This window comes from Pinus tabuliformis, chromosome 6, assembly GCF_031772625.1.
Source record: "Pinus tabuliformis cultivar Carrire ecotype Pingquan chromosome 6, CPIR1, whole genome shotgun sequence".
Lineage (NCBI taxonomy): Eukaryota > Viridiplantae > Streptophyta > Pinopsida > Pinales > Pinaceae > Pinus > Pinus tabuliformis.
Window position 1 is genome coordinate 54,010,066 of NC_142292.1, and position 144,179 is coordinate 54,154,244.

Below are 144,179 nucleotides of genomic sequence, written 5' to 3' on the forward strand. Positions count from 1 at the left end.
CACCTATCTCCAAAGGAACTCACACCAAATGATGAGGATCCCAAAATAACACCACTTCACATGTCCCCAATGATCAAAATACAAGGTGATGGGACCGGCAACCCGTGATGAACTGGTGAAAGTTGATGGAGACAGGAAGAGATTTCCTAAATCCTAAAGGGATAAAAGTACGCCTCAAGTCCATGGAATGCTCAGAGTTGCGACTCGCGAGAGAGGGAGGAACTTTAGATTGCCCCGAGACTTGAGACATAACACAAGCAAAATTATTTGAATGAACTGTGGCTGTCATTTTCCAGTGTAAATGTGGGAATTCACCAAACCAAATAAACAAATCACATTGTACCAAGTTGCGCTGGATTCCCTGTGGACTGATGTCATTCTCTCTCTCTAGATTCTATTCGTGGAAAAAGTCATCCTCCTCTCAGACAAAAACATTGAATTGAACAATGAATGTAGTCCGAGCGCCAGACGAGGGTCATGAAAAATGTTCAACCGTACCCCCATTGCCGTTACACGGCTCTTGTTCAAACACTACCGGGCTCATTATAAGGCCATTCTAGAGCTGGAATTTTTTTCTTCCTCGCAAATTAGTAAGGAGGAATGGTGATCTGAGCTTTCGTTTGGAATTGCCAGGGCCAAGAGAGGGCCAAGAGAGAAAAACAGGTGGAATAGGAATTGAATGAGCATTCAGCAACATCATGACTCCCGGGTTGATCAACGCGAATCCTGTTGTGCATGCAAAGAAGGAACGAGAGCGACTCGTTCGGCCTGAGGATACGACCTCCAATGATTTCGATGCCCTTGATATATATGATATCCTGGTTTTGCAGTTCTTAATCTTACTTGATGTTTAGGACCGATTAATCCACGGTTTTGCTCAGTGCTTCTACTGTTTTTAAATATGATGTTTTGTTATGCAATTCTGGGTAGAACCCCTTTTTTTTTAGTTTTTTGTTGGTAAATAAACAAGCATTCCATTAGTATATAGTCGGATTCTTAATCTGGTCCTAGGGTTCCATCTTATATTAAAAAAAAAAATCAGAGTTTTTGCCAGGATCAGCTATTTGCCGGACAAAATCTATAGCAAAGAGAACATAATAAACGAGTCCATGACCATAGCGCACGTTGTACGTATGATACGTATTGAAGATACTAACATTGTCATCATAGCCACATGATACATATGTGAGATACTCACTTTGAACACAGCATTTGGTAGCTTGTGGTGAGTTTTGATATCTTTTAGTTGAACACCAATGAACATGGCATTGATCACCGCTTGTGGTTGTTCATTATCCCCAAAACTATGTGTAAATATCTCAAGGCTAGGTTGTTCAAACTAATACAAAATAAAAGAAAGTTTATCTTCAGATGGAAATCAATTAAAGTTGCAGCTCATCAGTTCCAGTTCCAATGGCTTCTGTCCACATGCCAATATTGCTCTGGGTTGTAGGGGTTTTTCCGGAACCGATTCCTGTGTCTGATCGGCGTTATTCTGATCTATCTTTGCTTTCAGCTCTTGATAGTGACTGGCCTTTACCATGCTCACCCATAGAGGGTGTGCAGGGGTTTGACTCCTCAATTTGCCTCCATGCCAAAAGGCAGTAGCCGGATAACAGTTGAAGATTGAGGTTTTTATGTCCCGCCAGTATTCAGTTATCTGTTTTGCATAGTATATTATGATTGTTGAATAACCTGTCTCGGCTAGTGTCAATCTTCAAATGATTTTCAAGAGATGAAAGATATATTTCCTTTTTATTGCTGCGTAAATTTTCCATCAGATTATTTCTTGACTTGGACCGCACATTCCGTGAGAGACATCAGAGATCCTGAGCACCCATACTCGCTGGAACAACTTAGCGTTCTGTCTGAGGAATCCGTTACAGTAGATGAAAAACTTGGCCGCATATTGTAAGTAATGTTTTTTTGTCTGAATTTCCCTCTCATGCGCTGGTGAAATTTATTTTGTTCAAATCCTCACATACCCACTGGTGGATTCTAGTAATACGCTTTTTTGTTTGAATTGCTTTCTCCTGCTCCGGTGAAATTTATTTTGTTCAAATCTTCACATACTTACTGGTGGATTCTAGTTTCATTTTACTAGACACGTTTTCCATAATCTCATCAACGGGAGAACTTAAGACTCTTTGACAATATATTTTTTGGGTATGTCATAGTTATGGATCCTTTGCCAACTAGGCTATGAGCCTTGGCAATATCAATAAACTGAAACCAACAATTATTGTTGAAGTTTGAACAACTCCCTTGATTACTCCTTCCTCACATAAGAGTGGATACAGATCAACCACCGGTCAAACCCAGAACAAATAAGACTTCCTCTCAAGCCCACTTCTTGAAGTATTGATCTTAAAACAAACCTTCTGCCTCAGATAAGATTTAATCGGGATGACTCTTTCAAAGGTTTACTCTTAAACGATTACTTTCTATTCTGAAAACTATAGTCAACATCTATATGTTCAATTTATATGGTGAAATTGCCATTGCTTTTGTGCCCAAAGGAAACTGTAATACATGAACTTGATAATACTCTAGAACTACAGCAGTTGGTCCACAAAGCCGAAAAGATAATTTGGAATAATTGTTACATCATGTTCAAGAAACTGGAATTGAAAAGAGAAGGAGAGGAGATACTGAAGTAGGCTTCTAATTCAGCATCTCCTTTAACATTTGAAATATGAGAAATTGAGAGACAAATTTTGGGTGGGAAGCAACTCAGGTATAAGCAAAAGGTAGTTTTTATAAATCCTGCATATCAAGTTGTTATAACCTCCCAATATGTGAGCTGTTATGAGCAGGTAGTGGGTGACATTCTTTCCAATTATCAGTGTTGAAGGGGGAAGGCCTATTATGGTTAACTGTTAACATCCTCATCGTATAGATTTAACCTGTCATTCCAAAGGTAGTTATCCAATCCTTTGGATGGGATCTCTTGGATTTCAAATATTTGGAACATTCTCCACTGAAGATTAGAAGTGGGATTAGACACTTGATATTATGATAATAGCTAGTCAACAAGAAGAATCTACTTCTAGCTCAAAATAGGGATGGGCAGTAGCAACATAGAATGCAGGGAGGTGATCCTTGGAATTTTAATTCCTACCTTGCAAATATGAATGTTCCTCTAAGAAGCTTTTAACATTAAGGGAACTTCAGCTCCATAATTGTACATCACATTGTATGCTTACCATTTGCAATTTTTTGTTGTCTCAAACTCTATTGACTGTTTTGAATGTTTGAATCTGTAAGGACCCACACATTTACACTAGACTTTGAATCAATTCAACCCACCGAGGTTGGATCTTAGACTTTAGTACCAGGAGCAGATATTTCAATCATGTTTGAGTTTGTCCACCTATTTGATATCAAAGCACATTCCTATATATATAAGTAGTAGCGGCATAGAATTCAGGCAGTCAATCCTTGGAATTTTAATTTATACCTTGTAAGTTTGAATCTTCTGTTAAGAAGCTTAAAAAATTGACGGAACTTCAGCTCGATAATTGTACATAACATTGAATTAATACCATCTGCAGTTTTTTGTTGTTGTGCCAAACTATATTGACTGATATGAGTGTTGAATCTGTAAGGACACACACATTTGCACTAGACTTTGAATTGACGTTAGAAGCAAATATTGCAACCGGGCTTGATTTTTTCCACCTATTTGGTATCGAAGCACATTCCTGGTATCAGGGAGACCATATCTCGGTATGCTAGCCCCTCTGGGTTCTGATTAACCCTCCAGGCTATTACCTGATAGAATCAATGAATATTAGTAAGGCATTCTCCTTTCTTTTTATCACTTCTAAATATGATCAACAGACATGCCAAATTTCATGGAAGCACAATAGCGAGCCAGGACCTTATCCGACTTTCACTGTGTTGATAATGGCTTTGGATATCAAGTTTTGCTGACCACCATTCCATTGGCCGAATGGGAAGTTTGGTACTGGGTACATGGCATCCCCTTGTTTGAGGTTTCAAATGTAAATAGTGTTCACCAATTAATCCTAGAGCTTTAATAGTTTCCATTGCATGCTAAACAATCTATTTTTCCATAAATGTAAATTTATATGCATTTGTGGTTGTCGGCTATTAGGGAGAGTAAGTCATAACAGTCCTTCTGTATATATGAGCATTAAACCAAGCAGTAAAATCTAACCATAGGAGTAACATGCTACCTGTTGGAAAAGTCAAAAGTGCACAATTTAGGATTAGGCATGTCTTAACATACATTATAAAAATCTGCAAACATTAAAATGTTAAAGAATAAGCCATTAGAAACCTCTGACTAAGGGCTGTCTGCAGAATGAAAAGGTCAAGTGAGGCCAAGAGAGTCAAGACAGCCTCTTGCACTGATGCAAATATCGCACAACATTTCAGGTCATACAACCGAATTTGTCATGAGGGAGATTGAACAATGGGGGAAAGATTTGCAAGTATTTAGCCATTATGCCACAAAGGAGCTAATGACTTCAGATCAAATGCCACCTTTTTCTAAGGCACTCAATAATTAGACTAATGGCTTTGTCTTATCACTGGGGCATCCAATTTCAACGTTGAGCCATTTTGGACCCTCTTTATCTCCAGATTGATTTCAAGGAAAGGGCTTGCATGCATATCCATGTCATGTGGGACCATGATCCATAGAAGAAGGGTAGGTTGCATCTTTGACCCCTAAGTCTCACCATCTACACAAAAAAAAATGTCCAATCAAACCTTTGCAAGGGCCAATACGCAAGCCATAAATTGGTTTGTTGAACATATTTGTATTTTCTAGAAGAAACAGAATACGCATCGTGGTGGAAATGCATAGGATAAATTAATTTTTTTAGCTTTCAGATAATGCAAAGTTTGTTGAATTTGAGGCTAAGATGCCCACCTTGAACCTAATAGTCTTTTTCTTAGTAGAGCAATTTACTATGGAAGAAGGCTAAAAATTCTATGTTTTCGACCTTTTCTGGTTTGCCATCACTGGAATTCAGTGTGAAATTTCCCAACCATAGTAATTTGGCAAATTATTTCCTAGTAATTTCCTTGCTGAAAATTAATTTAAATTACAGTTTACTGAATAAAATACACTACTGGGATTTTTAACTGACAAATAAAATAACTAGCGGAAGCACATGAAACCAATTTCGACACATGCAGACAAAATATTTCTGCCCTTCAAATCTGCTTTTCATTAAATAATTATCAAAGCATACAAGGGCTTCCTTCCTTGGAGAAAGGTCCATAGAGAAAATACTGAAAAAAATTACAACAGTTAAAAACCTGGCTTATCAGCCCCTAAAGAAGCTCGACTGCACCTTTGCTGGCTGTACAGCCTAGCCGTCACCTGTATGACCTCCCACTGCTCTGCTGCTGCTGTAACCATGCGACATGTGCAGCCTGCTCATGCCCAGCCCTGCTGTACCTGTGTCGTATGGCTTGTGTATGGCTGATGCTTTGCTATACCTGCATTTTTGGCCTGCGTACAACCTCTCAGTTGCCTGCTGTTGCTGCTGCTCGTACATCTCTGCAATTTGGTGCCTAGAAAACCTATATGGCCTCCCTGCTTTACGACCTCCACACTATTTTCTGAATCTGAAGTTCTTGTTGCTGCTGCATTGTTTCCTTTCCTCCTCAGCTTGAACATTGGATGAAGATCCTTTATCACCCTTTTCTGTGTTCTCCTTGGATCACTGTCCTTTGTGACTCAATCATTCAATGCCTCTTGTGTTTCTTTCTCTTCACCTACCCTTGCTTTTATAACCTTGAGTCTTGACTGAGTCGATTAACCCTAATCTCCAAAATGATTGATGATTGAGATTAGGTCTCACCTCACTTGAGATCAACAGTCAAGATTCATCTAATTTGCTAATGTTAAAACCTTTGCATTTTATTAGATCAAACTCATTTTTATGAAAAACGCTTCACTTTAATAATTCCTTTAGTTAAAGTGAATTACTAAGGTAAAGACTTTGGAAGGCTTCCACATGTCTTGACACTTAGATCTGTGCAGAAGTTCCTTTTCAATGCTACAAACATCAACACTCCCTCTTAACGAGGAAGGTACTTCTTGAAGAGCCACTTAGAACTGGCTTTCCCTCCGGCCTTGTTACACTGTCCCACACATCATCCTCCACCATGGCATTCCTCCAAACTTGCTGGTTTGCTGCTTCTTCAATGATGCTACTCATTAGTGCCATATAGTTCAGAAACTTCTTCGGAGGCCTGCTTTCCCCAAATGTCTCCTAGGAGCCCCAACATGTTCCTCAGCATCCTTCAATATCTGTGTAAAACACCTGGATCTTTTGACAGAGATGGGAGGAGGAACTGACTCCTGCTCCCCACTTGAAGTTTGACTCCTTGAACTGGAAGCTGCTGAACGTTGTTCATCCTTTGGAGCTTCCTGCTCCTTGTCTTCTGTCACTGGTAGTGGGTCATGTGACTTTCTAGATCCCATGTTCTCCTCAAACTTCACATCCATGTTCACAACTGTCTTCCTTTGCTCTAGAATGAAGATCTTGTAAGCCTTTGAAGTTTTGTTGTACCCCACAAATATGCCCTTCTCTCCTGAAGACTCTAGCTTCATCCTTTTCTCCCTAGGCACATGGATGTTGTTAGTTTTTCAATAACAGATCTGATTTAATATTCCCAACAATTTAGTTTATACCTGATAATTAATTGACCCAGTAAATTAATTTTTTTTCTTTCTGAAAATTACTGAATAGAAAATACACTAACATTTAACTTTGATTTCACCGGAAATTCAATTGAAAATTAGTCACAAAACACAACAGAAATTTTCCCAACAAATTCTCCTTCAATTTCTATTACTCAGGAAAATTAGGGCTCCTTTAACAAGGAAAATGATCCTCAGAGAATACACAGAAAATATAGCACAAAGAACCTCGTTTTTTTGCCTCCTGGAAATTTTGGCCTCTTGACAAATTCAACCCACTGGAAATTCTCGGCCTTGGAAACAACTCGGCCTCCACCTATAAATTAAAGCTCCTTTTCCTCAGCTTGTATGACCTCTTGCGCACTAGAGAAAATTGCCTCTCTGCCCTTGTGCAAACCATGGCTGGAAAACTCGACCCTTCACAAATTTTGGCCTTTCCAAGTCTCAGCCTCCTCTCTCCACAAACTCGGTCTCGAATCCTTCTCCTGGAATCACCTCGCTCCACACCTTTCTCTTCTCTTCAGTCTTGAGTCTCTCACTCTCTTGAGAAAATCGCTCTCCCAAGCATCCAATGTGGTGACCTCCTTTTCCTTAGGGTTCTTTTATAATTTTCATTAAACCAAATATCTAACCCCAATCTTCTAAGGGAAGAGTGGCTAGGATTAGATCCTAAGCCTCACTTGAGATCAACAGTACAGATTATATCTAATTCACTAAAATGATTGAATTTAATTTTTGTTAGAAACCTTAGCTTAATAACCAATATTAATTAATTAATTAATGTGTTTTTCCTAAATTAAACTTAGGAAAGAAATCATAAAAGTCACTTACTCAACATAAGCAAGTATCTAAAGAGGCTTTTGGACATCTTCTGCACGCTTGACATCTAGCCTATGCAAAAGCACATGTCCGAGTGATCAACATCAACAGGTGTTTACTGGACAACCAAAGATCCGGAAGTGCCATATCTCTAGTTTCACCCTAGTGAATGCTTCCATTAGAGTCTTGTCCTTCAATATCCTGTGAGGACTCTTGTTTTGAATATATACTGCTGTATTACATGCCTCTGCCTAAAAAAACATAGGAAGAAATTGGTCATGAATCATACTCTTGGCAGCTTTGATGATGCACTTATTCTTTCTCTCTGCAACCCCGTTCTACTGTGGGTTGTATGAGATTGTCAACTCCCTCTTGATCCTTTTCTACTTGTAGAAATCCCTTTGGTCATTGGAAGTGTACTCACCCCCATTGTCAGACCTTAAAGACCTTGATATTCCTTTCTGTCTGGTTTTCACAAGAGCCTTAAACTCCTAAAATTGATTGAAAACCTCATCCCTGATCTTCATAAAATAGATCCAGGTTTTCCTAGAGAAGTCATCAATGAATGTCATACAGTAAAAATCTCTATGCATTGATGTCATTGACATTGGTCCACACACATATGAATGAATGAGATCCAAGTTACCCTTGGACCTACTCTTGTTGCTTGGAAAAACAACCTTGACATTCTTGCCAAGTGCACACCATCTCCACATGCCCTGTTGCTCAATGTCAAAATCTGGGAGATCAGTGACAATCTCCCTCTGAACCTGTAATGCCTTGTAGTGCAGGTGTCCCATCCCCCTATGCGATAACTCACATAGGTTGTCACTGTCATGTACCAAGGCTTGAATTGGCTTACCCTGCAACCTATATAAACTGCCCTCTTTAACCCCAATGACCACTATTGTGTCAAGGCTAGATCCCTGTAGATGAATGGGTACTTGCCCTTTCTGAAACATGATGACAAAACCCATGTTCTCCATAACATACACTGAGAGCAAATTCTTCCTTAGTCTTGGTACATATATTACATCTTGTGCCTGCAACAAACCACCTGAAGTTGGAGCAAGATTATTCACTCCTCCTTCCTTGCATACTTGGCATCATCACCAAGCTCCACATGATTCCCTAAATCTTTCTTCCTCAGACTGCTAAATAGCTTTCGTGCTTCTGTCATGTGACGAGATGCATCATTATCCAAGTGCCATTCACTCCTGGTGATTGTGCGGGTAGAATGGTAGGAAACTAGTGAGAGGTCCTTTTTAAACTTCCCAGCAAACTCATCCAATTAAGTTTTTGCTAATGTCGCTACTCGTTGTGTTTTTCCCTTACCCTTCTTCTTCGTTGGACACTAAGACGCACAATGTCCATTCTTGTGGCATATGAAACACTTGATCTTGCTTGAGTCTTTCTCTATCTCGCCTGTGAGGTTGAGTCCTCAGCTTTACCCTTCTTGCTGGAACCTTTTCCTTTGCCCTTTTTTGCCTGATTGAGAAGGCCTAGGTTCTCTTCTCCTCTTCCTTTCCTGTTTGCTTTGGACTCCTCCTGAGCCTCTTCTTGGGCGCAGTCATCCCAAAGCCTCTCAAAATTGAGAAGTTTCTACTGAGCATAGATAGCTTTGACAAATGGTTCCCAAGGCTTTGAGATCCATTTAGTGCCACATTAACTAGTTTTGCATCATCCACTCTCCCCAATAATTGCAAGCTAATCACATATTTGGGTGATTCTCATGAGATCGCTGGTGACATTATCAGATCTTGGCATCTGCATGGATATGGGCTTGTTCCTCAAGATTATCTTCCTATTCACATTCACTTTGGAATAAATCTACTAGAGTCTTGAACATTTCTCTAGCTGACTGCTTCTCAGACAAGTGAGGGATCAAATGATCCTTCACTGCATCCATTATCACTGTTTGAGCTCTGATGTTCTTCCTCTCATGAGCTGCTAATTGCATGGGGTCTGTCAGTGGAGTTACCTTGTCAACAATCTGCAAAAGGACATTTCCCTTAAAAAAAGGGTGACTCTTGCCTTCTAGGATAGGATTTTAAAACTCCATCCAACCTGTTTTCAAACCCTATAATTGCTGTTCCCATTTCTATATTTCATCAAATTGCTGTGTGTTTATTACTTCAACCACCCACAAGAATTTTATTGCTGGGTATTTTGCAAGTCGCACTACTGCGCCCTTAACTGCTGTACTGCCTCCTTGTACAAACTGCTGCACCCTTGACCTTTGGTAGGACATTCTGCTTGCCCTCTAAGGGTACGGCCTCCACCAATCTCACTGCTGGTTTATAGATCTGCTGAGATCTTCTTGTAGATCTAATGGATTTGCTGCAAGCTGCTGTGCAAACTTGAAATCAACCTCCCTCTCAGAGTGTAAGCTCTGGTAATATGTTAAATTTCCCAACACCTGTAAATTGGAAAATTACTTCGTAGTAATTTGTTGAAAATAATTTAAATTACAGCTTGCTGAATAAAATGCACTACTGATATTTTTAACTGGGAAATAAAATAACTAGCAGAAGCAAATGAAACCAATTTCCACACATGCACACAAAATATTTCTGCTCTTCAAGTCTGCTTTTCATTAAATAATTATCATAGCATACAAGGGCTCCCTTCCTGGGAAAAAGTTCCAGAGAAAATACTGGGAAAAATTACGGCCTTTTAAAACCTGGCTTATCAGTGCCTGAAGAAACTGGATGTGCACCTTTGCTGGCTGTATGGCCTAGCCACCATCACCTGTATGGCCTCCTACTGCTCTGCTGCGACTGTACCTGCACAACACATGCAACCTGCTCACACCCATTGGTGCTGTATATGTGCTGTACGTTATGTTCACAACCTCCACTGTGCTGTACCCGCGTGTAATGCCTATTGTTGCTCGTAGGACCCTGCACTTTAGTGCCCAGTAAACCTATATGGCCTTCACACATTTTTCTGAATCTGAATATCTTCTTGCTGCTGCACTATTTCCTTTCCTCCTCAGCCTGAAAATTGGGTGAAGATCCTTTCTCACCCTTGCTATGTTCTCCTTAAATCACTGTCCTTTATGACTGACATTATGGATTGTTTTTTGTGTTTTTTTCTCCTTCACCTAGCCCTGCTTTTATAATCTTGAGTTATGTGCAAATGAATTAAGCCTAACCTTGAAAGCAATGTTGCATGAAGCGGGGACAAAGTGGGGACGTTTTTTGTAAGCGGATACATTGAAGTGTCATTTACCAAAATTCTAGGAAGCGAAGCGTCTCGGAAGCGTCTACTATATATATATATATATTTTTTGTATTTATATTAAAAAAAAATCCAAAATACCAAATTAATTGTAGAAGATATGAAAACATGCATATTTGTACCTAAATCAAGATATGGCATCCACTATACATCAATGATTAATTATTCGAGCATCAACTATCTAGAATCTAGATTCTTCTTCTCTTGTCTCGCCTTTGCCTCCACCTCGATTGTCTAGGGATATTAGTCAACATTGCCCAATTTTGATCAAACTACCTAATCCAAGTCTTAAAATATGGTGGAAAAAGCTTAACATGCTTGATCAATGATTTTGACTTGATTGAAAGGTAATTTTTTGCTAAGGCCATGATAAGGGAGTTCAACAATTAACATTGCCAACATTAGGGTACATGAGCACATATAGGGCTTGGTGCTCTTGATTAAATGCCACTCTCATTGATCCCAAATTCCTGAAAACTGTTAAGTCCGCTAAATTTTGAATAGGATATGAAATTCTATTTCTCTATATGAAGTCTGATGAGGCTGGTACCACTTTCAAACATCTCGAGTCATTTCATGGTAATGTTAAAAATTTTAGTAAAAGGATGAGAATGAAAGATAAAGGAGAATGTCAAACATTACCATGAGGGAGCATCTAGGAAGCATTTAAGGAGCATCAAGGGAGCACCTTGGGAGTGTCCGAGAAGCCCCAACCCAACTTAAGTCAAAGAAAAATCTAAAAAAATTTAGAACCCTGCAGAACTGCCTATCTCTGTTTGGATCTGCTAGCAATCTATGCGGATCTGTGTTATATAAAAAATAAATTAATTAATAGTTATTAGGCAAAGGGCATGATCAAAGATCATGCCCATTCACCAAGAGGCACCCAAGGCAGTGTAAAGCCAGGGGCCTCCCACAAATTGTAATCATCTTCTATTTTTTAATAATAATAAATATGAATTTGTTGAGTATTTGAATGCGTTTGTGCCATCTCGTATCAGAGCGGGTTCTTTCCTTCGGCCCAGGGTCATCAAGATCGTGTTAATCGGTTCTGTGAAGTTGTCTTCTGGTTTTCCACTACATAGATCTTCGTCCTTCCGCTGTGCTCTGCCCTCGATTTTCGTCGCCGTCTTCCTCTCCGTTGGCTTATGGTGCCTCCCCGTCCGTGCTCCCTATCTCCATCAATGCTTTCCCATTCGTTATCCCCACATCCACGACCACGCACTCTCTGCGTCTGCACCAGTCCTGCTCGTCTGCTGCAACCCCGTCGACAACCACCCCACTGCAACTCCCCACTGTGATCTGACACACTGCCGGTCCCTATTGTTGGTGACCAATGCTGTTCTCCATTTCTTCGTGCCGACCATCGTGCCTGTTCGTGCTGAGCGTGTAACTTGTCCCTTGTTTGTGACCCCGTTAGTATAGATATTAATAAATTCCTTTATTATATGGTAATTTGAACTATTTATTATATAGTTGAATTTATTATATAAATAAATTATTATATAGTCCAATAAATATATAATTATTTATTTAAAAAAATATTATTATTATTTAAAAAAATGAAAATTAGTTCAAATTAAAGAAGAATTAAGCTGGCGGACAAATATACACCCCCACAAACCTGTTCAATGTCGTCGATGACAATGACCGATTTCAACAAAAAATTGATTGATCTTGAGAATAGGATTACTAGCCACTCCAATGATTTCAACCAAAAATTAATCGATCTCGAGAGTAAGGTTATCGGATATTCCGACGATATCAAGAAGCTTCAGGATACGACAAATCAGATAGAACAACAGCTCGGGCATAACTATCTCAAGTCCGAAATGAATCATAATCAGAGAATTATTAGAATAATGCTATTTTAGTGTTTAATGCTCATCTTAGGTCTTAATTAGCAGTTTCTTATTAAAAACTCGCTGTTTCTATTTTCTTAGTAGAAACTTGCTGTTTCTATTTCTTAGTAGAAACTTGCTGTTTCTGTAAATACAGTTGTATTATTTATTGAGCTTCACTGCTCATTGTAAATTAATTCAATTCATTCGTTGATTATGGTATCAGAGCTCAGGTATTTTTTTTCGAAATAATTTTTCGTTGTTTGAAAAATTTCGTGCTTCATTTTGAAATTGCTCTCTAGGAGTCTGATTTTTTTTTTTTTTTGGGAATTTACTGCATCATTGCAGATGCCATTGTTTCATTTGAGTACTTGCTTTCTTGCTGTTTGAGTTGCCCTCCGGTGGTCTCGTGAGGGTTTCTGGTGTCGTCCGAGAGATTCAATACACTGCCCTCGTGCTTCGTTCTGGCTAGGCTCGAACTACTCCCATCCTGCTTCATTGGACCCCCAAAGTCTGGCTGGTTTTGGCTTTGGCGTTGAAATTTTTGGACGCTTAAAGGACGCTGTTTGACGCTGTTCGAACTCGGATTTTTCGTTTTTGTTGCACCTGGTGGCGAACTGCTAGATAGCAACATTGCATCTACAAGATTCAACGGTTGTTTTTTGCCATTCTTCCGATCTTTTTGTGCAAAACCCTTGAAATTGAAATTTGCAAAGTGAACGTAGGATATACACCGAATGCAGGTAGTCTGAGTAGAGCTGCGCTATAAGGGCAGATTAAGTCAACGTAGAGGGAGACATAGTAGAAGGTGTTGACACGACAGTTCTTCAACATCGACGCTACCATGGCTCTGTTGGGCACCGCGACCCTGTCCGAACTGTAGAGTGCTCGATCAGTGGTGATTTCATCATCGACGGGACTCCATTCCTCGTCTTGATTATCCTAGTCGTTGGTCATCGCTGGGTTCGGATTATCCAAATCATCTGAATTTTTTTGTTTGTTTGTATACATTTCAGCTTTTGTCTGTGCCCGGATCCATTCCGGGCATCGTAGCCGTATCTCCCTCCGCCAAATTCCCGCCGTTGTTCACCAAGCAGTCGTCGTACGCTAAGAGCCTGAATGTGCTAGGGTTTATCGGTACAGTCGACGCAAAAGAGCCGCACTTCACGTGGATATTGCTTATTGTGCACTCAGTGGTGCATTCGTTTACAATTTCTACGAAAAATTCAGGTATACCGTTTGGCAAGGTGGATTTTATAAACCTGTGCGTGAGGTTGCATTCCATTTGGACGTGATCCTCTGCGGCAACGTCTTCACCTGAGGCTACAGACGGCATTTCTTGCAACTGTGTAGGGTATTTGGCACTGTTTGGGCAGCGAAGTTATTCTCTGAGTCAGCAACAACCCTATTCTCAAGTACTTCTACTTACATGTGGCAGCAGAAAAAATTTGAGGCCTATTTGTGATAACAGTTCACCTTTGTAACATTGCCTGAGGCAGTTCTGTGGCACAAACTCTAGTAGCATTGGAGGCTCTGTTGGTGGCAGTGGACCCTTCTGGGGGTCACTTTGTGACAACAGATCCTGGCTGAGGTGGTTCTTTAGTGCAGGTCTGTGGCATCAAAGAGACAGCAGGAGGCAGAAATTACTAAGGCTGGTTGCAAGGGCCAAGTTTTCATTCTGGTTCTCTTTCATATTGCACCAGCACCTGTCAGATTTTGTCCGGATCAGCCGGCATCTGCATTGAAATCTGTGCAAGATTCCTTTGTTATTTTATGTGTCTTGGGTAACGTACATATGGCCTCGCTAACCAACCTGATGTTGGAAGGCAGTCAACGCTTTAATGGCACCAATTATAACATCTGGAAATAGAGAATGTTGACCATTTTGAATATAGGCGTCTTTACCAGCTTGTTTTGGGCAAAAAGCTCAGTCTTGGTACACCTGGTGCAGATCAAGATAAGTTTGATGATTGAAATCGAGAGGCTGTTATGCTTTTCAAACTCTCTGTGTCTGATGATCAGTTACCACGGATTCCTTCCGACAAGACAGCTGTTGAAATCTGGCAACATTTGAAGGAATTGCACGAGATATCCGACAAGAGCAGAGCTTTCTTTCTAAAGAATTAGTTGTTCTCCATCATGATGGACGAACATATGTCTTTACAGGAACATCTTAACAAGATTAAAGACATTCGAGATCAGCTCGAAGCCATTGGTCGAACCATGGAGGAAGAAGATATGGTAGTCATCCTCTGAAAAGTTTACCAAAACCTTATGAGCACTTCATAGAAACACTCAACATTACCTCCACTAATGTTGATCTGAAATTTCCGGAGTTATGCACCAAACTCCTGCAGCAGGATCGTTGGAAACAACAGTTTGGTAGTGGTGCTTGATCAACCTCCTCAGAAAATGCTTTTGTTGCCAAATATCAGTGCTCTCAGTCCTTTTAGCAGAAAGGTTCTTCTCAACCTTCTGATCTTGCTAAGAAGAAAAATGTGTAGTGTAATTACTGTCACAAGTTCGGCCACATGAAGAAAGATTGCCGACAGAGGATTGCTTCTGAACAGAAGAAGCGGGGAGGGTCTTATCAGCAAGCGAATGCAGAACATTCCGAGTAGAAGGAATCTGCCTTTTACGCCTTTATGGCTAAGGGGTCCTCAGATCATGCCTCATCTTCTGCCTGGTACATTGACTCTGGTGCATCACGTCATTTTTCTCACAGGCGTGACTGGTTTATTGACTTATCATCTTTCAGTGATTCCGTGGTATTTGGCGGAGGTGAAGAGTACACAGTGGTTGGTAGAGGTACAGTTCAAATCCAGTCTGATGGGCGCACACTCATCTTCCTGAATGTGTACTATGTTCCTGGTATGGAAATTAATCTGATGTCTGTCAGCCAGATTATGAGGAACTCTTCTCAACTTGATGTGGTGTTCAGTGCTCACAAGTGCTCCATTATTGACAGGGAAACTCGTCTTACGGTCGCTGTTGGCCTAGAGGATCATGGTCTATACAGGCTTCTTGACACAAGTGATTCTCCAGAAGTGGCTCTAGCAGCTTGTGTTTCTCCCATCAGCACCCTGTGGCATCTAAACATTCAATATCTCTCTCAGCTATCTCGGGAGGGACTTGTGTCAGGGTTCCTTGATATTCAGACTCAGCATTTGGGAGTGTGCGGCGCCTATCAAACTGGCAAGCAACATCGGTCTTCCTTCAAGGATGGCGAATCTTGGCGCGCATATAAGGTACTCCAGTTAATTCATGCTGATATTTGTGGTCCTATGAATACATCTTCAGTTACTGGTTGCAAATATTTTTTGCTTATTGTAGATGATTTCAGTAGAAAGATGTGGGTGTACTTTCTAAAACATAAATCTGATGTGTTTAGTATCTTTTAGAAATTTAAGTCCTTAGTTGAAAAAGAGTCTGGCTGTAATATCATAACTCTTAGGACAGATAACGGGGGGGGATTTTGTTCTTCTGCTTTCTCCAATTTCTGTGATACCCATGGCATCAAACGCTAGTTAACTACCCCCTACACTTCTCAGCAGAACAATGTTGTCGAACGTCGCAACCGTACAACTGTTGGAATGGCTTGTTTTATATTACAACACAAGAGTGTTCCGAACAAATTTTGGGCTGAAGCAGTGTTTACTGCTGTCTATCTTCTTAACCGATCACCTACTCAGGCTGTTAAGGGGAAGACTCCAGAAGAGGTTTGGTCTGGCCATAAGCCTAAGATCAGTCACCTCAAAGTGTTTGGCTCGGTTGCATATGTTTGGATTCCAGCTGCTAAGCGCTCTAAGTTGGATTCCAAAAGCCAGAAACTCATGATGACAGGGTACAGTGATCACCACAAGGCCTATAGGCTGATAGATATAGACACTGATCGTCTTATCTTCAGTCGGGACATAGTATTTGATGAAGACAGAGGGTTCTTTCAGTCCCCTCCTTTTGAGCAGTGTTTTGAGGATCAGCATCACAGTGTTCTTCTTCCGTTAGGTCCACCTGATGGGAGGGATGACGCAGCATCAACATTTGATGATGCACTACCTGAGTTCCCTCCAGAAAATAATCCTCCTCTCACTGCTCTTGTTGTTCCTGAGCGTCCTCCACCTACTCCAGATATTGGTTCTTCTACTCTCCGGCCTAAATGGTGTGCTAAAACTATTGGTGATCTCCGGGATAATGAGCTCCTTGAAGGTAGAACTTCTAGAAATAAGAGCAAACAACAGCCTACAGTAAATTTTGCTCTTATGGCTAACCTACATAGTATTTCTGAGCCGCAAACCTATTCAAAGGCTAAGGGTACACCTGAGTGGAAACAGGTTATGGATGCTGAATTCCAGAGTCTTCAAAAGAATCACTCTTGGACCCTTTCTGATCTTCCTGCAGGGAAAAAGCCCATTAGCTGCAAATGGGTGTATAAAGTGAAATACAAAGCTAACGGAACCCTAGACAAGTATAAGGCTCGCCTTGTTACTCGAGGGTTCTCATAGAAGGAAGGCATAGACTATGAGGAGACCTTTGCTCCTACAACCAAGATGAGTACCATATGGCTTGTCCTTGCCTTAGCAGCTTAGTTCAATTGGAAAGTCCATCAGATGGATGTAAAGAGTGCTTTTTTGAATGGTGACTTACAGGAAGAAGTTTACATGATGCAGCCTCCAAGATTCAAGGTTGTCGGTCAAGAACAGAAGTCTGTAGATTAGTCAAAGCATTCTATGGTCTGAAACAAGCCCCTCGGGCTTGGTACATGAAAATTGATAAGTACCTAACAGATCATGGCTTTCAGTGGAGTCCATCTGATGCAAACCTGTATATCAAACGTACTGGTGATGATATTCTGTTTGTGATTGTCTTTGTGGATGATCTTATCATTACTGGCAGTTCAGCTCCATGGGATCAAACAGGATTTGTGCAACACTTTTGATATGACAGATTTGGGACTTCTTCATTACTGTTTGGGGGTTGAAGTCTGGCAGACTGAGAACAACATCTTTCTCTCTCAGTCCAAGTATGCCAGAAGTCTTGTGGATAGGTTCAGAATGCAGGATTGCAAACCTGCCACGACTCCTATGGAACCAGGGCTAAAACTTTTAGCTCAGTCATCCTCACCACTTGTGGATGAATCTTTATTCAGGCAATTAGTAGGCAGCGTCATCTACCTTACTGCCACTAGACCTGATATCAGTTTTGCAGTGAGCTACGTTTCATGATAGCTCCTAAGGCTGATCATTGGATAGCAACGAAGTGTGTGCTGCGTTATGTGAGTGGCACTCCTGATTATGGACTTCTGTACACTCGGAGTTTAGATCCTACACTCAGTGGTTACACAGATTTAGATTGGGCCGGTTCGGTTGATGACTGTAAATCTACAGCTGGGTATGTGTTTAGCTTGGGATCCGATGCTGTCGCATGGACTAGTAAGAAGCAGCAGGCTGTGGCTCTCTTCTCGATAGAAGCAGAGTATCGGGGAGCAGTTAAGGCATCTTGTGAGGCAATTTGGCTTTGACGTATGCTTGCGGATATGCATGTTTCCCAGGCAGTTCCTACTTCCTTGTTCTGTGATAATCAAGGAGTGCTCAAACTCGCCAAGAATCCAGTCTTCCATGAATGAACCAAGCATGTGGAAACCCATTGTCACTACATTTGACAGCTTGTTGAAGACGGATCCATTCAGTTGCTGTATGTACTATGTTCCCACAACGGAGCAACTAGCAGACATCTTCACCAAGCCCCTTGGTCCTGATAAGTTTGTAAAATTCAGAGGGTCTATAGGTGTTGTAAATAGATTGAGCATTAAGGGAGGGTATTAGAATAAGGCTATTTTATGTTTAATGCTCATCTTAGGTTTTAATTAGCAGTTTCTTATTAGAAACTCGCTGTTTCTATTTTCTTAGTAGAAACTTGCTATTTTTGTAAATACAGTTGTATTATTTATTGAGCGTCACTGCTCATTGTAAATCAATTCAATTCATTCATTGATTAAGAATGTCAACGTTGAGCATTTTGTGTGACAGGATGAAGGTTACACCCGAACAACTAGTCCAAGATGATGGAGGTAATCAACAACACAATTTTATCAGATTCAACAAACTCAGCAGATTCTCATGAAAAAACGGAGTCTCCAAGAAAATCATCCACGCCCCATCAAGGAAATAGTAACACGATTTTTCAAATAAGAAGCTTTAGAACACATTCACTAATCAATACCCTCTTTTTGCTCCACCGTTAGTGACGTATCAACAAAGAGCAAAAATCGAGTTGCCCAAATTTGATGGTAATGAAAAATGCAGTGTTGCGTGGCTGAATAAAGCAGAAGAATATTTCGAGATTTATGATATTGACAATGATGACGAAAAGATTAGGCACACTTCCATGAAAATGGAAGGCAAAGCATATAATTGGTATATGTGGTGGAAGAAGACGACACTGACTATTAGTTGGAGAAAATTTAAGGATGCATTCTTTAAAAGATTCCAAGGTGTAAAGGAAGAAGAGTTCATTTCAAAACTCATCAGATTGCAACAAAAGGGAAATGTGGATGAAAACACTTGAGAATGGAGAAAAAGTATATTTGAGATGAAGAATGCCCCTGTCTGTGAATATGGATACTACAAGATATGTTCCACCACATCTTCGTGAAGGCAAAAAATCTAATGTGGAAATGCAAGGATAAAAGAAGGCAAATGCAAACGTTGTGGCGAGAAGTGGGACCCTAAACATAGGTGTGCTAAAGGAAAAGAGTCAAAGAACCTATATAACCGTGAAGCAACTAATGATTCAAACAATGATGAATCAGACATGGAAGGAATAAAAGATACCCCAGAATTCTCTCCAGAATTAGATGACGAAAGTATTCCACAAGTGTCACTATCAGCTATGACAGGTATATCACAACCCTAGACTTTAAAATTAGAAGGACATATAGAGAAGAACAACGTAGTGGTTCACATCGACTTCGGTAGCACCCACAATTTTTTAGATGCAACCATGGCAAAGAGACTCAACATTTTCACATTACCCTTACCCAACATGAAGGTGATGGTAGCTGACGGTAAGAAGATTGAAAAGGTAGGGAAATGCCATAAGGTCAAATTGCAGATTCAAGACTTTAATTTAGAATCCCCGTTCTACACTGTACAATTAGGAGTAGATGTGGTCTTAGGTATCCAGTGGCTACGAACCCTAGGCACTTACACTGCCAACCATCAAGAGCAATTCATAAGCTTTAACTAGGAAGGGCAGAGGTACAAGTTATACGGATTCCAAGCACCAGAGAATCAAATCGTGTCGTCATCCCAGATGATGAAGATGATTCGGAAAGGAGCACCAGCTTATGTAGTACAATGTCACCAATTAGAAATGTTATCTGCAAACATGATCAACGAAGAGTCACCAGAAGTACAAGAGCTAATTCAGAAGCATGAAAAAGTATTCCAAGACCTGCCCATGAAAATGCCTCCTAACAGGGAAATCGAGCATACAATAGAAGTCAAAGCAGGATTAGACCCCGTCAACATCAAGCCATATCGATATCCACATCACAAAATGACTGAAATTGAGATATTAATCCAAGACCTTTTAAAATGTGGGATCATCTCGAAAAGTAAGAGTGCGTATGCTACTCCAGTGGTATTGGTAAGGAAGAAGGATGGATCATTTAGGTTATGCATTGATTATAGAGGATTAAACAAAATAATGATTAAAAACAAATTCCCATTTCCCTTTATCGACGAAATGTTGGATGAACTATATGGTGCAAAATACTTCTCAAAGTTGGACTTAAGGTCAGGCTATTACCAAATCAGAATCAGGTTGGAAGACATGCCAAAAACTGCATTCCGAACACACGAAGGTCACTATGAATTTAAAGTAATGCTCTTTGGGTTAACCAATCCACCAACAACATTCCAAGCCACTATGAACGAGTTATTCTATCCATATCTTAGGAAGTTTGTATTAGTATTCTTTGATGATATATTAATTTACAGTAAAACTTGGAAGGAGCACCTACGACATCTGGATAAAGTTCTTACACTACCGAAAGAGCATCAGTTCTACGCCAAGAAATCCAAGTGCACCTTTGGGAAGGAAGAAGTAGAATATCTCGAACACATAATATCCCATGAAGGAGTAAAAGTGGACCCTAATAAAATCAAAGCTATAAAGGAATGGACCAAACTAGTTAATATATCTAGGCTAAGAGGGTTCTTAGGATTGACTAGATATTACCAAAGATCTATTAAAAACTATGCACATATAACTGCACCTCTAACAAACCTTTTAAACAAGAATTCATTTCAATGGAATGAGGAAGCCGGAAGGTGTTTTGAAGAATTGAAGGAAGTTATGTCTAACGCCCCGGTAGTGGCAACTTCTGATTTCTCTAAACCATCTATCATTGAGTGTGATGCTTCCGGATTTGGTATAGGCACAATGTTAATGCAAGAAGGGCATCCAATAGCTTTTGAAAGCAGGAATCTCAATAAAAGAGAACGCCTTAAGTCCACATACAACAAGGAAATGCTTGCTATTATGCACGCACTAGCTAAGTGGAGACAATATCTTTTGGGAAGTAAGTTCTCCATGAACAGACTATAACAGTGTCCAACACCTCTTTCAACAAAAAACACTTTTCAAAGAACAACAAAAATGGATTTAAAAAATTGCCCTCTTTGACATGGAGATACTACATAAAAGGGGAAAAGACGATGTAGTAGCAGATGCCCTGTCTAGGAAGGACGAAGAACCAGCATTACTTGTAGTCTCGGTTGTTGTTCCTGAATGGCTTAATGAGATTCGAAGTGAGTATGCCAAGGATCTAGAAATAACTGCGATAAGCAATAACCTTTCAAAGAACTCAAAATTTGAAGTACAAAGGAAGAATCTATCTGAATTCAAACTCCAAGTTTAAATCCAAGATACTCAAGGAGTCACATGATTCACTGTCAGCTGGACATGTAGGATTCATAAAACTTACTACAATGCACGATAATCATTCTTTTGGAAGGGGACGAGTCGTGATTTTCAGAAATATGTAGCAGAATGTGACAAATGTCAAAGAAATAAAAGTGAAAATATTACGACACCTGGATTACCACACCCCTTAAACATTTCGAATCAAGAATGAGACGAAATATCCATGGACGTTATTGAGGGATTACCTGTATCTGAAGGCAAGGATAACACTAAGATGTGTTCGGGGTTCAACCTTCAAACCGTGACCCCAGCTTTGGGGTAAAAAGTGAGTGAAAAAACCCAGGAAATTATCCGCCTTTGAAAAAAAAGGGATAATTAACCAGAAAAAAAACACTCCAAGGTTTACTCATTTTCCGATTGAGTCCGAACATCTTAGGCCTGTTATAGATTCAAAAACTCATCATTACTAGTATCACTTATTACAATTCCTCGCAGGGTGTGGAATGTGGGTACAAGAAAGAAGATGAGAAAATAGAAGTAGAGTTAAAATATTCTGTTGACTGATCATATATGATGGTATAGCTATCCTCTGGATCATCTTTGGGCATGGAGTCTTTCATTTAATTATCAGTTGCCACTCTGCAAAATCACTTTTTATCAAATGACAAATCATAGAATGAGGAGAGACTCCTCACTTTTCCCTTTTTATAACTTAGTGGTCACTTTTGTCGTCGTTTTATCTTTTTCTCTCTAGTTAAATAATAACAACACTTTTCCTTTCTTATTTAATAAAGTGACTTTTATTAACTAATTAAAGCCACATTTAACCCTGAAAAATGCTTAATTGACCTCCGTGGTCACGCTGGCCACCCAAGGCCCCTTTTCATCATCCTGCCCTGTAGGTCTTTTCACTCCGATTCCATCGAGCTATTACACTAAGTTGTTTCTCCATGTAATCATCCCAAAACGACATCTTAAGCATAATTAACTAAAATATGCTTGTTAATAACTTCTTTTTACGGAAATCGTCAGAATGCAGCGAAACCAGAGTGAACTATGTGGAACTGATCTTGATGATGAAATATGGTAAGCAATCCTAGTGGCCCCCATAAAACTCCTCAAAACCCTCCAGGCCAACCAATAATATAGTACTGCTCCTATGACCTTGCTGACATAGGCTCTGGAAATCTCTCCTAATCTCACCACAAGGCAATCCGAAAATTGGGGACATTACATAAATTGTGCACTGTTAACATCTGTTACCTGCGATTTCATTAATCTAAAATGGTTACTACCAGATTTCACAACAAAAATGTCAGTTTCCCTCCTGTTATTCTAAGTGGCTAGAAAAAAACCAATTCATCGCACTTTTAGATGACTTGGTTTTTATGGATTGCATTTAACTATTTGGAACTATGAAACTGAAAATGCCTTCCCTGATCCCTAGTTCTGTGCCTAAAATATTTTCAACATTGAAACAAGTATGAAATGGGATGGAAATAGTGCACAAATGTTTCTAGTGCATTTCTCAAAACGATTTTACCTAGGATAGAAAAACATTGTAATCAACAAAATATTATAAAGTAAAAACTAATATTTATGGTTCCCACTCAAAAACATAAAACAAAAACTGTAGAATCTTAAAAAAACACATTAAAAATAATAAAAGATAAAAAATGACTTATAAAAAGGGGGTTTTTCCATTTTTCTTTATAGTTTCATTCCATGAGTAGCTTGGAGATTTTAGGCTGTTATTGCTGGTTTGCAGAGCAAACTTTTAGAGGCAGAGGGTGATATTTTGCAAGTAAAGAGCATTCTCCTAAAAGTTTGTGAGTTGTTTTAACTTGAGAAGTTGTTTTGCATATTCTCATCTTCTTCCCTTTCCTATTTGTTGCCATCTTCACAAATGCCCACAAAAGCAATCCCAAACCCTCATGAAAATGTTGGTTGTAGTAATGACTATCCTCTTTGAAGCATATCACAATTTTGGAATTCATTTCAGGAGGGGTTAGCAGGGAACGAATCTTAATAATATCTATGACGGGTCTTGCACTTGTGTGAAAACCATTTTTTTCTCCATATATTGGGTAATGGAGTTGAAGGAATCAATATCAGGTTCGACATTAAACATTAGTTTTCCTATGTTAAAGAAGATGTAGCAACAAAAAGGGCAAAAGAAGTGAGATAAATAAGAAGAAATTTCTTTCATCACTCGACAAAATAGATGGCAGTTTATAGGCTATGTTTGACATTGGAGGGAGAGATGAGGTAGATAGTAGAGTAGCAGTGTGCTTTTCTTACTTGATTGGATGCAAATTCTCTGATTATGAGAAGGTGTAGATAAAATTGCTTGCAAAAGAATGAAGTCTAGTTAAGAGGTTCTTGGAAAGATAGAGTGGTTTTAGTTGTGTTTGATGGATGGACAAGTCTTGCTCATATGCCACTAGTAAATGTCATTTGTTCATCAACAAGTTCTATATATATATTTGCTTAGGACATCTCCTTACAAGAGAAGAAAATTTCATTGTCAGAATTCTCCATGATGCAATTGAAAACAATAGAGTTGCAAGTCACCATAAATAATGCACCCATTTATAGAGCTGAAAGATTCATCTGGTAGAAGGTAGTTATCCTTGTACCTTTTGGACTTTTTGTATAGTTCATTCATTGAACCTTGCATTGCATTGGTTCACTAATGGTCCTCCGTGAATAACAAAATTTATTGAGCAATAATATCAAATTGTAAAGTTGATCATAAACCACATGTTGCAAGCTATTTTTCGACAAATCTCTAAATTAGAGTTGGTGAAAGTTATTGAGACAAGATACGCCTTTGACTTCATAATGATGAAGTGTTTAGTAGAACTAGAAATAGAGCAAACATTGTTGGCAATGGTCGTGAGTGAGGTTTGGGCAACTTGGAGGCAATAAGATAGATACAGGGCAATATTTCTTCAAATGTTGAAATTCCTAAGTATTACCCGTTAGAAATTTTATCTATATTCTCTGGTTTATTTCGCCTACTTGTTTAATTACTAACAAGTTATTTAACCATATAAACACTGAAATAAACACAATACAGTGTCAACCATCTACAGATCAACAACTGAAAGAAATAGAAAAACACACAAGTGACACCGTTATTTTTGGACAATCGTCCCCAGGAAAACCCAACTTGGGAAAAAGGTGCAACAATTCTGAGTGTTATATTATTATGCAGTCTTTTTGTGTACAACTGGGTGCCAAACTAGCTCACCTGATAGAGAAAATAATCCGGCAGTAATACCTCTCTATTCGGAAGCAGATATTTGAAAAGTCTGCCCCAGGAAACCCTCTCCAGCACAATCTAAACTTAGCGTTAGCCCCCCTGGCCTTTGCATCAGCGTGAAACCCTCTGTGTCAGCGTTTTGAGGCTCCGCGCAGCCTTTCTGACCCTCTGCGTCACTCCTGCAGCCTCTGCGTGGATGACACAGGTCCTTTTGGCTTCTGTGTAGTCCCTACTAGCCTCTGCGTGGCTCCCTCTGGCTCTGCGTCTGTCTGTTTGCCTCTGCACTGGTATTCTGGCACTATCTCTGCCTCCTTGCCTCGTACTCACTGCCCCTCGCTACAAACTAATCATTGATTCGATTTCTCTTAACAAACCCCGCTTTAGAAAATCGAATGACTGATCACTCTGGTGTATTCTCCAACTGACCCTCAAGCCTCTTCTTATACTTTTCCTGTTGGTCCTTCAACGGCCGAGATTACATCTCTAATCAACGACTAAGATTAGATTTGGCTTGATCCATGTCATTTAGAACCTTCTAACCCAATTTTATATTAATACCCATTAATATTTTAGGTTTCCTAAGTTTAGACTTAGGAACTCGATCAAAAATATTAATTATTTTAATATCTCCTTAATCGGGTAGAATCTGCCCAAACCATTTCTAGGCCTTGGAGATCTCATGTGCTTTAGCTTCTCCACCAATTTTTATGGCTAGAGCACATCCGATGCTACCCCAAATCAACATCAAAGGCAGGCTGTTGATGATGATTGGCGTAACAAAATTGAGATTGTATTCAAACTCATAGAGGCTACTGTTAATTTGATAAGAAAAACATCACAAATAAACTATGCTTGGGGGAAAGCTATGAGGATATGGACACAATGATTGAGTCATGTGAAGAATTACTGTGAAAGGAGAATGAGTTGAAGAAAATTGTTGATGAGCTTTTAATAAAACATGTTAAAGATATATTTATTGACATAAAACCTTCACACATTTTGGGACATACGCTTTCCAATGTATTAATGTGGTTGAGATCAATAATGCAAGCAATGGCAAGAGGAAGGCTCCACACATGGAGAAAGAGGTATTCATAAGGGTAAAGGCAAACATGGAAAAATGTTTTCCCAAATGCAATAGATCCTCATGTGTCCATACCTAGTTTGCAAAGTTTCTTCTTGAAATGGGACTTTTCTTGACACCATAATATAAATACAAGATAATATAAAGTTAGTAACATTTGACCAAAAATATGTTAATTTTGACACTGTTTTACGCTATTTCAATTACTTTAGCCCAATTCAATTCTTCAATTAGCAATCTTTCAATAGCAATTAATTCTTTTCATCAATCAATAGTAACTGAAGATAGAACAATAATGCAATGACAATAGGAGACAATCAATCACATCAACAAGAGACACAAATTTGGTCAAAGACTAGGGAAAAACCCAAGGGGGAAAACCCTTTGAAATTCTTCTTCTATTAGATTGTCATAAAATGTTCAGCAGAGAGTACAATGAGCCAATACAAAACTATCCAACAAAATTCCACCAAACAATATTCAAAAATATGATCCCAGCAACAATATTGATTAGAGTTAGCTTTTCCAATCTGCGGTCAACTGCAGTCACCTGTAAAAATGAAACCCTAAGTCCCAGCCGCATGGAGGGAGGGTCATGCACGCGGCTGAAGCTTTCCAACTGCAGGGATAGGCCTGTTTGTGTGTGGTTGCAACCGAAAATTTCCTGTGTCAACCTTGCTGTTGGAACCTAAGAACCCAATCACATGTGCGAGCTTCAAACCTTGTAATTGCAGACTTGTATGCACCAAATTCCACGAACTCACTTCAGACTTGTGCGAACCAAACCAAAGAAGAGAGAAGAAGAAGATGCTTGATGATGATGTCCAAATGAGGGTCACTTGACTTGTATTTATAGGCTTCCAAGGGTGTCCAATTTCACTTTAGGGTCGACCTAATCAAATGTGACATTGTGGGATTCACTTCAAAAATACAGTTTCCCTTATCCAAATCCATTGCTTCAAAGGTCAAAATTGGTCATCTTGGAAAGAGGAATCTAGTCCCATGATTGGAATTTGTCACTGAGCTGCCAAATTAACACTCCCTCTTAGCTAGGGAGAAATTCCAATTGCATCATGTGATCATCATAAGTATCTTGTCATCATCTCATGTCCCATCTTTGCTCAACTCTATTTGCTGAATCATTCTCGAATCTAAAGAAGAAGAATCATCGGGGAGCTACAACTACCACCCTCTCGTGACAATGAGGAAGGTCTTATGGGACACTCTCACCTCATGTCCATGATAGTGGGGAAGGTCCTATGGGACACTCTCACCCCAAGTCATCTCATAGGGGAGCATACGTCTTCCACCCTATGTCAAGCAATAGGCGAGATATGATATCTCATCCATCCTATTGCCTCCCAATCTTCCCAACAATGAGAGTCGTGGTAGAACGCTTGCATCATAATCAAGCTTGGGTGAGATACTCGACTTACCAAAGGTAAGGATCACACACCCCCAAGCTTTCTCAACCTATTGGCTAGACATGGAGCTACAATCCCAACAAGCCCGACTTGTGGGTATGATGCCAACTGGGGTATACTTTGCTAAACCAAGATATGGGAGCTACATCTTCCACCTAATGGGTAAAAAATAGGGGTGATACCCTATTGTCTAGAGATCCCTCAACTGGAAGAGCCCTCAATGCTCCATTCCCTCCTTGGGGAGCTCAACCAAGGGGGAAGAGCTATGCTCAATGTTCTTGATCAACGATGCCCTTTATCAGGAGGAGTCACATGCATCGGTCCAAGCTGCTCTCTAAAGACCAAGAACTTCCCTTTAGAGAAACCCTTGGTGAGAATATCTGCAATTTGCTCATCTGTCGATATGTGATGGAGTCTAACGACTTTTCTCTATACCTCCTAGAGCAAGATAGCTCCTCCCAAGGTCAAAGAGGTCAAGATAGAGTATTCTTTCTTCCAACTACAAGATACTGCACTTCATCCTATTGCAACTCGGACCTGTGATTTCAACCTCCTTTTGCACCACCAAAAACCCTAGATTTCACACGTGTGAGAGAGATAGAGCCCCAAAACAGAGATTTCGCTTCTTCCTTGTATTTTTCTTGACTTCTAGACCTTCGATTTTCCTTTTTCTAGCTTCTCAACTACAGATCAAATTCTTTTTCCTGAGATTGAAGTTCTTGGTGAGTGAGTGCCAAAAGAGGTTGAATTGCTCCTTTATATAGCCTTTCCAAGGGGTCGAATTCCCTCCTTTAGGCTGACTTGAAGTTGACAGGGCTGATTTGTACTTTGGAGGTTTCCCGGACTTTCTAGACTCAAAATAAATTATTTTCAAGATATATTTTATCTGAAAGGGTCTTATAAACATAATGCTAACTCCTTTGACTCATGACAATAAATCCTATGATCTAACAAAACCCTAGAAGCATGAAGAACATGCTTTTACCTAGAAGACCATCAATAATGTGCATGAAACCCATGCTTTATAAAAAAACTTTTTCTTTTCTTCTCTTGTTTGTTAGATAAGATACATATTGAAATGAGTACAACAACAATTATGAAGACCGAAACAAGTTACATTTCCAACACTCCCTCTTAACTAGGGAGGTATTCATAATTGTACAACCAATACAACATCATTCTCAAACTAGAGAGCTCTCATAAGAAGAGTCAGATTGATAAGCCAAATTGTAAGCATCATCATTATTATTACCAACATTGTCACTGAGGCCTAACTTGACAAGCTCAACCTCATTTGAGAGCATTATGTTGGGTGGCTTTAGATGTGATACCACACTACCTCTACAAGGCACATACCCCATTCGAATGTTCACAAGATATGCCCTTTTAGGACTATTCTTATCTTGGATCTCTAATGATGAGCCCTCAAAGAATATTGGTCCTCTTCGACCACTCTTCTCTTGGATACTTGTCCTATCCTCAAAGAGTGTTAGTACCTTTCCTTTCTTAGATTCTATATCCTCAAGGAAACCACAAATGCTTATCCAATCCCACCATTCTCTCTTTAAGGCCTTCACTTAGACGTACGACTGTTAGTGCTAGTCAAGTGCCTACACAGGAAGGCGAGAATGCACAGGTGATGTCCAACATCACTCCCTCTCAACCAGAGAGGATATACCTATTTCCTCTTGCCCATGAAATAGATTTTTGCTCCCTTTCAAGGAGACTCCTTTGCTCGTTCTCAAATCTAGAGGAGATTCCAGACTTCCGTTCTATTTGGGAAGTCAACACCACAAGCCTTATAGCTTGTCTTCATAAGAGCATCAACAACCGATTCTTTTATAGCTGCTTGGCTCCCTCTTTTCTCTGCATCTCATCATATCGAGCCTGCTTTCTTTCGAGGTATCATGGAGCCATCTTCACTCTTGAATCTTGTGACAGGATCCAATTTATCTCTCTTGCTCATCATGGATGAAGGCATTATATTGAGGCTTTCCAAACTTCAAGCTAATCATAGCTTCCTCATGAAAGTGATCTCCTTTGACCTTCAAGTTATCTTCTCGTATTGCTACCTTTCAATCCCAAGATGGGCATATCTTGACTTCACAGTTGCCAGGTCCCAAATATTGAGCTTTCCTCAACATTCTTCATACATTTCTATCCATACAATTGAACTTACCTCAATTGTCATCATGTATTCCTACAACATCCTTCTAGGTAGCAAAATAATATGTTAACCAGATAACCAACAATAATGTAAATTAGACTTACCTCATTATGATGACCTTCTCATTCCATCAACATCCTCATGGTCCATCTCGATATGAATCTTCCTTCATGCATCAGAGTGCCCAAGGATCAAACTTGATTACCAAGTTATAACTTTTCTTCTGAAGATTATATTGGATGTTAATCATTATTTTACATATTCTAGAGAAAGTCTTAATCTTTTATACATCCTTAAGTAAGTCAAATTCTTCCTTTTCAACATCACACAATCATATTGAGCATGTTACAAGATTCTACATGAATCTTATCCAAGAGTCATTTTCAATGTGCATTCCTATGCTTCTTATTCCATCATCTAGCTATATGTTTCATAATGAGCCTGCATCCTGACCCATTGCATTCCTTCATCCCTTTACTAGTACTGTTTCCACATTACATGGAATACATACTAACCTTGTCATAATGCTTCTCCCAATAACCTTTCACAATGATGGTTCTTTCAGGATCATGATGATTCGTCTAAGCAAGATGACTACCTCTAACATAATGTTAGATAATGCATGGATGAACAATACGCAAAATGGTCTATCTATAAAGACTAGATGATTCCTACAAAGTAACTTAACCAAGTAGACTCTACATATGTTGCTACCACATGCTTCTCTCTCTAATGCTATTACAAAATCAAGATTCTTTTAAAGTGAACAACAATGCATACTATCCTAAAGGAAAGATCAATTTTACCAAGAACCAAACAAAATGCCTTCGTCAATAGTAAATATATTTCACTTCTTCTTTCCTCGACTTCTTCTTAGGTTTTCCTACTTCCTCAGTTATGTGAGCCTCGTTTCTTTCCTTTCTCTTGTTGTTTTGTTGGCTTGGACAATCCCTCTTATAGTGTCCAAATTCATTTCACTTAAAGCATTGAACCTTGGACATATCTTTCTTCTTGGACTTCCCGAACTTTCCCTTCTTCAACTTCTTGACTCGAGCTAGAAAGGCTTGAGACTATTCATCTGATCCAATGTCATCTTTTACCTTGATCCTTGATTCTTCCAAAATGCATTGAGCCCACAACTCATCAAAAGGAGTTGAATCTTTCTTAGAGTAGATGCTCGTTGCAAAGTTGCTCCATTCCGGTGGCAATGCATTTAATACAAAGATGGTCATTTCTGAATTAGAAATAGTCTCTCCAAGTCCCTGCAAGTGATCTCTTAATTGAGAGATCTTCATTAGAAAGGATGCCATGTCCTCATCCTTTGACTTCTTCATTTTATATAGCTTATTCCACAAAGACATCTTCTGTCCAAATGTACTTACAGAGTACAAGTTCACTAGCTTGTCATACATAGCCTTGGAAGTTTTCAAATTTGCAACAAATGGAACAAGGGATTTTTAATAAATTCAATTATGATCCTTTGTGCTCTTACTTCCCCTTTCTTGTACTTTTCTAGTTCTTGAGTCTTGTCTTTGCTAGGTTCAATGATCTCACCAGTAACATACTCCATTACATCATGTTCTGTAAGTGCCAGGTCAATCCTTTTCTTCCATGCTAGGTAATTTGATACTCCAATGAGCTTATTGCTTTCCTTGTAGAAATAACCCATATGACTTGGAGAGTCAGACATAGAGTAATAATATGATACTTACTTGATAACTGATATTCTCTTCTTCCTTGATGATGTTTTCAACCTTTCTTGATGCCCTCAAGACCTTTGAAGAAACTTCAATAATGTCCTTGAAATATGTTCCCTAGGATTCCTCCAACAACTTTCAAGAGTGATGAATGATACCAAGATCCTTTTAATGCTTTCTTCAAAGATGCCTTTCGATGAGTCTTTATATAGATCTCCTTCTCTCAAGAGATAACCTTTCTTGTAGTCTTCCTCTCAGGCCTTCCTTTGATGAGAGCTTGATGTAGACTTGATCTTCTTCAAAGTAGAAACCTTCCTTTTAGATCAATAGGTCTTCTACGTCCTTTCTTTCGTAAATGATTCCCCTTGACAAGCAAACCCTTCCAATGTCCACAAGATAATCCTTTCAGCTGCCTTCACCTTAGCTCGGAAACCATGTTGGAAAATTCAAGTTGGTAGCTTATTATATCAATTTCCCTTAACCTTAATATTTGCTTGTGAACTTAGTTAATCTTCTTGTGTTCTTTAGTTAGATCTTTTCATCAAACAAATATCAAGAACGAAATAATAACAATAGAGGGCACAAAAATAAAGCTCTCAGCCAGGGCAAAACCCCTCCAAGGGGAAAACTCTTCTCTTCTTATAAAATCTACTTCAGATGAGACAACAAAGACCCAAACCCTAGACCACATCATTCTCCAAGTACCAATTTAGCCCTTCAACAAGTTTTTCTTTGATTCTGCATCTTACCAACTTCAAACTGCAACTTTGACTTGCCAACTTCAATACTGCAACTCATCCTTCAACTTCGACTTGCCAACTTCAATACTACAACTCATCCTTCAACTTCAACCCTATAATTTCGACCTTGTAGCTGCTATATAAACCCTAATTCAACTTCCTCCTGAGACATTCCTAAAGCAAAACAACTCCTCCCAAGGTCAACAAGGTCAAGATAGAGTATTCTTCCTTCCAACTACAAGATATTGCACTTCATCTTACTACAACTCGAACCTGCAATTTTGGCCTGCTTTTACACCACTAGAAACCCTAGATTTCACACATGTGAGAGAGATAGAGTCCAAAAACAGAGATTTCACTTCTTCCTTGTATTTCTCGACTTCTAGACCTTTGTTGTTCCTTCTTCCAGCTTCCTAGGTATAGATCAAATTCTTTCTCTTGAGATCAAACTTCTTGGTTAGAGAGTGCCAAATGAGGTCGAACTACTCCTTTATATAGTCTTTCCAAGGGGTCAAATTCCCTCCTTTAGGTTGACTTGAAGTTGCCAGGGTCAACTTGTACTTTGGAGGTTTCCTGGATTTTCTAGACTCGAAATAAATTCTTTTACAAGATATATTTTGGTCGAAAGGGTCTTATAAACATGATGTTGACTCCTTTGACTTGTGACTATAAATCCTATGACCTAACAAACCCTAGAAGCATGAAGAACATGCTTTTTCCTAGAAGACCATCAATAATGAGCATGAAACCCATGCTTTAAAAAAATAACTTGTTCTTTTCTTCTCTTGTTTGTTACTTAAGATACATATTGAAATGGGTACAACAACAATTATGAAGACAAAAACTAGTTACCTTTCCAACATCTAGGAAGTAGGCTAGATTGGCTTGATGATTGGTTTTTGAATTTTGGCTTTTAAGGATATGGTAGAGAGAACGTGAGGGGGACCAAACCGGGTTTGAAATTTATCATCGAAGAGGTAGCCCTCACACGCGATGCTTATCGTATTGCAATTAAAACTCTGCATGCTCAAGCTCGTCGGATTCATCACTCTGTAGGGTGGTGGAGCAGAATAAAACAAATTCTTTTGTACTATGCAAGGAGAAGCGTGGGGAGTTAATATAACCTCCCATGCATGGAGCAAACTCTCATTGTGCCATGATGGCGGCCAACATGGCCCTTAAGATTTTAATTCTAATATTTGCATTGATACTTAGAGTATTCGCATGGGGGCAGAGTTGGCAAAGGGAGCATCGAACTGAGAATTGTCCTTCCTTATGGGATTATGTGCCAATCCTTGAGACCATTGACTTCCTTTTGTCCCACTTCTAGGAGGCAGGCTAGATTGGCTTGATGATTGGCCTTTGAATTTTGGCTTTTGAGGATATGGTAGAGAGAATTTAAGGATAGGAGATCCAAAGCATGGGTTATTCTTTTGAGGAGTAGTTTAAGGAGATTCTTCTTAAGATAGGAACCATTGGGCATGTGTTGTGTAGTAATCATAGAATTGCCTAGGAGTATTAGATCTGAAATTCCTATGTCATGAGCCAAAGTTAAACCCAATAAAAGACCATACATTTCTGCTTAATTGTTGGTTTTGCTGCCTAGCCCCCAATAGTAATCGGCAACAATTTTTCCTTTGGGATTAGATATAATACCTCCCCCTCCTGCCACCCCTAATTGTACCAATATTTTAAACTGTTTGTAAATTATTTGATTTAAGGATTATTTTCCATATATATTTATGCCATTCCCCTGTTTCCCAAATTTTTCTAGCTGCCATATGCGAAATTTGCACATGTTTCAGAAACCAAAATCATTTCCCAAGTTTCAGGTAACTTAATTTTGAAAGGGAGCCAATGCTAGTGGAAAGAGGTTTAGAGCAAAAATGGTAGATAGAGTGAATTGCCAAAATGAACCTTGGACGTTCTGTGAATATTCAAAACAAGTTACTTATTTAAGTAGGAGTTCACTATTTGAGAGTGTTAGTTGATGGCTTTGTGGTTGCTAGCGGTTAAGTTGGCCTTGTGTTCTGTCGATTCCATAATGATTTCAATCTTATTCGGTAAAAGTTGCATTAAGAGCTGGATACAGATCATATGTTTGTAAACACCATTTATCATTGTGGAACCTCACAACCAATCCTTTTAAAGGATAGGATGACCCCTATGCTTTGTATGTTATTGACATTTTAAAGCCACTGGCTACATGAATGCCAGCTGGATGCCTGGTTGAACTGAAATTGGCTCATATCTAATTTTGGAGAGCACACAGATGTAAATATGATCGTCAAGAACGGCATTTATTTGATGCTAGAGCTATAATTTCCAAGCAGCACAGATTTTAATGTCTGCTAGAGCAATAGCAGTGCCCAGACTCATGTACTTTGATTTATGATCTTATTGGAAGGCAAGGTATTTATGGTCTGTCTGACAAGATTTCAGGCCTTGTAATTTTTTACTCAACATTGAAAATATCGTTGTTTATTGTTTGTTGATACTTTGCATAAGTTGTGCTTTGACCTCATATTCTTTATCTTTTTGGCCAACAAGTGCTTGAAATAAAATGTCCTTGATTCATCAATTGAAGTTGGGGTGACATGTTTGTTGAAAAATAACTGTTGCTGTATGCCAAATATTTGAGCTCGAGTTAAGTCACATAAAAAAATGGGTCGAGTGAAGTCTCAGAAAAAATGTGCGTGCTTATTATTTATGCACAAATCACTTATATTGAGCTATGTTGGAATCTTAAATATATTTTAGAGGCATGGAGAATGAAAGTGTTATACTATATTAAATTTTAATGGATGGATATTCCATGTTCTTATGATCCTTCTGGCTTAATGATTGCAGGATAACCTTCACACCCACTGTGCAGCATTGTAGTATGGCAGCAGTTATTGGTTTGTGTTTACGAGTTAAATTGATGCGAAATTTCCCTCCACACTACAAGGTATGTGATCTTAATCTGTGGAAATTTGTTTTGAATAAATGTTGTAAACATTATTACATGTTGAGAACGGTGCAATTCATACATTTGGTTACAGTCATCTTGCCATTAATGGATTAGGTTATGCGTTAATGTAATTCTTTTGCTATAATACTAGGTTATGGTTAAGGTCGACTTAGTCAATGTATGTGTGGACCCATAACCCCTCTCGGGGAGGGTATCCTACCCCTTGAGAATACACACTAAAGAGTTATTTGTAAATCATCTTGTGATTGTTCTTTAGCATATGGGCATCATTGTTTTATAATGTTTTTTATGCTTAAGGGCACCTCAATCTTTGGCATTCACTTGTTTTGACATTTTTCTCACTTGTGTACATGGGTTTATTTCTCTTGAGCACTCCCATTAATCAGCCCCAGCATTGCAGTCTGGAGTTACGGTGTTAACATTGTTAATTTTCTCTAGGACAGAGCTGTTATTTCCTCCTCTTATTGCAGGTTTGCTGGTGGGTTCTCTTTGATCCTTCTCTCTATTATGGATCTCAACAATGTATCAGAGAGGTTGTGAAGTTTTGACCTCACTTATACTTTGCACTACTGGTTAGGGTTTGTTCTTGGCTGTCTTTTTCAGTGATTACAATTTGCAGTTGAATATCATGCCTAACTTAGGGAGTATTGGTGCTGTTTCATGGTGATTGTGTTGGTGGAAGTTGGGCAGCTTATTTAGGTTTGTTTATGCCCAGTTTTTGGTGATAGCTTTGAGGTCTCTTGCACAAGATTTCAGCATCGAGCGTTAGGGTTTAGCTGTTTATTTATTTCAGCCATTTTTTCTTGAGCAGATCCATGGCTATGGCTGGTGGTATCACTTTTTTGTGATTGTGGAACCAGGGTTTTAGACCATCTTTTTATTTTTCACAACAGTGTGGGATTTTTTTGTGTGTGGCATTGCCCCATGGGCTGCATAAAGTGTCTTGAGATCTGATTTTTTTTAGCAGTCAATCCAGAGATTTTTGGTTAGTGAGCTTGCCCTAAGGTTGCAGAATTAGGGTTTTCAAATCCAATTTTTTCAGTAGCTGATCTTTGGATTTTTTGGCTAGTTTATTTACCCTATGGGGAGCAAAACTAGTGTTTGGATTATTTCTTGTTTTGGGTTTAAAAACCCTCTTTCAAACCCTTTCTCTTTGGTCTGTGTTCTTATTTAAGGTAGGTACTGTAACCCACCACCTATGGGTAGTGTGTATGGGAGATTTTTTTTCTCCTAGATGGTCCTCAGCTGGCAGCCAATAGCCCCTTGTAGACACCAAATAGCTCCATGTGCCATTTTCTCCACCACCTGAGCCAGTCATGTGGTCTCTCAACCACTTGTCATGAATGTATGTTTGAAGGTGGGCCTTCTGACTCCAAAGGTATGGCTTTTCATTAGTACCGTTGAGAAATTTTCCTTGTCATGGGCACTTTTGGACATAGATTGGTGGGGGGATTCGGCTTAAAGAGTGGGTTAGGCTTATCTTCATGTCTCCATTGCCCGATTTCGTGGTTACCCTTGTGTTCTAGTCCTGTGGGGTCTCCTTTACTGATCATTTGGCTTTTGTGTTGGCACTACACGGGAAATCCCAATTGTGGTTGTGTGGTCTTGCTTTCCGATACCACCTACATCACTCCCCTTCCACTCATTTTACCCCCATTCATTTATTTTCTCATCCGGGTCCACATGTGTCCATTGGGTCCACATGGGGTTAGCCTCCCCCTGCCCTCCACATCGGTTTAGCCTCCCCCTCCCCTTGTCCATACCTTGGGCCTGGCCTGGAACGATGCCTCGAAGGTTGATGCAGCTAAAAAGAAAAGAAAAATCATAATTGGCCACATTCAACAAGAAATTGTACCACAAAATGCAAAAGATGGCCGGGACAAACACATTTAGCACGTGGGAAAAAACCAATACATGAGCTATACCCCCTTCCATGGCCATCACCCTGGTTCCTATAGGCCCTAGATGAGCCTCCTCTATCATTCAGAAACCCATGATTGTCCCAACCCCTGGTGGGTGATGAACTGCCCCACCTTAAAAGGGGTGTCCACTGCTATACTTTACACATCATGCTCTCATTCCCTTGAGCCCCGAGCAATTATGAAGAAAAATCAATAAAAGGCAAAAGGCATATGAAGAAGGGTGGAAAAACAAAGGTCGGGGTAACTCATGTACCACGATCTGCTCCCTCCTGCACTTATATACCCAGGTATGGGATTCCCCTATTATAGCTACCCTGGCACCTTAACATGTGGCTTGGATGTTTCCCCTGATCCCCACTCCATTCCATTATTATATCATTTGCCACCTTCCACTTGAAGGATGCACCATGGACATGTCACCCCCTTTAGAGGTTGAAACCACCTAATAGGGTCATTAGCTACCCCCCTATTGAGCTTGGAGACACTTATACATAACAAAGCCCATTATGGAAGGGCATGTCACCATGAAGTGCCCCATTGGTTCCATGACTTGTAAGCTCTTTTACTTGATTATTCTAATAATTTGTTGCATTGGATTTTATGCAGGATTGCAGGTGGATTGCCATTTGGGGCTTGGTCCCCCTATATAGGGTCCTAGCCCTCTGGAGGGCCACATTGGCACTTGTAGGGTGGGCGTTGAGAGCTATGGGCCTCTACCATAGCCGAGATTACTTCATGGATCCCCAACAATGTTTGTTGATTGCTCCTATTCCACCTTTTGGACAAGGATGATGCACCTGGTTCACCATGCCTAGCCAGCTCCACAAATGCACCATACACTTTGTAGTTGTTCTAGGGCCCAGAGGATTGTTACCTGCTGCATAGGTAGAGCTTATGTCATCATTCCGGCCCTTCCGATCCATTTGGAGACCCATGAGGATGACCTTGTGCCCCCTACACCCACTTGGGAGCACCACAGGTTTTTGCTTGGAAAACAAGGGGCCAACCCCTTGTCCACTATGTTGGGAGTCCATTTCTACATCATGGCACCCTTTGGACTTCATTAGGCCTCCTCAAAGGCCCAACAACTCACTCAGTTGATCATTCGACCCTCTTGAGAGGCTTATTCATGTATTATTGAGCTATTTGGTGGGCTTGTCACCAAAAGTACTTGTTATTTTGCACATTATTTTATTCTAGGGGCTAAATTAGGCCAAAATAAGCTAAATCAAATTCATTAGACATTGTATAAATAGATGATGAGTTGATTCATTCTCTCATCATCACTTGGATTGATCATTCTCTCTTAAGAGATTTTCGCTATTCTTTTTGGAGGATGAAATTGGATGGATGGATGAATTTTGATGTTTGGATATCTTCATTTTTGTCTTGGAGCTTCTATATTGGCATATGATGATGATTGGATATACTTGTTCTCACATGTAAGTGCTATTTTAATGCTATTTTTCATTTTTTATTATGTCACATAAATAATGCTGGCTTTTCGCTCTACGAGGCTGAAATTTTGCTGCTTTTCTTTGGTGAAAGGGTATAAATTTGTCTTTTATTAGCATTGCATCATGTTATGGGCCATGTTTGAATATGTGAATGTTCCTAGAGATATTTCATTGAAATTTATCTTGATAAGTCATCACATATTGCACATTTAAGTATAAAGACCTTGAAGCAATTTTCCTCATGCCGTAATTGTCATGCAAAATTGTTCTATAGGCATCCTTGACTGAATGAAACTGTCCTAATCATTGAAATCTTCTTGACTCCATTTCTTCCAAAGGAATCGACACTGTTATTCCATAGGTGATCACCTTAAAGCATATTTTTCTCACCTTCTCTCTTTCTTTCTAGGCCTAGCCTACATAGGTCACCTAGGGAATCACTTATCTCACAATTTAGCCATCCAAATACTTCGATTTTTGGTCCACAACTGCACTGGAGTTTGCTTTAGAGGCCCTCCAAATTTGAAGCAAATATGATGGTGGGATCTCGAGATATTGCAAGCCCTAGCTCAAGGACTGTTTCCTGCCCTAGGTTTCCCTTGGCTAGTGACCTCATTGGGATCATTGCATTACCTTTCATTGAAAATTCTTTCTTTGATCCCCTTCTCCTCCCTAATTAGGTCAAGCACATCATTGGTTGCTCAATCCTATCCCCTTGACCTAACCTGGGGTCCACTTGGTCCCGTGTGGTCCCATAACTTTTGGAAGGTAATTCTTCAAAGACCATTTGGAAACCAAGTCTTCATAAGGGTTTTTAGGACTAGGTCCCTCCTCAAGAAGTCTCATTCCCTAAACCTAGCCCCTAAGACCCTCTTGGCCCTTCTTAGAGAGCCTTTCATCTTGCCTCTTGGGCAAGCAAGCCATATATTGAGCCTCTCTTGTGAATAGGCCTCTTTAGGAATCACTCTTTTCCCTTTATTGACCAATTCATCTAGGTGATTCCCTTCATACCGGGTCTCCTCCCATCGGTGAAAGTTCGTAAAGAGTAGGGAGCTTTAGTTGAGGTGATAATGGGCTATTGCTCCATTGTTGCCCTTGACCTAGCAGTTGCCCCTCTAGGATCCCCTTTTAGGACCCCTGCTAGTTTGAGCGGTAACAAGTACCATCCCAATGCAAATACTAAATTTCATACATTGCAAATTTTTGGATGATCTTGGGACTAATTTTTTTCATTGAGTCTAATCAAGGTGATTTTTTACATAATTGACTGAAAGTGGATATTTGCCCTAGTAAATAGTGGTGATTATTTTTTGGCTGATTAGTTAAGGAAGAAACCTATATGCAATTTCTGACTTAAGGATGGATATGTTTCTAAGTCTCTCATGGTTTAGCTTCAACAAATTAAAGAATTTGAAAGAGTAATAAGATGTAATAGGGATCTTTTTAATGATACTTCTCATACATTTTACAACGAACATGAGGCCATGCACTCTCCATATGGTTTGATTTATTGTGCACACACCATGCTGAGTAAAGTGAACGCTGTTGAGGAGAATAGAGAGCTGGAATCAAGCAGAGTGGCTGCCAATTACAGAGAGAAGGGATTTCCTTATGGAGTGTGGTTTCGAGCCTAAAAAAAAGGGAGTTGGAGCTTCCATCTTAGTTTATGTTTGAGGAGAGCTTGGGGGTTGGTGCCTCTTGCAAGTTGGTGCTTGCAACAAATCCAAGAAATCAGTGCTTTAGTTGGTGCTTTTGATAAACTGGTGCTTCCTATAAGTGGGTGCTAGCAAACAATGTAAGGGAGTTGGTGCTTCCTGTGAGTGATGGCTCACAAAGAATGATGTAAATAGAGTCTCTTGGTTTACGAGCTCATGGACAACGACTCTTTGTCTTATGTGTATGCTGCTCATGGTGGGTGTGTGTGTGTTCGTGTGCTAATTTATTAATTTGCTGCGCCTGTTATGATAGTGGTTCCTCACATAATGAGTGCCAAACTTGAAAGACAAATATATATTGGCATAAAAGTTAAATTATCCTTAACACTGATTCATCCCCCTTAGTGTTAAACATTGTTTCCAACAAAACAAGTATAAAGCAGACGACTGACTTGACAAGCACAAAACAAGGCTCATGACAAAAGGTTTTGCAGAAAAAGGAGGTGTTGACTATGAGGAAACCTTCACTCCCACAACAAAATGGGTCACTGTCTGGACCATATTCTCTTTGGTAGCACAAAAAGGATGGAAAATCCGTCAGATGGGTGTGAAGACAACTTTCTTGAATGGGGATTTGAAAGAAAATATTTTTATGTCAGACCCTGAAGGATTTGTTATGAAGGGACAAGAACAAATGGTATGCAAGCTCATCAAATCATTGTATGGTTTAAAATAGGCACCATGAGCATGATATGAAAAGCGAACAAAACATCTTCTTAAGCTAAATTTCAAACATTACAATCTTGATGATGCAACTTTGGTTGTCAAAAAGGTTGGCAAAACAATTGTGTATCTTGCAGTATATGTAGATGATCTGTTAATAACTGGAAACAATGAAAGTTAATTGCATGGTAGATTGCAGCCTTCTCTCCACTCCAATAGAACATAATTTGAATCTTGCATCGAAAGAAGGGAATGAATTTGAAGATGCAACCAAGTACAGACAACTTGTAGGAAGTCTCATCTACCTTACCATGACTAGATCATATATCTCATATGTTGTGAGCATCCTTTCTAGATTTATGCAAAAGCAATGTGAAGGACATTGGTTTGCTGCGAAAAGAGTCCCGAGATACTTAAAGGGAACTCAATATTATGGACTTAAGTACACCAAGGTGGATGATTTCAGTCTTATTGCACATTCTGATTCAAACTTTGATGGGGAAAACGAAAATGGAGTAACAACTTTAGGATATCTCTTCAGTCTAGGATCAACAACTATCTCCTAAAGGTCACACAAACAATCAATTCCGATAGATTCGACAATAGAGGCAGAATATGTGGCGGTTGAAGAAGTGACAAAGGAAATTATGTGGTTCAGGGAAATACTTGACTTGCAGGAGGAACAAGTGAACTCAGCTCCTTTACTTATTGACAATACTTCTGCAATGAAGTTGGCCAAGAACCCCAGAGTCCATGATCGAACCAAGCACATCAACACGAAATATCCTTTGATTCATGTAGGAATTTACAGGGTAAGTTCCTCAGAAAGAACACCAAAAGGACACCGCTCACAACCAGATCACAGATCAATACACCAGTATTTTTGACGTGGTTAAAACCCTCAAAGAGGGAAACAGTCCACGGCCTGCGCCAACGTGGCTACTACAGACAATTTATTAATCAAAGAATGAAAATTTACATAAGCTTCTCTCATGCACGGATTACCCGAACAATGACCCTCCATGCGCTTTAAATAGAATTCATGGACCAATCGGGTGTCAAGCCACGGATCAAGTGTCGGTAATACCGAGGAGAGAATGAATCGTCGGATCACTACATATCGTGACCATCGGATTGTAAGTTACAATATGTACAACGGTAAAGAAACACACTTTACCTAACTCTATACCTAACTCTAAACTAGACCAAGTTGTCCTTAACTATTTCCTATGTGTCGGAATATCCTAACATCCCCCCTTAAGAACAACTTGGGATAGGATTGAAGGATTTACAAATATGACACAGTAGGAGAAGGAAGGAGGCACTAGAGCCTATCCCCCCTTAGTGACAACTTCCTGAACTCCAAGCATATATTGAAGTTGAGTGAACTTCGCCTCTGTGAGAGCCTTTGTGAAGATGTCTGCAACCTGATCATCTGTTGAACAATATTGCACTTCAAGAACATGGTCATGAATGAGCTTTCTGATGAAGTGCATGTGTAGTTCAATGTGTTTGCTGCGCTGATGCTGGATTGGATCTTTGCATAGCTGAATGGCACTTTGATTATCACACCAAAGTGTGGTTGGATGCTGCTGCTCAAAGCCAAACTCTGATAGGATCTGACGAAGCCACAAGGCTTCCTTACTAGCTTCCACGGCACCACGATACTCTGCTTCTGCTGACGAAAGAGAAATGGCAGCCTGTTTCTTACAAGCCCATGTAATAGGTCCTGAACCAAGAGTGAAGACATAACCGGCAGTAGACTTTCGATCATCAGGGTCACCAGCCCAATCAGAATCAGTGAAACCGACTAATAGAGGAGCTGCTTTGGCACTGTAATGAATCCCAAACTGTACTGTACCTCGAACATAACGAAGTATTCTTTTAGCTGCTTTCCAATGACTTTCACGGGGGTTTTGCATAAAATGAGCAACAAGGCCAACAACAAAGGAAAGGTCAGGACGAGTATGGGTTAAATACAAGAGTTTTCCTACAAGTTGACGGTATAAGGTAGCATCAACTTCAGGAGAAGTACAAGAGACTGAAAGTTTGACTCCAGACTGAAAGGGAGAAGGGGCTGGCTTACAGTCTTCCATGTGAAAATGACGAAGAATATCACAAGCATACTTGGACTGGGAAAGGAAAATACTCTCCTTGGATTGCAAGACTTGAAGACCGAGAAAATAGTGTAAGTGTCCTAAGTCTGTCATTTCAAATTTCTTTTTAAGGCTGGACTTCACATGGTTTATAAGGTTGGGATCACTACCAGTAAGAATAAGATCATCAACATAAAGAACAAGGATGATAAGAGAGTTGCCCACTTTCTTGGTGTAGACAGTATTGTCAGAATAACACCTAGAAAAGCCAGATTCTAAAAGAAAGCTATCCATTTTGGCATACCAAGCCCGAGGAGCTTGCTTGAGACCATAAAGGGATTTCTTAAGTCGACAAACAAGGCTGGAGTCTGTTTGTATGAAGCCAATGGGTTGTTCCATATAGATTTCTTCCTGCAAGTCCCCATGCAAGAAGGCAGATTTAACATCCATCTGATGGACTTCCCATTTTAAAGAGGCAGCAAGGGAAAGAACAAGGCGGATAGAGTTCATTTTGGCAACAGGGGAGAAGGTTTCAGTGTAGTCAATGCCTTCAACCTGTGAAAAGCCCTTAGCAACAAGACGAGCTTTATGTTTATCAACTTTGCCATTTGGTCCATACTTGGTTCTGTAAACCCATTTACATCTAACAAGTTTGCGTCCCTTTGGTAGAGGAACAAGATCCCATGTATCATTTGCCAACAATGAATGATATTCTTCATTCATAGTTGCTTCCCAATGTGGATGGCCTGAAGCTTTTGCAAAAGTGTCAGGATCATGATTTACTGGAGCTTGAGCCAGTAAAGAAGAGGCTCTTTCAAACTGAGAACGTGTACGTCGCTGATCTGTAGGATCACCAGCAAGATCACCTGCTGCATCCCGAGTAGCACGGACCCATCTTGGAAGTTGAGGATCCTGAGAAGGTGGGGGAGGATTATCATCCTCACTTTCATCATCTGAAGAAGAAATGTTTTCAAAAGTAGAAGAGATAGGAAGAGGTGGCACATCCGCCGGACTAGGCTCGCAGGCCGATTTATTTTCATCAAATTTTACATCTCTTCTAATGATAACATTTTTGGACTTAAATGGAATAAGTCTATAACCTTTTACATCTTCAGAATATCCAACAAAAGTACATTTCTCACTCTTAGGTTCTAAAGCTTTATGCTTTTCATCTGGAATATGGGCCCATGCTTCACTTCCAAAAACACGAAAGTGACTTACATCTGGTTTAATGGAACTCCAAGCTTCTTCTGGAGTGATATTCTCTAGAACCTTAGTAGGAGTGCGATTGATTATATAATTTGCACAATTAATTGCTTCGGCCCAAAAACTAAGACTGAGTCCTTTAGATTGCAGCATACAATTAGCCATTTCCTTTAAGGTGCGATTTTTTCTTTCAGCTACACCATTTTGTTGTGGAGTGTATGGAACAGTATGTTGCATTTGAATTCCATTTTCGGTGCAAAAGTTGATGAATGTGTTTTTAACATATTCTCCACCATTATCAGTTCTTAGCTTAAGAATTTGATGTCCAGATTGTTTTTCAACAAAGGCTTTGAAGGCCAAAAATGTGTTAAATACTTCGCTCTTGAGTTTTAAGAAGTATACCCAAGTGCGTCTGGAGAAATCATCAATGAAAGTTAAGAAATACTTGCAGCCAGAGAATGAAGCAACAGGAAGAGGACCACATAAATCACTGTGCACAAGCTGTAAAGGGGCTGAGGCGTGCCAAGAGGCACGTTTGTCAAAACTGTCCCGATGATGTTTTCCGAGTACACATCCGGAACAAACACCATCTCTGCAAGATACCATAGGAAGACCTGTCACCATATTTTCTTTACATAGATGCTGAAGGGAGCGATAGTTTAAGTGACCAAATCGCTCATGCCAAAGTTTGCTCACTTCATCATTATGAGCAACAAATACTGAGGGAAGATTTGATGACCCAAAGTTGTGAAACTTATACAACCTTGTGGAATCATCAGCAATACCAGTAGCTAGAATCTGTTTAGGATCTCTTAGATCCTTGATTACAACATCATGAGGTGAAAATTCAACAATTTTACCTTCACCTGAATGAGTTATCTGATATACAGATAGAAGGTTGCAGGATAAGGTTGGAACACATAATACATCATTAAACTGACCATTGTCTAGATGAACAGTTCCAGTCCCTACAACATTAAGAGATCTATCATCACCAACATATATATTTTTGGTGTTACAATCATTTAAAGAAGAAAACATGGCTTGGTTTTTGGCCATGTGATAAGAGGCTCCAGAATCAATGAGCCACTCATGAGAAGGAGAGGAAGAAGATACATTTAATGCATAACCAGACTGAGATGATTGACAACGACATGCAGAAAGTGCCATTCCGGAAGTTGAAGTTGAAGTAGGCTCCACATGGATGTTATGTTTCTTCATTGCGGCTTCCAAGGCTTCCATCTTCTTAAAGCATTTAGATTCTAAGTGGCCATCTCGATTACAAAAGTTACAATGTCTATCAGTCTTCTTCCATTTGTTTTTATTGGTCTTATCATTTTGCTGAAATGATCTTTCATTTTGAGGCTGAGTTGGTTTAGGACCATTCTTTTGAGGATATGACTTTTTAGGATTCTTTGAATTTGGTTGCTGCTGGGCGGCTAACGCTTTCGTGGAAGAGTTTCCAAGATTAAGAAGACCAAGGTGTAAGAGTTTTTCTTGTTCTCTTATTAAGGAATCACAAAAGGAGTCAAAGGAAGGGGCCTTGTAGTCTTTTCCTTGACAAATGAAAGCTTCCCTTGTAGAATGGAAAGTGGAAACAAATACAGAGTAGGCTGGTCCCAACTTAGTAAGGATGGAATAAATAAGGTTACCATCTTCTTTCTTAACCTTAACACCTTCCAAGAGATATCTAAGGGTCTTGAATTTGGACAAGAAATCTTCAATGCAAGAAAAATTATTAGGATCCAAAGTAAGCAACTCATTTTCAAGTTGATGGGCTCTAATTTCATTTTTAATCCCAAAAACTTTAGCGATTTTTTCCAATGCTTCATGAGGAGTCTCAAGTTCTGCAATATGGAATCTAAGATCAGGAGAAATGGACATCCCTATCAAACCACGTGCTTGATCTTGTCTATTTTCCCATTTTGCAGCCTTGTCTTCATCTTTTGGTTTCTTCTCTTGGTCTGTGGCTATTCTGTAGAGACCTTTACTTCTAAGTAAATCTTCCATGTAGGCTATCCATTGGAAGTAGTTAGTGCTGTCAAGAATGACTTGGCATGGACTTTCCATTTAAAAAAAAAAACTGAAGCTGAAGATGCTGAAAGTAAGTGTTCCAATGGATAGATCTCGAAAAATTAGGCTGTTTTAAAAAAAACGGCTCTGAAAAAGGCTTCCGGATGAAGAAGTTATGGCTTTTTGAAAAACAATTTGTTGAAGTTGCCGACAAAGTGCGCGAATGTGCAGGAATGAAAAAAAATCCGCCCCCACAAAATGGAGACTTGAACCCAAGACCTCTACTCTCTTAAAATAGCTTTGAACCAATTGATCTATACAAAAAATTTGAGAGAGAGAGAGAGAGAGAGGGGGGGGGGGGGCCTCGGTTTGCGTGCTTGCCTTGAGAAAGCTCTTTTTCCCTACAAAACACAAAACACAAAACCCAACACGAATATGCAAAGAAAAACGAACCTTGCGGCTCGAAGTTAGCTTTAGCCAAAAAACTAGATATTTAAAAAAAAAAAAATCTCAAAGTTAGCTTTAGCCGAAAAACTAAATATTTTTCTCAATGTTTCTGATTTTCTGAGATCACACTAAGGTGCAGGGAAAAGAGCATACACATGAGAAAAATCTTTCCTTTCTGTTTCTGATTTGCCCAGATCGCACAGAGTCGCAGGGCAAAGAGCATACGCAGAAATGAAAGGTATAGATCCGGTTTAAAAAAAAGGGGTAAATAAACCGAAACCGAAATAAGCAGAGAGAAAATAACAGTAAACTACAAAAACACTGTATACCTCATGATCTGAAAAATGACGCAGCTAGGGCTACCGGAAACCTTTTCGCGTGAAACGAAAGGGGTTCCTCACTGGAACAGATGCTCCGAACGCAACAGAGCAGTCCTCTCGGCCCGAAAGCAGTCAGAAACAGCAGATCTAGGAAACGACAGCCGCATGCAGTTCTACCGGCTTCAGATTTGGATCACCAACGGACGCGGCCCTCAAATAGCTCTGATACCATGTAGGAATTTACAGGGTAAGTTCCTCAGAAAGAACACCAAAATGACACCGCTCACAACCAGATCACAGATACACCAGTATTTTTGACGTGGTTAAAACCCTCAAAGAGGGAAACAGTCCACGGCCTGCGCCAACGTGGCTACTACAGGCAATTTATTAATCAAAGAATGAAAATTTACATAAGCTTCTCTCATGCACGGATTACCCGAACAATGACCCTCCATGCGCTTTAAATAGAATTCATGGACCAATCGGGTGTCAAGCCACGGATCAAGTGTCGGTAATACCGAGGAGAGAATGAACCGTCGGATCACTACATATCGTGACCGTCGGATTGTAAGTTACAATATGTACAACGGTAAAGAAACACACTTTACCTAACTCTATACCTAACTCTAAACTAGACCAAGTTGTACTTAACTATTTCCTATGTGTCGGAATATCCTAACAATTCAATATCATGTAGAGGCCAAAACTATTCATCTAAGACATTGTTCCACGATTGAGCAAATTGCAGACATATTCATTGAAGCACCTGGAAGAGAAAAAATTGAAAAGTTTTGAACAATGCCTGGGCTCACAAACACCCCTTCAAATTAAGGGGATGTTAGACATCATAATCCTTTGGGATTATGATAAAAAGTAATTAGGTATAGTAACGGTTAGTTGGTTGGGCAAACTGACAACCTACATGTATCCTCCATGTAATAAATATATCTCATCTCTTAATGAATAAACATTGGAGGTTTTTGCACGATCCTTAGTCTGACAAGAACAAAAGGGAAAATCAAAGGGGGAAAGGCACCATTTGAACACTTGCTTCATGAGATGTCGAGACGACGAGCAAAGGAGGTTGAGAGGACAAAAAGTGCAGAAAAGGAAAGAGGGTACAACAACTACTGTAGCAAACTTACAGCCCAAGTTTCAAGGCAAAGGTACAATAGACTAGCACAAATTTTGGGGAGAGAAATTCAGTTGGTATTGCCTAATAAGTGCATATTTCAAGGTAGCTATGGCCAATTTTTCAAGGGTTGTGTGAGAGCATTTATTTTTTCCCAAAGGAAAAAAAATTATTTCATTCATTAATGGAAATGATAAAATTACGTTATGTATATGCACACCATGTGTGCATTCAAAAATAGAAATATCGTTTGGGGCCTGGGGCCATCCTTGGCCTAAGAGACAAAACATAACATATATTAACCATTGCAACTTTGAGTCATTTGTAAATCAAGCTATAGGAAGAGTGCGAAAAAGTAATGCCTAGATATCTGTGAAGTATAAATTTTTTTCATAAGTTGAATAATTGTTACATAAATTAAGTCTTTGCTGCACCTGTAGGTAAATCCATGAAAGGCTTGTGATAGAAAGCATAACTAGAAGTACCATCACATTGTTTCAAAATTTCCCATGGGCCTTCATCCATCATCGATCCTTGTTTTGAGAGGCGATCAACATGTTTATTCCTTACCCTTCAGAAGTTGTAGCTCGAGAAATAACCTCAAAGGATGGAGCGACTATCTCCTTCTGCAACCTTGGAATATCTTCGCTGATAGGTTCTTGGCCATTTGGATTTGCTTGGGCATTCGATGTGTCCAAACTGTATGCCGAAATCTGGCTTATGTTGCCATGGACTTGTTGCTTTCCGCTAGTGTGATGTGCTTTCTTAGAGAATGGAAGCCCACAATCCTTGACCGGGTGAACGTACTTGTGACATCGCTTGCATCTGAATGGGATGCTGTCATAATACAATATATGGATTCCTTCCTCCCTGATCCCTATATCCATATCCTCTGGCAACCCTGCTCTAAGGTCAAAGTTAACTAGAATACGAGCAAGCGACATATTTCACGTCGTCAAATAAATAGTTGTGATCCAAGTAGGTACCCAGGGAATTGCCTATGTCTTTGAAAATTAGGGGATCCCAGTAATTTGGGGGAATACCTAGTAGACGAATGCAAATCAGGGTCGTATCCATTCTCTACCGTTTGACATCAAAGTGGCGACCAAAATTTGAAAAGAATTAGTGTCGAGTTGATCATCCATACCTGTTGTTGAACTCTTTGAGCATCGATTGCTTCCTTAAAGCTTTGATGGATATAGCCTCTGGCTAGCAAAGCCACCTCCAAAGGGCTATTGATAATGGGCGCAATTTCCTTGCTTGCCCATGCTTTAAGGTTTGAAGTGCTGAATTTTAGGCCCCTTTCCTAACCTACCAAGGATTTTTCAGACATTTCCTCGGCCTTTTGCATGGCAACATCGACCCCTAAAACAAGGGATAGTTGGACTCCATGCAACCTCTTGACACAACGACCACTTTTCCTCTTCCTGACCTTCTATGAATCCACCACTTCGGTCTCAGTTCCTTCAAGGGCTAGAAGGGGTTCCTCCCCTAGTGCACTTGCTTCATTCACCACAACATTTTGGTCTTCTTCCACTGTTGGCGCAGGGATTTCCTACAAAAAGTCGCTCGAGGTTGGCCAGGACGAAAGAGTCAAGGGAGGGAAACTGGTTGGAAAGGCCTCTGTAAGCAAAAAACCCTCACTATGTTCAATACTAACCGAGTAAACCAAAGGTGTCGGGAAGTGTTGTATGTTTGGCCTTGTACTCAGGTTAGATGGTGGGAAGAAAGTTTGCAGAGAATGGCTTGTTTATAGAGAACCCTAGGATAAATCTTGCAAACCTTGACACCATGCCTTAGGGATTGCATTTGTTGAACCTTGTAGTCCCAAAATTGGCGGCTTTGAGGCTAGGGTTAAGGCCTCCAAACCTCCAAACAACATCCCATTCAATTTGCATGGCTTCATTGTCGAAAAGGCCTATAGTGTTGGTAACTGATACTGTTTGACCCTCTGAGCTGGCTTGATCCTGTTGTGTGAGAGCATGTATTGCTGTTAGAGGGGCTGAATTTATTGTTGTTAAAGCTGTGTGATTTTTGAGAAGGTAGGCTCAAAAAACGAGGTAGACTACCATGGCATTTACTGTTGCCTATTAGTGTTGTCAGACTAGCATGGAAATCGAGGGAGTAGCGCGATTTTCAAGGGAGGTTTTGCTAGTAAATTTGTGCATTTGGAGTGAATTTCTATACAGGTGTCAGGCAACAATTTCTGAGCACATATTGGCACAAAAAACGAGGCAGGCAGGGACATTCATTGGAGACTACAACAATACAAAAATCAGGGAAATATGGGCACGATTTCTTCTGCGATAGGTATGTTTTAAGGGTTGTAATAAAGGCTATAAAATCTTTGTTTGAAATAATAAAATTCTCTCTCCCTCACTAGCTTTGCCTTTAGGGTTTTTCCAGGGTCTTTGGGCCAAAATCATCTGTGTTAAATTGTGGGATAGTTTGTGTTATGTGTTTCATGCTTTCTGAATATATTCATGTTTAAAAACAACATAAAACCATGATGGGCTGGGCATTAAAATGATGTGATTCCTAAAACTTGAAACCGTGTTGAGCTTACAATTTTTCTACATGGTATCAGAGCAACAATGAACCCATCAACCGAAAAGTGTTGAATAGCAAGCATAACTAGCCTACATACCCAAAGATTTGGTGGTTGAGAGGGAAACTGTTTACCCATTTTCAGTGTTGGATAGTTGTGTTGGGTGAGAGGGTCAAATGGCTTCTTGTTTGAGGGTGAAGGATAGGTTGAGTGGGGCTAATAATTTTGACCCATGGAAGGAGATGATAGTTTTTTTTGCTTGAGGAGTTTGAGTTTTGAGATATTGTCGAGAGGGTAGTGTTGTCGCCCAAATTGTATACGCGAATTTGACAATGCTCAGGGCAGTGTCTGTCACTCTGATCCCGACCCTCTCTGTTTAAGCTGTCTCCCTATAACGGGGCTAAGGGGGGTAGTCCCTATAGATGAAACAATGAGTTCGAGAGACAACTAAATGGCCTAGCAACTTGGTTGAAAATGATTGGCAAGTTAAGATTATATAACATAATTTGATTAGATTTAAGACTTTCTTAAGTATGAAACTAGTGTCTTAGGAGTCAAATTACTTCCACAATATGAATTAAGATATCGAGTCACTATATGAACAATCGCTACTAGAATGAAAACTATCCTATATGAGATGTGACACCTAGAACTAAGTGAGATGCAAACTCTTGGTTACTTTTAGATTAAATGCCTATTCTAAGTGAATCCTCTCTCTCAATTGTTTTGAAGTTAGTCTCAAATGTAGGTTGTGGAGAGAAACCCAGGGGAAGAAAGCAATGGATTTATTAACGATACCTCCCTTGGAGTTCTAACCACCCAAATGCCTCCGACATTGCAAGGACTGTGGCCCTAACGACTGCAAGGTCACCGTGTTAACCACAAGTGAGGGTCTAAACTCCACAAGCTGGGTGAGAAAGGTGGTCCTATCTTTCTATCAACCAAGCTTATGCTTGGAGGTAAATTAATTAATGCACAACTAATCCTAGGATGAAGTGCAAGTTATGAGTGATTGCCTTAAATGAGATTATTAGATGATCCTCTTAAGTACTTTCAAGTCAAATTAGATGTTTATGATGTTCAATTCAAGAGCACAAATAAGTACTTAAAGAGAGCAATTATAGAAACAATCTCAACTAAGACAATGTGCAAATGGAACAAGAATCAAGATCAACAAAATGCCCAAATATAAGTCACTTCAAAATTTATTCAATGATTAGCAATCTCAATGTAACAAATGCTGAGATGAATCTTTTAGCAATTTGATAACCAAGGATTAGCAATACCAGTGGAGCAAGATGATTTCAAATCACAATTATCAATTGACCACAATATTACCCAAAGAAGATAATATCACAAGATTATCTTTAGATTACAATGATATTAAGCAAGATAACACTCTTATCCAATTCCTTATGTCACTTATGAATTAGAAGCAATAGGTTATTTGCAAGAGTAAGATGCAACAAAGTGATATCAATAGAATGCCAATGTCAAATTAATCCTCTTGGGATGAGATTACTAACAGTGGTTTAACAAAGCAAGATGAGCAATGATCTTTTATTCAAGCTTCACAAATGAGGTTGATTTTTATTAGAGCACAATTAGATGTAAATCTTGAAATGCAAAATTATGCCAATGATGCAAAATGCAAAGAGTGACCAGCAAGACAACAATGATTAGTTCAACCACTTAGAGCAAAACTACTTATGTTACTTTGCCAAACCAAGCTTATTATGACTTCTTAAATGTATTAGGACTGTTTGGATCAAAACTTTAGCACCAAAACTTATGAACTTCACTGCTGTATCATTTATCTCATATTCAGGAAAATGTATATCATGTTAGGGTCCAACCCTAACCCCTTTATTTATGTAATAGGGTTGAGTCATAGTTATAGTTAGTTAAAGAGTCAATAAAGCTTGTATTAGTAATTGTAAGTGGTTGACCCGCATTTAAAGAAAGGGACCACAGTTAGTTGCAAACGGGCCATGGTATTAGATAGATGGTATTGAGAGAACCGTGGTACTGACCCATGGTATTGCATGTATGAATCCTATATAAAGGATAGAGGCTCCCCATTGAGGAGCATCGTGCCTTATTTTGTAATCGAGCTCTGCTCTGTTGTAGGTTGCCCCCTCGAAGAGGCAAGTGAACATTGCTTTCATCTCTGAATAATAAAATACTTGTTGTTTCTTCTCATATTGTTCTGTGTTCTGGGTTGTATTTCTTCGTATATTTGGTATTTTGGTATCTTCTCGCAGGTCACGAGCATAACATATGAACTCTCCAAAATCAACTAGGAAACCTAGAAACCATGAGACAAGTCTTTCTTATCACTTGAGATTAAATGTGCACTAATTATGAGCTTATATGAATGTGTCTTTAGGGCTGTTTAGAGTGTTACTTCAGAAATTATGCCACTGTTAACAACCTACTTCAGATCTGATTTATAAAACAATGAGGAAGAGACAAGGTTAGAGAGCAAACCCTTAGGCCTAGAGGCCTAGTTTGATGGTTAGTTGACCTTACAAAGTATATTAGATCCTTTCCAAACACCTGCAACACAAATATAGCCTTGCAATAGTGGATCAACCCTCTTGTAGCTGAAGCTAGGGCTTTTAGGGTTGGGTGGTGGCTTATTTGACAACTTTGGCCCTTGAAACCCTTGCCAAAGAGGCTAGTTAATTTGTAAAACAAATTCTTAGCCCAATAAACTCAAAATTTATGATCCAAAACAATAGATATAAGTCCCAAATAATTTTCAATAATGCCCTAGGTTTACAACCACAAAAAAATATTCAAAATTCTAATGCCAATCCCCACACCTTGCCCAAAAATATTGAATGATGGAAGAAAAATGCCCAATGGGGCTAACGGATAAGGGAAGATGGCCTCCTAGACCTACGACCTAGGGCTGCAAGGCCTCTAAGGCCTGTGACTGCCTAAAACAAGCCTCCTAAAGGTTGCGACAAGGAGGATGAGGCCTTCAAGGCCAACCACAAACCCAACTAGGGTTGTGACTAGATGAGAAAGGCCCTAAGGCCCGCAGCCTAGGGAAAAAATGCCCTAAAGGGTTGCGGCTAGCCTCTAGGAGGCTAAAAATGTACTCGAGCCTCTTCAGGTGGACATTGAGTTGTTGGGAGCTGGAATGCTAGATGTACCCTTACGGGCCTAGATCAACCTTTTGCTCTCGAATGAATAGCCTAGAAATCAATTTCTGCTTCAAACCTTTGAGTTATCACTTGCACAAATGAAAAAATGGATAACCCAAATACCCAATATATACAAGAAAGTTTAAAACCCCAAACCCCAAATGCTATACAAAATTTAAAATTAAAATACAAGGGTTAGAAAAATTATTTACAAATATTTACAATATTCACAAAAATAAATTAGTTCTTAATAACATATAAATTTCGTTATAGCGCAAGAGAAAGAGGTTCATTTTTTTGAGATTTTAGATGAATGATGTATGTAAATAGATCACTAGCGAAAACCCTTATGTAAAATACCCTGCAAAATGAAAGCTAAGAATCCAAACATGGTCGATTCTTCCCCACATATTGTGAACTTGGAGACCAAGGGTTAGCGTACTTGTAAATCTCTATTCTAAACTTAAAGATAAATTGTTAGATCATAAGAGATTTAGATTTAGACCTGTAGATCTAAACCCAACACCTAAGGCAAAATATACTTGTACTAATAGATGTTCTGTCATGCAACAAAATGAAATAACAATTTTTTGAAGCATGTATAATATAAAGCATACAAATCACTAGCACATACCACAGATCAATAGGTAGAAGAACACCATGAAATTGAAACCCCAAAGTCTTTCTATTATGAGAAATACAATTCCGGAAGAGTAAGGCTCAGTACATGCATTATAGATTACATCATTCGAAGATGAGATGATGAGCTCAATCGCTCCCTTATATAGAAAATGAGAGAATAGAACCCCTCCAAGTGGAAATAACGACTAGTTGGATTTATTCTCGTCAAAATAATCCCTCTGTTGATCTTCCTTTGAAAATAACTTGATCTCTGCCTTTGATTTTTGTTTTTGAGCAAAAATTCGAATTTCTCTTAAAACCCCTTTTTTATTAATCCAAAAAATAATATTTTGGACTAATATCCTCAAACAATTAACTTTGACTTAACCACCAAGGCCCAAGGGGTTAAATTTTCCTTTAAAAAATCCATTTTTCCCTTGGTGGGGTCCTCTAAAAATAATTTTTTATTTGACCCACATATTTCTGATCATATTCCACTTGGAGAATTTAATTTCTCTCAAATTAATTAATTTTATGGCTTAGGATTTTTATTAATTTTGCCACAAAAATTAATTAATTGACTAGAGGGGATTAATTATTTTTTCCACCCTCAAATATTTTAACCATGATGTCTAACAATGTGTAAACATGCACTAATATATTTTTACATCAAAATATTACAAATTAATTCAACCCTTAGAAGGGGAAATACACATTTAGACATAGACCCTCAAGACACTACCCAATTCTGCGACACAATATGATCTAGTATGAAACCAAGTGTGTTTATAATAAAATAATTTAGCCATGGTGTCTAACTATGAGTAACCATGCACTAAAATATTCCTAAACACACTTTTACATAGACTCGATAAACACTAGGACTTACGTAAGATCTTGTCAATGAATTCCACTCTAGTTTTGGGGTTATAACTGGAAGAAACACTCTATCGATTATCCATGTTTACAAACACACATAATTCGGGGAGGTTAAAAAACTTTCTAGGATGAAATCCTTTGACAAAAATCATAGGCTTACCTAGGTGTTATTACATGGCTTAATGGTCATACTAGCATCATTTACAATAATTTTTGTAGAAATTAGGTTTACAATGATACAACTGGAAGCTGAATAATGACATTGGTCCTTGAAAATTTTTGTCTGGAGCTTTGTACTCTGCTTCTTGGATTGTTGACTAAGTGTGGTCAACAGGAAATACAACCACGTGTTGATCCTATTCAATTGTCAAACTTCAATAAGTGCAATGTGAAGCCTAAGAGAATCCTTCTAGATGCGATTAAAGACCACTTTATACATCATGTGTCAGGGAAGAAATTTGCCTATGAGATGTGGGATTCCTAGATCAAAGTTTACCAAAGCATTAATGAAAAGTGGAAGATGTTGTTATGTGAGAAACTAAGAAACACCAAGATGACCAAAATTGACACATTGACCTCAAACTTTACCAAGATCACATAGGTGAGAGACGAGTTGGTTGTAGTGGGAGTGATTATTCCCGATGACCAGTTGGTCAGGACGACATTGAGTAGCTTCCCTAGGAAGTGGGATGGATTTGTAGATAGTATTGTGGCCAGAGAGCGTCTTCCAAATTGGGGGAGGATGTGGTATGATTTCATTTAGGAGGAGATAGGGAGGAATTCCAAGAGTGGTAATCAACATGGTGGGGTGGATGAGGAGGGAAATGTTGCCCTTGCAACTAAGGGCAAGAAGGGGTCCACAAGTGGGACCAAGCAGAAAGGGAAACCAAAGACACAAGAGAAGGACATGAGCAAAATGAGATGCTTTGCTTTCCGGAAAATGGGACACTATGCCTTTCAGTGTCCCAAGGAGAAGGGAAAGAAGAAGAAGGGTGTTGCATCATCAGACGAAGTGGATGGGTTTTCCATTAGATTTGACATGGGGTTTTCTTTGGTTGTCAGTGTTTCCATGAGTGTTACATCCTCTAGTGTCTGGTACATTGACAATGGAGCTTCACGTCACATGATTGGGGGTTAGGGAGCAATTTACAAGTCTTAGAGGGTAGGATGTAGATTTGGAAATGACTCAACAATTAGGGCAGTTGGTGTTGGGACCATGTCCTTTCAAAGGGAGTCACAATCTCTGTTGAAAGTGACAAAGGTATTATATGTTATGGGGTTGAAGAAGACCCTGATATCAATGTCTACTATTGAGTACAAGGGATTTGAGGGGGTGTTCTAATCCGAAAATAGCAGAATTGAGTATTTACTCAATTGCACCAAATATTAAGTAAGGTTGCTTTTATGTGAATGAATGAGATAAAATTGATTTTTAAGTGCCTTAAACATAAACTTGAAATATGAAATTAAGCATGAACAACAGAAATAAGAAGCAAACACAGAATATTTGATGACGAAGTTCGTCCCTCCTGGACTACATTTATGGGTCCACTTCCAATGGGCGTTAGCTATATTGAAAATGCTTAGAAAGTCTCGTTACATCAAATTTCACCATTTTGGAATGTGCACGCAGGCATCAATGGCTTTTTTTCAGAAGATAGGCCTCGGCCTCAGCTCTCCAACGCAACTTACAGATTTCAAAAAGGCCCAATATTGGCCAAGATATGCCTCAAAAGGCATTTACAGGCACAAAATAAAACAAATTTGACAGACCCACTTTACAACTCCCTGGCCTTAGGCGCATTGGTTAATATTTTTATAAGGCCCACAAGAGGTCCCGTGGTCAAACCCGCAGGCCTCCCGGGATCCTCTTTGACAAACATAGCATTATGTTTTAACAACATTGCAATACATATCAAATATTTGTTTTACAACGTATAAACATAGACTATGGTTTTAAACCATAGATCGACGGATATATATACAAATCACCGTGGCGAATCAACATTGGAACTGGCGGCTTCCCCATGGCATATATTGTTAACATATGGTTTTATACCATAGTCTAGTGGTGCTAACCATAAGAATTTGGTGATGTATACAACCTTCGCAGCGGGATTCGAGGTGTTAACTTTGGTATATAATTTTATCATATGGTTGTAATCATTGGAACAACTCTGCCGAGTTTAGAATGTCATTGTTTGAAGCACATTAAAAACAACCATGGGTTTGGCGGGGCCGCCGGATGTGGCGGGCTCCGCCAACCCTTCCCCCCATTTTCCTTTTAAATAAACTTTAAATATGCATATGCGCCCATGGTTAAACAAAGTAAATCCTTGGTGTATTGGTAAAGTTTTATGATGCTTGTTCTGAGGTTGTGGGTCTGACCCCTGACCTTGCTAGTTTGACCTCTGCTTGGTTGACTTGACTGCCACGTAGTTTGACTTTGAATTTCTGCGTGTCCTGCTGTGAGATTGCCACTTGGCCTGCAAAGGCCCATTTTTTTGCCTGTTGGAGAAAAATTTCAAAACACGTTTTCTCTCATACGAAGGCCATTTTGCAAACTAAATATACCACCAGAATCAGCGCGACGAGCTCTTCGACTTGGCGCTAGTTTCATGAGCATCTGAGACTATAAAATTTTGAGCATTTCAAGGATCCTCCTGGATCATTCCTCTCCACTGGAAGCTTTTGGACCACCAAAAGTTTGGTTTTAAGCAGACATGAGGTGAGGGTACAACTCCCTCACCCTTCCGATCTCCATCCACCTTGCTTTACTTGGATTCATGCCTTTGAGTCCCACTCGAAGATACTCAACATCTCCACGCCTGGAAGTGTAGACCTTCCTATCCAAGATGGTATCTTCCTATAACTCAGTCATACATTTAGGTGCAAAATCATCTACAGTTGGAATTTGAGCATTTTCCTCTGGATCCATGATCATTGGAGGTTCATACAACTTCAAATTTTCAACATTTACAACTGAATATATGTGCATGTATGGAGGCAAATTCAATTGGAATGCATTGTGCCCAATCTTTTCAACAATTTTAAAAGGACCATACTTTATAGGTTTCAATTTTTTGACCTACACCTTTCATCCTGTTGACCTTGCCGCCTACACCTACCTACAAGTCAGTGAGAAAAGCCTTCAACCCCACAAGGTGTGGTTGGTGGCAGGGAACTCAGAGAAGGGGTTGTCACACTAATCTCGACTCTCTCCGTTTGAGCTATCTCCTAGGTTAGCTAAGGGGGGTGGTCCCTAATGAAAAGTTAAGTTAAAAGATGTGAGTTTTTAGGAGAGTGTTATAGTGAAAATGGATTACTTTTAAGGATTTATGGGCAAATATGAAGTGAGCAACTTGAAATAACAATGACAATCATTAATATGATTAAAAACCATAAAACCAATGCCTTATAAGGAATTTGCTCAACAATTGAAAGATATATTTGCTCAAAGTAAAATGTAATGCTCTCAAAAGAGAAAACAAAGTAACCCTGAAATGTAAATAAGAATTGTTAGCACAAGATATGTAAGATACAAAATGCTTTTGAGATAATCAACTTTATAAATCAAAACATGTGAAACATATCTTGCCAAAACCCAAAAATTAGTAATTAACTTGGAAATGTAAAAGAAAGGAAGTGTTGAACCAAGACATCAATATGCAATTAGACTTGAAACATGAAAATAAAATACTTGTTTGAAATGATTACAATACTTGCTTTTGGAATAGACTTTGCATATAAAAACTCAAACCATCAAAAGACAAGTAAAGTAAATGTAATGGAGAGTGCTCTTGGCTAATTTTATTAATTAGCTCTACAACAATATTACAATTTAACTTTTCAATCCTCAGACCTCACCCTCGCCCAATGATATGGATCTCATAGTGAGGAGTCAATAGAGGAGTAGAGGATCCCTAAGATGTCTACTTCAACGAACTTATGTTGGAGGTAAAATTTTAATGAGGCTTGGGGCCTTCCTACACTAAAATGCCTAGATGAAATGCAAATTGTGTTAATCCCCCAAACTAAAATAATGATACATGCAAATGCTTCAAAGAGATTGATTTGCAATGCTTGAAAATGAAATAGTGTTCAACATAAGTTGCAATTAGAACTTCAATTGGAGGAATAAAATTAGCTTACAAGTGTTGCATGTGTTTGATCAATGAATTAAAATGATACAAGTAATTTGCTTGAAAGTAAAATTTGTTTCAAATAGACAATGACAATAAATTGCTCCAATATTCAAGATAACAATGTAGCATAAAATTGAAGCGTGTATTCAAGTGCTCATGAAACAATTTACCAAGGTAAATGGAAACAAATCAAAGTTTGTTAAGAATATAAAATGCTTGCATGTAAAGGATGAATTGCCCAAAGTGTAAGCTTGTAGCTCCAAGCAACAATGAGAAAGAAAATGCAAAACTCAAATAAAGTTGTAACAAACTTTAACTTAATGAAATGTGATAGTGAGGTTGTGTTAATTCCCAATTAAAGCATGCATGGAAGTGAATGAAGTATGAAAGCTTAAACCATGGAAATGTGAATCCACCCAAGAGAAGCCTACCTCTAAATGGGGAGATGGGATACCATGGGAGAAATCCCAAGCTCCCACAAGCAAGTTAGATCTTTTACTAATATTGCAATGAGAAGAGGGCCCTTCAAAGTTCTCAACTATACTTCAAGGAGAGTCCTCACAATAATTGCTTGAAACTTGGACACTAGACCTCTTTTCTTGAGAAAGTAGTGACAAGATCTCACAAAACTTATGCAAGGGAAACAAGGTGTGAGTTTCCTCCAAATGCCCACGGCTTAGAGAGGAAAATGGGCAGCCCTCTAGTGAACTCGACTTGGCCAAAATAAGCCTCAAAAGGGCTCATGACATCCTTGGAAATTGAACCCCCAACACTTGTCAAAGGTCTTGCAAACACTTGTTAGATGTTGCGGGAAGTTGCTCTTCAAAATCTGCCACACAAGAGTTAGCAAACAATCCAAACAATGGCTGCAAAATAAGTTAAGTATTAATGGAAAAATCAGCAAGATAAAATGTATATGTACAATTATAATTTACAAAAGGCTAAGCTAAAGAGTGAGAGTAAACTCTTGTCTTTGCTTAACCATCTTCAAGATAGCAAATGAAAGAAATGAAGTACAATGTTTTTTTTAAAGAGAGATTTAAATTTAGAAGTTCTCGGCTTGTGTACAAGCTATGTGCCGAAATCCCTGCAAAACCACTTTGTAAGATAAGACTATGAAGGTTCAAAGAACAAATGTGAGCTCCTTTAAGAATGTATCAACAGTGGGTTGGTCTCTTCAAAGACTTCCCCTCACACTTGATTCTGTAGTCCCAACAAGATGTTCCCTCTACAAAACTTTAATCAAGAATAAACAATGATAAGAAACTCTAGAGATTTATTCAAAACCAACTAGAGCATTCTATACCTAGAGCATACTTCTAAATCAAATGTCAATGCAAGATAGCTCTACATTAACAAATCTACAAGAGAATATGGAAACAAATTAGATCAAAGCATGAGTAAAATGAATTATACCAATGCTCAACAATTCATCACACTCGAAAAGGAGGAACACTTCATGAATGAAGCCCCAAAGTCTTTATTGATATTTCTGAAAGTGTACAAGGCAGCAACTCTTCCACAAGCACAATAGTTAGTAACAATATTATACAATGTGAGAGCTCATGGCTCTATTATATAGAGAGTTGGGAGCAAATCCCAATGAAGAATGACAATGGCAAATGGCATTGGAGTCAATTCCAATGTAGAAGTGATTAAACAAGTGGCATGAGGTGACAATCCCTAAGAGAAATTCGAATTTGTTGAATGGAGCTCCAATGCCAAGTGTAAAAATCGAATTCTGGCAAGTGGACATCATTTTCTTCTTCCCTTATGTGCCAAATTCGAATTTTATGGTGGAATGACAAGTGTATATGGGTGGTAACCTATGTTGCCAGGAAACAGGGTGCGTGGGTTCGTCGGGTAATATAATAATATTAAATTTTAATAATTATATTTTATAAATTATAAATTTATAATTAATAATATATATGAAATTTCTATTTGTATATTTTTTCAACTTTAAACAAGAAAACTTTAATGATAATCATTTAAACATGCACATCATTGAACATTCAACATTGACATTGAAATTTCAAAATTTATCACCAAAAAACTGTTCTTTTGAATCTTTTCTGTGTAACCATGACACTGTGATAGCTATGTGAGAGAGCTCAAGGCTACTACTAAAACTGAAAATTCAAAATACATACTAGGATAAATGCTAGACTCAGCTATTTTGGTGAAACTTGGGACAGATTTTGTCACACACAGGCTTTAAAATAACTATGCAGCTTAGGTTCATTTGCAAGGATGCCTATCAATGAATCAAGTTGTGGTCGTACAAACTCTTCCTCCTACACAGCCAAGGAGTGTTAGCATTTCTGCCTTCTGCTCTAATTTCAAGACAACTTCTCTTCTTATTGAAATTGCTCATTCTGGCTGGAGCTTGAGCTTGTAACTTTGCTTTGAATGTTTAGTCTCTCCCATATAAAAACACAATTTTTTCATAGGAGATTCTTCTCAACTTGATAGGGTCTAGAATTTTCTTGATGTCTAATCATCCACCTGCCCCATGCATGGTGTGCTCTGTCGTAAAGCAATCCCAAAAACAGTGGCAGCCTTACCCTTCCACAAAACACGCTTATCAGTCTTTGTTTCCCAATAAAATGCACAACAGCCATCTGATGGCTTGAGGGATAGTTTGTCTTTGAGTGCGAAGCTCTGCCTGAATATTAATTATCTAAACATAAAACATCTTCGCAGCTTTTAGAGATTACTTGGTGTACAAGTCTGTAGAGACCATATATGACTTAGGCATATTTTCCTAGTTTTAATCTTAACATGATGTTATCAGAATGCTGTGAGAAATTGGCAGATTTTGATACTTAATTTAGCCATTGTCCAAAATAGCCCTTCGCCATTTAACAGCATCAGCTGATTACAGCTTATGGTTGGTCTCAATCCTACTTTCTATTTGACCGAAAATGTCTGAACCTGTATGTGTGCATTTACAGTTTATAATTTGATGGTTATTTGGCTCGGAAATGAATGTTTCATTCCAAATTGATTTACAAGAATTCTTAAAAAACAAGACTTGTAAAAAACTTAAAAAACTGGGTGCGGGTACCCGTGCAACACAGGTTTTGATGGTAAGGACCGTGGAAGAATGTTTCATTCCAAATTGATTTACAATAATTGATTTAGGGTTTTTTAGGTTTTGTTATAAGTTTTACCTTTGTTATAAGTTATTTTTTATATTTCAATAAAAAAAAATTATTTGAAAATTTAATTTTTAATATAGTTTTTTTTATGAAGAACCCGAAGAACCCAAATAACCCAACCCGAAGAACCCGAAGAACCCAAGAACCCAAGCACCCGAAGAACCCAAGAACCCGTTAAAGGAAAAGAACCCAATTTTTTTTTTTGAAGAACCCGGTTCTTCATGGAAGAACCCGGTTCTTCTGGGTTCGTCTGGGAAGAACCCGTACCTGAATCCGGTACTTGGGTGCGGGAACCCGGGACGGGTTCGAGAACCCCACCCCCGGGTGCGGGTACCCTTGCAACACAGGTGGTAACCCATGTGGGGACAATTTCCCACAAAAATCTCCACCAAATATTCTCTCAAATCCCCTCCTTAATGTGCATTAACTTCACAAATTCGAATTTCCAAGTAGCTTTTTCATTTAATGCCAGAAATTCGATTTTATTTGAGCGCATGTCTTTTCCTTGATTTTAGGAGTCCACATCATCTTGAGACTTCACTTTAACTCCCCCATAATTTTCCACCTCATTTCCACAACATTTAGCATGTGTGGATATTTATTTTTCTCCATTTATTTAATTTCTGGCTTAATTAATTGCTAGATTTCCCACTAAACTCAGGAAAAGTGGGTTTTGAGGGTCCAAAACACATTATTAACCCCTCAAAGTGTGTCACAGTAGAAAGTTGAGGGTGAGAGGTGTAATTTTGATTACTCATACCCCATATAACTTCTCTAGACTACACTTATTACAATTTTATTTGCAATTTTTGACTTGCGGGAAATCTAAAAAATAAAAAATGACCACCTAGACCTAACTAAATTCCACGAAATTTTTTGTGTGATCTAGTATGGTAATATACATTGACTCTAGACACGAAGATGTGTTAGGGGCTCAACCTTCAAATCGTCACCCCGGCTTTGGGGTAAAATGTGAGTGAAAAAACCTAGAAAATTATCCGCCTCTAAAAAAGAAGGGATAATTAACCAGATTAAAAAACACACCAAGGTGTACTCGTTTGTTGATCGAATCCCAACATCTTAGGCTTGTTACAGACTCAAAACTCATCATTACTAGTATCACTTATTACAATTTCCCATAGGGTGTGGAATCTCGGTACAAGAAAGATGATGAGAAGATAGAAGTAGAGTTAGAAAACTCTGTTGACTGATGATATCTGATGGTACAACTGTCCTCTGGATCATCCTTGGGCATGGAGTCTTCATATAATCATCAGGGGCCACTCTAGTGGTCAACACATCCTTTCTTTGTTGATGTATAGCCATACTTGATCACCAACTTGGAATTGATGATCCACCCGATGCTTGTCATGGCTCATTTTATACTTAGCCTGACATTTCTCCAATTGATCCTGTACTGCGTCATGAATCTTTTGGATTCTTTGAATGAACTTGATTGCTTTGTCGGCATCTCCATGACCATCCTCCTTAGCTTCTTCACCAAACATGAAGTCCTTTGGTGATTTTGGTAGGTACCCAAAACATGTCTCAAAAGGAGATCTACTTGTAGAAGAGTGTAAGGCCCGGTTGTAAGCATGCTGGACATAATGTAAGGATTCATCCCACAACTTAGGATGTTTGCTGCAATAACCTCTGAGAAGATGTACCATTGTTCTGTTCACCACCTTTGTTTGCCCATTGGTTTGTGGATGAAAAGCTGTGCTCTTTTTCAATTTAGTGTCCATGAGTCCCCACAAAGTGGACCAAAACTCCCCCCATAAAACGAGAGTCCAGATCTGAAATTATAGAAGTAGTAGGCAACCCAAAATGAACCCATACATTTTGAAAGAATAACTGTGCAGTCTGTTCAATAGTTATTTGCTTTTTACATGGAACAAGAATACACATTTTGCTAAATCTATCAACCACAACATACAAATAATCATGCCCACTTCTGGACATTGGAAGTCCTACAAAATCCATAGATATACTCTCCCATGGTCGAGAAGGAATTGGAAGTGGCATATACAAATCTAACTTTCTGTTGTTTGGTTTGCTTGTTGAACACATGACACAACCTTTGATGTACTTAGCAACTATTTCATTCATTCGAGGCCAATAACAATACCTTTGTAATTGTGCCATTGTCTTACCTACACCAAAATGCCCTGAAACACAAGAAGAATGTGCTTCCCTGATCACATGCACTCTTTCTCCCTGTGGTATGCACAACTTGCCAAGATGGTACAATAACCTATCATGAACATGATAATTCACTTCTTCCACCTGAGCACCATGAGTAAGTGATTCATAAACATCTTTAAAATCAATATTTGCAGCATATTGTTCTATATAAATTTCATGTGCTAATGAACTGTTTTGCAGAATAACTGAAGCATTCAAAGGTCTTGATAACATATCAACTACTTTATTAGTGGTACCTTACTTATATTTGATTACTAAATGAAATTGTTGCAAAAACCCTATCCATCTATAATGTCGAGATTCTTGCAACATAGTTTGAGATTGAAGGTACTGAAGTGGCTGATGATCTGTATGAATCACTATTTCTTTGCCCATTAAATAATGTTTCCATTTCTTTAACACTTTCTACTAATGCATACAATTCTTTATCATAAGTTGTATAATTAGCACTGCTTTAAAAAGTGTTTCTGAATGAAAACAAATAGGCTTTCCTTTTTGCAATAACACTGCACCCATTGCATAGCCACTAGAATAAGTGTCTATTTCAAATGGTTGTTGCAGGTCTGGTAAAGCCAAGATTGGCGCCATCGCAATTTTCTGCTTTAAAGTGTCAAGTTCTTTTTGTTGTTTTCCTCCCCACTGGAAGGAGACTTTAGAACTTGTTAAAGCATGAAGTGGTGATGCAATAAAAGAGAAATGAGAAATAAACTTCCTCCAATACTGAACTGCACCCAAAAAACTTCTAACTTCCATCACATTTTGAGGTCTTGGCCACTTAACAATTACTAAAATTTTAGTTGGATCTATTTTTAGTTGAACTCCTCCAACTATGTAACCAAGATATACTAAGGAAGTTTTCCCAAATTCACACTTAGAAAGTTTGAGAAATAAACTTCCTTCAATACTGAACTGCACCCAAAATGCCTCTAACTTCCGTCACATTTTGAGGTCTTGGCCACTTAACAATTACTTCAATTTAGTTGGATCTATTTTTAGTTGACCTCCTCCAACTATGTAACCAAGATATACTGAGGAAGTTTTCCCAAATTCACACATAGAAAGTTCGAGATACAATTTCTCTCTTTGCAACACATCAAAAACTTGTTTAACATGCTTTACATGTTCTTCCAAACATGAATTGAAAATAAGTATATCATCTAGATAGACTATGACAAAATTATCAAGAAAAGGATGAAAAACATCATTCATCACTCATAAAAGTTGTTGGAGCATTGCATAACCCAAACAACATAACCAACCATTCAAAAAGCCCCTGTCTTGTCTTAAATGCAGTTTTCCATATATCATTCTCTACAATATGAATCTGATGATAACCACTTCTTAAATCGAGTTTTGTAAAGTAAACAACATTCTTTAACTGATCAAGCAAATCATTGATTCTAGGAAGAAGAGGATCCCCGTTCTTAATGGTGATTTTATTCAAGGCTCTAAAATCAACACACATTCTCCAAGTTTCATCTTTATTTGGGACTAATATGATCGGTGATCCACACGGAAAAGAACTAGGTCGAATGAAGCCTTTATCAACCAATTCCCAAATTTGTTTCTTAATCTCGTCATTCGCTATCACTGACATACGATACATGCCAATGTTCAGAAGAGAGGCATCAAATTGTAATTGAATCTCATGTTGTATTTCTCTTTTTGGAGGTAAACTTTTTGCTTCTTTAAACAATTCCTTATAGGAATCTACTATTTCAACCAATTTGTCCTTAAACCAAGAAGCACACCCTTGAAAAGCATCATACTTATCTTTAGGTTGTTCTTTAACAAACACGAGGACATACTTTTTACTTGAATTTACGAGTCTTTTCATTTGACTAACATTGATTAAATCCAAGTTTGTCTTAATCCTGTGTGCCCTGACAACATATTCAATTCCATCTTTAAAGAGATGATACTTATTCTCCTTTCTATGAAATATGGCATCTCGATCATAGAGATAAGGACTACCCATCACAACTCCACATATAGCTAAAGGAATCACATCTAGCTCAACTTCATCAACAAAATTAGCTGTAATTGCAAACCTAATCGACACTGTTTTGTGACTTGCATCTGAGTGTATTCTTTCAACCATCCTAAAGGGTATGGTTTTGGATGATTTTTAGTTTCCAATTCCAATTTCCTTACTAGTTCTTCAGATATTAGATTTTCCTGTGATCCACTATCATATAATGTATCTATCTTAGTGTGCTTGGATATGATCCTTTTGTGAAACAATTCAACTTGCCTCTTTTCTTCAATCGCATCATTAGATTTTGAAGAAGATGCAGAATAAGTAGAAGTAGAGCTAGATTCAGAAGGATTACTTGTTAGACCCATAACGATTATCTTCTTTTCATCACTAGAGTCGGATCCCAAATTTTGTTGGACTGCAGCATTAGCTTTCATCTCACCCTTCTTCTTAAGGAACTTCTTTGGCTTAAATTTCGGATGAAGCTTCCAACACTTGGAGTCATCATGTCCAATCCTCTGACAATTAGGACAAGTAGGCCTTTCTCCTTCTTTTTTAGCTGTTGCCGATTTCTTCCCTTTCAAATTGCTCTTCCCTTTGCCTTCTTTGGAATCTTTGCTCTCTACATGCTTGAATGGTTTCTTTGAAAAGTTTGACTGAAAAGGTCTTCTACCTGATTCAATATGAATGGCTTGTACACACACTTCATCAAAGTCAATTAGATTAAACATAAGCAATGTATGTCGCAAATAATAATGCAAACTACCAATATACTTTAACAAAGTTTCCTATGTGTCTAATGGAACATTAAGTGCTAATGTTTTTTTCCTGAATTCCATTGTAAACTCTTGCACACTCTGTCCTTTACCTTGCCTTAAATGATGCCAATCCATTACAGCGTTTTGCATATATCCTAAAGGATAGAATAACTTTCTAAGAGCTTTAACAAACTTAGACCATGAAGAGATAATTTTATCTTTTTGCTTCAAATTTGATGGAGTTTTACTTTCCCACCAAATCAACGCTGTTTCCCCCATTCTAAGTGTAGCTAACTGATTTTTGCAGATTCATCAACAATAGTCTGAATTCTACAATACACCTCAAGTTGCTTTATCCAGTTATCTAACTTTTCAGGATTCATTTCACCATCATATATTGGTAATTCAAACTTAACATCAAGCTTCAATTAATGAGATTTCTTTTGCTTCTTTCGTGAGTCTGAATCTGAACTTAAACGATAGGAGAATAAAGAAGAAGACGACGACGAAGATGGAGGAGAAGGAGGTCAAAATATAAGGGAAACTTGCATAATGAAACTAAGGGATTGGTAAAATACCATAGGTTTCGTTGACAACCGTTTGCCCTTCATTCAATTGACAACCCTTATTAGCTTGTAAATCCGCCTTAGAGTTTAATGCTCTTAAAATATGGTAAAATTGAAAATTAGAAAAGAAAGGGAGAATTCCATGGGCTTGCTGAAGCAGTTGATTTAACTTGTTGTTCTGGGCAGGAGAGTTGGAGCGCATGTGCTTTATGACCAGGAAGGAATCTCCCAAAATTGTGACATCTGTAACTCCCCTTTGGTGGGCGAAAAGGAGCCCTAGATAGAGGCTATAAGCTTCAGCTTGGTTATTAGACTTCTTTCCCAAGCCCTAGGCATACTGGTTGACAAGTATTCCTTCGGAATTAGAGAGAATCCCTCCCCCTCCTGCCACCCCTGAATCAAAGGTTATTAGAACAAATCAAAAGTATAAAAGATAAAGAGAAGGATAATTGTGAAGGCTGCAGTAGAATATACTTCAATATTTGCTGTAAGAACACTGTGAATAACTTATTTATGAGATAATAAGTAGAAGAAATAATATTAATCACTGCAGTAACATTTCTATTTAGAATTTTTCACAGCACTCACCCTCATTGTAATAATCACACATCTTTTATACATTCAACAATTCTTATATACAATTACTACTTGTCCTACAATGGATACTTACATATTTTAGTTCTTTTGAATTATTCCGCTACGTATACGAACTTTGTTCGTTACATTGGTATTAGAGCGTAATTGAACATTATTCGTTACATTTGTAAAGCATAATGAACATTATTCGTTACATTGGTATCAGAGCGTAATCGAACATTGTTCGTTACAGAGTACAATAATCCAATTTCATCAATGAGTCAAAGTCAACCTTTGACTATCCAAATAGACAAACCAATATCCAATCAATGATGAGCCTCAAAAGTCAACTTTGGTCAACTGTCAATGTTTGTAATTTTTGTCCAAGTCAAAATATGTTAAATTGTGCTCTTACCAGTGAAATTCAATGGTGAAATCGATCCTACAAGAGCTCGGTCAACAGTCTGCAAACTCGACCTTAAATGCTGTCAAAGTCAGCACAAAATAGTCCAAGAAAACACAGTCAAACTTGGTCAATGGAGAGAGATTTTGCGGTCAACCTTGTAGTCAATGCCAATCAAACAACCTGGAAAACCTTGGTTTTTGTGCCAGTCGACTCGGCCTCAAGAAATCAGAATTTTCCCAATCAAAGCAAGTCAAAATGTCAAGTCAAACTCATTCAAACAAATATCAAACCCTCCAGCAAAAAAGTCAATGCAAAATTGCCTCCAAGACCCTCGCACGTGTGAACTTGACCTGCAATATTTCAGAGCTGTACGAACCAATGAGAAGAGGAGAGAGATGCTTGATGAGTGTGTCCAAATGAGGTTGATGTGACATGTATTTATAGGTGTTGGAGGAGGGCTAATTACCCTCTTAGGCTGACCTTAGTTTTTGTGCCATTGTGGGTTTCTTCATAAAAAAATACACTTTTCCTTAACTAAATTAAGTGCTTTCAGCGGCAGTTTAGGGTTTCTTTGAAAGAGGAATAATGTCCAATGGAGGGAATTTGTACTTGAGTTGCCAAATTAACGCTTCCTTTCAGCTAGGGAGAATTTCTGATTGCAAAGTATGTCCCCATCACAAATGTCTCATCATCATCAGATCAAATGTCATCTCTGCTCATCTATGCTGATCTGTTCTTCATCTATTAACATTCTTGAATCTAAAAGAAGAAGAATTTGACATCATAGGGGAGCTTAAGCTACAACCCTCTATCCAATGACAATTGGGCGAGATCCATCTATCAGTAAGGATCACATCCATCCTGTTGTCTAGTCAATAGGGGAGATCAACTTGCTATATATAGGGTAGAGATCACAACCATCCTAATGTTTGCTGATCTTCCCAAGTTGACCTTGAAGAGTCAAATGGTAGAACACCTGCATCCTCTATACTTAGGGAGATCCACTTGCTATGCAAGGATCACACCTACTCAAGTCTTCTCAACCCATTGGCCAGATGGATAGGCAATCCCAACAAGCCTCGCTTGTGGGTAGGATGCATACTAGGGTATACTCTGTCAATCATGATAGGGGGAGATACCCATCTTGTCACAAGTGACAAAGATCACACACACCCTATGGTGACAATAGGCGAGATCCACTTACCGCAGAGGGTAAGGATCCAAACCATCCTATTGTCCAGAGATACCTCAAATCCAGGAGCTCTTTGGCTCAATTCCTCTCCTATGAGCTCAAATAGGGGGGAAGAGCATAACTTTGTGTTCTCGATCAGTCGGGACCCTTATTTGGGAGGGTCACATCCATCAGTCCAAGCTGCTCTCTGAAGACTAAGAACTTTGCTTTTGACAAAGTCTCGCTATCTGCTCATCTGTCGATATGTAATGGAGTCTTACAACTCCTCTCTGTACCATGTCTCGAATGTAGTGGTACTTGATCTCAACGAGCTTGGACTTATCATGAAATACGAGATTCTCTGCCAATCGGATTCTACTCTTGATGCCGCAATAAATCAGTATAGTATCTAGGACCTGCTTTCTCAACCATAATGCCTCACAACTAGCCATGCTAGCAACAATGTATTCTGCCTCGACCATGCTGAAAGCTATGGACTTTTGTTTCCTGCTTATCGAAGATATCATAGTGGATCACAAGCTAAAACAACACCCTGATGTGCTCTTCCTGTCAATAATATTTCCAACCCAATCAACATCAATATATCCATGAAGTCGTACATCTCCAACACAATACCTCAAACCAAGGTTAATAGCCCCATGCAAATATCTCAAAATGTGTTTGGCAGCAACCCATGTGTATGGAGGGGCTCAGTCATAAATTGACTCAAGGTGTTCACTGCAAAGCATATGTCCAGACGCTTGTTCACGAGGAACATCAATGCCCCCATTAGTTGTCTATACTTAGAAGGATAGCAAGGTTAGATCCAACATCTTTGCACAACTTCTTGAATTTTATTTCCATTGGGGTGGCAAAGGATTTGCATTTCGTCATTCCAAATTTCTCCAACAACTTCATATCATATTTTCCTTGAGATAGGAAAATCTCTCTAGGTCTCTGCGAGAATTCTACTCCCAAAAAATAGTGCATCATACAGAGATCCTTCATCTCAAACTCAGAGGCCAACTCCCTCTTACACTCAAACATCAAGGGCTCAATACCTGTCAAGAATAGATCATCAACATATAAAACTAAAATCAAAGGCATACCTTAGACCACCTTGAAGTAGAGGTTGGGATCAACACCGCTTCTTGTGAATCCAAGCTTCATGTTGGAAATTGTAACTAGGTTCGGTCTTCATTTAATGTATTTGAGTCATTATGAAATGTATTTATCAAAAGAATAAAGAAAAGAATTTTATTATTGTAACAATGACTTAATAAAGCATGGGTTTCATGCTTGGGTCATCATTATATTAGTCAAAGTCCCCATTGTGGACTCCAAGGATTAATATTGAGTTTATAGAATCATTGTATATTCAAACTTCAAAGAGACCCTTCTTGGGATTTTGAATCATGTAAAAAGGTTTACTATTGAGTCAAATATAATTTATGTATCCTCCACACCAAGTCGGCCTAGAAGAGATCAAGTTGGCCTAAGGACACTTATTCGACCTCACATGGAGCCTATAAATACAAGCAAGTCGAAGTCATTTGGAGCATCACAACTCAAGCTAGTTCGATATCTCAAGAGTAGCTGGAGAAGTGCAAAGTAGGACGAAGTGGGTCTAAGGAAGCTGAAGGAAGTGCGAGTTTGGGGAAGTCTAAGGAGAAGAAGAAAATTGAACTTTTGGTGCCTCTCTCTCTCTGTTTCGTGCCCTAGTTTGGGAGATCAAAGTCTTCCAAGTTTCACTGATGCCGGAAGCTGCCTGATGTCGGAAGCTGCTGCCTAGTCGAAGTTGCTAGAAAGAGGTCGAAGATCTGGGAGGCTGACTTGGTGTGGAGGGAAGGTTTGGTCTTTGTCTAGGGTGAAGAGTCTCAAAGAATACTATTGAAAGGAAGATTTTTCTTGACTCGGTTTTCCCCTTGAGCGGGGTTTGCACTGGCATAGTGCCTACATCTTGTGTCTCTTGTTTTGTGATCTTGATACACATATAATATGGTAATTTCTTGATGAAAGATAAGATAATAAAGAAGTAAAAGAAGCCAACACACTCACAAGTAATTATCAAGAAAGGAGAATCAAACCCTAATATAACTGCTTTGATTTTCCAACATGGTATCGGAGCTAAGGTCAAGAAGAGTCGAAGATCACTTTGTTAGCATGGATTCTCCCTCTATGATGAACTACATAAGAATGAGTATCAATACTGCTGGAAGTTGGAACAAGAAGGTCAAAAGTCAAGGATTCTTGGCCGCTCTTATAGGATCTCTTAATGATGACAATGCATGGATCATTGATACTGGAACATCGAGACACATGACAGGAGAAAGTAAACAACTTCATACACTATCAAAGGAACCATCTTCTCATGTAGTGGAATTGGGTGACAACAAAAGCTATGCTGTTAGAGGCCTGGGATCAACATCATTGAAGCTGGATAATGGATCGAAGCTGCACCTCAACAACATTCTATATGTTCCAGGTTTGAAAAAGAATTTGCTTTCTATTTCTTTTTTAGAAGATAAAGGGGAAATAATTGCTTTTGTTGATGGAAAGGTATTGGTTTGGGGAAAAGACTCTAGCATTGATAAATCTAGGGTTATTGAAGTTCGTGAAGGAAGTCTTTATAGAGTCATTACACCACTTCCTCAAGCTTTGGTTCATATGGAAATAAGTCCCATTGAGCTATGGCATAGGAGATATGGTCATCTACATTATAATGTCATTCCTGTTCTTAGTCAACTGGTTCATGGTATTCCTAATATGAAGTTAGATCATGAAGGTTTGTGCAAGCAATGCTCTTTGGGAAAACATACAAGGAAGCCATTTCATAATAGTGAAACTAGGTCTAAAGAGATATTAGACCTCATCCATTCCGATGTGTGTGGGCCCATGTCTGACAAATCACTTGGAGGTCATCTCTACTATGTGACATTCATTGATGACCATTCTAGAAAGACATGGCTCTACCTCCTCAAAACAAAAGATGAAGTATTTGATAAGTTCAAGGAGTTTAGGGCTGAAGTGGAAACCCTAACCAAAAGAAAGATAAAACTCTGAGGTCTGACAATGGTGGGGAATACACTTCTAAGGAATTGATTGCATATTGTAAGGAAACAAGTATTAAGAGGGAGCTCATTGTTCCCTATTATCCCAAACAAAATGGATTGGCCGAAAGGAAGAATAGGTCAATTGAAGAAGGCATTTGAACTATGCTCCTTGATCAAGACCTACCAAAATTCTTATGGGGAGAAGCAATAATGACAACCGTATACATTCAAAATAGAAGTCCTCATAAGAGTGTTGATAATACAACACTCGAAGAAGTATTCACAGGAAAGAGGCCGAGGGTGGATCACCTTTGAATCTTTGGATGTCCAGCATATATCCATGTTTCGAAAGACAAGCGAAATAAGTTGGATTCTACAAGTATCAAGGGAATATTCGTTGAATATAGTCTCTCTTCAAAAACATATAGAATATACATCAAGGAAGGAAGATATATTGAAGTAAGCAAGGATGTCATATTTGATGAAAATCAAGCATACAAGAAATCAAAGGATATTCCTATTGATTCTGATGACGAAGAAGTTCCCATATTTGAAGAAGAAGAAGTTCATCATGAAAACTCTACTACAAATCTCGAAGAAGGACCAAGTGAGCCTATTCAATCAGTGGTCATCCCAACCACAAGGAAAATGCCAAATTGGTTGAAAGCTACATTAGAAGATGCTGAAGGACATGAAGTTGCGAAAGGAACCTTCAGGGAAAGAAAGAGACCGAAGAGATATTCTGGTTATGCTGCATATATGACGAAATTGATTGAAGCCAAACCATCTACATTCAAGGAAGCTATGCATCAAGAGGTTTGGAAGAAAGCAATGCAGGAAGAATATCAATCCATCACGAAGAATGGGGGTTGGGAAATCATTCCTAGACCTAGTGACAAATCGGTTGTCACATCTAAATGGATCTATAAGATCAAACATGCTATTGATGGAAGTATAGACAAATACAAATCAAGATTCGTTGCAAGGGGTTTCTCTCAAAAGGAAGGGATTGATTATGAAGAAACCTTTGCACTCACAGTAAGGTACACTACCATTAGGTCGTTGGTTTGATTGGTTGCTACAATGGGGTGGAATATCCATCAAATGGATGTGAAGACCGCATTTATGAATGGGACCATTGATGAGGAAGCGTGCATCGAACAACTCAAAGGCTTTGAAGTTAATAGCAGGGATTCTCATGTTTGCAGACTTAAGAAGGCCCTATATGGTTTGAAGCAAGCACCTAGGGCATGGTATGCATATCTACTTAGAATTGGGTTCGTGAAGAGTTTTGCTGATCTGAATCTCTACATCAAGGTCGTGAATGATGAGCCCGTCATTATTCTACTTTATTTGGATGATCTATTCATCACAGGCGTGGAGCGAAGAAATTAAGAATTGAAGAAGATGTTGGCAACTGAATTTGAAATGAAGGATCTAGGACTGATGCACTATTACCTGGATCTATAAGTATGACAGAGACCCGGGGAGATATATTTGGGGCAAGGAAAGTACATCATCAAGTTATTGCAAATATTTGGGATGATGGATTCCAAGCCGATGACTACTCCTATGATCACCAATCTCAAGAAGTTGAGGGACTCTGACTCTATTCTTGTGGATCCTACCTCCTATCGACAATTGGTGGGTTCACTAATGTATCTAGTAAATACTAGGCCAAATATATGTTTCATAGTGAACATTCTTAGTCAGTTTCAGTTGGAGCCCCGTCATGATCACTGGATAGCTGCTAAACATATACTAAGGTATCTTCGTGGCACTATATATCACTGCCTAAAGTATGATAGTAAGGAAGTCAAGCTAATTGGCTTCACAGACTCTGATTGGGTGGCAGTGAGACCGATGGAAGGAGCACTACTAGAGGATGTTTTAGTTTGGGAGCTACTATGATCTCATGGATGAGTAGGAAGCAAGATCTTGTTGCGTTGAGTAGTGCCAGGCAGAATATGTGGCTGCATGTGAAGTAGGAAAGGAGGCTGTTTGGTTAAGGAAGCTTCTGACAGATTTGTTCGAGAAGTCTCTTTGTCATACTGTGATTAATTGTGACAATCAAAGTTGTATTAAGATATCCGGAGATCTCGTGTTTCATTCGAGAACAAAGCATATCAACAATAAGTTCCACTTTATTAGGAACTTGGTGCAAGATGGGATCATGAAGTTGGAGTATGTCTCGACAGATGAACATGTAGCAAACATACTAACAAAGGCTCTTCCTAATAAGAAGTTTGAGTATCTCAAAAACCTGCTTGGTTTGGTAGACATTGCTGATAAGGAAATGGGAGAGATTTGTTGAGGCTTTGCGAGTGAAGCATTGCCTGGGAGGACATCTGGCCGACACTTTGTGTTGATGTCTAGGTCCCAAAGTAGGGAGGGTGGCGTGGGTCGTAGAGCTCTGACCATGGATACGCACCTAGGTCCCTAGGTTGGTGGTTAGCAAGTAAGTCTGATGGTACCTAGAGGGGTTGAAAGCTTTAGTCCACCTTATTCCCACTTGGATAGATTGCCCTGGTCAGGAATCTAGTCCGTGGCATTGCGGTGCCTAAATTGTTGAGAGACCAATGGATAGATTGCCCTAGTCAGGAATCTAGTCCATGGCATTGCGGTGCCTAAAGTTCTTCATTGTTCATATAGTTTGAGATCTTCTATTGTATTTGTATATGATGAATACCTCCCTAGTTAAGAGGGAGTGTTGGAAATTGTAACTAGGTTCAGTCTTCATTTAATGTATTTGAGTCATCAATAAATGTATTTGTCAAAAGAATAATGAAAAGAATTTTATTATTGTAGCAATGACTTATTAAAGCATGGGTTTCATGCTTGGGTCATCATTATATTAGTCAAGGTCCCCATTGTGGACTCCTAGGATTAATATTGAGTTTATAGAGTTATTGTATATTCAAAAGACCCTTCTTGGGCTTTTGAATCATGTAAAAGGGTTTACTATTGAGTCAAATATAATTTATGTATCCTCCACACCAAGTTGACCTAGAAGAGATTAAGTCCGCCTAAGGACACTTATTCGACCTCACATGGAGCCTATAAATACAAGAGTAGCTAGTTCAATATCTTCAATTTATAGATTCAATACCATGTTAATTTTAGATAACAATGGTATGTTCTATACTTTAGCACAATTTACTTCAATGTTCCTTATTAGCCCAATGGCAATTTCCATTTATATCCAGTAGCAATCACATTAAACACATTGATAGAACATAAAGACAAGTGCAGAAGACAAGAGGACACAAGATGTGGCGGATGCCTGGGACGAACCCCATTGTGGGGAAACCCTTTGATCAAATCTTCTTATTATTCTTCAATAGTTTAGTAGAGAGAGAGAGAGTACAAATATCAGAATTACATGCCCAAAACAATCTTGCCAAATCAACAGTCAATCAACAGTCAATGTAGCCCTAACCAGAAAGTCAACGGTGGTCAAAGCTGCCCCAAAATGTCCTCCAAGCAGCTCGGTCAACAGCAGAAGAATGCGGCCTGCCAAGGGAGTCAAAGTCAATGTAAAAACAACTCGGTCAACCCAGACAAAGTCTGCTGTCAAACCATAAAGTCAACGCTACAGTGAACACAGTAAAAAAACACCCCAAAACATGTGCCAATGAATGGGGCCTACAAAAATCTGAATTTTGTCCTCAAGATCAAAGTCAAACCATGGTCAAACTGCCCAAGCCAACGCTGGTGAACTTTGCTCTAATCTCTGAAATTTCCAGCCTCCAAAACTAGTCCAGAAATTTGTCCTCTTCCACACGTGCGAAGTAGAGAAGTCTCCAAGGTGTACGAGCCAATCAATAGAGGAGGGAGAAGATGATGTGATGAGTTGATGATATCCAAATGAGAGTGTTGAAATTTCTAAGTCTAACTCGTTAGAAATGTTTCTGCACTATCTGGTTTATTTCTCCTACTTGTTAATTACTGAACAAGTTATTTAACTATATAAACACTGAAATAAACAGAATGCAGTCTCAACCATCTACAGATGAACAATTAAAATAAATAGACAAACACACAAGGGACATCGTTATTTTTGGACATTCGTCCCCGAAAAACCCAACTTGGGAAAACCGGTTCAATAGTTCTGAGGGTGTTATTATTATGCAGCTTTTCTGAGTACAACTGGGTGCCAAACTGGGTCACCCTACAGAGAAAATAATCTGGCAGTAATACCTCTCTTGGAAGCAGATATTTTGAAAGTCTGCTCCACAAAACCCTCTCCAGCGCCTCTCTGAGGCACTGCGTCAGCCCTCTTGGCCTCTGCATCAGCCTGAAACCCTCTACGTCAGCCCTCTGAGGCTCTATGCAACCTTTGTGGCCCTTTGCGTCACTCACACAAGCTCTCTGGCCGTCTGCGTGGCTTCCTTTGGCTCTGTGTCTGCCTCTCTGTCTCTGTGCTGGTCTTCTGGCATTATCTCTGCCTCTCTACTACGCACTCACTGCCCCTTGCTGCAACTGATCATTGGTTCGATTTCTCTTAGCAAACCCCGCCTAGAAAAACGAACTGACTGATCACTCTGGTGTGTCTCGAACTGGTCCTCAAGCCTCCTCTTATACTTTTTCTGTTGAGTCTTCAACGGCCGAGATTACATCTCTAATCAATGGTTAAGATTAGATTTGGCTTGATCCATGTCATTTAGAACCTTCTAACCCAGTTTTATATCAATACCCATTAATATTTTTATTTTCCTAAGTTTAAACTTAGGAACCCATTAAAAATATTAATTATTTTAATATTTCCTTCACCAGTTAGAATTTCCTGAAACCATTTTTCGGTCTTGGAGATCTCATGTGCTTTAGCCTCTCCACTAATTTTCATGGCTAGAGCACATCCGATGCTACCACAAATCGACAAAGAGAAGGGTCACTTCTATTTATACACTTCGTTGAGGGTGAGGAGACACATCCATTGGGCTTCATGAGCCTACATTTGACTGAGGCCGACTTGGACAATTTATCCATAAGAAGGAATAAATTCAAAATTCCATATCTGCTTGTCAGAATGAGATGAGATTTATATCAAAATTGTACCTCTCGAAAAGAGGAATCCAATGCAATAATCATCTCCATCATATGAGTTGTCCTAAGGTGGAAGTTGGCCCTAGTTGCCAATTTTAACAATAATGATATACATTAATCCATGTTCATCATTCTATAATCTACATTGATTTAAAAATTAAATTTATCAGTCATCATTCTAGAATGTAAATTGATTTAAAATTTAAATTCATCATTTATCATTCTAGAATTTAATTAGTACTAAGCAAAATAGACTATAGTAGATACCAATGTTATCGAAACCGAATCAATAATCGAACCGAAAAACCCTTTGAACAAAAACTAGTCGACCAAAAACACCTAAAATATTCAAATTTTAAAGAAAAACATATATATTCATGTGCATCCATATGAATCCAAACCATTTATACACAAATAAGCAAAAGTTCTCATTTATATAGCATGTAAGGGTGCACATAACCAAAATGGCACCGAGTGCAATCCATCTTTGAACTGAAAATACATCAACAAATAGGCTCTAGATGGCCTCTAGCATCTAAAAAAAATCATGCTACAACAAATACCTACATATCATCAAAATCATTACCTCTATTGGGATCTTCGTAATCAATATCACCCTCTAAGCATTAAAATAAGATAGAAAAAACGTAGCATGTCAAGTCAAGATTTTGTTTGAGTGATGGGTACATTTTTAGTAAGGTCATGATAGAGGAGTTTGACAACCAATGCCACTAACATCAAGGTACATAGAGGGCTTGGTGCTCTTGATTAAATATTAGTTCCATAGCCTCGTGCATAACAAAATCCAATGGAAATGTTGCAATCCCCCCGATCCTGAAATCCTAAAAAACTGTTAAGTCTGCTGGATTTTGAGTGAAATCTAAAATTCTACTTTCTCCATATGAAATCCAATGAGGTCGGAACCACTTTCAAACATCCCGAGTCATTTCATGGTAATGTTAAAAATTTAAGTAAAAGGATGATCCTTTTACTTTGAGAATTTAACATTACCATGAATTATATAGCAATAATAGGGCCATAGGATTGAATATTAGGCTTTCCCATACAAAACTCAAAAGGGGTGCTATTGAGCGTTCCCCCTCAAAAAGGGTGCTTCTGGGCGTCCCCCTTTTGAGGGGGTGCGTTAGCACCTCTTTTGGGGAGATGCGCCTCCCACACTAGAGAAATGCCCCCCCCTGCATCTCCCCATGTCTCCCCAAAAGGGGGACGTGGGTAAACGTTTCCCCAGGCGTCACCCTTCCCCAGGCGTCACCCTGCTCTGGGTGCATGCACCCCACCCTGGGGGACGCGTCCCTGTGGAACACTGAGAAAAATCGATCACCAGTTGAAAAAACTCGCTTTTCTCCTCCTCTTGGGTGCCTAGAAACCCTTTCCTTCTCCTCAGAATTCGAAATGCATAACTGGGCATGCAAAATGGCCTGAAAAAAACATCAAAAGCTAATTTAACTGGCCCCGGCAGCAACCCACGATTTTTTTCATCGACTTGGAAAAATTGCAACTTTTACGTTAAAATCGAAAGTTTTTCAAATAAACAAAATTGCCGATAAAATCAATGCTCTGAAAAACTCGCTAGCCACTGGTTTTCTCGGGACTTTTGCAACACTGCTAAATACAATATTCTAGGGTATGACTGCATCTCTCTCAGAGTAATTTATGGCCAGTTCATTCCAGTAAACACAGTTAGTTATGATACAAAAGGTCACAACTGTGCAACAATAGAGTGACTTGTCAAGAGGGAAGATCAATAATTTCCTGACACAGTGATATTGCAGTTTGGTAATATTGTATTGTCAAACATATCAAAGAAATGCTTAAAATGCCCACCTTGGAATTACTTTTTCGAGTGACTAAACTTTTTGATTTAGCAGTTTTATGTATAGAAGTTAAAGATGCAATTTGAGTGAACTTATTGCTTGAGAAATTTCAGCTGGTTGTGCTTTTCAAGGCTGTATGTTTATGCCAAATAGTTTAGATTGCATTTGTTTTCAATCGATAATTGCCTGGCTATCAAATGGTGGAACACTGTATTTATAGTTGAGCATGTTTATAAATTATACTTGGGCTGTGTAGCAATGACCATGTTTTGATTCTTTATACAGGTTGACATCTATGTTGCTCCTGGTTCCCATGCATTTGAGGCTTCAGGTGAGTCAGAGAAACAAATGTTCATGTTTGCTGCTGCTACTTTCTTTTTCATTTTCAAGCATAACATGACAACTAAAAATCTCTTTCCACTAAAATTATGCCTGTAAGAGTAAAAATATGAGAACTTCTTGCAACATTGCAGTGATGCTGATGGGCCTGGAATCTTAACCTCATAGTTTGTCAAATTTCGTCAGAATATATTGTTCACATTAAGCAGAATATAGGTAGTCGAGTGAAAATAAGTTATGTAGCATGAGCAATGATTTGAGCAAAATCTAACTCTCAAATTATTTATGTCCTCAGTCTATTGTGAACTGGAAAGAATTGTGAGTAGTTATTTACATCATACACTAAAAGATGAGAAATATGAAGCTTAAAAAGTAATGATAGAGTGTATGGATCTGCACATTCAAAGGAATGTTGATTGAATAATTGAAATTTCTCATCATATGCCAGAAAAGGTGGAAACTATATGAAATGTCCAGAAATGAGCAAAAGGGGGTGAATATGGTTGTGGGGCAGATGTATAATTTATCAAGGCAATGCTTATGGCATCTTAGGAATAAATACACAAATTTAACGGCTATAAATGAGAACAATAAATAGAAATAAGTTAGAATGCAATTATAATTAAGTCAAACATAATTGTCAATTGACAATTGACAAGAATATCAACTTTCTATCAATTGGTATAAAGTCCCGCAAAAGTTGTTTTAGGATATTATTTGAAAAGGTGCCTGACTATTGGGTCATCCGTGAATCCAACGTCACCGGATTAGCTTTGGGTGAAAGGTATATATTAGTATATCTTTCCTAATATCTATGGTTGATATCCTTTCCAAAGAAAAAGGAAACTATTGGTGTGATCTTTTGTTGGACTTCTGGATGTTGAAATACTTTTTGCAGCATCTATCTCTTTTGTCAATTTTGCTGCCTAGTATCCTTGTGATGTAATAATGCCTTGTAGACGTATCTACATTCTTGTGTTTGGGTTCAGTTTTTGGCATAATGGTAGATAAGATAAGATTATTTTATGAGTATTCATGAATGGAAAAAGAATGGTTCCTTTTGACTAAAAGATACTACTGATTAACATCTTATATTGGGAGTACCAAATGCCAATATCATTCCTAAATGCTAAAAGATGAAAAAATTCATCTGAAAGTACAATAATAGTAAACAAGTACATGACAAAGGGTGAATCCAAAAGGTTAGAGGTAAAACCTAGAAGACAACAAACTCTACATAAAATCAGAGATAGAGATAGAGGTTCAAATAGAGAAGGGAATGCAGACGTTCTTGTCATCATTTTTCACTGCAAAGGGGCTGATGCAAAATTTGATAATGTCCTTTGGGGATTGATCGGGCTGCAAGGGCCAATTTAGGTGAACCTCTGAGGAGCCTGAGTGTAGCTTGTCGAATTCTTTATTACAACCCTGTAATAACATTTTGCACATGAAATTCAGAAGGAAATGCACAAAAATAGCGCATATATATATATATATATATATATATATATATATATATATATAAGAATGAATAATAGGCGATCCAATTAATAATTAATAATAATTATATATTATATAGTTCAACTTACCCTAGGTTTATTATACTGAATATTATGATGATGATGATTACTTGCCATTGAATACCAACTTTGGTTTATTGGATCATAACAAAATAAACATGGAGATCAATCAATTTGTCTCAACATATTGTTTCTATGATCAAGAAGATTGGAAAGAAGCTTTTTGAAATATCTTTGATTTTCACGAGTTTAAGATGTTATGAAGATCCAATAGGTTATATATGACTTGAAAATGAGGCCTAACCTCTGAGTAGGCAGCTGTTAGGCCCCTATACTACTAGTCTAACCCGTTATTGTTATTAGTACAACCCCCTTATTATATTGTTGTACCCATGTAGTCCCGATATTGTTACTATTGTGCCCAATAGAAGCCCACTATTGTTATCATTGTGCCCTTACATTATTATTGTTATGCCGGCCCTGATTATATTATGACCCCTTAGACTCCTATATATAGAAAGGAGGTATTTTCATTTGTATCATCTAAGAATTGTTCATTTGTGTAATGTAAAGGAGGTTGCCCCCTCAAAGAGGCTGAATTCTAAGTCGTTCAACTATCTTTTCTATCTTTTTGTGAGCTGGTTTCATAACATTTGGTATCAGAGTTGTGGATTCTAGGGTTTCGCTGCTCCAAATAGGTTATTGTGGAATTTTCGCTATAACTTTTTTCTGCGACGTTTCAGAAGTGAAAAAAAACCATTTGAGACGAAATCGCACTGAACCTCGGGTCCGAATTTCAGAGCTTTTTGCGCAATATTTGTGGAGATATGATCTGAGGAAGTTAGCCTTTTTGCAGACTCCTAAATTACATTCCAAACAGGTGACCTTGGTAAAATAGTCATAACTTTTGTTTTGAGAATCAGATTGAAATTTCGTAAGAAGTTACAGAACGAGGATAGACTGTAGTTTCTTGTGTACATTTTTCAGATCCAAAGGTCGAAACAGTGACTCGTGGCACGTCGTACAAATTCGCTCTACTGAACTAGTCTATAATCAGGTCACCGTGGGAGATTTGGCATAACTCTTCCTTGGAGAATCCAATTTGGATCAGACTAGTGGCATTGGAAAGAGGACGCAGAGGGCTACTGCAGGTCGCGATTTCAGAACTGGAAGATCCGAAATTACAGAGTTACAATCGTTTCAAGATCGAGCTCCTAAAATCAAGAAAAAGCGAGATGAGGAAGTTTGATGGCAAGGATTCGATAAATTGGATACTACAGATGGAGAAATATTTTGATCTACATGGTGTACCACTGTTACAAAAGGTATGTATTGCATCTAATTATTTAGAACCGAATCAATTTTTATGGTATAAAGGGCTTTGTTCTTGTAAACCACTTGTCACGTGGTCAATTTTCACGGAGGAAATGATAGCACATTATGAGGATACAAAGAGAAACTCCTTCTTTAGCCAATTGATAAATCTTAAACAAAAGGTTTCAATGGAAGAGCACATTGAAGACTTTCAAAAAGTGAATAGAAGGGTAACTTATATTCCAGGGAAGCAAAGGATTGATGTCTTGATAGGGACTTTAAAGGATAATGTTCAACATGAGGTTCGTTTTTGAGAACCTGATTCATTGGAGGAGTCATTCGAGTTGGCAAGAAAAATTGAAAGCCAAATTATGAAAACAAGGAATCCCACCACTCATGACTATAATTATGGAAATGTTTCTTCTCCTAGCCTTCCACAACCTACAAGGCTTACACCACAACAATTGGAAGAAAAAAGAAAAAAAGGGCTTTGTTACAATTGTGATAGAAAATGCACTAAAGGTTATAAGTGTGCTGAGAAGAAATTATTTTACATAGACTATGAAGAGGAGGAAGAAAAGTATCAAGAAATATCAAAAGAAGAGGATATACGCCAAGACCCAACCCCAGAGAAAGAAGAAATGAATCCGACCATATCTTGTAAAGCATTGGCAAGAAGTACCACTCCTCAAACTCTCAAGATAGAAGGACATATCAAGAAGAAAAAGGTTCAAGAAGTGAAAGATCACATCAAGAAAGAAGAAATGAATCCAACCATATCTTGTAATGCATTGGCTAGAATTACCACTCCTCAAACTATCCAGATAGAAGGACATATCAAGAAAAAAATGTTCAAGAAGAGAAAGATCACATCGAGCATCAAGAAATGAATCCGACCATATCTTGTAAAGCATTGGAAGAAATTACCACTCCTCAAACTCTCAAGATAGAAGGACATATCAAGAAGAAAAAGGTTCAAGTAGTGAAAGATCACATCGAGCATCAACAACAAGTTTTCCAACTTTTAAAGGATAACGCCACTTTGGTGCAAAATCGAATGAAACAACAGGTAGATCAACATCGTAGTGAAAAATCTTTTGATGTAGGTGATTAGGTATTTTTACTGCTACATCTCAAACAAGCTATTTATGAGAAGGAAATGTTGGCAATACTACATGCACTTAAGAAATGGCGACCTTACCGAATGGGAAGACACTTCAAGGTAAAAATGGATCATGATAGTCTTAAATACTTTTTAGAACAACTATTATCTTTAGAAGAATAGAAAAAATGGGTCACAAATATGTTGGGTTATGACTTTGACATCATCTATAGAAAAGGGAAGAAAATTTTTGTTGCAGATGCACTCTCAAGAAAGGATGAGGATGTCAAAGCATTGTTTTGTGCTATTTCTATTATCCAACCAGATTGGATAAACAAAGTAAGGGATGAATGGAAGAAGGACGAAGAAGTGTGGCCACTCATTCAAAATTTGCAAAAGATCCCAATTCAAACAATATTGATAGAACTTGAAGAGGAAGGAAAAATCATATTGGAACCTGGAGCAGTCACAGAAACAAGAACTCGACAGCTACGAAATCGATCAATTTCAGAGTATCTCATCAAGTGGAAGAACTTACCTGCTGAAGATTCCACATGGGAGGACAAGAATTTTATACAGAAGCATCAAGAACTACTCAAGCGTTGAGGACAACACTTTTTGAAGGAGAGGGGCATGTTAGGTCCCTATACTACTAGTCTAACCCCTTATTGTTATTAGTACAACCCCCTTATTATAATGTTGTACCCATGTAGTCCCGATATTGTTACTATTGTGCCCAATAGAAGCCCACTATTGTTATTATTGTGCCCTTACATTATTATTGTTATGTCGGCTCTGATTATATTATGACCCCATAGACTCCTATATATTGAAAGGAGGTTTTATATCATCTAAGAATTGTTCATTTTTGTAAAGTAAAGGAGGTTGCCCCCTCGAAGAGGCTGAATTCGAAGTCGTTCAACTATCTTTTCTATCTTTTTGTGAGCTGGTTTCATAACAGCAGCACTATCCAAGAGAAATTCATTTTTGTCCTCCACCTTTGTAGCATCACAATCTTTCTTAATCTTTCCTCCCACAGTGCTTTAGGTTTAGTCCAATGTCCAGTTTCATTCTAAAGCTTATGAGAGTGTTTTCCTATTTTAGGAATATTAATTTTATTCTTTAAGTTGCATACAATGGGAAGATAATTTTGATATTCCCCTCGGAGTTTATGATCTTCTTATAGTACATTAGCTATTTCTTTTTCTCGATTTCTTCATTGCACCGTAATTTCTCTTTAAATCTAGTTTTGATTGTACTATAAACGATATCAATATTTTGAAGACAAACCCACTCATTTATCCCCCATTATTTAAGCCAAGAATCCATACATTAGATATATAACATTCCCTCCCCCTTAAGAAATGCTTTGTCCTAAAAGCATTGGTAGAGTTTTTTCTTAGTTTAGCAATATTAAGTTTATTTTTTAAGTTGCATACAATGGGAAGATAATTTTGATACTCCCCTCGGAGTTTATGATCTTCTTATAGTGCATTAGCTATTTCTTTCTCGATTTCTTCATTGCACCATAATCTCTATTTAAATCTCGTTTTGATTGTACTATAAACGATATCGATATTTTGAAGACAGACACACTCATTTATCCTCCATTGTTTAAGCCAAGAATCCATATATTAGGTATATAACACGCCCTCCCCGTAAAGAAATGATTTGTCCTAAAAACACTGGTAGAGTTTTTTCTTATTTTAGCAATATTAATTTTATTCTTTAAGTTGCCTACAATGGGAAGATAATTTTGATATTCCCCTTGGAGTTTATGATCTTCGTATAGTACATTAGCTATTTATTTTTCTTGATTTCTTCTAAGGGTAGACCGAGTGTTTAATATGGGACGTTAAATCCCGCTCCACTCGAGTTTGATTCCCTGAAATGTCATGTTAAGCCTGTTGTCATGAGGTTGGAGGAATAGGTGGCTTGAGGGAGTTTCTCCATTTGTAGTCAATATGGGACGTCTCGGTTCTTGCTAAGTCATATATTCCTGGTATATTAGTCTTACAGGCAGATTGGATATACTCTTGGTGGTATAGTGGCAGCCAGAAGGTTTGATCCTGGGCCTTGCCCAGATCACTCCAACGAGTTACTGATCCACCATGGTTAAAAAAAGAAGAAGCATTGGTAGAGAGAGATGTTGATGTTGAAATGTTTCGTTCTCATCATTTGTTAATATCTTCGCCTGATCATATGATCATACACGTGATATTCTTCTGTTTTGAGGAAAAAAGGTGGAAGGATCTTCTGATATTCAAACAAAATTGTGACATTGTAAAAGGATCAACTCATCATAGGTCATTTTTTTGGAACTTTCAGTTGCCACAATTTCTGAATTAAATTTTTTTGATTATGATTCCAAGCTGTATTGGGAGTATAGTAATCAAGCTTTTGTGGTGTTCGATGTTTTCCATATTTTATTTTGTGGAGCCCTACATCAGTTTGTATGAGTCAAAATTTTAAACCTTTAACCTTGGTTCATCTTTAGGACTATGCATTGATTTTGGTTGAACTGTTCAATGTTCTTTATTAATATAGAAATATTGGGACTCTGATTCTTCGACATTTGAGGAGAGCGTTGTCTTGTTTCGAGTAATGTTGGTATTGGTAAGTTGATTTGTCAATGCAATGATTGTTATGATTTGGATGATGGTAAGGATTGTCACATCTTGAAAAGATCAACTCATCCTAGGTTGATATTTTTTGGGATTTCTGTTTATAGTATATACAACCCTTGAATTAAATTTTGTTGATTATGATTCAACGCTGTATTGGGATTGCAGTAAGCAAGCTTTTGTGGTGTTCAATATTATCCATATTTGTATTTTCAGGAAGCTCCAATTGGTTTTTGTGAGTCAATGTTTCAAACCTTTGGCCTTGGTTCATCTTTAGGACCATCCTTTGATTTTTCCTGAACTGTGCTGTTCCTCAGGCTGTTCTATAGAGAAGAGAATAGGGCCAACACACCTTATGGAGGAAAATATTCTACTTGCTTTAGGCATCAAACTGGCTCTTGGGCCAGAGGGGGTAACCCTCTGATATGTTCAACTGATGATTGTCAATGTCACTTTAGCAACAACTATCTCATGCAAACTTCAATGACAGATTTCAGTGATTGCGGGGGGTTTCTAAAATAATGTTGGAGAAACTGTGCAAACTAGAGACAGCAATTCTATTCTAAATCTTCAAACCAGGGTCTTTCCATTGGGCACCATTATCCCATATAGTAGAAATATGAACTTAATAGGATGAAACATACAGAAGAAGTTTAAAGAGGAGAAATGTCTCGAGTGCCAATGAGAAAGGCATGGCAATCTTTGGCACTCTAAGGAATACTATGATATATGAAACATGCTCATGGGGGTGGTAGTTATAAAATTGTACGGATAAGGCATAAAACATATGGACAATCTTCAAGTGAAACCAACAGTATGCAAGAAGACATGCTGGACAATCTTTACATGAACTTGGATAACCTTGAACTCAGAGAAGGATAATCCTTATTGTTTTGTGGATAAATTGCTTCTGCAGACAAAAGTAATCTCCCTAGACCTAGTGGCATAGTCTAGAAACAACCAAGACAAAACTACAATGTTTTTCCTTAGAGATGTTTGAATATGAAAGGAAAACCTACTTGGAATCCAATGCAAGCTTCCTCCTTCTCCTTACTTGTTAGCTCCAGTTCCAATTTCTAAAAGTGTGTTATGTAAAAAATAGTTAATTTTAGGTTTATTATTTAATTTAGGTTTAGTTAGGCGAAAGGGCACGATCATAAGATCATGCCCTTTCCCAAAGGGTGTCCATGGCGGTATTTAAGCCAGGAGCCCCATTGTAATCAGACATCATCTGTCATTTTTCATATCTTTTAATAAATATTTATATATCTATTCTGCGTTCTGGCATTTTCTGTTCCATCTGGTATCAGAGCATCGATCCTGCCGCCTGCAACACTGTTTAACCACCATTATTTTCATTCCTCCACACTCGCCATTCTCCCGACTGTCTTTTCTCATTTACATTTGGCATACCCTTCCAACGTAGTGGTTTTCCTTGTTTGTGATCCGCTGCCATTCTCTGTCCCTGGCTGCCGTCCGTATTGTTCGCTGTTTTTTTTTCCGCAGGTTGACTCACATTCAACGGTGCTCCCAATCCGCTGCCACTGCAACTGATAGTACGCCGCTGTCACGATTCCACTCGTTGTTCTGCCAAACTCGTCGGTCCTCCGCATCTACCCGCACTCCATTCACCGTTACTAATTCCCTACCACTATCCCCTTTCAGCCCTCATCAAGTGGAAGGACTTGCCCGAAGAAGAAGCTTCTTGGGAGAATGAAGCATTTTGTCAACAACATCCGTCGTTACGTATGCTTTGAGGACAAAGCATTCTTTCGAGAGGAAGGCAATGTTATGTAAAAAATAGTTAATTTTAGGTTTATTATTTAATTTAGGTTTAGTTAGGCGAAAGGGCACGATCATAAGATCATGCCCTTTCCCAAAGGGTGTCCATGGCGGTATTTAAGCCAGGAGCCCCATTGTAATCAGACATCATCTGTAATTTTCATATCTTTTAATAAAATATTTATATATTTATTCTGCGTTCTAGCATTTTCTGTTCCAAAGTGGAACCTGCAAATCATCCAAAACGAGCAAGAAAACAGAATGAAAATATATGAAATAGCATATACAAACAACTCTAAGCAAGAAGCCAAGGGTTCATGTTCTACATATTCATAAACAAGACATAACGTATAGGAGAAACAATGCACTTTTGGCAGGAAAAGGTTACAACCCTTGTAGGCCTTGACTTTGTGAATCTCTCCCATTTATCTTCTCCTTCCTTTGCCACAATGGTAAGTCTTCAATCACACCTAAAGCACATGGATGGATTATGGACCTCTAGACACAAAAGGCAGCATAAAGGGGTAATCAGAGTCTCCAAAAGCCAGCCCAGACTCTATGCCATATGGTAGAGGCTGCATTTATAGGGTAAATGAGGTGGTTTTAGATTTACCATTCTAGGGCTTAGATCCGCTTTAGAGGGGAAGTAAGTTCTAGGAGATAAGAGATAAGACCTCAATAGTAGGAGTTTGAGATCACATTCAACAGTAAATAGTTAAAACCACTCCCGAAGCTTCACTTTGAGATTAATTTTTTTTTTTCCTCATTTCTAGGTGTTCATCGCACTTTTTGTGAAAGAAACCTGCGCTGACCAGCGCAATTGCCATGTGTGCAGGCTGTGCCATCACAGTTTGTCAAGAAAGTAAGTGTGATGAAGCCTTAAGCTAGGGTTTTCAGCCAATATAATCCTGGATTCTTGTAACTTCTGGAAAGTGAATGCGTTTGGCTTTGTAGGGAATGATTGCAATGTGTGAATGGATGATCATAGATCCGGGTTCCAGGCTGTTCATCGCACTTTTTGTGAAAGAAACCTGCGCTGACCAGCGCAATTGCCATGTGTACAGGCTGTGCCATCACAGTTTGTCAAGAAAGTAAGTGTGATGAAGCCTTAAACTAGGGTTTTCAGCCAATATAATCCTGGATTCTTGTAACTTCTGGAAAGTGAATGCGTTTGGCTTTGTAGGGAATGATTGCAATGTGTGAATGGATGATCATAGATCCGGGTTCCAGGCCATTTGGTTGAATGCGACAAAATGACCTGTAACACTTATTACTAAACAGGCAGTATTACATACTATACCCATTTGCAAAGCATTTAAAGATAATTATCATATTAAAAAAACTTCAAAATAAATCAATACAAGACACAAAAATAGCAGGTACTGAAACTGAGTCACTGGTTGATATAATATATTAAAATGGTTAAAAAAAACAATACTGAGGGCATGTTTACATCATTAATCTTCATAACTGAAACAAAGTTACCTAGAAGTTATAACTTATAATGGATATTCAGAAGAAATGTTTTTGATATAGTGAGAAAATATACAGTACTGTGAGAAATACGAGTTTTGCAACATGAGGGGTGAATCCTCTGGCACATTCGCAGGTCTCTTCAGTTCATACAATTGCTTCTTGGGAACTAGACCAAAACCCAGCCTGTACGCTGCAAAATTCCAACCCTTACAATGTCCTCAATTCTGTCCTTTGTCCCTTTGCATGCTAACTTTCAGCCTTCTTTAGTGGAACTTTATTTTAAAAGTAGAAACAGAATGAGGTGTCTTGAGAGAGTTTGACACCTTAGGCATGAAGTGGCCTGCTTCTTTCATAAAACAAGGAAAAGATGTTGGCACTTAATACTCCACTCCACTTATTCCTGTGTGCTATTTATTTGTCAATCCAGTTATAGTAACAATTTGCCATCTGTCATATCTCTCTTCAATAGCTTGACCCAATCTTTCAAAGGCAACACCAACATGTCATGGACTTTTGCAATTCCATAGGCCTTGATCATGACATTAACCTTTAGTACAGTTTGACTTTTCCCCTTTTCCTGACTGTGTTTAAACAACTTTTAAACTTCAAACCAGTAAACCTTGTTTCACATATGTATCAGTCTTGGAAGCATAGCATATACAACTCATTTTTTGAGCAGGATAAAATTTCTCAAACCTTGCCCATATTTTCTTAAGCATCCCAAATCTATATACACTAATAGCAACTATGAAAAAAAGGCTATACTTTCCATCAATTCTTTGCCTATGGAATTATCTGGAGCTTGCCTGATCTTTCCTCTTACCAATTCCTTCAGGGATTTCCAACTTTGGCTTTCCAATTTAGTTTAATGAATCTTGAGGTGAGCTATCTTATTTCCTTCCGTCGACCAGAGCATCAAAATATTGAGTATTGCTTTAAATCTTGCCAATTTCTCTGTTGGTTGATAAGTGTGCCCATCTGCACTAATAGCAACTATGAAAAGAGGCTATACTTTCCATCAATTCTCTGTCTAGGGAATTGTTTGAAGCTTGCCTGCATTTTTCTCTTACCAAATCCATCAGGGATTTCCATCTTTGGCTTTCCAATTTAGTTTAATGAATTACTTGAGGCGAGCTATGTTCTTTTCTCCTGCCGACCAGAGCATCAAAATGTTGAGTATTGCTTTAAATCTTGCCAAGTCCTCTGTTGGTTGATAAGTGTGCTCATCGTTTAACTTTTTCAATTAGGATGATGCTCTTTGGGATGTTCTCAAACAAGTAGGTTTCCACAAGCAAACCCTTAACATCAAGAGCAGGTAACTTTCTTGTTTATGGGCACAGCCATTGCCATGTCTGCTTGCACATTTTCCAATAGTACTTTTAACTGGTTGTTGTTAATGCCAAGGGACTGTAGGCGATGTTGTACAACATGATTATCATTGAGGTGCTTTATCAGTGTCGTAACACCTGGTATAAGAGAGGATGTAACCATTGAAACCTGTTGTGGCGTCATAAGTGTTTCTATCAACTTTTGTACTGCATATGTTCCATGAATGTTGAGTGATAGATTGACAATCTCTCCAGGTTTGCCAGTTATTGCATGAAGAAATTGCTACCTCTGGTCTTCATTACAAATTTCCAAAAGTTTTGTAATGTACAAAGTGCTGCCCTCATTCTGAAACCAACAGATTTATGGAAAATGGTCAAGCTGATGTTGTAGAGTTTCAATATTATGCATGGATCCTCTGAAAGGTCATCTTGTAATATGGCCTGAACACAATCAAACCATGAAGTAATGAATCCTTCAATTATTTAGGAACAAATTCTTCAAGGAGACTTGGCATGTCACTCTTCAGATATGGTACAGAAGTGATTAGTCTCTACTAAAGTCCTAAAAGGTAATATGTGCTACTGTTGTATGTCACTCTTTAGATATGGTACAGATGTGACTAGTCTGGACTAAAGTCCTAAAAGGTAATATATGCTACTACTGTTAGTCGACTACCATGATTACAAAGATTTCAATGTGAATTCTGTAACCAATCCTTTACAATAATTGTAACCTTCCACATTTATGAGCTCAGATAGCTGATAATTCACCTTGAAATGTCCAAGAAGGTGATGATACTCATGGTAATTGTCATGATCAGCAAGGCCTTGCCCTGTTTGCAAAATTTCTTTTGTTCCAGTCATTAAGTGTGCGAGAAACTTTGACTGTTCTGTATCATTTGAGAATAAAGACCTTCCAACAGAAGCAAGATGCATGTTATACTCAGGAGCCTCTTCTGATAGAGGAGACTTCACAATAGCATAATAATAATAAAAATAGCTGCAAGGTTAATGTGTCCCCCAAAATGGGCATCCAGGAGGAAAGAATAGGAACAGGGCCAAGATCTTCAGAAATTTCATTCAAAGATGTCCCAACAAAATCAACAGATAAGCATTTCCATGCAAGAGAAAAGGCTTGGTCTTTTAGCCTCTTATCAAGATGATTCTTTAACTGTTGCATTGAAGTTATGGATATTTGAAAATTTGGACCAGAGCCAGATCCCTAAAAGAGCAGGCAATTTTCCACTGATGTGTCAAGGGAAATCCTGGATTGGGCTGATTCCTCTCTGCAACAATTGGATTCATAATTTTCAGACCAATGCAATACTGCTATGCCGTTGACTGACTCAAGAATTCATGGAATCCTTCACGATATCTCTAAACCTGTCATCATCATACCATCCTAGCTTTGTGATACGGCAAATAAGTTGAATCAAAGAACTAGTTACATATGGATGCAATTCTAGCCCTATAAAGGAGAAATTGCGTTGCAGCTGAAGGTGTTTGTAGTAAAACTTCAATGATATAAGAGAGAATCCACCATAAAACTTTCAAGATAAACCCTAAAACACCAAAGCCATGTGAATAACACCAATAATATGGAGAGAAGAAGAACCCTTGATGGAAGGATAACACCCTCAGATACTTTTTTGGAAGGAATCACTGTACAAGACATGCTTGCTACAAGTCAATACAATTCGACCTACCTTCAATACAATGATACTCATGATACTTGTGTGTATTTGTACTTTCTCATGAGTATTTTAAGGGGCCTCATGCCAATTACCCCTTATTATTATATTATTTCCTTTTATTTACATAGTGGGTCTATTCCAGTACTATGGCCACATTAAATTCATTATTCCCTTGGGTACCTCCACAGGTACATTACATTCCATCCCCCTTGGCATGTTTCCTCCTCAAAACATTGGAAGAAGCCATATAATATGACCTACTAAGCAATGTAGTCAACTGGTACCATGCACAAGCATCCATCCATATAGTGAAATGTGGATATGGGATCCAATTGTGTCCTTTCCTTGATATGGATTCTGCTTTTTCTTTGGGATCCATGTCTTCATTGTACTAATTTGATGTCTCCACGCATTGCTTTTAGTACTCCACGTGCCTCCATACTGGTTTTCTCTCTGGTTCTATGTTGATTCAAATTTCATAGTAAGTTTGTTGATGCTCATGCCCTTGCCTTCATGACTGTTGTTTCTATGGGTGGTTGGGTGGCGATATACAGTGATCTTAGCTATCTGTCCTCCTTTTATTGACTCTTCAACATGTGAATTTTTTTGAGACATTTATCTCTCTAGCTTCTTCTTCTTATTTATTGCATTCCTAGGGCCTTTCTTCAAGTGCATTTATAGACTTCTTCTAATTCAAGCTTGGTCTCTTCATTTGATGTGTCATTAGGTACTGCAATTTGTTTCCCTGCAATGATTTCTTCATGTGCTTCCTTGGGCCCTTCTTGCTTAGTAAGAGAAGTATCCTGCAATGTATTCTCTTTTTCTTGTACCATAGCTACAAAAACTTCTTTTGCACATTAATATTAATTGTCCATCCAAGAACATCCCAAAACAATGTCCACATCATCCATATCTATAAAATCTGAATGCAACACATATTTATGCATGGTAATTTTCAAACATTCAAAAATTTGAACATTTTCACCCTCAACCTGTGTGCTTTAAATGTTCTTTGTGGGTACATGCAATGTTTCAACCAAGTCAACATTGATGAAGTTATTCTTTCTACTAGGGTTGATAGAAACAATAACTTTTTCATGTTGAATACACCCATGAACCTGTAATACAAAGTTTACACTTGAAGATATTGTTAGGATATTTAGACACCTAAGAGTAAGTTAAGTTCAACTTTGTCTAATGTGTCTATTAGGTAAAAGTGCATATCTTTAGTATGCATTGTAATTTGACAGTCATGATATGTTTTAGACGTAGAGTGATCGGACATCTTCTATTCTTCTTGATACTACTGGCTACTGATCTGTGGCTTAACACCCGATTGGTACATGGGTGGTCATGGCTAATGACCGATTGTGGGAACTTTCTTGTTGTGCCGAGAGACGCTCTCCAACCTAGTTTTGTAGAGATGTTGTAATGTTTAACATTTTAACTCGGTCAAAATAAAATACAAATAAAAATAAATTGAAAAAAATAAAATAAAAAACATAAATAGTAGAGATGTTGTAATGCCCTGTTTAACATTTTGACTCGGTCAAAATAAATAAAAATTAAAAATAAATTAAAAAAATAAAATAAAATAAAAAGCAAAATTAATAAGTATATTAATCATTATAATTAGTAATTAAACTAGCCTAAATCCGTCTTAACTCTAGATCAACCAAGCGCTGAGGGGGATCAAATCTCTTAAAATGCAAACCTCTTCTAGAATGAAAAGAGATTTGATCTCTCTCAGCGCTTGGTAGATCCAGAGTTAAGATGGATCAAGGTTGGTGCAAAATATTTTCTTTTGCATTAATACAATTGCCTCAAGTGGTCATGTTGGTTGGGGCTGTGGATTGTTTCCCTCAAAGAGGGTTTTAACCACGTAAAAATATTGGTGTTGTGATTTTGATCTAGTTGTGTGAGTGGTTATTAAAGGTTTTTTTTTTTATATGGAATATCTTGTTTACCCAAACATAGTAATAGAGCTCGTTTGAAAAACTGCTCCGGTTGGTGATCGAGAGCTTGAAACGCGTATTGCCACATTTTTGAGATCTATTATTTGTGTATTGTTTTGCCTTTAACCGACTATTCCATTATGTATGTAACACAGTTTTCAGCTAAAAACGCCTTTTGTTTCATCGAAAAAGGTGGCCGTTTGCCTGAGATACAACATTTTTCGTAAGATGTGGAAGCATATAGTCGAAATACACCCTTTTTAAAATTATTTTTTGCAAAGTTTAAATTTTGGTTTTCTGTTTATATTCCCGGTTTGCGACTCTTTCTGGTATGTGTATGCTCTTTGCCTTGTGCTATGTGCGATCTTGGCGAATCAAAAACAGAGTGGAAAGTGTCTTCTTGACTATGTATCCTCTTTGTCATGCGCTTTGTGCGATCTCGACAAATCAAAAGCCCCTTTGTTAAGTTTTGGATTTTTTTTTTTTCAAATTGTTGTTTGTTTTTGGATGAGCACATCTTTTCTAGTAGGTACAAAGTTCAAGGCAATAACACCACCACCACCCCCTCCCTCCACTATTACTGTTATGTCTTTTGCACTAGCTCACTTGGTTAAAAATTAGTTTATTTAGTAAGAGGTCTTGAGTTCAAATCTCTTTTTAAGTTATGTCTTGAAAAAGTTCATGCAAACTTAAGTTATTTCTTAACTTTATTGTAAAGTGCATTTCTGTTGATTTGGTAGCATCGGATGTGCTCTAGCCACGAAATTTGGTGGAGAGGCTAGGGAACATGAGATTTCCAATACCCAGAAGGGTTTGGGTAGATTCTAAACAATTAGGGAAATATTAAAATAATTAATATTTTTAATGGAGTCCCTAAGTCTAAACTTAGGGAAATTAAAATATTAATGTAAATTAATATAAAACTATGTTAGAATGGTCCAAAAGACATGGATCAAGCCAGATCTAATCTTAGCCGTCGATTAGGGACTTAATCTCGGTTGTTGATTTGTCAACGAGAAAAGTATAAGAGGAGGCTTGAGGGTCACTTGGAGAATACACCAGAGTGATCAATGATTCTATTCTCTAGAGCGGGGTTTGCTAAGAGAGATAGAATTAGTGATCAGTTGCAGCGAGGGGCAGTGAGTATGAGGTAGAGAGGTAGGGATAGTGCCGAGAGACCAACGCAGAAGCAGAGAGAGGCAGATGCAGAGCCAGAGGGAGCCACGCAGAGGCAGTGGAGACTTCGCAGAGCCAGAAGGGCTTGCGTCATCCACGTAGAGGCTGCATGATTGACGCAGAGAGCCAGAGAGGCTGCACAAAGCCTCAGTAGGCTGACGTAGAGACTAGCAGGGTTGACGCTGAGCTTCAGATTGTGCTAGAGAGGGATTTCGTGGAGTAGGCTTTCCGAATACCTGTTTCCGAAGAGAGTTATTGCTGCCAGATTTTTTTATCTCTGTCGGTTTAGCTAGTTTGGCGCCCATTGTACTCAGAAAAGGATTGCTTAATAATAAAACCCTCAGATAGCTGCACCGGTTTTCCCACATTGGGTTTTTCTGGGGACATTAGTCCAAAAATAACGGTGTCACTTGTGTGCTTGTTTCTATTTCCTTCAGTTGATGATCTGTAATATGTTGAGCATGTACTTGTATTTATTTCTAGTATTTACATGGTAAATAACTTGTTATTTAACAGAACAAGTAGGTAGGAATAAATCAGAAAGTACATGAAGGGTTTCTAACGGGTTAGACTTAGAAATTCCAACATGGTATCAGAGCGTGGTTACAGATCACAAGAGAATTAAGGACATCAGCAGAGCAGAGCAACAATAGCAGAAAACAACTGTCCCGAGTGACAGAAGCTGTTCCTAGCAGCAAAGCAGCAAGGAAGGGGTGATGCAGTGCCTGTGTCATCAAGTTCGAGCCAAGAAGAGGTTGCGCAGAGGCTGAAGGAGGCAAAGATAGGCTCACGCAGAGGCCAGGAGGGCTAACGCAATTGGCTGAGGGAGCTAGTTTGTCGGTGCCGGGACTGCGTAGAGCCTAGGAGCTCTCACCTTCAGGTTGCTGGGGTTTAGGAGGCTGTGGGTAAGTTGTAGAGTGGAGCTGGTGGGGTACTGTAGTCAGAACAGTACCTAACAGGGCAAGGCCAAGGAGGAGGGAGTTGTTACCGAGGGTTTCTAGCCAAGAAATCCGGATCAGTGGTGCAGTTGCACAAAAAATCAGAGTAGGGGGCATCTCGACATCGGCAGAAGGGTTTCCAGGAGGGAAATCAAGGCTCAAAGGGAGTCACATTGAGAACGTCTAGGAGGGAAGTAGAAGAGCAGCATGGCACTACATGGAGTAAGAGACCAGGACAGATTGGACGGAGCCTCAAACTTTGCAGTCTAGAAGGCCAAAATCTTATCCGTACTTGACAGAAATCGTGTCAAGCACTTTGCCTTGAGGACGATAGCAATCTTAGTTGACCTAGCTGATAACGACGAGTACGAGAAGGCAATGGCGAGGGCCAAGAGCATCATCCTTGACGGGGTCAAGGATCATGTAGTACCACACATTGCCGAGAAGGAAACGACAAATGAGATGTGGGAGGCCCTAAAGAAAGTGTTCCAACATACTTTTGTGTAGAGAAGGATGATACTAGAAAATCAATTGCGGTCATACCAGATGAAGAAAGGAGAATCGATTGACGCCTTCCTTGGTCGACTGAATGAGATCCGGGATCAGCTGACTTCCATAGGGGCCACGCTGGATCAGGAATTGATGGTGAGAACAACCCTGAATGCAGTCTCAGAAGACTGGGAGGTATTTGTCCAGAGTATACTGGGCAGAGTGACCCTTCCACATTGGGAGGAAATGTGGGCGACTCTTCGCCAAGAAGAGATCAGAAGGCTAAGCAAGGCAGGAAGCAGCGACAAGGGGATCAGAGTCAAGAAGGAGGAGGAGGAGGATGTTTCCCTAGCATCTGAGGGAAAGCAAGAGAAACGGAAGAAGAAGGACCTCTCCAAGATCAAATGCTTCCATTGTGGGGAGCTGGGTCATTATGCGACCTAGTGTCCAAGGAAGAAGAACAAGGGAGAGGCCTCTAAGACCAAGGTAGCGCCAGCAAGGGCAGAGAAAGAAGTGGAGATAGATGATGACTGTGCCATGAGTGCACACATGCCACTTGAGCGGAAGTGGGGAGACATCGAGCTGTAGTCAGACGGACTACAGGCGATGAGGGGCAGGATCCTCGAGGTACCCAACCTCTTGGATTATACCTTGCTACGGGCGCCCCGAAGAGGAGTAGCAGGACTGGCGGATGTGGGTAGAGACGAATGTGGATGAAGCGACATAGAGAGCTACAGTGCAAAATTCCCAGGATAGCGCGAGGCTAGCAGGCTGCAACAGTGCGAGAGGCATGGGAGTGTTGCACCAGTGTAGGATGGCACAGAGAGGTGTGCAACGGTGTGAGATGCAGGGAGTTGTTGTAGCAGCGCAGAGGTTAGAGAGGGAGCAATTGTCAGTGGCAGAGAGAGCTTCAACATCAAGAGTACTCTAGCCTGACAGAGAGGTCAGAGTTGGGAGATCAGTTACTTACTTCTCAGTAACTGAGTTGTAGTGCAGTAGTTAACAGTGGTAGTGCTATGGACAGCACGATGCAACATGTTAGAGGAGATGCAGTGCAGATGCAGCAGTGGCAGGGCCATGGGCAGCAACACAGATGCAGAGGGAGCTATCGTATAGATACAACAATGGCAATGGCAAAGATATGGGCAGCAGTACATGATGCAACAATGTAGAGGATGATGGGCAACAGTACATGATGCAAAAGTGTAGAGGATGATGGGCAACAGTACATGATGCAAAAGTGTAGAGGATGATGGGCAACCGTACATGATGCAACAGTGTAGAGGATGATGGGCAACAGTACATGATGCAACAGTGTAGAGGATGATGGGCAGCAAGCCTAGCATCAGCACAGGGACCGATGCTAGATGATCAGAGTGATACTCAGTAAGGAGTATTGTTAGAGCACAATCCTCGCTAAGAGGGAGTGTTGATTTGGGGTAGCATCGGATGTGCTCTAGCCACGAAATTTGCTGGAGAGGTTAGGGCACGTGAGATTTCCAATACTCAGAAAGGGTTTGGGAAAATTCTAAACAATTAAATAAATATTAAAATAATTAATATTTTTAATGGAGTCCCTCAGTCTAAACTTAGGGAAATTAAAATATTAATGTAAATTAATATAAAACTATGTTAGAATGGTCCAAAAGACATGGATCAAGTCGGATCTAATCTTAGCCGTCGATTAGGGACTTGATCTCGTCCGTTGATTTGTCAACGAGAACAGTATAAGAGGAGGCTTGAGGGTCACTTGGAGAATACACTAGAGTGATCAGTGATTCTATTCTCTAGAGCGGGGTTTGCTAAGAGAGGTAGAATTAGTGATCATTTGCAGCGAGGGGCAGTGAGTACGAGGCAAAGAGGCAGGGACAGTGCTGAGAGACCAATGCAGAAGCAGAGAGAGGCAGATGCAGAGCCAAAGGGAGCCACACAGAGGCAGCAGAGACTTCGCAAAGCCAGAAGGGCCTACATCATCCACGTAGAGGCTATAGGAGTGACGCAGAGAGCCAGAGAGGCTGCACAGAGCCTCAGTAGGCTAATGCAGAGGGTTTTAGGCTGACGTAGAGGCCAGCAGGGCTGGCGCTGAGCTTCAAATTGTGCTGGAGAGGGATTTCATGGAGTAGGCTTTCCAAATACCTGTTTTCGAAGAGAGGTATTGTTGCCAGATTTTTTTGTCTCTGTCGGGTCAGCCAGTTTGGCACCCAGTGTACTTAGAAAAGAATTGCTTAATAATAAAACCCTTAGATAGCTGCACCGGTTTTCTCGCATTGGGTTTTTCCGAGGACATTATTCCAAAAATAATGATGTCACTTGTGTGTTTGTTTCTATTTCCTTCAGTTGATGATCTGTAATATGTTGAGCATGTACTTGTATTTATTTCCAGTATTTACATGGTAAATAACTTGTTACTTAATAGAACAAGTAGGTAGGAATAAATTAGAAAGTACATGAATGGTTTCTAACGAGTTAGACTTAGAAATTCCAACAATTTCATTTGTCATGTAAAATTGAATCACTATAAAATGATTTAATATTTATTTTAAAGTTATTTTTGCATGCAAATTTCATTTATAAAGTAACTTCACTGTAAAAGTGATTCTCACTTGTGGGGTGGCTGGAGGGGGAGGGATTCTCATCAATCCCGAAGGAATCATTGAATATAAATATGCTTGGGGGCTGGGATGGAAGACCAACAACCAAACAAAAGCGTATGGCTTGTTCCTAGGCCTCAAATTGGCTCAAAATAAGGGCATAAAACGATACAAGTATTAGGAGACTCGATGATAATTATTAGGCATATGATATATGCTTCATCAGCGAAAAACACTACCTTCAACCAAATAATCAAGAGATCACAAGCGCTGATCCCCTCCTTCGAATTGGTGTCTTTCTTCCATATTCTTAGAGGAAATAATCATGAAGCTGACAAACAGGCTAACCATGCATGCCAGTTGAGAGAAGAAAGGAGCATTGTGAATGAGGTCGTGGGCATGACTAGCATCCCATAAGTGTGTTGATGAGATACAAATTCTGGATTGTGGAGGTTGCTCTTAGCCTTGCAAGGAAGTTAACAAACTTAAGAATTGGGGATTTTGCTTTTAGATTTCTTAGGGTGGCTAATTGGACTCACCTCCCTTCCCTTGGACACCGATCTTCAATCTCCTAGGCTTCAAGCTATATTTTCCAAGCACCGACTTGGACTTCCAAGGCTCCAACCTTGTCAATTTTGAGGCACCAACCTCAAGGGCTCCATACCTATATCTGCTTCAGGCTCTGACCTGGTTTCTTGAGGACTCCGATCCTCTATGGCTCCAACCCTATCCTCCAAGGCACCAACCTTGTCTTTTCGAGGCTCCAACTTCTTGGGCTCCAACCCTTAGCTTAACTTCATCAAGATATGTTTGGTTATACTTCGTGGCTCCCAATGTCTTCTTCAACGAGCCCTGTCAATCTTCAGCTATGCCTTCCCTTAGTCTCCACGTTACATCATCAATGACAACCTTGTTCTTCACATGAAAGTGTCTCCGCGGTTATTCATAGTACCCAAAACAAGAATCTCCAAATCACCTCATGATGATATCATGGTCTCCGATGATCTCCACAAATCTTCAATATGTCTTCAAGGTACTCCAAGATGTTTTCCAAGATTCTTCACTATGCTGCACTAGGTTTGCTCCTCTAGTTTGTTATTTTAAGCTTGCTACTGTCCTAAAAGTTCGTAAGTTATCACAGGTGTAAGGTGTAGCGCAGAGCCTTCTGAAGTTTGCACCAAGTCCGAGCCTTCTAGAAGGTTGTTATCTAAGGTGTAGTTTCTCCGAGCCACTTTACTAATACCGAGCTAACACAGTTAGCAATTATGAGATAAGTCTAAGCTGTTGTGTGATTTGAATCGCAGTTCTAGGCTATTAATCTGAGCTTCTACAATTGACTTGTCCACAGGTCCAACCTCCTATAGATGAATAATCCAAATGCTGGTTAAGAGATGAGCTCCACACACCACTAAGTCTGAGCCTTTGTAGTAGTAATTGTCCACTGTTATGGGCTATATGGTGACTATACAGACAATAGAGCTTCAATCTTCCCACAAGTCGGATTTACTGAGGCTAGCTGCTACAAGACTGAGTTTATGCAGATCTGGGCTTCTCCATTGCCCACAGATCTAAATTTATGAGGTCCATGGTATAGTCTTCTCTTTACAGAGTCGAGGTGTTATGGTAACTATACAGGTTCGTAAACACGCCACTATATTTTTCACAGGTTTGCAAGCTCTATATATCACTCCACAGGTCTTGAGAAATTATGTAATAAATTCCTCCACTGATCTCTGTTTTGCAACCCAAACATGTTTATAATATTTCAAGTGCGTATTTCAGACTTCATTTATGACTTCGCTACCCACAGGTCTGCAAGTATCTTCACAAAGGTTGTATAGAGGTTTCAAATTTATTTTTGCATCTCTTCAAGAGTTCACGAGATATGAATTACTCTTAAGTGATCCTCGCTTTTCCTGCAAATGTATTTTTGCTTTGCGGTAATGTGTTTTACGAATCCATGTAACATATACATATATACCAATGTGAATTAAAGAGACACGACAATTGGCTATATAGGTAGCCGACTTCTGCTCATGCAACCGACGTACGAATTGGTGGAGTCGTGTAATGCGTCCAGCGTCCAACATCTACACGACCAACGTCCAACGTGTATCTTGGAAATATTTTGTTGTCCGATATTATTTATGTAGCATCCCTTTTCTAAAAGTATGCATGTTGTGGAGGTAGTATTATAATGTATTTAATTAATAAATTTATTATGATAGAATGTTAAGGGATGGGTAGCTAAATAAGTGTTTTGAGGTTTTTTATTTTATTTTTTAAATAATAATTATTTTTGAATAACTTTTTAGAGTTTCATGATTTTTATTAGGATTTAATTGAAGGAGGGATAAGAATAGGATTTTAGGAATTATGGAATTTAGGAGTTAGGGTTTAATAATTTATGAATTAGGGAATTGTTTCCAAGGACAAGATTAGGGTTTCTTAGAATGATTTTTTGAATATAGAGAGATAGGAATAGGAATAGGAAATTAGGTCATTCAGAAATAGGAATTAGGGTAAAGGGTTTGCTAGGATTAGGGTTAGGGTTTCATCAAATGAAAAAGGTTTTCTCATGTATGGTTTGCACAACCTCTAGGGTTAGGGTTCATCAACAAGCAATTCTAGAGTAGGCTAGGGCTTAATTGTTCATCATTAAATCATACATCATAAATATAGCTAGGGAATATATGCATCATGTGACTTGAACATCTTCATGCTTAGGGTTTTCTCCTAACATCTCAAAAGGGTTATTCAAGCATCACAAGAATATTTTCCATCTCCAACAATGCCATATTGACATCAATGACAACCTTGACCAACAATCTCCCCCTTTGTCATTGATGGCAATATTCTTGCTCTTTCAAGATTCTCTCCCCCTTCGACATCAATAGAAACCGGGGTGCCCAAGTACTCTCCCTGTCAAGTTGCTTTTTTTCTTCATCAATAATAGTTCTTCATAGGTATGTTACTCCCCCTGTCAAGCTACTTCTTTTCTTCATCAATAATATTTCTTCATAGGTATGTTACCCCCCTTGTCATGGTGCTCTTTCATCTGGCAATATGGTCCATGTTGCATTTCTTCATGGATGAACCAACTCCCCTTGTCTACATAAACTCCTATAGCTCAAGAAAGATTACTTGCTTAGTGATCAAATGGAAGAGATCCTCAACATTATTCCATCGGATGAGTAAGGGATCATGTTCTTCAATGGAGTTGCTTTCGAAATTGTCCATGTGTGACTCATCAAGGGTTTTATAGGGCTCTTCTTGGATAACTTCTGCAAGAATTGTTATGAATCATAAGCTCCCCCTAATAGTATGCATGGTCTCCTTTTTGGCAGAATTTCATCATCAAAATTTGGAATATCATATCTACCAAAGATGTCTTTATCAAATTAACAACATGTGTTGTTGGCTTGAGTGTTCAAGAGACTTTCAGATCCAATTTGCTTCCTTCTCCATACTTGAGTGACTTTCTTTTCTGGCTTGGTTGTCATGGTTCTAGCTTTTGTAGGGACCCAAGTCAAGTTACAATCATGCACCATATGTCCAATGTTATGGCAATTGAAGGACTCCATCTTGTTTATGAATAAGTAATCATGACTTCTTCTTGCAAAATTGCTTCTAGGTGATTGACAGGGACCATTATGTTTGTCTTTGTGATATGCCCTACAATCTTTTGCCATGTGCCCAAAGTTTGTACAAGAATAGCAATAACCAAGAAATATACTTTGGTACCTGGGAGATGAAGATTTCCTTGAGGGTAAGGGCTCTAGTATTGATGCTTTTAGGGTGATTGGGATTCATGAGGGAACATTGTATAGAATTTTGACACTTCTATCTCAAGCCCTAGTTCACTTGGATGTGAACACTTCTGAACTATGGCATAGAAGATATGGACACTTCTTTATCGGATTTAGCCATCTCTAAGTCAAATGGTCAATGGCATCCCCAAATTGAATGAAGAAGATGAAGGAACTTATAAGGGTTGCAACTTGCACTCTAGGCAAGTAGAGCTATGCAGCGAAAGGGATTGTATCTACTTCATTGGAGCTTGAATTTGGTGAAAGTATTCATCTTTATAACATCCTATATGGTCCAGGTTTGAAGAAATACTTACTTTCTATTTCTTGTCTAGAGGATAAGGGTGATATAATAACTTTTGTTGATGGCAAGGTTTTGGTTTGGGGTAAGGGCTCTAGTATTGATGATGCTAAGGTGATTGGAATTCAAAGGCTCTAGTATTGATGATGATAAGGTGATTGGAATTCGTGAGGGAAAATTATATAGGCTTTTTATACCTTTATCTCCAGCCCTAGTTCACTTGGATGTGAACCCTTTCAAACTATGTCCTACAAGATATGGACACCTTCATTATTGAATTTTTCCATTTCTAAGTCAAATGGCATCCCTGAATTGAAGGAAGAACATGAAGGAACTTGTAAGGGTTGCGCTGTAGGCAAAAACGTGAAGAAGCCATTTGTAAGAAGTGATACTAGATCTAAGGAAGTTCTAGATCTCATAAACTCTGACGTATGTGGTCCTATGGTAGTAAAGTCCCTCGGTGGACATCAATATTATGTAACTTTCATTGATGATTTCTCAAAGAAAACTTGGTGATACCCATAGTTTAAAACTAGGTCGGTCTGGCTCAGACTTGGCCTAGTTGATCAAGCAATTCCCAGTAAAGCCTCCCAATCCATTACTGAACCAATCGAGTTAATCACCGACACGACCGGTTCGTAATGGATTGAGCAGATCGACCAAGGTCGACTTAATCCGGCCGGTCTCGATGGCGGGAAAACAAGTCAAGCTGAGCAGACTTGAAATGAATTTTTTTTGTTTAAACTATTTTGTAGCCCCTCTACTCCTCTCCCACGCTTGTAAAGGTGACCCAACCCCCTCATATTTCCTCACAGCTATCTCATTGCATTTGTGAGGAGTTTGTGAGCAGTTGGAGTTGGTTTTGGAGCAACATTTAGGAGGTTCTTGGGCAATCTTTGGAGCAACATCGAGGAGTTGGTTTTTGGAGCAACATTTGTTATATGTTTTTGTTCTGATCTCTAAATATTACATGTATTGGACAGTGCACTGGTTGTCATTTTGATATAATAGATCTATTCACGAGCATACTTTGATCAAGTGTTGTCTTCTCTCTATTATTCTAATGCTTTGAGTTTGGAAACATGAATGAAAATCTTTAAAAATTTGATTTTTCATTAAAAATTAAATATTTAATGTACTTTCTAGAAAGACCGAGTCATTGGAATCAACTAGTCCGAGTCAATACTTAGTCAGAGTTGACCCTCTGCTAGTTCCGAGTCAAGTCCGAGTTTTAAAACATTGGTTATACCTCCTCAAGAGAAAGGATGAGGTATTCAAGAAGTTTCAGGAATTCAAGGATGAAGTGGAAAATCTGACAGAAAGAAAGATCAAGATTCTAAGATTTGACAATGGTGGAGAATATACCTCCAAAGAACTCATAACCTTTTGCAAGGAAGTAGGGATTAAGAAGGAGCTCATTGTTCCTTATAATCCTGAACATAATGGTGTGCTTGAAGAATGTGTCAAGGCCATGCTACATTACCAAGATCTCCCTCAATTCCTATGAGGAGAAGCATGTGTGACAACTGTTTACTTGCAAAACCAAAGTCCTCACAAGATTCTCAACAACATGACTCCAAAAGAAGCATTTACAAGAAAGAAGCCGAATGTGGATCATCTTCGAATATTTGGGTGTCCTATTTATATTCATATACCGAAGGACAAAAGGAAGAAGTTGGATCCTACCAGTATGAAGGGCATCTTTGTTGGGTATAGTGCTTCATCAAAGGCATACAAAATCTATATTAAGGAGGATCGTCAGATTGAAGTAAGCAGGGATGTCATCTTTGATGAAAGTATAGCTTACAAGAAATCAAAGGATGTTCTAGTCGATTCTGATGAAGAAGAGATACCTATCTTTGAGGATATCTCAAGGGAAAATGATGGTCAAGATCCAACATCAAATCAAGAAGATATTGAAGGTCTTAGTGAGCTTGTGCAACAAGTAATTGTTCTTGAAAACCGAAAGAGGCTTGCTTGGTTGAGAACTACTCTACAAGAAGCAGAAGGACACACAACAAAGGGGACCTTTAGAGAAAGCAAAAGACCGAAGAGATATTTTGGATATGCTGCATATATGATGAAACTCATTGAAGTTGAACCGTCCTCCTATGAAGATGCAACTAAACATCAATAGTGAAGGAATGCTATGCAGGAAGAATACTAGTCTATCATAAAGAATTATATTTGGGATATTGTTCCTAGGCCAAGTGACAAATTGATAGTCACTTCAAAATGGATATATAAGATAAATTATGGTGCAAATGGGAGCATTGATAAATACAAAGCAAGGTTTGTAGCAAGAGGCTTCTCATAGAAAGAAGGTATTGATTACGAAGAAACCTTTGCTCCTACAACTTGATATACAACAATTAGATCACTTGTTTCTTTGGCTGCTATGGGATGGAGCATCCATCAAATGGATGTTAAGACAACTTTTCTAAACAGGACTATTGATGAAGAGGTTTACATTGAACAACCTCAAGGATTTGAAATAAATCAGAAGGAGACTCATGTCTGTAGACTGAAGAAAGCTCTATATGGCTTAAAGCAAGCACCTAAAGCTTGGTATGCTAGAATGGATGCATACCTATCAATGCTTGGTTTTACCAAGAGTTCTATAGACCCTAACATATACATAAAGGTGGTCCAAGGTGAACCAATTGTCATACTCTTGTATGTGGATGATCTACATCTTATAGGTGTAGAGCATCGAATTCATGAATGCAAGAAATAGTTAGCAACTGAGTTTGATATTAAGGATCTTGGGATTATGTATTACTACTTGAGACTAGAAGTTTAGCAAAATCCGTGTAAAATATATCTTGGTCAGGGGAAATATGTGATCAAGATTATTAAAAAATTTGGCATGATGACTCCTATGATTACCAATCTAAAGAATTTGAGGAGTTCATATTCTAGTCCTTTGGATCCTACTTGCTACAAACAGTTGATTGGGTCCTTGATGTATTTGGTAAACACTAGACTGGACATTTGTTTTGTAGTAAATGTCCTCAGTCAATTTCAGATGGAGCCAAAACATGATCATTGGATTGCATCCAAGCACATCTTAAGATATTTGCGTGGAACTATACATCATTGCCTTCATTATAATGGTAATGAGATTCAACTCATGGGATATATAGATTCCGAATGGGGTGGCAGTGAGATAGATTGGAGAAGCAGAACAGGTGGATGCTTTAGCTTAGGATCTTCCTTGGTCTCATGAATGAGTACAAAGCAAGATACCGTTGCTCTAAGTAATGTTGAGGCTGAGTATGTTGCTGCAAGCGAAGTCTGTCGGGAAGCAATTTTTCTCAGGAAGTTATCATCATATTTGTTTGAAGGACTGCTTAGCCCTACACGCATCCTACACACATACATTGTGAAAATGAAAGTTGCATAATATTGATTGAAGACCTAATGTTTCATGCTAGAAAGAAGCATAAAAATAGTAAGTACCACTACATCAAAAACTTGGTATGTAATGGAGTCATAGAGCTGCATTATCTACCTATAGACGATCATGTAGCATATATTCTGACTAAAGCATTACCAAACAAGAAGCTTGAGTACCTAAGAGGTAAGCTTGGTTTTGTAGACATCTCTTCCCTAATTGAGACATAGTGATTTTGGATAGTTCTTGTCTTAGTGAAGGCCATAAAGAAAGAATGGAGTCCAGAGGATTGGGTAAGCATCTAAGATTGAAACTTCTTATGGATTGAAGAATCCAGGGAAAGAAGTTGTAGACCAATACTCTTTGAGGATGAGGTAGGGCATCCAAGACAAGAGTAGTCGAAGAGGATTGATATTTTTTGAGGATTTAGGATTGGAAATCCAAGATAAGGATAGTAAATGGACATACCCGACAAACATCTGGATAGCGTATGTGCCATAGAGGTTGTGTGGCAACTCACATAAAGCCTCCCAACATGATGTCTAGTTAACGCCTTAGATGCTTGATAAAGATGGCTTATCAATCCAACTCTTTTTATGATAATGCTTCAGGAATGAGATTCCTTGTACTACATGTTGGGATTATGAATACCTCCCTAGTTAAGAGGGAGTGTTGGAAATTGTAACTAGGTTCGATCTTCATAATGACCTTTGTATAATCATGACATTGTATATCTTGTATAAAGAAAGTAAAAGAAAGAAAATAAAATTTTATTTTTATGTTATGCATGGGTTTCATGCTCAAGTTTAGGTCAAAAGCATGTTCTTTGTGCTTATAGGTCTTTCTAGGACAAAGAAGAAATTATGTCATGTATTATAGTCCCATTTGGACTCATTGTAACAAAAGAAAAATATTTATTTTGTCAAGAAAAAGCCATTTATTTCTCCAAGACCAAGTCGGCCCTAGTCAAGGACAAGTTGACCCAAGGGAGGGCTATTCGACCCCTCAAGGAGGCTATAAATACAAGGAGCTCGACCTCATTTGAGACGCTCACTCATCACAAGTTCGATCTGCAATAGCAAAGGAGAAAAAGAGCTAGAAGGATGAAGAAAAGAAGAATCAAAGTTTCTTGGGATAATCTCTCTCTCTCTGTCTACACGTGCAAAGTTAGGGTTTCTGTGTAGTTGCAGTTGTAGGAGGCCGAAATTGCAGGGTTGAAATTCTGAGGAGTAGTTGCAAGGCTGAATTTCTAGAGCGAAGCTGTAGAAGGTCGAAGTTTGGAAGCTGCCTTGAAGAAGATCTTATTGGGGGCTGACTTGGTGCTTGGGAGGATTTTGGGCTTTGGTCTTTAGGTCTTGGAAGTCTCATTGTAAGAAAATTCTATAAGAAGAGAAGCATTTCTTTATAGGTTTTCCCCTTGGAGGGGTTTTGCCTTGGCTTGGAGCCTATATCCTGTGTTCTTTGTCTCTTTTGTGATCTTCATCGTTTTTTGGTAATTGCTTGATGAACAAGAACTAAAGAAGTAATAAAAGGCCAACTAATATCACAAGTAATTATCAATTCAAGGAAAATCATATATAATCTACAAGTCTCTTGATTTTCCAACAACTTATACTCTTGAAAACATTCATGATTCAACTAGGTTGGTTGATGTCTCCTTTTTGAGTGCTAAGTGAACTATTCAAAAATCATGAGAAATTAGTCAGTTACGACTACCTCTCATGGAAATGGTCATACGTGAATGACTTACTTAACGCAGTTGAATCCCAAAAATGATATCTAATATAATGCACTGCGTAAACCCCCATACTTAAATTCAAAAAGAGTCAAGGAATCTCTACTTGAATGGTTCATGAGGCGCAATACTTGCTAAGTTTTTGCAAATGGGGTAGCAAGCTAAGTGGGCTTGATTGTGGGGAAAACTCCACAGTTAAGCGCGCTTGAGCCAGAGGAGTTCTGGGATGGGTGACCTCTTGGGAAGTCCTGGTTACCGGGTGCAAGCCCCGGAAGTGATGATTGATGCTATGTGATTCATTTCACTAGTTTCAATCCCACTTCTTCACCCCTGTGAGCATCACCCGATGCAATGAGTGCTAAGTGAACTATTCAAAAATCATGAGAAATTAGTCAGTTACGACTACCTCTCATGGAAATGGTCATACGTGAATGACTTACTTAACGCAGTTGAATCCCAAAAATGATATCTAATATAATGCACTGCGTAAACCCCCATACTTAAATTCAAAAAGAGTCAAGGGATCTCTACTTGAATGGTTCATGAGGCGCAATACTTGCTAAGGTTTTGCAAATGGGGTAGCAAGCTAAGTGGGCTTGATTGTGGGGAAAACTCCACAGTTAAGTGCGCTTGAGCCAGAGGAGTTCTGGGATGGGTGACCTCCTGGGAAGTCCTGGTTACCGGGTGCAAGCCCCAGAAGTGATGATTGATGCTATGTGATTCATTTCACTACTTTCAATCCCACTTCTTCACCCCTGTGAGCATCACCCGATGCAATGAGTGCTAAGTGAACTATTCAAAAATCATGAGAAATTAGTCAGTTACGACTACCTCTCATGGAAATGGTCATACGTGAATGACTTACTTAACGCAGTTGAATCCCAAAAATGATATCTAATTTAAAATATGATGTTTTAATTGGGTAATTTCCTTGCCCTCATTTGACGAAACCTTGTCAATTTTTTTTTATGGTTATCTTGCTTCTTTTGTGATTCTAATTATTCTATTGATTAGGTTGGAATATATTCTTTTAAGCTATAATATATTATTATTTTTATAAAAGGAAAATCTCATGGGAAACCCATGTGATGCTACCCCACTTCAGTTATCTCATTAGCATAGACTAGTGTGTCTCACCCACAGGGATTTGAAACAAACACATGCTAGCATGGAACTAGCAAAATGCGCAACAGATTTGGTAACAATCGCTTAAGCTAACCCCTTAGACTATATTATTAATACTATGATTTTATTACTTCTTATCATATAGTGGTGGCCATTATAGCCTTTCAATTTTTAATAATGATTCTCAGTTGACTAGATACTTTGGAGATCTAATATTTGAATTTAATATATATTATTAAATTGAAATATTATAATGGTTATTTTGTTGAATATATAAGGTTCGAGTATATTCATTTAAGCTTTTCAATGAAAATTTTAGGCACTGACGACTGCCCAGGGAAAGAAATCAACCTCTCTGCGCCCGAAGGCAAGATTGAGGTTGCTGGTATCATGCTAGTGCGACATTATATAGTCATTTAAGAGCATCACATAGATTACTCTTAACATGTCACTCATGGGGTTTGAACCTGGGTGCGGAGAATAACAACTATACCTTCTAACCACCCAAGCTAAACCTAATTGACATAAATTTTGGGCATTGGGGATCACTTGGGGAAAAATCAGACTCCCACTCAACACAAAGGCAAGAGTGAGGTTGTTGGTATCACGACAATGCCAAATTATGTACTCAGCTAAGAGGGCCACATAGATTACTCTTTTCAAGAGCTTAACATGTGACTTTACGGGATTTGAACCCGGGTGGGGAGGATAACAACTAGTCCTCCCGACAACCATGCTAAACCTAGTTGACTTCTTTTAAGTTATAATATGTTATTAATTTTTTAAAAGTAAAATCTTTTGGAGAAACCCAAGTGATGCCCCCCCACATTTGTTGATGTCACTTTATTAAACTTGTTGGCATAGACTAGTGTGCCTCATCCATTGGGGATTTGATTCGAGCACATGCCAGGACAAAGTTAGTAAACTGCCCGATAAGATTAGTGATGGTTGATTGCTATATTATTAATACTGTTAATAATGTTATGGACAAAAGGTCAAAGAAGTAGGAAAATGTCATTAAGTTTCAATTTAGATACAAGAACTGGAACTACAAACAGAACTGTACACTCTACCGCCCAAAGAGATGGATATAGTGCTAGGTGCAGAATGGTGGATGCATTTGGGAAGTTATACTACAAACCTTGAAGAATAGTTCAGGGAGTTTAATTGGCAAGGACACACTACAAATTATATGGTGTTGAGGCTTCCCCTCTCAAAGTAGAAGCAACAATATATAGGAACCTCACCAACACTCAAAGCACGAACAAAGTCAAACCCATAAAAACAGATAAACGTCATTGCATGGAACCATGCTCAACTAGAGAGAATTCTCTTTATTACGCTTTGAGGACAAAACATTCCTTAAAGAGGGTATCAATGTTATAAACATAATAATATAATAAATGATAAGTTAATAAGTTAATGAAAAAATGTGTCTTATCGAAAAGACACATCCATTAGTATGAAAAGGCACCACCACCTAGGTATTTATAATGGGTGTTATAATTGTAATATCATCATTATCTTATCAATCATTTTATCAATCAATACATTTATTCATCTACAAAATACTGTCTTCAAGAATAAACGGGAACTGTTTATAACACAAGCAAATCCCATGGCTGCAGCAGTGAAGAAGGGTTTAGTGTGATTCTCATAGCACAGGGAGCCATTTCTAGAGAGGTGACAGCAAGAAGAGTCTTGGAGTCTGCGTTATGTAATGTCATATGGGAGCTAAGATGCAACTTAGATTTTTATTAAATTGTTGTTTATGTATATCATTCATGACTATGTTTCTTGCTATGTTTCTTTACTATAACCCTTACTATGTTTTTTTACAATTTGCTATTTAGAAAGAAATTCTCTTTTTTGAATTATATATGTACATATATTTTATTTTCTAAGTCATTGTTTCCCTGTCTCCTAAAATTCTGGGGGATCACATTTCGATGCCATCCATGTTTCTAATACTGTACCTGATTTCAAGTTTTGTGAAGCAAAAATGCTACCTAACAATTGCCAGTGAGTGGAAAAGTCATCATTCTAGACAGTATTGTTGATGTAGTCTCACAAGATTTGGATATTGCAGTCATGTTTGTTGTGTCATCTATCATATCTAATTAGAAGAAATGTAAACTTTATAGAGTAAAACAGATTGTCATGTTCAATTATGTGCATAATGGATTTACTTGTTACATTTCAAGCCTGCATGTCAAGGAAAAGTGATTTTGACAATTGTGCTTACAGTCAACAAGCAATTGAATGACAAAGAACGAGTTGCTGCAGCTTTGGAGAATCCCAATCTTTTGCAACTTGTTGATGAGTGCCTTGCATCAAATGACCTGTAAATGGTGCAAAGTATTTATACAGTTACAGATGGGCATGTGTGCTTTAGTTCTGCGTTAAATTAAATAGCGTCAATTATGTGGCTTTCATAGAAGTTTGTGAGCATGTTGTGCATCAAAAGAAATCAGAAAAGTGAAGTGGCGTTTTTATTGTATATATTTATATATATTACTTTGGATTACTGCTTTAAATTGTTCACAAGACATGATATTAGGTTTATATTCCTTATTAAAAGACCACTTGTGACAAGTTAACTCTTGTTTAAGTGAACCTACTCTATGAACATAATTGTCCTCTTTGTAATTCTCTGTTTGTTTGCCTTTTAATTACCTTGGATGCGCATAAAGAGTTGGAGGCTATCATGAAGAAATATTGCGAATGCTGGATAACGTTACATTGTATGTCATATTGAAAATTCTACAGATCTGGGATGGCATTTCAAATATCATTTATGTCTAGTGTTGCTAGCAGGACTCTCATGAAATCGTACCAATAATAATCCATGCCTTGCTAGTATGACTAGTGAAATTATAGCAATGGTGCACAGTTTTGGGCAAGACTGGCAGCTTCATATCTGATTAATTATGCCAATGTTAGTATGATCAAGGAGGAATTATAGATAAAGCACAGTTGCCTCACAATATCTAACCTGTACTACTACTAATTTTGTATGAAAATTATTACAGATGCATAAGCAAACTTGGCATTAACATGATTTCATACCAAGAGTCTGAACTGAAGCCTGTTATGCTATGCTGATTCCTAACAGCCAGGAAGGAAACTTGCCATAACTGAAGTTAGTCTTTAATCCTCTGCATTTGGTATGCAATGTTATGTATGAAGGTGAAAGAAGTTGCCAAATGATTCGAAGTTGGTTATGGATTATAGTTGTTTTGAAGGACCTCAAATCTGAGGATGATTTAAATAGTGTGTTTTTGGTCATTGTTTGTCTTTTGTGCATATGCATTTCCCAAGTTTTCATCGCCATAGTCTATGGCTTCAAGCATGAAAAAATAGTGTGCCATATTATATTTTCATGTTTTTTAATTTTTGTCTCTGCCACTAGGTGGAAATGGTCATTTCTCTATTGAGTTAAACAAAATAAGAAAGGAGTTTCTTTCAAGCTGCTCCCAACATTTCAGGATTGGAAAACAACTCTAAACTCCCATTGATATTCTCAAGCTGTTTCATAGAAGATCATGTGGAAAATGATCATATCACAACAAGAGCTTCTTTCAAGCTGCTCCCAACATTTCAGAGTTGGAAAGCAACTCTGAACTCCCATTGATAGTCTCGAGCTGTTTCATGGAAGCTCATGTGGAAAACCATCATATCACAATAAAAGTTCAAGCTGCTCCCAACATTTCAGATTTGGAGAAAAAACTTCCACGTATGGTCTCAATCTATTTCATAGAATATCACGTGGAAAGCCATCAAATCCCAAGTAATTTTTATAAATAAGAATACGGGTAAACTTTTTAAAGTCTTTATGTTAAATTAAATGTCAAAATAATAATGGTCAATTAGATATCAGACATAGGCATTAATAAAGTTATTTTGGCTTTAGGTTATTTTCTGCCTTCATGTTTTATTTAATTATAGTGTATATCTGGTCTATCCCACATTCATAAAGTGGACTGATTCTAATTAGTATGCAATCCTTTATAAGAACATTTTTACTTCTTAGTTAATCAGTGCAATATGGAGAACTCACTTGAGTTATCTTGGGTTTCTTTACATTCGATTTTTGTTTATCGTGATATGCTATCAGAGTTCAGTTAGAGTTATGGAGTCTATGAGAGTGAAGATCTAGGCACTATTGCTAGTAGAGACTGACTGAGGGATCACTAGCATAGAACATCGAAGAGGCAAAAAGGGATTTCACCGGATCTAGAAAAAAAATAAAATAAAATTGAAAGTGAAGATTGTAAGAACCAATTCGTATGGTCATATGACCACCAAAGAGATCCGCATGTGGCCAAGGAGATCGATCTACCAATACTCAGTTGCATGTGTTGTATAGATGTGCCACATAGGAGAATCAAGCTACTGTACGACTGTACAAAAATGGAATTTGAGATGCCAAGAAGAAATTAAGTGTCCGGGCCAGTAATTAGACAAAAATCTAGCAATGTATGGCCTGTTCAAATATTGAATCTCTGAAATTTGTCTGATTTCTTGACAATGCATAGCATTTGGAAACAGATTGATGCTATTTTTGCTTGTATTGTTGCCTATATTTGCAGATTTGAAACTTTAAGCTATTGTTTTGGTGACTTTCATCGGATCCAAAGAGATTAATATAAATATGTGTTTTGGTCCTATTCTTGAGCAAATTTATCAAAATCTGTGTCTTGATGCTGTCATTGAATAGATTTGTCAAATCCGTGTTTTGGTGTTGTTTTTGGCTGGATTTATTACAAAAAAATCTACATTTTTTAGCAATACATGGCTTCTACTCTTGTTCAGAGCCAATAGTCAGGTGTTCTTACTCTGGGATGTAAATTGAGGCAAAGAACAGATATTTCCAACATTTTACTCTGTTTCTGAATATATTATGCCTTTTTGACTTGTAACAACGACCTCTTTACCCCACATCATGTTAGGATGTAGCCATTGATTCCTTGGGAAAAGCTCCAATATGTTAAAGCAGTGTATATTGGCCATATTTGAATATAGGTGCTTGGTTGATATTGTCTTAAGTAAAGATACCCAATTAACAGCTATTGGTATGATGAGTCAGAGAGATGTATTGCTAATCAAATGGTTTGTGACAAGGAAATGCTTCTTGAAGTCTAGAGAAGGAACACTTCAGCAATGATTGGGCAGCATTTGCAAGAGTTGCATGAAACTTTGGACAAGGGTAGCTCTCTCCCTAAAGAAAATGGTGTTTTAAACCACAATGGATGAGAATGCATCATTGCAGGAGCATTTACGAGAGATCAAAGATACATAGAACAGTTGTTGGCCATTGGTCGAAAATGGAATAGGACATGGTGGTAATTGCATTGAAAAACTTACCACGTGCTTGTGAGCACTTTTATTGAGACTTTGAACATTACCACTACAAATGTTGACCTACGGTTTAAAGAGTTGTGCAATAGTCTCTTACAATGGGCTGGATGGAAGAGACAATGTAGTAGCAACTATGAGGCAAGGGGTACAAAACAAGATTTTGCAGCCAATGATTAAGGGAAAAAGCAAGTGGGCAAAGAAGAAAGGGCAAGGCAATGGTGAACATGCGACCAAGAGGCTGAAGAACATCTCATGCCACTATTGTTGCAAGGTGGGATGATCTGTATATGGTACAACTGTGGCTTGTTTGTTTCATCAATATGGATCTCCACAAAAAAATAAAATTCAAAAATTGTACAATTTCAATTTCTCCAATAAGCATGAACCAATCCTATTCAAAATCTGGCTTTAGGGATTAATTAGATGGCTTCTAAGGCTAGAACTATGAACCAATCCACTTTGGTTGTGCTTTGTCTCTGCAATTTTGTTAACACAAATAATAATGTACTCTTCAATCTAGTGGTGCATACACAATCCTCATTTGCAATTCCAATCCAATAACCAATGATACAAATGATGGAAACTCATTATCGTGGGTTTATGGGGGTTGTGAATCAACCAATGCTACATTTAATTAATAATCTAGCAAATTCAAACCAATTGCACCACTGTTGATGGATATAACTGTTTTTGGCAATGCATGACCCATCACTAATGCATATGGTCCTTACAACCCCCTCCAGTCCCAGGGAACGCTGCAGGAATTGTCAATGGTCAAGGGGAGTGTTGGAAATACTCAAAGGGGGGTGAATCTGTTTTTTTGATCAATTGGCAATTATTAAAATTTCGGAGCATTAACAATAAGCATAAAACATCAACACATCAAAGAACAATGCATTAGAGATTTTAAGGTGGAAATCCTTTTGGGAAAAAAAAACCATCGAAAACTTTTCTAATAATTTTGAGTACATGATATGCTTAAACTCCGACTGAAAAGGGAACCCCAACTCCCTAGTACTTTAATAAAACGTTCAATATTCCAGCTCCAATTGAAAGGACACTCCAATGCCCTGGTTTTATCAACACTGATAGGATGCTCCAACACCCTTGCAAGCTCCAACTTGCCCTAGAACCACCCTACCACCTTGAAGTGTTTTCAGGTCACAATTGGAAGGTGATTTCAATCACCTGCTTTGCACCACCTAACCACCTTGAAAATGATAATAAGAATAGTCAGAACTATTGTGGGCTCCCGTACCAAGGACAATGACCCACTTACAAGAATTGATCAGACAATGAAACCTTTACAGTTGAACAAATGATGAAACTCTTACTGCATAACTTCAACTGATGACAATGGAACCCTTTCTGCCAGATTCCTTCAATTGCTGTAAAATGATAATGACAATGAAATACCGAACAAATGTACCTCTATTAGTTGATGCCCTGAAGATGGCTTGATGCAACACCTCTGATGTAGTGCAAGCCAAGATATTGATGATCCTGACTGACAGACTTATTTAACAACAACAAAAAATGTGACATTGAGATTGCTACAAAATGATAAAACCCTTACTGCTGCAAAAATGATAGTGAATCTCAAACTGCTAACAATATAATCCTTACAGTTGCAAGATGTGACTGTTGATAGTGAAACCCTTACTACAAAATCAAGTGCTGACAATGAAAACCTTAGTCAAATTCAAATCTCAATAACCATAAAAGATTTGTTCTCAATTCATCAACCCTAGTGAGTAGTCACAAGGCACTACAAATCTGAGACCCTAACTGATGTGGCTTAGCATAGTGAGTTGGTGAATTAAATCAACCAACCCTTAAGCTACATATGTACTAATTCTCATGCAGATAGACATAATTGTGGTCTAATAAACCCTTTTCATCAAATTGTAATGCTACTGTGCCTATAGTTGAATTTGGTCCCATGGCTAGAAATTTTGCACCAAAGAGTTTACAACTATTGAAATATGCATAGATGTCGAGCTTTGTTTAAGGCTCAAGTATAAAACTATAAATGAGGGTATTGATAGTGCTCTGGGAGGCACTGAAATGAAACATATATGTAGACTTATGCCACTATTTTGGAGGCTGAAACTAATAACCTAGAGCATTGTATTCGAGAACAAGTCTAGATGTTAGAAATTTAAGGTCTGGAGCTAGCTCACAATATATGAAAAAGGCCGAAATAAAATCGAACCACTGTGCATGAAATCAAGGGCTAGATCTGTATATGGGGCGCTGAAACAAGAGTAAAATTTCAGATCCGAGAATGTGGTCAAATCACAGTGTATAACTGAACCCTTTTTTCCAATCTTGATGCATTGACAGGAGACTGAAATTTCTGTAAAGGCTGAAAGGTCTGGCCTACAGAGAGCTGTAGATCTAATTAAAGAAGACAAACCAACTGCAGGGGTTAATGTCATTTGTTGATATGTGTGAGGCTTGTTACCCACCATTTTGTGGGTGATATCCCTAGGAGCTTTTTTTTCTCCAAGATGGTCCTCATCCGACAACTAGCAACCCCTTGCAACCACTAGCTAGCTCATTGTGCCATTTCTCTGCCACCTGAGCCAGCCATGTGGTCCCTTGCCCATCTGCCATGATCGTATATTTGAAGGTGGGCCTCTCGAACCTAAAGGTATGCCTTATCATTTGATAATTGAGTATTGTAGTTTTCTTATCATGGACACTTCTGGGGCATGGATTAATGGGGGAATACGGCGGAAATAATGGGTTAGGTCTGTGGCCTTGCCCCCTAGACCCCTTGTGGATATTAACCTTGCATCCTAGTCCTGTGGGATCTCTCTTACTGACCATTTGGCTTTAGGGATGGTATTTCACAGGAAACCCCGATTTTGGTTGTGTGGTGGCTCCCTTACATGTTTATATTACGCTCTTTCCACTCTTTGTCACCCCATTTGTCATTTCTCCCACCTGGGTCCATATTCCTCCACTGGGTCCACATAAGGTTAGCTTGCCCCTTCCCCTCGCCCACACCTTGGGTCAGGCCTAGAATGATACCCAGAGGTTGATGCAACAAAAAAGAAAGCCAAAAACATATTTGGCCACATTCAAGAGGAAAATGTACCACAAAATGCAAAAGATGGTTGGGACATACACATTTAACACTTGGGATAAAGACAATAACCCCATCATCATGGCTATCACCCTGGTTCCTAAAGGTTCAATGAATGTCCTTCATCATATAAGAACCCATGATTGTCTCAACCCCTGGTGGACAATGAACCGCCCCACCTTAAAAGGAGGTATTCACTACTATATCTTACGCATCATGACTTTACCCCTTGAGCCTTGAGTAGTTAATCAAAGAAAATCATAAAATGACAAAAGACATATAAAGAAGGGTGGAAAAATCAAGGCAGGGGCACCTCATGTACTACGATTTCTCCCTCGTATACATTATAAGCCCAAGTGTGGGCTTTCCTTTTATTAGCTACCCTTGTCCCCTGACATGTGGCCCATCACTGCCCCATCTCATCCCTTTCATTCACGTATCTGTCACATGCCACCACCTTTTGAAGGGTGTACCTTGAACATCTTATCCCCTTTAGAAGTAGAAATCACCTAATAGAATACTTGGTCAACCCCATTTGGAGTTTAAGAGATATTGGCACATCCCGAAGCCCAGGAAGGGCATGCCATTATGAAGTCCCACCTGTGGTCTATGGTTGGTAAGCTCATTTACTTAATTTCCCTAATGACTTCTTGTACTGGAAGGCTAGGGGACATATTTGATTTTATGCTGGATTACAGATGGTCTCCATCTTGGGTTTGGTCTCCCTATATAGGGTCTGAATCCTCCAGAGGGCTACATTGGCACAATGTAGGGAGTGTTGAGAGCCATGGGTCTCCACAATAGTGGACAACACTCCATGGATCCTCGAGGATGATCAGAGATACTCGAGATACTCCTATTGGATGAGGATGATGCACCTGGTTCGCCTTTGCCCAACCAACCCTAGAGACGTACCATGCACTTGACAGCTGACCCAACACTTGTAGGATGATGTTGCATCTCTTACACCATCATCAAAGGCCTTATAAACGATCTACATGCATCCTTGACTCATTTGGAGACCCATGAGGTTATTATTCTGCCCCCACACCCATTGGGAGCACCACAGGTTTATTGTTTGGAGAACAAGGAGCCAACCCCTTGCCCATCACTTTTGAGGGTCCTACTTTTCATTATGGCACCCATGGACTTCATTAGGCTTCTTAGAGGGCTCTACGACACGCATATATTATTATTTGACCTCTTGAGAGGCTTATTTTTTCATTTGTGAGCTAGTTTGGTGGGCTTGTCACCAAAAGCTAGATTATTATAATATTATTTTATTTTTGGGTCTTATGTAAGGCAATGAGGCTAATTCGAACTCCTCATTAGTGTATAAATACAAGTGAGATGAGTTCATTTTCTCATTATCACTTTGGATTGGATCTCTTCTCTCTTGAGTTTTTCACACTTTTTCTTGGAGCATGAATTGGAGCTTTATGGATGAATTTTGATGTGTGGATTGGTTTATCTTGTTTTGGAGCTTCTTTATTGCTAAATTGTGGATGGTTGGATATACTCTATTACATGTAAGTACATGCTTTTAATGCTATTCTTTTTTTACTTTGTCATATACATTGTACTGGGATTTTCACTATTTTTAGGGCTAATTGCTGTATGCATTTACTGCGTAAATTGTGGAATTTTGTCTCTATATAACGTCTCTTAATGTATAGGTCATGTAATGTGAATGAAATTCCAAGGGGTAATTCTATCAACAAATTTATCTTGATAAGCCATCACGTTTTGTACATCGAAGTATAAAAGCTGCAAGATTGCTTCTGTTTGACTTAAAAGGCTAGTGAAGTAGTCTTGAGGCCTCCTTGACTGGGAACCAAAAGTCCTCACTCATATTTATTATAGACTCCATTCCCCCAAGACCAAGGCACTGATCCACCAAAAGGTGGTCACCTAAAATCAACTTCTTTTCACCTTTTCCTAGGTCTAGCCAAGTTAGGTCACCTAGGGCATCATTTTCCCAGCAAACTATCCCTCCAAAAAGTTCGATCTCCTAGCCTCTCCTGCGCTGGTGTTTACTCAAGATCACCTCCAAATTTGAGGCCATTTCGATCGTGGAGTGAGAAAATCCAAGCCCTAACTTCGAGACCAAACTTTGCCCTAGCATCCCTAAGGCTAGTGCATTTAACACCTTTGTGTGAATATTCCTTCATTGATTCTTTCCCCAGCTTGTCTAGATTTGAGATCATTGTTGCTAAACTCTCACTCCCTAGTCTAGGTTGGGTTTGTTTGGTTTCATGTGGTCCCGTTCCTTTGAAAGACAATTCTTCAAAAACCATCCAGGATACCAATTTCAATAAGGATTTTAGGGATTGGGAAATTCTTTCACGAATCGTATCCGCTCAGCCTAATCCTTAAATCTTCTCATTCCTCTCCTAGAAGACATTGTACCTTGCTTAGAAAGCAAGCAAGCTCTATCCTTTAACCTCTTTTGGAAAGAAAATTTTTGGGTCACTCCACATCCACTCATTAATTTATCCTTCATTAGTGACTCCATAATATACTTGGTCTCCTCCCATTGGTGAAATTCCGTAAATAGTAGGGAGCCTTAGCTGAGGTGACAGTGGGATAAGTCTCCATTTATTTCCCTTGGTCTAGCATTTACCCTTTAGGTCCCCTGTTAGTTTGAGAAGTAACATTTTGGTGCCATTGCCGGGGAGGAAGCATGTCTACCTCCCTAGTGAGTCATTAAGGAATCGATTCATTAACGACATCTATAAAGCATTCCTTTGGTGACTCCACATTCTCTTTCCTAGATGGAAAATCTTGAGGTTGTGACTTACCATCGAAGGAGAGATGATGAACCCCATATTCCTTTCTTTAACAAAAAATTCAATCAATTAAGGAAGAAACACAAGATCTTTAGACCTTTAGACCTTTCCTCCATGACTGGGCTCTCTTTTGTGTAGTACCTGAAGACCCCAAAAGGCCTATGTTCACAGGGGAAGAAGACCCCAAGAACATCTCTTAAAATTTGAATACTAGACATGCGATAAACTATATAATGAGTATAGCTGAATGATTGCCTTTGCTACAACCATGATAGGAATCACCTGGGATTGGTATTTCAACCTTCTGTCATCTTCCATCTCTACATGGGAAGGATTTGTCCAAACTTTTAGAAGAAGGTGGTTCCCCAAAAAGGACATGGTCCAAATATACAAAGGGTTCTTGTCTAGTGAAAGAAGAGAGGATGAGACCATTGCCGAGTTCAACCAACGATTCAATATGGTTATCCATTCTATCCCTCAAGAAATGTCTCCCCCAAAGGATGTAGCCATGGTTGCTTACCTCAATGCCTTCAAAGGGAAGTTGGTCTTTGATGTCCGAAACAAAAACCCCTCTAGTCTCTTCCAAGCTCAAAACATGATGATTGACCTTGACGAAGCCACGAGGCATAATTCCATTAACATGCTACAAATTGAAGATGGACCTCCCCTCTCAAGTGAAAGTATTCCTTATCATGAAGAAATTATGTTGCAAGAAATCAACAACAAGGCAAGGGAACCTCCTGACCCCACTACAAGAACTTCCCTCAGACTAATTTTAAGCATGACTGACCCTTTCTATGTGACTTTGGGAATAAACAAGCATACGTTGAAAAGATGCATCCTGAACTCGGGGAGCCCTATCCATATCATGCCTTTACGTATTATAAAAAAGCTTGGGATTACTTTGTCAAATAAATGTAAGGGCAATGTGATGATAAATTGTGAAGAATTTAGGGTATGTGGGTTGGTAGAAGGTAGAAATATCTTTTTCCATACATACCCTAAAAAAGAGTTCTCCATAAACATTATCATTATCAAAACGAATCCAACATGGGGTATGATCCTGTCAAAACAATTCATTGAAGACCTTAACCTATCCATCAGTGAAGATAGGTCCACTATATACCTCAAAGATAGTTCCATCCCTAGGTAGGAATTCTTTGCCCCAATGATTGCCACCTCTTAAGAATCTGATAATGACTTAGAAGAAGAAGATAATAAACTTGGGGAATGGAGGATTTTCAAAAGTGAGCATATCAAGACCCCCCCTCTCCCTGGGCGATGGGTTATGTATTTTGATGGGGCTCACTCTAAGACTGAATCAGGGGTTGGCATTGTCATCATATCCCCTTCCGAGGAGTACTTGTTATTCTCTTTAAGACTCCAATTTACTTGCACCAACAACATAATTGAGTATGAGGCGCTCGTATTAGGACTTGAGGCGACTCGATCAAGGGATATCCAACAATTAATCATAATTGGAGACTCTGACCTTTAAGGGGAACTTTTGAAACAAAGGATGAAAAATTGAAACTCTATAGGGAAAGAATAACTAGCATGATCAAGGGGTTCAAAGAGCGACAATTCTTGGCTTTGGATCGATGTTCTAATGACATGGTAGATGCCCTAGCCATAATTGCATCCACATCCTCGATCATTCACAATGATATCACTAAAAGAGGGAAGTGTATAGTTGACACAATCCACTGGCCCTTCGTCCCTGACTACGAGGAACATTGAATTGTTTTTGAAGATGATCAAGATATAGCCAATTTCCTTCAAGACCATGAAGATTCTGATAGGAAAGGCAAATATTCAATAAACGGACAACACTTTAATAGGAATGATGTTATTACCACGATGATTAACCATCGTCTGATATGTTGGATCTCAACCTTGGATTTGAAACCTCTCCTCAAATGGTCAAAATTGGGAAAAACTTGTCCAAAGAAGAAAGGGGTGAGCTCGAGAAATTATTGAGGGAATTCAAGGATGTGTTTGCTTGGTCCTATGATGATTTGAAAGCCTATAACCTTGAGGTCATCCAACATACTATTCCTTTCAAGGAGGGTGCCAAGCCTGTTAAGCAAAAATTAAGAAGAATAAACCCCAAGCTTGCACCTTTGGTCAAGGAAGAGCTCCAAAGAATGGTCGATGCAGGGATAATAGCCCCTATACGACACTCGTCCTGGATCTCTAACCCTGTGATCACCCGTAAAAACACTAGTAACATTAGGATGTGTATTGACTTCAAGGATCTCAATCGTGTGTGTCTAAAGGACAATTATCCCTTGCCCAATATGGAGAATCTCTTGCAAAGAATAATAGGTTCCCAAATGATGTCATTCCTTGATGGTTTTTCAGGGTATAACCAAGTCATTGTAAAGGAAGAAGATCACCTGAAAACTGCCTTCACCACACCATGGGGAACATACATGATCCACTTTCCAAAGGGCCATGGACTTTGCTGTTAGAGATCTCATTGGAAAGATCATGGAGATCTACCATGATGATTTCACTGTTGCCTCTAAACAAATACATGATCATTGCAAACACTTGATTAAGGTATTTGAGAAGTGTAAGAAATACAACATCTCCTTGAATCCTAAGAAGTCAATATTCGGTGTTGACAAGGGTAAACTGTTAGGGCACGTAGTCTCTAAGGATGGGATTAACATTGACCTTGAAATAATTCAAGCCATCAAAAGCATTCCCTCTCCTAAAGATCAAAGTGCCTTAAGATCCTTTTCCGGCAAAGTAAACTTCGTGAAAAGATTTGTGCCAAATTTTGCTGAAATTGTCAAGCCTATGAATGACCCCCTAAAGAAAGGTACTCCCTACTTGTGGAACCAAACAACAAATGGGGTCTTTGAAGAAATTAAAGAAAGAATTGCCTCTGCTCCTGTCCTTATCAGCCTCGACTACACTAAGGACTTTTTAATATATTCCTTCGCAGCCAAGGACATTATCGTTGGTATTCTCATGTAAAAGGATGAGGAAGGGAGGGAAAGACTAATGGCATTCATGAGCAAGCCCCTCAGGGATGCCGAGACAAGATACACCATCACTGAAAAACAAGCGTACGCTCTTGTCAAATCCCCTAAGTTCTTTAGAGCTTATGTAGGGTACAACAAGATATTGTTAGGATATTTTGACACATGAAATAATTAAGTATAACTTGGTATAATGTATAGTTATGTAAAGTGTGTTTCTTTAGTATGTACCTTTTTGTAACTTGCAATCTGACGGTCATATGTTCTAGACATGAAGTGATCCAACGATTCATTCTCTCCTTGGTATTACCGACAGTTGATTCGCCGCTTAACTCCCGATTGGTCCATGATCTCTATTTAAAGAGCATGGAGTCATTTGTTAGGTGACCGTTCATGAGATAAGTTTATGTAAATTTTCTTTCTTTTACATTAATAAATTGCTTGAAGTGGCCACATTGGCTCAGGTCGTGGACCGTTTCCCTCTTTGAGGGTTTTAACCACGTCAAGAACATTGGTGTACGAATCTGTGATCTGTTTGTGAGCGGTGTCCTATGGTGTTCTATCTAAGGAACTTACTCTGTAAATTCCTACATGGTATTAGAGCTATTCGTGGGCCGCATTTGTTGGTGATCCAAACCTGAAGGCGGTACAATCGCATTCGACTGTTGTTTCCTAGATTTACTGTTTTTTACCACTTTTGGGCCAAGAGCACTGCTCTATTGTGTTAGGAGCATCTGTTTTAGTGAGAAACCATTTTCGTTTCATGCAAAAAGGTTTCCGGTTGCCTTAACTACGTCATTTTAAGATTTGGAGGTATACATTCTTTATTTGCAGTTACAATTATTTATCTCTCTATTTATTTCGGTTTATAGTCTTTTATATATGTATATATTTTTACCAGATCTATACCTTTCATTTCTGCGTATTATCTTAGCCCTACGAATCTGTGCGGTTTGGGTAAACCAGAAACAAAAAGAAATGATTTTTCTCATGCGTATGTTCTTTTCTGTTGCGCCTTAGTGCGATCTCGGAAAATCAGAAACATTGAGGAAGATATTTAGTTTTTAGCCAAATTTGATTTTAAGTCGTAAGGCTTGGATTACTTTTGCTTGTTCATTTGGTTTGTGTGGTTGTTTTTTTGCTTTGCAGGAAAAAAATGGATTTTTCAAATAAGCATGCATTCCAAAGCTTCAGTGAGCAAAAAAAAACCCCTCTTCCACTTTTCCTAAAATTACTAACCTTTTAAACTAGCTCACTTGGTCCAAAGTTACTTTATGAGAATAGAGGTCTTGGGTTCAAACTTTTCTTTTTGTTGATTTACTTTTTCAAACAACACATGTAACTTATGTTTTAAAGTTACTTTATGTAAAAGTGTTCTCATCCAGTATAAAAAGTGAGTCACTTATAATTATAAAGTCACTTTATATTGTGTTTAAATTACAATTTAGTGGATAGTTCATAAAGTACCATTGTAAAGTGACTTTCACTTATTTATAAAAGTGTGTCACATAAAGTAATAATTTTTTTTAAAGTGAGCTAATTAGATTAGGTTTTGAAGTGGGGAAATATTTTTTTAAATATAACATTATCATTCACTTACTTGAAATTATGTCTATACATTGCTCTCTATTTAAGCCTTTGCCATGGTTTGCTTTTTCATCTGGTCCTGATGATGAACCACACTTGTTGGTTCGAAACGCATTGGCCAAAAAATTCTCTCATGTGATTTCTACTGAAAGACTTTGTTTAATTTATTATGGATCACAAAAGCTTGAATACAGAGATTATCATTCACTTTTAAACATTCACGTGGTTCGTTGGTATCTTCAACAACTTTTCTTCAAAAAGCCGTAACTTCTTCATCCAGAAGACGTTTTCAGAGCCGTTTTTTTTTGAATCGGCCTAATTTTTCGAGATCTTTCCATTGGAACAATTAGTTTCAACATCTACAGTTTCAGTTTTTTTTTAAATGAAAAGTCCATGCCTAGTTATTCTTGACAACACTAACTACTTCCAATGACTATCCTACATTGTGGATTTACGTAGAAGTAAAAGTCTTTATAGAATAGCCATAGACTAAGAGTCTAAACCTAAAGAGATGAAAATAAGCAAGCCAAATGGGAAAATAAACAAGATCAAACATGTGGGTTGATAGGGAGGTCTATTTCGCTAGACCTTAGATTCTGTATCACATAAATTGATACCCCCGATGAAGCAATGAAACAATTTAATAAATTTTTGGAATTAAAAATGAAATTAGAGCCCATCAACTCGAAAATGAGTTGCTTACATTGGACCCCAATAATTTTTCTTCCACTGAAGGTTTTTTTCCAAGTTCAAAACCCTTAGAGTTCTATTGGAAAGTGTTAAGGTTAAGAAAGAAGATGGTAGCGTTATCTATTTCATTCTTACTAAGGTAGGACCAACCTACTCTGTGCTTGTTTCCACCTTCCATTCTACTAGAGAAGCTTTTATCTCTCAAGGACAAGACTACAAGTCCCCTTCTTTTGATGCCTTTTGTGATTCTTTAATGAGAGAGCAATAAAAACTCTTACATCTTGGTCTTCTTAATACTGAAAAATTTTCTAAGAAAGCCTTAGTAGCCCAACAACAATCAAGTTCAAAGAATCCTAAGAAGCAAAATCCTAAAAAGAATAGTCCTAAACCAAACAAGGGTCTTAAACAATTTCAGTCTCATAACAAAAAATCAACTCAATAAAATGATAAGGCAACTAAAAACAAAGGGAAGAAGACTGATAAACATTGCAACTTTTGTAATCGTGATGGCCACTTAGAATCCAAATGATTTAAGAAGATGGAACCCTCGGAAGCAACAATGAAGAAGCATAACATCCATTTGGAGCACTCTTCAACTTCAACTTCTGCTCTAGGGATTAATGCACGGGGGTTTGGTGACGTAGAAACCCTCAAGGATCTTCCCGAGATCCTTGGTAGATTGTCAAATTAGCTGCAACTGTCACAAAGATGCATGCATATCTATGTTAAACAAATGAGAATCAAAGCAGGGAGAAGGACTTATTACCTCAAGTCTTGGTGTGGTGTTGCTGGAGATTGCAAAGTAGTAGTTGGAGATTGAAAGACCCCTTAGCTAGCTCCAGATCAAAACCTGCACATAGATAGGACAAACGTAATAGCACAACATATAACTTTGACAAATAATGCTTTAACATATAAAGATATCTAATTACATGTATCTAAGCCACTCATAATAACGACATTGCATAAATATGTAAACATATTACACTACCAACATCGCAGAGTGGACAATACAATTGCAGTTCTATGTCGATGTAGAAAAGAGCGATTACAACTATTGGTTGTATCAACCTTCCCTTACTCCTCCAACTCCTCTCTCTCTCTCTCCCTTCTTAACCTCTTGTTATGCATTAGTCAGATTATGCTCAACAGTCAAATAGGCAATCCTTTCAAATGTTTTGACCTTTTCCACAATGGCCCTAGCCTCTCATATATAGCATGAGAGGATAAGCCTTGCGAAATCCCTCATGAGTTCCATTAGGCAAAAGCAGTGATGTTTCCATGCCTTTGTGCTCTTTCCCGTTTGTAGACTCCATTAGGAATTAGTAATTCCTCCAAACAGGCCGAGTTCTGATGTTTCCCTGCTTTTGTGAGCTGACATAGGAGAGAATCTTGGGATATTTCTCAGTCAAATCATCCTTTGGCCCATAGAAGCTCCATTAGGTTGACTGACACCCTTCCCGAGATAACAAACAGAGTTATCCTAGGCACTAACACACCCTTAGCCTTGCTAGGAAGCTTTATAAAGCAGGTTGCTAGTTTCTAGACAATGTTAGCTCGGAAAATGGGCTTATGAACTTGGTCAGTCCTTCAGTGATTCTGCTCTTCTCCTCTGAGTTGATGAGGAGGTCATTTTCCTGTATAACAAATGCCCCCTAAAGTGTGATATCAGAGGCATCGACGATGGCTGAAATACTTTATATATAACTGTCATTTTCTTTGGAAAAAGAGAGAGGATTTGTTAAAATTGGCAACCAGGGCAAAACTTCATGTGGGTCATCTTATTCATGGCTAATAATAATTTTATTAGATTCCTCTTGTCGAGAGGTGTAGGATTGATATAAAGATCATCCAATTCCGATAAGTATTCATGGAGATATGAATTTATTTTGATTATGGAATTATTATCAAGCCGACCTACAACTCATGTAGGCTCAGAGGCCCAACAGTCGCATCTATTCACCCACCAACGTTGTGTATAAATATAAGAGGACTCTTCTTCATTTGGACTCACTCATCTCATCACATCTCTCTCTCTACTGCGCAGATATGAGTCTCTTCTCTACTGCGCTGAAATGGGTCTCTCTCTCTCACACATGTGAAGCCGGAAGCTGTTGAATTTGAAGCTGCAACTGCAGAAGTAAAGATTGACTTGCGTGGTCTAGAAGATCTCCTCTTTGGAACTGCGCTGTAGGTTCATCTGAACCTCCTTTGAAAGCCGCAACTTTTGGTGGTGGAATGAAGTCAATCCGACGAATGGTTTGCAAGATATCGACTGCCCTAGTTTGAAGCCGGAAACTGCTGAAATTGAAGCTGCAACTGCAGAAGTAAAGATTGACTTGCGTGGCCTAGAAGATCTCCTCATCTGAACTGCGCTGTAGGTTCATCTGAACCTCCTCTGGAAGCCGAAACTTTTGGTGGTGGAATGAAGTCAATCCGACTGTCGGTTTGTGAGATATGGTTTGCCCTAGTTTGATAATGAAGCCGCTAATGCTGATGCTACTGATCTAGGGTTTGCTACTGCTGATATGAATAAGATTTATTGTACTATTTCTCTCTGCTGAATTATTGAAGATAAAAGAAGATTTGATCAAAGGGTTTCCCCACACATTGTGGGGTTTGTCCCTGGCTAGCCGCCACATCTTGTGTCTCTTGTCTTGGCTTGTTTTCTGTCGATCGTTTAATGTTCTATTTGCACTTTACTTTATGTACATGTGATTGCTAATCGGTGGAATATAATAAGAAAAAGAAGTAAACTGTTATAAGCATAGAACATACCATAACTTAACATGGTATCAGAGCAGAGGTGAAGACAAAGCCCGAGCAAGAGCAAGAGCAATCATTGAAGAGAAGATTGGCAACACTATCCTAAAAGAACTATGGGGTCCTCAACACTCTTTCCTGCCGAAGACAAGCTCCGTGAGAAAGTTGACTATCACGGATGGAAGATGTCTATCGATCTAACCCTTGAAGATCAAGGAGTGCTGGACCATGTAAGAGGCAATATTGTTGAGCCTTCATCAAATGCATCTGCTGCTGCCTGGAACAAATGGAAAAATGGAGAAGTCAAAACAAAGAAGATCATCCGGGACTCTATCGATAAGCGCTTGGTGGCCTACATCTCTGATCTAGACACCTCCAAGGAAATCTACGACAGACTGGTGAGTTTATTTAAAGTTAATGATGCAAATCAAGTTTTGTTACTTAGAAATAAGTTGAGGGAAATCAAGAAGGGTAAAGATGAAAGTATGCAAGCATACTTCTTAAGAATCACCGAGATCAAGAACGATCTCCTATCTATTGGGGAAACCATTGCTGACAGAGAAATGGCACTCACAACTCTCGGAGGATTACCATCTGAATGGTATGTGTTCAGGACTACTCTTCTGAACAATAATGTAATTCCTAGTTTCGAGGAATTAATGGCTAGATGCATTCAAGAACAAACAAGGGTAGAAGAGCAGGAAATGCCCTTGCCTAAAGGTCCTCCTGCTGCTTTTTCTTCTCATGCTAAGAAAAGAAATAATTCTGGGTCTAAATCGAAAAGAAAGGCTGGATTTAAGGGTGGAAGAAAAGGACGATGTTTCATTTGCAATAAAGCAGGTCACTAAGCAAGGGAATGCCCTGATAGAAAGGACTCTCACCGTGACGATGATCAAAATCTCTCTCATGGTAATCGAAGGAATGGAAAATTCAACAACAAAGGAAAAAGTAATGCGGGAAATCAAGGAAGAGGGAAACCATTCAAGAAGGCTAGAAATTCCAGGTATGAATCTAACACTGTTGACGATAAGCAGGCTGAATATTATCTACCAGCTGCTCTATCTACCTCCGCTCGTTCGGACTCAATGGGAATTTGGCTCATTGATAGTGGTGCCTCAAGACACTTCACTGGTTACAAAGAAGTACTCTATAATTTGGTAGAGAAAGAAACTAACCTGGAAATTGTCCTTGGAGATGACATGAAATACCCAGTGAAAGGTGTAGGCAATGTTTCTCTTAAACTGAATCAAGGTAATACGATTCACTTACAAGATGTATTATATGTACTTGATCTCAAAAAGAACCTGGTATCCATCTCGGCAATGGAAGACAAAGGCTATAAGGTAACCTTCAGCGATGGTAAGGTACGCATATGGAAAAATAATGTTAAAGATGCTTTCACTCTTGGGTTTCGAGTTGATTCTTTATATCAAGTCGGTGGAAGTCCGCTAGGTGTCATGTCTTGTGACACAACGCTTCAGTCCGAACTTTGGCATCGGAGGTTTGCCCACCTTCATTACAAAGCTCTACCCGATGTAAGACATATGGTAACAGGGATGCCTGAATTCCAAGTAGAGAAAGAAGGTGTATGTCCGGGATGTGCCGAAGGAAAGCTCAAAAGGGGACCATTCCCTTCAAGTCAAAGCAAGACCTACGATATATTACAACTAGTTCACTCAGACATATCAGGTATGATGCCTGTGAACTCCTTGGGAGGATACTCATATTATCTCACTTTTACAGATGACCATTCTCGAAAGACCTGGATATACTTCTTGAAAAAGAAGGATGAAGTGTTCCCTTGGTTCCGACACTTCAAAGCCCTAATCGAGAATCAAACCGAAAAGAAGATCAAGATCTTAATAACTGACAATGGGACTGAATATGAATCTAATGAGTTCCATGATTTTTGTAAAGAGGCTGGCATCAAGAGGGAGACTACTACACCATATACTCCTGAACAAAATGGTGTGGCAGAAAGGAAGAACCGCACAATTATGGAAGCTGTCCGGGCCATGCTACATGATCAAAGTCTTCCTAAGTTTCTATGGGCTGAAGCTGCAAACATTGCCATATATGTACAAAATCGATGCCCTCATCAAGCATTGGGTTCCAAGACTCCTGAAGAAAAATTCACTGGTAAGAAACTTGATGTTTCTCATTTTAAAATTTTTGGAAGCCCTGTATATTTTCATGTGCCGAAAGAGAAAAGAAATAAATTGGGAGCATCTGGAAAGAAGGGAATTTTCGTGGGCTATGGTGAAAATACTAAACGCTATAGAATCTATGTAGCCGATCAAAGGGAAGCCATAATTAGTCATGATGTCACCTTTGACGAAGATATGGCTCTCAGCAAGGTGATCAATCTTTCGACTTTGAGGAGCTCTCAAGAAGCCAACACCAGGGAACTGAAAGAAAAGGATGATGAATCAATGCCTGATGTAGAAGAACCCTTGGATCCGATTGATCCTCCTCCATATGAGCCTTCCTCTTCTAGGAAGAGGCCTTCATGGCTTAAGGGGTTACTTGATGATGCTGAAGGACATGCTGCACCCCGAGGAACCTTTTGTGAAAGTAAGAAACCTAATAGGTATCAAGGATACCTGATCATCATGAGCACGATCATACAAAATGAGCCTTCGTCATTCTCAGATGCCGTCAAGCATCAAGTATGGAAGGATGCTATGACCGAAGAATATGAGTCTATCATAAAGAATGATGTTTGGGAAGTAGTTCCCAGACCTCAGGACAAGACTGTTGTTACTTCCCAATGGCTTTACAAGATAAAGCATGCAGCAGATGGAAGCACGTAAAAGTATAAGGCTCGTTTTGTTGCTCGAGGTTTCTCCCAAAAGGAAGGTATAGACTATGATGAGATATTTGCACCTATTTCCAGATATACGACCATTCGCTCGATCATAGCCCTTGCCGCTTCACAAGGATGGAACCTACATCAGATGGATGTCAAGACTGCGTTCTTGCATGGCTCGATCAAAGAAGAGGTCTACGTGGAGCAACCTGAAGGATTTGAGATTTATGATCTAAAATCTCATGTATGCAGGTTGAAGAAAGCTCTCTATGGGCTGAAGCTAGCACCCTGAGCATGGTATGAGAGGATCGATAGCTACTTGATGACGCTGGGATTCACTAGGAGTGAAGCTGATCCTAACCTTTACTTTAAGGTTGAAGATGACAAGCCTCTCATACTGGTGTTGTATGTGGATGACCTCTTTCTAACAGGTGCAGACCCTCTCATTCACAAATGTAAGAGGGAGCTGGCCTCTGAATTTGAAATGAAAGACCTAGGACTAATGCACTACTTCCTAAGACTTTAAGTGTGGCAAAAGCCAGGAGAAATTTTCCTATCTCAAGGAAAATATGTGGTGAAGATATTGGAAAGATTTGGAATGGTGGACTGCAAGCCTGTAACTACTCTGGTGGAGCTTGACTTCAAGAAGTTAAGCGGTAGTGCTGCTGGACCTGTTTTACGAAATGCTACCGAGTATCGGCAACTCGTCGGAGCATTAATGTTCTTAGTGAACTCCCGTCCAGATATATGCTTTGCAGTCAACACGTTGAGCCAGCATATGGTTGAACCCCACCACATACACTGGATTGGTGCCAAGAATCTGCTGAGATATCTTCGTGGCACTATCACTTATGGGTTAAGATACATTGTCAGAGATGTGAGACTATTTGGATACACAGATGCTGACTGGGCAGGCAATGTGGAGGACCGTAAGAGCACTTCCGGGTGTTGTTTCTCCTTGGGATCTGCTTCGATATCCTGGATGAGCAGGAAACAAAAGTCGGTGGCTTTGAGCACCGCCGAAGCAGAGTATATTGCTGCTAGCATGGCCTGTGAGGCAGTTTGGTTGCGAAAGCTCTTCAGTGAGTTGTTTGGATTCACATTGGATACCACTGTGATCCTTTGTGACAACCAAAGTGGGATTCGTTTGTCAGAGAATCCCGTATTCCATGATCGCTCCAAGCATATTGATATCAGATACCATTATATTCGAGATATGGTGCAACGGGGAGCTATAAGGCTCCATCATATCGGTACAGATGAACAGGTCCCACGACATTCTGACAAAACCCCTTGGGAAAGTAAAATTTCTGACTTTCCGTGAACAACTTGGAGTTGTTCAAAGACCCTCCAATGAGGGTCATGTATGATGCATTGAGCTCTGAGAGCTCCAGGGGGGTGCGGGGTGCTTCTTGGAGCAGCATATGACCACAGGATTATTCACTATCCCTTGGTGGTATACATGTACACCCCGTGGCAACATTGTAGCAGGATTGATGTGTTCTCCTGTGAGGCCTGGATTGATGTGTTCTCCATGGCAGCCTGGATTGATGTGTTCTCCATGGCAATTGTAGCAGGATTGATGTGTTCTCCTGTGAGGTCTGGATTGATGTGTTCTCCATGGCAATTGTAGCAGGATTGATGTGTTCCCCTGTGAGGCCTGGATTGATGTGTTCTCCATGGCAATTGTAGCAGGATTGATGTGTTCTCCTATGAGGACAGGATTGATTAGTTCTCCTGTCGAGGCATCCTACCCATGCAGTCTGGGACTCATGGGAAGTACCTCTCATCTAATCAATGAGCAGGGAAATGAAGTTAGGGACCATAGTAGTACCGATGGACGCATCGTTGTAACTACCGTACTCCCTACGCTAGGATGACCTCCATTGATCTGGGATCAATGATACTGGTCTGGGACCAGTGGTAGGAGTTGTACTCACTATGACGCTGACTTTGGGTTGGTTGAGACTGGTTTGGGACCAGTGGTACATACTCTGAGACTGACTTTGAGTCAGTGGAGGATGATATTGGTCTAGGACCATTGGAGTTGTACTCACTATGACGCTGACTTTGGGTTGGTTGACACTGGTATGGGACCAGTGGTACATACTCTGAGACTGACTTTGAGTCAGTATGATACATCCTCGATCATTTCTTCTTCTTCATAATTCGGACAAAAGCAGAGTAGAACAGAACAATGCAAGGGCAGAGCAGAACAGAACAAAACAATACAGATCAGTGTAGGGCAGAACAAGACAAAGCAGAATAGGCAAAATAGAGCAGAGCAGGGCAAGGGTCAGGTTGTACAAGGCAGTGCATTTGATGGATGAATAGTAACAACCGATAGACAGATTGCAGATGAAGTTCTCCATGGTTGAGAGGGAGTGTTAAAATTGGCAACCAGGGAAAAACTTCATGTGGGTCATCTTATTCATGGCTAATAATATTTTTATTAGATTCCTCTCGTCGAGAGGTGTAGGATTGATATAAAGATCATCCAATTCCGATAAGTATTCATGGAGATATGAATTTATTTTGATTATGGAATTATTATCAAGCGGACCTACAACTCATGTACGCTCAGAAGCCCAACAGTCACATCTATTCACCCACCAACGTTGTGTATAAATATAAGAGGACTCTTCCTCATTTGGACTCACTCATCTCATCACATCTCTCTCTCTCTCTCTACTGCGCAGATATGAGTCTCTTCTCTACTGCGCTGAAATGGATCTCTCTCTCTCACACATGTGAAGCCGGAAGCTGTTGAATTTGAAGCTGCAACTGCAGAAGTAAAGATTGACTTGCATGGTCTAGAAGATCTCCTCTTTGGAACTGCGTTGTAGGTTCATCTGAACCTCCTTTGAAAGCCGCAACTTTTGGTGGTGGAATGAAGTCAATCCGACGAACGGTTTGCAAGATATCGACTGCCCTAGTTTGAAGCCGGAAACTGCTGAAACTGAAGCTGCAACTACAGAAGTAAAGATTGATTTGCGTGGCCTAGAAGATCTCCTCATCTGAACTGCGTTGTAGGTTCATCTGAACCTCCTCTGGAAGCCGAAACTTTCGGTGGTGGAATGAAGTCAATCCGACTGTCAGTTTGTGAGATATGGTCTGCCCTAGTTTGATAATGAAGCCGCTAATGCTGATGCTACTGATCTAGGGTTTGCTACTACTGATATGAATCAGATTTATTGTACTATTTCTCTCTGCTGAATTATTGAAGATAAAAGAAGATTTGATCAAAGGGTTTCCCCACACATTGTGGGGTTTGTCCCTGGCTAGCCGCCACATCTTGTGTCTCTTGTCTTGGCTTGTTTTCTGTTGATCGTTTAATGTTCTATCTGCACTTTACTTTATGTACATGTGATTGCTAATCGGTGGAATATAATAAGAAAAAGAAGTAAACTGTTATAAGCATAGAACATACCATAACTTAACAGGATTAGAGCTTCGGGAATATGAGAAACCTGATACAACACATATAAAAAAAATAATCTAAAATCATGTCCTGAGTCGGGCATTCCCACGTTCAGTAGCTATGTCAGAGTGATTTCTCAACAAAGAGATATGACGATCGTGGCTGTCAATAAGCACAATGCAGAACCTGTGTCATAATAAGATCATTCTGATGAGATGTCTCCAAATAACAATAAACACAACTTGGGAGAGGAAACAACGCTGATTGATGTAAGCCTCTACCCAAGGTCTTGATTTCCGTTTCACTGTAACAACATAGTTTGATACATGTAAATAAAGGCGTTGAGGTCGAACATGTACGAACTCGTCTGATTACTAGTCAATAATAGAGACTGTTAATAGACGCGAGGATGGACACCAATAATGGTGATGGTCTCCAAGATGCACAGTACAATCTAGTGAGTGTGAATAATGTTTTTGTCGTCGAACACTCGTAGAATCGTTTAACTAGGAGCCAATAATGAAAACCCTTGACCAAACACAAGGTAACCTACCACTGATGTTTGCAAGTTCCAAGGCACTGAAGTGTTTCTGGGTCTGCTTCCTAGATAGAGTGTTGAAGTCGATAGGAAGAGACCTGTCGAAAGGTAGGAAATAATGTGTCCTACATCAGTCGACACGAAACAGGACAAGAATGATTGTTTTTTGAAGAATCTTTTTGAGCATTGGGTCAAAACGACAGAGGGCATGATGGAAGAATATGCTTGATGGTTTGATGGAGGAAACAGAAGATAAAGGTTTTCCCTTGAACAATAGAAGGCATGACACAAAGGTTTTAACCATGCAGCACTAGACTCATGAACACCAAAGAGTGTTAGGATACAAAGATGCAAGAACATCAGGGTATATAGGATAAAATAATAGGATTTTAAAGTTCATATTGAGAGGCCATCACAAGGAAGGTTTATCTGAGGGAGTGCCATGTTTTTTTTGTCGAACACTCGTAGAATCATTTAACTAGGAGTCAATAATGAAAACCCCTGACCAAACACAAGGTAACCTGCCACTTATGTCTGCAAGTTCCAAGGCATTGAAGTGTTTCTGGGTCTGCTTCCTAGATAGAGTGTTGAAATCGATAGGAAGAGACCTGTCGAAAGGTAGGCAATAATGTGTCCTACTTCAGTGGACACGAAACGGGACAAGAATGATTGTTTTTTGAGGAATCTTTTTGAGCATTGGGTCAAAACAACAGAGGGAATGATGGAAGAATATGCTTGATGGCTTGATGGAGTAAACAGAAGATAAAGGTTTTCCCTTGAACAATAGAAGGAACGACACAACGGTTTTAACCATGCATCACTACACTCATGAACGCCAAAGAGTGTTAGGATACAAAGATGCAAGAACATCAGGGTATATATGCTAAAATCATAGGATTGTAAGGTTCATATTGAGAGGCCATCACAAGGAAGGTTTATCTTAGGGAGTGCCATGCTTTTGTCGTCGAACACTCGTAGAATCGTTTAACTAGGAGTCAATAAGAAAACCCCTGACCAAACACAAGGTAACCTGCCATTGATGTCTGCAAATTCCAAGGCACTGAAGTGTTTCTGGGTCTGTTTCCTAGATAGAGTGTTGAATTCGATCGGAAGAGACCTGTCGAAAGGTAGGCAATAATGTGTCCTACATCAGTCGACACGAAACAAGACAAGAATGATTGTTTTTTGAAGAATATTTTTGAGCATTGGGTCAAAATGACAGAGGGCATGATGGAAGAATATGCTTGATAGTTTTATGGAGTAAATAGAAGATAAAGGTTTTCCCTTGAACAATAGAAGGCACGACACAAGGGTTTTAACCATGCAACACTAGACTCATGAACGCTAAAGAGTATTAGGATACAAAGATGCAAGAACATCAGGGTATATAGGCTAAAATCATAGGATTGTAAGGTTCACATTGGGAGGCCGTCACAAGGAAGGTTTATCTGAGGGAGTGCCATGTTTTTGTCGTCGAACGCTCTTAGAATCATTTAACTAGGAGTCAATAATGAAAACCCCCGACCAAACACAAGGTAACCTGCCACTGATGTCTGCAAGTTCCAAGGCATTGAAGTGTTTCTGGGTCTGCTTCTTAGAGAGTGTTGAAGTCGATAAGAAGAGACCTGTCGAAAGGTAGGCAATAATTTGTCCTACATCAGTCGACACGAAATGGGACAAGAATGATTTCTTTTTGAAGAATCTTTTTGAGCATTGGGTCAAAATGACAGAGGGCATGATGGAAGAATATGCTTGATGGTTTGATGAAGTAAATAGAAGATAAAGGTTTTCCCTTGAACAATAGAAGGCAAGACACAGTGGTTTTAACCATGCATCACTAAACTCATGAACACCAAAGAGTGTTAGGATAAATGTTTTTTAAGTGTTTTTGTAAATTCTTAACTGTGTAAATATTTACTTTCATACATGTATTTATAATGAATGAGACAGATGCCAATCTAACACATAGTTTGCCAATGAATCAACAATTGTATTAAGTTCTCGAGGAATGTGTTCATATGTAATAAACTCAAATTGAAATTCCAAGAGTCGTATCCTTAGATAATAACGTAACAAGATTGGATTGCGAATGTGATAATGATTTGTCAATTGCATAACGACAAGCTGAGAGTCTAACCTGACCACCAAATTGGAGATGTCCCGAGATGACGCTTCATTGAGAAGTGAAATTACGGACATGTATTCAACAATATTGTTGGTGACAATACCAAGAAAGACCCTCTCGGGACAAAGAAGTTCTGAATCAAGTGTGTAAATGACCCAAGCAGCTGATGCAATGTGTCGTGTGTGACGACTGGCACCATCCGCATATCTTTTATATGCTAAGGGTAATGAAGACATCTGCACAACGAGAAATATGTATGAGACAAATACTTCAAAAAATACCAAAAAATTTCCAGTCACATCAAAAAGAAGCAAAACTTATAAATACATAAAATTACAAAGCACATGCCTAATGTAGTACTAGGGATAATACCTTTTCAGATAGAGCCCGTTTCGGGGCTCAGCGAACGGGATGCCTTCCCAGTGTTGAAGTTCATATACCCCTTTTGAGAAGGCCTTCGTGACAACATATGGACCAAGCCATAAGGTTTGAAGTGTTCCTGCCCCTAAGAGGTCATGTTTTTTATCGTAGAGTAAAACAAGATCTTCCTCTTGGTAAGAACGAGGCTTGACCTTTTTGTTGTACTAGGCTTTGACTCGACGCTTGTGGACTTCGAGTGCCAATTTGGCATCTCGATGGGTTTCATCCAGTTGATTGAGGTATAGCAAGTGCTCTTCTACGCTAGTGGTTTCCGACAAGAGTTTAACAATGATTTGTAAGGAAGGAATCTGACACTCGATTGGTAAAACTGCTTCTAGGCCATAAGCTAGTTGAAAAGGTGTAAAGCCTATAGCTGTTTTCATTGAAGTTCGGTATGCCCACAACGCAGGATATAACATTCGATGCCAGTGGGTTTTGTGATTCCCTACTAACCTGTAGATCATGGTCTTTAAGATGCCATTAACAACTTCTACTTGGCCATTAGCTTGGGGATAGTAGGAGGACAATTGGTCCTGGCGAAAACCGAGTAACGACGTTAAGTCAGACATCATGTGATTTTGAAAATGAGACCCATGGCCTGTAACGATCATGCGGGGCACACCGAAGCGAAAAATGACCTGATTAAACAAGAATAGCCTCGCAGTTTCTCCATCGGCCCGAAAAGTGGGAAGGGCTTCGACCCATTTCATGAAATAGTCCACAACTACAATAATGTAGTTGTGTCCGACAGAGGAAGTGGGGTTGCAAGTGACGAAGTATATCCCCCATTTGGCAAAGGGGTTGACCGAGATAACCAGGTGCAGTAGGGCTAAAGGAGTGTGCATTTTATTTGTAAACACTTGACAAGGGTGGCACTACTGGACAACCTTGATACAATCTTCGAACAAGGTTGGCCAGTAGTATCCTGCGCGTAAAATTTCCTGAGCAGTAGACATGCCAGAAAGATGACTGCCGCATGCCCCAACATACCAGTGATTTAAAACGTGTTCCGCCTCTTCATGAGTGAGGCAACGTCAAAGAACTGTATCAACACCATGACGATATAACGTATCGTTTAGCACTAAATAGTGCTGCGCTTGGTGGCGGATGTGACGATAGTCACCTGACGATAGTTCAGGGCAGAAACGTTGTGCTTGGAGGTAGACAAGAATGTCACCATACCAAGGGTCAATAGAGTCGATCAGATAGACAACTTCATCTGGAAGAGGATCATGGGCTATCTCGTTGGGATCGACAATGGGAAGATCCGAAAAAAGTTCAATGAAGACTAAGGATTTTTTCGCCTTGGCAATGGCGAAAACCAAATCAAATTGTTGGAGGATGACTATCCATTTGGAATATTTTCCTCCAATGACTTGACGAGAAAAAATGTGTCTCATGGGATTCTCCAAAGCGATGACGATAGTCTGTCGCAGTAGTATATAGTGTCGAAATCGATTGACAGCAAAGACAACTGCCAAGGACAACTTTTCCACATGTGAATATTTGAGTTTGGGCCCAGCCAGGTCTTTCGTCAGATAATAGATCACATGTTCACTCGGATCATCATGAGTTTGAACCGAGACCATTCCAAGAGAGGATGGCGAGGCTGCGAGGTACAAGAGAAAGTCTTACCCGTAGTTGGGAGCACTAAGGAGTGGGGCTGATATAAGCACTTTTTTCAAGGCATCAAATGATCGTTGAGTTTGATTATCCCACAAGTATGGTACTCCTTGCTTGAGTAGGTGCATAAAGACATTCGTTAACTCGACATAGTTTATGATGAACCTTGGTAAGAAGTTTCTTTCCCTTGCAAACGTTGGAGCTGCAAAATGGATTGCGATTAATTGAGCAATTGCTTTTACCTTATTGAGATCAACCCTAGTCCCATACTTGGAGACAATGAAAACAAGTAGGCATCCAGACTTTACAAAGAAAACACATTTATGTAGATTCAGACGTATGTTATAGAAACTGCACCTAAGAAAAATAACTCATAAATGATCTAGGTGCTGAGCTTGCTTCTTGGAATGTGCTGGAAGGTCGTCCAAGTAAGCCTGAACAATATGTCTGATATCGTGAAATGCGTAGTCCATAGCCCTTTGAAATGTTGCTCCAACATTCTTTAAACCAAATGGGAGTTTTCGATACACAAAGATACCCCAAGGGAAAATGAAGGCGGTTTTGTGCTGGTCTGCCAGTTTTATAGCGATCTGGTTATATCCTGAGAAACCATCCATGAATGAGAAGGATTCACAACCAGCGCAGTCATCAATGATTTGGTTGATGAACGGTGTCAGATAATTATCCTTTGGACACGTGATGTTCAAGTCTCGATAGTCGACACAAACGTGGATGGTACCTTGTTTCTTATCGACAGGAACCAGATTGGAAACCCATTTCGTTAAGGGAATGGGGTAGACGAAACCAGCATGTAACAATTTTTCCACCTCAGTCTTGATGGCTGCAGTTTTGTGGGGGTGGACTGGTCGAAGCCTTTGGTGGACAGGCTTGGCATTGTCATATACCTTGATCTCATGCTCGACAATAGATGGATCTATGTTGAACATTTCCTTATAAGACCAAGCGAATACATCACATAACTTAAAAAGACAGGTGAAGCTTGCAATTTCCATGGGAGTGCAATCGACTCCAACGTAGATGTTTTCCATGATGCCTGTCTTGACAGAAATATCGATGAGCAATGTCTTTGAAAGATTGCCCATGTTCCCTTCCGAATCCAAAGTTTGGATGGTTGTATAAAGCAAGGGAACGATTTTAGGTGCATCATAAGACATGATTTGAATGGGCATCTTGTCCGGATCAGATATGGAGACATGATGGTGAGAGTCCTCCCAAGGTCTCTTTTCAAAGCACATCATCTCTCGAATAACTTTGTCTGAAGGTAGGACTTGATTGAGGAGATCGTAAGAAGGAGCATTTATGGGAGGGGAGATGGTACTGTTGGTCGTGACCAAAGTGACCGAAGATTCGAATGCAGATTAAATGGCTTAGTAGGCCAATTTAGCTAGTGACACTGACATTTGTTCTCTGTAAGTGTGAATGTCTGAAGGGGTCGGGAGGATCCAAGGATCGATCGGTTCATGAGGAATGGATGAAACCATAGAGACCGTCTGTGGAACCATGGGCGACGGGAGAGGAAAACAACCCATCAGGGAAGAACCCTTCAATAGACTAGTACTGATACTGACGTAAGAGTCAGGTACACCACCCATTAAGGGTACATAGTTGTTGGGTAACGAGGAGTAATATGGGGTGCAAAAGGACAACTAGTCCACTGTGACTATCCTTCCATCCAATGGAAATAGGATGATGTGAAAGACAATAGACATAATGGCGGTCATGGTGTAAGTCCAACTGCGACCCAACAATAGATTATAGTCGAGCTTTCTATCTACGACTTCGATGTCCACCGTTACCGTTTTCTCACGCAAAGTGATGGGGTAGATGGCTAGGTAATCTTTTGGGATGAAAGTTTGGCCATCGAAAGATTCAAGGGAATTTGATGGCGGGGATAGGGTTGGAGAAGCCAAAGCGAGCCAACATGAAGCTGACATGACGCAGGTTGAAGCACCTTTGTCAATGACAGTTCTATGTACTCCTCGCCCTTTCAAAAATATTTGCACCTGAAATGCAAGCTGGTGTGAAAGGGGAGGTTTACATTTGTCCATGTCGAAAATTGCAAGCATGGAATCCTGAGGGTCGACCCCACCAATTGCTGAAAGCAGAGATTTCCTTTGTGCTGGACAGGTTTGCAATACTTCAAGTGCCAACATAGTTGACGGTGCTTGCGCCAAATCTTCTACAATATTATAGTTCTGGGCAGCACGTGCAGATGTATTATGCGTTGTGCGACGAAGTTCCCCTTTTGGGGGGCGAATCACAAGATTAGCAACCGGCCTTTCGATATGAAGATTGTTAGGCAGCGGTGGGTTTTGACTCGAGGAGGCTTCCTCAGCATTAGCGACTGGAGCTCCATAAGTTTTGGCTTTGGTTTGAAGATCTACCATTTCAAAGGTGTAAATGGTAGATGGTCCTTCACCAACTGAAGGATGATGCGAATCGTTGTTGCCCCCTTGTGGGGGTCGAGGTAGGTTTGCAATAAGGTGCTGCTGCTGCTGAGCAGGGAAATGATTGTTTAGGATTGCAGGGGTCCTGCCAGTGTCCTTTTTAGCAATGAAATCTGTGACACCGATATGTCATATGGTCTTCTGCACAGATTTTGCAAGGGAATTTGGTGGGTTTGTCCTTTCCATCGTCAGAGGGTACAACAACCTGCTGCTTTGGGTTGTACTGATTGGTTGACTGCTCTTCAGAAGGAGCGGTCTACTTCTTATTCTTCTTGTTCTTATCGCCGGGTTTTTGTATATTGCACAGATTTTATCGTGGCGGTAGGAAGAGTAGTCGATTTGGTAGAGGGGTCAATTGACAACTCGACAATGTGACCGCTAAGTTGTTTTACAACAACCCTGGAGGTAGCGCTGATAATACCATCGACGTGCGCATCGGGTTTGCTAAGTAGCGGGAGCATTGGAGTTTCTAGGGGCATTGGGAATGATGTTGTATAAAGTTCTAGACTGTGAATATATCAAATCCAAGTGCTGGGCACGACGAATGGATTGGTCTTCCGTGACTGCACCACCTAAGGCGACATCTTTAGTGATTTGAGGGAGAAAAGATTTGCAGAACCAATCTGCAAATAGATAGTCTGGGAGGGGAGATTTGCCTACCCTCTGCCTACATCTCCATTCATGTATATGATCAGAGATGTGGGTGGCAGTGTCCTGACGTAATGAAGTGAGGAGTTCCGTCCTTGTTTCATAGCGGATGGGTTGCTGAAAGTGCTTTAACAATTCCATCGCTAAAGCACCAAAAGTATTGACTGATGCGCATGGTAACTCAATGTACCACTTAACTGCATTG

General features: G+C 39.1%; 1 protein-coding gene and 1 pseudogene across 1 annotated transcript; one reads left to right on the top strand and one right to left on the bottom strand.

The window, feature by feature from the left end:
- The first annotated feature begins 434 nt into the window (after positions 1-434).
- On the top strand, positions 435-113,350 carry LOC149257187 (protein AE7-like 1). Its single transcript, XM_089413700.1, has 5 exons — positions 435-813; positions 1,806-1,911; positions 34,750-34,849; positions 80,236-80,281; positions 112,893-113,350. Exons 1-5 carry the CDS (start codon positions 699-701, stop codon positions 112,991-112,993), a joined length of 468 nt encoding a protein of 155 aa, XP_089269826.1. The 5' UTR covers positions 435-698; the 3' UTR covers positions 112,994-113,350.
- LOC149257188 (uncharacterized) lies at positions 91,381-93,962 on the bottom strand (annotated as a pseudogene).
- Positions 113,351-144,179: the final 30,829 nt, after the last annotated feature.

Bases quoted from the DNA above. Each gene is read 5' to 3' on its own strand.
- LOC149257187 (XM_089413700.1), top strand. From the start codon at position 699: ATGACTCCCGGGTTGATCAACGCGAATCCTGTTGTGCATGCAAAGAAG. The intron at 814-1,805 runs ATATCCTGGTTT...CTTGGACCGCAC, and splicing joins CGATGCCCTTGATATATATG to ATTCCGTGAGAGACATCAGA. The intron at 1,912-34,749 runs GTAAGTAATGTT...TAATGATTGCAG, and splicing joins GAAAAACTTGGCCGCATATT to GATAACCTTCACACCCACTG.